This window comes from Dryobates pubescens, chromosome 15 (genome assembly GCF_014839835.1).
Source record: "Dryobates pubescens isolate bDryPub1 chromosome 15, bDryPub1.pri, whole genome shotgun sequence".
Taxonomy (NCBI): domain Eukaryota; kingdom Metazoa; phylum Chordata; class Aves; order Piciformes; family Picidae; genus Dryobates; species Dryobates pubescens.
Window position 1 is genome coordinate 20,162,932 of NC_071626.1, and position 111,094 is coordinate 20,274,025.

The 111,094-nt window shown below is 42.1% G+C and overlaps 1 protein-coding gene across 3 annotated transcripts; it reads right to left on the bottom strand.

The window, feature by feature from the left end:
* Positions 1-43,126: 43,126 nt before the first annotated feature.
* On the bottom strand, positions 43,127-102,904 carry BCAT1 (branched chain amino acid transaminase 1). 3 transcript variants are annotated; one of them, XM_054168201.1, is made up of 12 exons: positions 102,588-102,904; positions 82,868-82,939; positions 67,947-68,147; positions 66,727-66,783; positions 64,580-64,690; positions 63,590-63,709; positions 60,040-60,203; positions 57,773-57,915; positions 53,287-53,372; positions 50,588-50,728; positions 49,387-49,461; positions 43,127-43,759 (listed from the first exon to the last, which is right to left on the bottom strand). In XM_054168201.1, the coding sequence occupies exons 1-12, from the start codon at positions 102,594-102,596 to the stop codon at positions 43,718-43,720; spliced, it is 1,221 nt and encodes a 406-aa protein (XP_054024176.1). In that variant the 5' UTR covers positions 102,597-102,904; the 3' UTR covers positions 43,127-43,717. The 3 variants fall into 3 exon arrangements, with proteins under 3 accessions (XP_054024176.1, XP_009904476.1, XP_054024175.1); XM_009906174.2 differs by lacking the exon at positions 66,727-66,783; XM_054168200.1 differs by lacking the exons at positions 67,947-68,147; positions 82,868-82,939; positions 102,588-102,904 and having other exon boundaries at positions 66,727-66,788.
* Between the last annotated feature and the right edge of the window lie 8,190 nt (positions 102,905-111,094).

Consider the following 111,094-nt stretch of genomic DNA (forward strand, 5'->3'; position numbering starts at 1 on the left):
GTGTGTGTGTGAGCCCACAGGCATATGAACACATGCCATGAGAGAGATGCAAGTAATACTCCCTGATCAGCAGTAATAAAACCCTCCCTCCTCCACCTTCTTCTTTTTTTTTTTTTTTTTTTAATGAAAAATAAGGTAACCCAGGGAGGGGGTAAGTTGGTGTGCTTTGCAATGAATATACAAGTGTTTCCATTGTAATCCGCAGACTAACGCCTGTCACTCTCAGCACCTCTTTGCAGAGAGGGCTCTCTGGCTGTTTCTCTTGGCACACAGTGCTTTGACACAAGAGATGACTTTTGTAAGGTGCTCCATTTGCACACTCAATAGTCACCTTACCCAGGTTTTTATGACATCTTTGGAGACGCACAGCCAGTTGTTTGGATTCTGCAAAGCTACTGAAGTCTGGGACTCAGCTGGAAGACAAGTAGCCTTCAATAAATAATGAAACTCTCTTGGACAGGGAGATGTTTGTGTTAACACCTAGCAGAAGGGAGAGAATGGGGCCGGGGAGAGTGGCCCCACTTCAAAGAGGTTGCCCCTGGCAGGTGCGGGCACCCTGCAGCCAGCCGGTGCTGCCCACGGTTGGCAAGCGCTGCTGGAGCGATGTCTGCCTTGGCTGCCAGAGGCTCTGAGGAGCTGGGCAGAACAGCTCGTGGCTGGCCCACAGTCTCAGGTGCTGTCACAGAGCATTAGAGCCTGTGTTAAGTAGAGAACAAGGTGGGAAATGTGGAAAGTGAAGGGCCAGTGCTCCACTGACTGGCTCTTTGGAAGGCTGGATGAGGCGGTAGCCTCCTGTCTCTTTGCTTCAAGAAAACACTCTCAGTTGAAATACTTTCATAAAAAATATCATGCCCTGCATGTTGTGCTACACCAGCTACTACACTTGCAGGACTGGCTCTTTCAAAACAGTTGTGTTCAAATCTGCTTTGGTGTACAGGCTTTTTTATCCTAGTTTTTCATCCAGATTTTTATCCTAGTCAGAAGTGTCTTAATGGAAATACACATGAGCAGGCAGCCCCTGTCCAAATACCAGCTTGTCCTACAAGATGTTCAGCAGCAAACCTGAAGCAGTTCTTCTCTCCTCTGCTTCTTATATCCCCTGTATAACTGAGAATCAAAACACCAGAGAGGCAGGGTAGTATTGCAGCGCAATGGCCACTGTATTTACAAACTATATGACCTGAGCCAAGACCTAGGGAAGTCATTGGGCTGTGGATCAAGTTCAACCATTGGGCAGCAAGGGTTTGTGGTGGGTTGTTGTGTTTGTGGGTTTTTTTGGGGTGTGATGGGTTTTTTGTTTGTTTGGGGGTTTTTGGCTTTTTTTGCATTTCTGCAGCACCTGGCATCCTAGCAAGCTATGTTTTACAGTCACCAAGTAAGACACACAGGCTTCTGATGAGGAAGAAAACCACCTATTTTATAGACAAGGAATACATGCCAAAGCAGATCTTCCGCAGTGTGCTGCTCAATAGATTATAAAGAGAAATCTGAGAGTTCTCAGTCCTTACTGCACTTTCATTCTCACTAACCACCTATTATGCAAATCCACAGTGGCAGTTAAGCCTTTCCCCTCCTAACACACACATTCTGGGAACTGCCTGCCCTCCTGGCTGTATATATGAGTGTGCACATCAACAGCTTCCAATTTCATACCGCAGATGCTGCTGCACATCACCTCTGTCAGTATATGCACATATCACTTGAAAAATTAGATCTCTGCTCACCAGTCATTATTTATCAGATGGCAGAGTCTGATAGAGCACTGGCTCCTCTCAATTGCTTTGAGCAGGAAGTAAATGCAATTACTTGCCTCGTGTGTTGGCAACTGGTGATTTTTGCCTTGTTGCAGCCTGTGTGCACTCACACATGTGCGTGTGTCAGAGAGACATAACTCTGGAGAAGAGCAGGCACTTCAGTTACATACCCTGAGATTTCACCCTAATCTTTTGTTAGTGTGAGTTTCATAAAGTAAATTCTGCAGTGAAATTTACTGTGTGTGGTCCTAATGGAAGGTAACACAGAATGTCTGAGAGAAAGTCTGCTTAGGCATTTTATGTTGTGAGAGGAGGATGGAAAACACTTTAGCTGTAAGTTTCAAATGTCTTCCCCCCCACCCCCAAATAGCCAAAATTAGAAACTTCAAACACAGTTTCCTTCAGTTTTTATAGCCCTTGTTGAAAAAACAGTCTGAAGCAAATTGGCCAAGGGCTTTTTGAATGACCACATTTGCAGATGCTGATTATAAAAAAATGATGCCATCCACATTCCAGAATATTTCAGGACTCTCAGACATTGCAAAGGAGTTAGAAGGACTTATTTCACCGCTGTTTTATGATGGAGCAATGCATAATTAGGGATAGGATAATGAAATGCTTGACTGCTCTGAAATGCCAGCTTAAATTATTTGAATAAGAGGTGAGCCAACATATAACTTCACACAGCACTTCATAGTGGCAGAAATGCCAAGAGTATCCCACTCAAATATAGGAAAAGATGCAATTCCCCCTTATGTTCTTTCTATTTCTTGATTTTTCCAGCTCCTTTTTTTTTCCCTCCCCATGAATTGCCTGTCGCCCCCACCATCCTCCTTCACCTTCCCACACAGATCCTTTTTTGTAAGTAACTGTGGAACGTTCCAGCCACACTGTGAGTTAATGCAGTGCGAGAGAGGGAGAGGCAACATCAGGGAGTCAGAGATTTGAAAAGTTAAGGGGCTGAGTCTCTGGCTTCAGTTCAATCAATAAATGCTGTGCATCTGGCCCCATGTTTCTCCTGCACAATTATCTCAGCCACATAGCACAAACCTTGTCTTTTGCATCAGTTTGCAAAAACTAAGTTTACTGTTTGCAACACTGGGTCCTGACTATGCAGGATGGTGGAAAAAAAAACCTCTCACTGATTTCAGTACCGGTGAAGAGAGATTTCAGTACAGGTGAAGAGAGATTTCAGAACAATGGGCCCAAACAGACCCTGGGTTACAAAGTTTTAATTTGCAATGCACACTGAGATCAACAAATTGTTGGAAGAAGGAGCCTTTATCCCTTGTATGACAACTTCAGGCCTTGCTAGGAAGAAAATGTTCGCTGCCAGTGGGGTTGAAAGCTTGGCAAATGGTATCAAAACAAAAAGTGCAGGATGAGTGGGGCTGGGCTGCTTTGTTTGTTGTTGCTTTGACAAACCAACTAATTAGACAAGTGCCAGGCACTGCCTGCATGCCACCTCAGTAGTTTGTGTAAATGTGGAGGCATTTCAGCTGCAATATGAGTAGTTTTCTCCCATTGCAGAAATGACCACAACCCTTTGGTATGGGGGTGCTTTATGCTGTTCCAGATTATGCCCTTTGCTACACAGAGCACAGTAAACCAGTAGATAGTACTGAAAGTGCCCAAGGCACAGGCTTCTCATGCCTGACCTCAACTTTTCTATACATCACTAATGTAAATGCCAATTTCCCTAAACTCTTACCAGGACTAAAATGAAAACAAGTACAACTATTTGCATCTCGAAGTATCAGACCAAGTTTTAAAATACATTGATTTCTCAAAATGTTTCCCTGATGGCTCCAAATTCCAACACTCACAATGAAACTGAGCAGTTTGAAATCAGTAAGGCTGAGTAACTTCCTCCCTGCCTGAGGCAGCTTCTCTCCCTTTCACTTCAATGTGAGACAACTGCAGGGGCAGTGCCAGACTCCCTATAGCCGCCTGGCAGGACAACACCACCTCCTGTGAGGTTGAGAAGCCCCTAAGCCATAGGATCAAGCCCAGTACGTGCCAGCGAAGCCATCCTTTTACAGCATGGCCTGCCATGCACCTTGCACCACCATCCATGAGAGCTCTGCAGTCCCAGAGCTGCCAAGGCTTGGATCATGCATGATGCTGTAGGACAAAGTTTGGTTAAGAATGTTTAAGCTTGTTTGGTTTTATTACCGTTTCACAGCCTGAAGAAGTGAGTGGAAGACCTTCAGATAGTTGACATTTATAGCATGATAAATTACAAACCCAGACTTAACTTCAGTGTCTGCAATGATCCGTGATGGTGGCTCTGCCTTCTACCAACTCAAGGCAAAAAGCTGCATAGAGCTTTGCAAGTATAATGCAGAAGCAAAGAGATTTCCCAAATCTAGCTTGAAGTACAAAACAAATACATATACATGTGCACACATACCTCTACACAACTTGATTTTGACTTTCTCTTATTTGTCTCCTCCTTTGCCTTTCTCTACATCAGTTCCACCAGAGGCAAAGATACTTTCACCTGACATTCCAGTAGAGTCAGATGTCATCTGGTACCCATCATAAAAGACATTCAGATGGTCTTTCATCTGAATTTGTTTCTCACTAAATGTTCCTGACCATGCAGAGAAGGATGGAGCAAAGGAAAACATGCAGTGAAGTTTATGACTTTTATTTTGCTGACCAATCCAAATGAATTTTTTTTCCCTCTAGTTTTGCATTCCATCTTTTCCTCTAATTTTATTGTGCTTGACTGAACTCTTCCTTTCTTTTGTTGAGCTGATTATTTTTTAAATTATGAAAGTAAGTAGAAGCTAAGATAAAAAAGCAAAGCAATTCAAATTAAAAAAAAAAAAAGAAAAAAGTCAAAACATTTCTTTCTGAAATTCAAAATTTCAATTTCTTTGACAGATTCGTGAATTTGTTTCTTCTGGAGCTAAATATACAGAGCTGGTAAAAGTTTCACTGCAAAAATTCTGCCTATCTCTGAAGAGAAGCATTTTTTATGCTTGCATTTTTTGCATAGGAAGAGAAGTCATTTAGCAAACTAGGACAATGCTTAGAGCTGCTGGTGCAGCCCCTCTTGATTACCAATGCTGGCTGCTATCTGCTGCCTGCTGTGGACCATATAATCTCCTAGCATCATTGCCAGGGTCCCCAAGGATTAGGGGTCTAGAAGTGAGGGCAAGCATAAAAAACTCTTCACATGCAGTTTGTACCAGTCAGTAGCAGCAACATTCATGCACAAAAGGAAAAACATTTATGGACCTGAGTAAAAGTTTAGCAAATCCTCATTAGATTCTTTTTCCTCCCTTCCCAAATAAATGGAACCAAACAAAAACTGATGCTGATCACAATGTGTTCCGAGTAATGGGCCACTTTCAGCTGAAGCACAGATCTCTCCTGGCTCTCAGAGCAAAGATGCTGATTTATACAAGTGAGACACATGGCCCACAGTTTATGTTACACATCCAAAATCCCATATAGTCTTAATTTTGCTTTTCAAAGCCTACAGAAATCCACAAATTAACACCTTTTAGCATTATTCACTTTGAGTTTGTCAGTTTTTCTGCAATAATCAATTAGCAGTTGTTTTCAAGCTAGGGTTTCTCTCTTGTTGGCGGGCATATTTATGACACATGGTTACACCTACAAGAATACATTTAAAGTTTTCTGAGTGACTTGGAACTATACAGGCAAACTAGTGCCTTGCAGTTACTATAGTCTTTTATACCAGTAAGGGATTGCATTTATCAACATCAAGCAAGACATTTCTGCTTTCTGTGATTAAGGTAAGCCAGGTTAAAGTTTTAAAGAAGCTGAGTTACTTTGCCCTATGCTTTTGAAATGTTCAGAGATATTAGCAGAGTGCCATGCATAAAACTTTTACCTGTGTATCTCCCCCTCGACTAACTTCTTTTTCTGAGAAAGAGTATGCTGTTTCTTATAGAGCATCCAGTTGAACAAAGGAGAAACAGAGCCTGAATTCAGTGCTCTGGGCAACAGAATCTGATGCAACTCGCTTTCATCTCAGTCTAGCTTATCTGGTAGGCAGACCCAACGGGAGGCATGAATTCCTAAGGATAAGTTATATTATACAGCATGTGACTGGATTCAGCCAACTCACCAGTGATGAATTTGCCTTCTCTTCCAGAGTTTTACTTGCTTTTAAACAGAAGCCTTTGCAAATGGAATGAGTCTGTCAGTGTAATCTTTACCATAGTTAGACATGATGCAAAAAAAGGCACAAATATGCAAACTACAGAGCCACGGTCCTGCCTGCATGTCAAACCAGACAAATGTGGTTGCATCCACACATGTATACACATACATAAAACACACATGACCTGAGTGAGCTTATCTTTCATGACACAGGATTGTGACAGGATTTGATTCCAAGCCTTACTACAGAATTCTTCCTTGACTTGAGGTAACACGTCTCTCACTCACTTAGACAAAACAGTCATCTGAGGGCAAGGGCTGTGTTTACTGCATGCTTGTATATTGCCTAATTAAATGGCCTGATATGAGTTGAAATTTTGTCATGTCATAAATAAGTTATTGATAGATTTGAGGTATTTTAATGCCAGAAATTAATCACGACTAGGGCAGTGTTGGGGAAGTAGTACAATTACGGAACAATGTTTTGCTAGCTTTGTTTTCTCCTGTTGTAATAAATACTGCAAACAGTCATCTTACAGCACTAGTTCAAAGCATTCCAGGTTGCAGAGAGCTACTTCACTGTTTGGGGGATATCAGTATAATATATGCTGGTACTTTATAAGGGCTTTCTTCAGACATGCAGAAATTTGAGACAGAATTCATCAACACCTTTTCTCTGACTGCCAACACAAAGCCACGGCTGGGAGATGTGAAATATTCTGTAGCAGCCAGGGAACAGAGGACCTAACTAGGGAAAGCAATAAAAACTGCATGGTGAGGCACAGACTATGAAGTCCATGCCCGGTTCCCATCAGCCAACGTTCATCTAGGTTACCCTTGAGTCAAGCGGCGTGTTTTTAGTCTTTCTTCTGGAAAGGTAGCAGCTCCATTAAATGTGACACTGCACATTATCCACCATCACTCTCGTCATCCTCCTCTAGGATACACACCCCCCCACCATGCTACAGAGAACTGCAGAGCCAAAGATCCTCGTTGCCCATCAACAACTAAGAAGAGACTAAGCGCTACTTTCCAAGCCACGCGTCATGATTATTTACTGCACAGACCCCTGCTTTTAAATATGTGTTTTAATTTCCTATAATCCCAGCTCCTACCATGATTATGTGGAATTCCATTTATTCTATTTGTTCTATTTTAAAAGGGATGAAGTCATCTGTGCTGGAAACTATGACCTGATTGAAAGTACTGAAATGCTGCAATGTCTCAGGCACAGCTCTGGCATATGAAGAAGTATAAATTAAAGTCTTCTGCAGACATTTGATCTCTTGCTATGAAAAGGAATATTGTGCTTCCTCTGTTTAACAGGATTCTCTGTCCACTGTGAAAAGAACCCTGTTTGCACTTCTTTTTTTTTTCCCCAAAGTGTGGCATTTTTTTCCACTCTAAATAGGATTGCAAATTAAGCTTCAGCATGTATACACACAGAGTCTATATATTACTGACTGCTGTGAACTAAGGGATGCTGATGCCAGATCTCACAGGCTCATTAACTAACTGATTCAATTGTTACCAATGAATCTAATGCTTCTGAGCTGCGGGACTGTGTACTTTTTACTACATCCAGCTATATCCAGGACTCCACAATTGCAGACTATTTTTGGTCATGAGTAACAGACTGTGTTAACATGCAAAGCAGCATGGTAAAGCAGTTAACAGTCTTTGCTTACAGTTATCTGCAAAAATTCCAGTAGCCATGCAAACTCTGCACCTCTTAGCATAAGGTCGCCAACTACAGATACCATTTAATTATTTAAGGTAGTTCTTGCAGACTCCCATGTAGTTCTATGCAGAGAAGTCTTCTTACTCCAGAGTGTTAAGTAAGTGTGTATAAACCTGGGCTCACGCAATGTGAGCTATAATCCAGGATGTTGTGTTGGAAAATAATTCAGTAAAGTTAACCATCTCATGCTATGCATTTGCTACAGAATTAGCTCAACTTGCCTACTCACCTCCAGAGTTAGGGAAACTTAAGTGAGAATAGTCATGATGAAAAATAGTACTTGAGGTGCTGCAGGGCTAACAACAGATTAGGTGTGCGAACTACAGCAAATTCCCCCTCTTTTCCACAAGCCAGACAACTCATATTAATAGTCAAGGAGTGTTTTGTGTTACTAAGATTCATGTTAGGGGCAATGCTCTTGTTAATACTTCAGGGAAAACAGACCCTTAGTGATTTCTTTATCAAAAGCTTTCAACTTACAACAATAATAACTGGAGAAGATCTTGAAATGCTCAACAGTGACCTGCCTTTCATCCCATGAAAAATAAGGGGGCGGCAATCACTGCAGGCAGTGGAAGCTGACTCAAGACAATGGAAATACTTATTCTGGTAGATCTCAGTAATAGATTTTTTTTAAAAAATAGAAGTCCTGCAAAAAGCAGCCTGTACACTGGTAGCTGAATTATTTCTGTGATCTACATGGTTACCAGCAATAGTCTTTTCAAGAGTGGTGTGGACCCATAGCCAGACAAGGCAGGGCTGTGAGGAGCTGAGGACTGGCCCTGCTGCAGCATTGCTTGTGCAGCAACTAATAGCCCCTGGTGGCAAAAATGGGGTCCTGGGCCATAGGTGGAGAGGAGGGAATCCAGGCAGGTCCCTCAAGGCCCTGTCCCAACACAAGAAAAGACATATAAACTGCCTTAATTTGCCATCTTTGGCAAGAGGCACAATATCTGTGTGGTGGGTTAACGCCCATCCTGAAAAAAAACCAGGGTGGATGGTCGTGGGTGCTTTGCCCTCCCTGCAGGGCATTCTCCCCCTGGGAAACAGAATCTGTTCCACTCCCCCCTCCCTGCCCAGCTAGGGTATAAAAAGCAGGACATTGCAGCCATTTGTTCTCCTTTTGGCTCCTGCCTCTCCTGGATGAGAGCTATTGCGGCTGCCTCCCTGCTCCTCTGCCATATGGCCGGGCCTGATCCTTCTCCCTGCTGCCTCCATGCCTCTTCAGAGAGAGACTGGTTTTGTATTTTTCTTCTTTATCCCTCTCCCATCCATCCTTGTTCCTTACCCTTGTGAACCTTACCTGTTATTGTTATATATATATTTGTTGTTGTTGTTGTTTGCTTTTTCTTTGTTTAAAGAAAATTCTTTACCTCTCTACTTCCAAGCCGACTCCAAATTATTGTTTGGTGGATTTGCTCCTTTCCTTTTTTTTTTCCCTCTCTGTTGGGATGGAGGAGGGGGGAGCGGGGGAGAGACTCTCAGCTTTGCCCCATCTGAGCTCTTAACTCCCACTTAAGGCTTAAACCACCACAATCTTCTTGTAGGATCTTCTGTCCTAGCTGATGGTGTGAACAACGTCCTCAGAGAAAGATCTCATCTCTTCTGTTTTAACACCGGAAACAACTCAGTCCCCTATCCCTGACCCAATACAATTGTACATCTTTGGAAAGCTAGCCAAAGCATTTCTGTTGATACTTCAATGTCACAAGACTGATTTTTTTGCTAGGCACCATTTTTAATAGCATGCTCTTCCCCTAAGAAGAAACTGAACTTTGTTGAAACAAAAAGGTTTTAAGTATTTTAGCCACAAATATTTTAAGCTGACATCTACTGGTCTCCACTTCCCTCTATTTTCTGCTGCTAATGGAACCTTGCAGAAAAAAAAAAAAAATCTCCATCCCTTCACTGTATATTCCCTCATTTCATTCCACAATAATATGATATTCAGTCATTGCTCTTTGATGTTCCTTTGTGCTGGGATTTTCAAAGGAAATTAACTACCAAAATATGATGACACTCAGCAGCAGAAGCTGGGGGTCTCACTGCACATTCAAGCTCTAATACTGAAAAGAGAAGTATCATCTCTGACCTAGAGACTGACATCTTTTGTGGCATTTAGTCCTGTCAGAGATACCTGGTAGTGTCAACGAAATTAATGTCCACTAGAAAACTGAAAACCTGTGGTATGTAACACATATCTCTTGAGCTGTTTTGGGGTTGCTTTTTTAAAACAGAAGTCCTTATTTCATCTTTGGACACTTCAGTATAAAATAAAAATCAGCTAATAGAATCAAAATAGAATAATACACATCGATGTGCAACTTCTGCTTCATATTTGCAGGGTCATTTCACTATTTTTTGAACACTAGATCAGCTTTATTCTGAGGTGACTGCTCATCTGGAACAACCTTCAGAAATTGTTTGAGTTCCTTCAGTGTGATTTGCTTTGGTAGAGAAAAGCATCTTTAGTAAGTTGAAGCTTTGCGATCAAGAAGAATGCTGGGTTCTGGTACCCATGCAGGGACCATGTTTTACATGAAGTAATCAGTCAAGAATAAGGGCATTTTTAGTGCCAATCAGATGGAGGGGGAAACAAATGTATTAATCTGTAAACTGCTAAGCAAAACAAAGTGGGCGAGGGTCATCTTTAAAGACAAACTCAGGCAGATTTACAAGCCAGATCAGAGGTTGAGGGAGTGTATTGGAAAGCATCTGACTCCCAGAACACCCAACAGGCCAACTCCAGGGTCCAAACCAGGCTTTCCTGGAAATTTGTGTCCAGCTGCTCAGATTGTAGCACTTCTGGAAACATACATGAGCTGCAGTACTTCAAATGTAAATGTAAACAGCAGGAGGTATCACCAGAGCAGTGTCCTATGATCCATATTTCCTCAAAGCTAAAAATCACAAGTGGCTTCCCCTGAGCACTTGCAGAAATGGAGCAGAAATAGTTCACCACTAGCTGAAATATACTCCTATCTTCACTAGAAACATGAACTCTTATGAACTGCAAATTCCTAATTGAAATTTAATACATTTAATGAACAGACTTTCTGTATTTTTCCCCAGAGGGTGAGCATTCCTACTTGATTAAGAAGGATCCTCCTCTTGCTTATACCTTTGCAGTTAGCCATCTAGTCCTTGAGACGGTTACTGCAGCACTGTCACAAAGGGCATTACTGATTTCAGTGTAAGAGTTACTCTTTTGAGTGCCTCACTTCCTCCAGTGCCCAAGACATGATTGAAAAACTCTCTAAATGTTCCTCCAACAAGGAGATTCCCAGCTCTTACAGCTACCCCTGGTTATACCATCCTTGACTCACTCCTGATGTAGAGATGCAGCCAGCATTGTAGCTATGTTCTCATTACTGCTAATGGCTGACAGTAAAAAGAAACAGTATGCCCATTTTTGTCAGCCATCCATCATAATTCATCTGGGAGCTTAGAAGAGGGACTGCAGTTCTATGACCTGAAGCTCTGTAACTCTACAACTCGAATATCTACAGAGAAGGAACATATGTCCTGATAGCTGGAAACACGTTCATTACATTTTTTCCAGTAGTCTTTTGGATTTCACAATCCAGAGCACAGAGCCATAAAAAGTTCAGAGGTACAGAGGTACATTTTTCCTGCTAGCCAGGTAGAGCATCATGCATCTCTCCACAAGGATGAGGAAAAAGCAATAATCAAGTCTTCTTACCAAGAATGCTTTGGAGTCAGTGCTGCTGAAGACTTCATAGCTTCCTGAGCTGGAAAACCTCTCTAACTTTCACTAGAATTGACACCATACAATCCCAAAGCAACAAAAAGAATTGTAAAGGTACATATTTTCTGATCTCTCTAGATTACATGTTGTACTTGGTGCTCTACCCCCATCCACGTGAATGACAGAAGGACTACATGTTTCTAAAAAGGATAACCTCAAGAAAATATGAGCAAATAACCTGCAGTGGGTCAGACCATCAAGCTCACTATCCTGTTTCCAACTGTGGCCATCAGTGGATGTCTGGGAAAGAGTACCAAAAAAGTGCAAAAAAGTTACATTTATCAAAAATACTCTCTCAGCTTCCAAAAATTTCTAACTCAGAAACTTCCTGCTCTGGTGAAACCATGTCCCCTCTTCCAAAAGTTCCAGTCTGTCCGCACAGTGTGAAGCCAGTGCTGAGCATAACAGTTGGGAACATCCAGTTCCTAAAGCAATCAAGTGGAACTACAGGTAAGCGCACCCCTACCAAAGACTTCCATACATGACTGACTTTCCTCCAGCACTACTGACCATTAGCACAAGATGCTGAAAGGCAGAACCCTCCCACCTCCACTGCTGTTTGTACTTTTTGCTACCTTAAGTCATCCCCCCTCCCAAAAAAAGCAACCAACCAACCAAAACAAAACAAACCCGACATCATGAGAAGGTGAAGGATACTCTGCTCTCCAATTTCCCTCCCTTCTCAGGAATGATGTGGCAATCAGATTGGCTTTGCCCAGAAATACCAAGAAGTTATTCATAATATTTATTATTCCTCAGTGTTTTTCCACTGTCCCAGTGAAGCTGCTAGCCAGCTGCTCTTAAGAAGTGCGTATATAAAGAAAAAAAAAGAGAGAGGAAAATGCTTTGTATCTAAGCCGGACAAAGAAAGGCACTATACAATTCTCATCAAAATCTGCTGTAAACACTTCATTTGCCTTCTTATTTGAACTGTGGTGATCAAAGTTTAAGCTGTGCTCATTATGCACTTGTTGACTGGAGAAAAGGAAGGAAGACAAACGACATTATTTCCATTCCTTGACTGGCTCTGATGACCAAGTCTCTGGTTCAAAATTCACTTTGGTTCAAAATTCACTTGTACTAGCCTAGAATTCAGTTCCTCTGAAGGTTTGTTAAAATTCAGCTCTCTGGATGTTCATGGAAAGAGTTCAGAGAGCACAAATTCTGGCAATGTGAATTACAATTTCAAATGAATATTAGCCATCCTTTTAGCAGCATTCATTAAAGTCTGGTTTAAAGCATTAATCATAAAGGCCTCTGAGTGATGTCTGTAAATTCAATAACAAAATTAATCCATTAATTGATGATGGAATGTGTTTACCCATAGATAAAAATACAATATTCCAAGTACTACTACAATTGCCATTATTATTTTCTTTCAAAATTTTGTTGTACCTTTGAGGGGCACTTCAGTAACCACCTTGTTTCAGGATACAAAGGGCTATAGAGCTTTGCCCACTCTGAATAGTCCTCTGAATGGGGCCTTTGTTTTGTGTGGTGTTTTGGTAGGAAATGGTTGCTATTTAGGTCTCCAAGAGGGAATATAAAACTATGCTCACCTAATCAAACAGACCAGTAAATACAGCAGTTAATCTGACAACTTCAAATTCCTGAATTGCATTTGGAGAAACAATTTAACACAAACAATCATTTAAAGCCTGCATTAATCATCCACCTTGGGTTACTAAGATGCATAATTTGTTTTAATTATTGCAAACTTGTGTTTCTAAGTGACGTTTCTAGCAGTTGGATGGTTTATTAAAGCCAAAAGAGGGGAAAGGTACTGTTAATCTTTTGCATCAGCAGAGCTGTAAAATGAAAGCAGTGTTATCACATGTATCAGAAGACAGACCCACCATAACTCTATGTCTAAAAAAATGTACTTCCTAAGTATTCTACATATGGGAAATAAGATTCCTTGAAAACTAAATCACTTCTTGTTCTCCATGGTGGCAGAACGTTCCTTTCTGAGCAGCCTGCATGGTGAATGTGAATCTGGAAGTATTGCTTGGTTTGCTTGAATTATGAACATATCTACGATAGCTTCATAGTTACCTTGAAAACATTCAGTGGGCACTTCAGAAACAAAAGGGAGAAAGGGAAAAGCATGTGTAAGAAAATAATTCCACCTGGCACTTCAGCACAACACATGATGGCACTTTAAAACAATGACAGAAAAAGCTTTTTTCACTTGAATATAGTTAAATACAAAGATAAAACTGTGCCTCTCAGGACAACAGCACTAGCAATCTTATGCTTGTCTGTCCTTGCAGGGTTGCAAGGTAGTTTGGCCAAAGCTCTGTTTTTAAAGCATTACACAAACTCTTTCTTCCCTCTTAAAAAAACAAGAAAGTTAAAAAACCCCTGGCTTTTAAAAGAGCCATTGTCACTTCGGGCTGAATGTTTATTTTACTGTCTCACGCACAGCAGAGGGCATTCCGCCTATAAAGAGCAATTATGTAGCACTGGGACAATTTGAATACCCTAATCAATGCTAGTTAAAGCACAGATAAATACATTTTTATAGTGCCAGGGCTCCTACCCTCCATAGAAATTACTGTCAATTTATTGAATCAATAATCTTGGAACAGTAAATTATAATACCTTTTGTTTTACTAAGCCCATCTTGCAGCCTGTTTGAAAAGCACAGCTTTATAAATATTGCAACAGGCTAAGGGGAGATTTCCAACCATGGCTTTGTGTCTGTCCCATTATGTGAAAGACTAAATTGTAAAAGAAAAAAAACAAAACAACAACACCAACACAAACCACCAAAACCCAAAACATCAACAAAAAACCTGAAGGTGCAGAAACACAGAAAAAAGAAGATCCTTAAATACAGAAACTGCCTGGGTTGACGCTCAGCCCTTTCTGGGGCTGAATTTGTTAGCTCCTTCTTTACTAGCAATACCTTTATTGATTTGTTTTGCACAAAGTGGAAAATACTAAATTAGTAAGAATTCAGATGTTTAAGAGCAGAGAGTGATCTCCACTACAGCATAACTTGGTGATAGCTCTATTAGCTTCAGCAGCACAATTCTGGATCTACATCAATGCAATGGTGATCCCACACTTACCCAACACCTGAAATTACATTTTCTTTAGAAGAAATGTCAGCCTAAAAATGACAGTGGAATTAATTTATCCTTTAGAAGGCACCACATCATTCAGGCTACAGTTCACCATGTAGATAATAGTCACTTCTCCATAAGCTTTCCTACTCTATACTTCTGCAATACCTATTGCAAGGAAACCCACATTCCTGGCTGTTAAGGTGCTAGAGTAATGCATTTAATATTATTATGGTCTGGACCATGTTCCATGCATCTGTATCTCACTTATTCCAGACTGTATCAGTTCAATAAGACATTCAATAAGATACTCAAACATCTTCTTGTGAGGAACTGGAAGTTTCTATTTACCTTTTCCTGGTAAATTAAGTTGGAGCAGTGACTGATGGCTGTTCTAGTGGGAGCAGTTTCAGGACAGGAGCAGAGATACACAGCAGAGTCTATTTTTTACCTTGAATAGCTAATTGTTCTAGGTAAAGGTAAGAGCTTACCTGGTGGCAATGAGAAAATTCATTCTGAATTTAATGCATCCAAATCTAATCCTAGCTCTTTTTGACTGGTGACTGTCAAGGTTTCAACATTGGGACAACTACTGATGAGAACCAGACCTTCAACAAGGTATTAATTAGCTTAGTGGAGTAGGATTAATGATTCTATACAGATTTGAAACAGCTGAGCATCTAGCCCAGACTAAAATTCTGTATCATACTAAAGAAATCTGTATCATACTAAAGGCTTGCTACCCTGCCTCTGATCTCCTATTTTTGATGAAGGTTTTTGAAGCTGGAGCTACAGTCCCTAGTTTATGTAATTTTTGCTTATTACACAATGTGCTAAACATAAGTAAAAGTAGGCTGAATCATATGGGGATGCAAACCTGGCCAAAACCCCCAGAAATCTCTGAGGTGGGCGTGAGGAAAATCAGCTGCTGTAATTATGATGGTGGTTGTGGGGGATAAAGGAGCAGCCAGATTTGGCTGAGTTTAAAGCAGTACTTTTTGATTTGCAGACAAGGAGTGTATTTTGACTTGCCTTCAGATTGTTAATTTTTAACTCTTGCTTTTTGCAAGGTTGCCAGTGCCCAGATGGGAAGCATCACTTCAAATTCTGCCTACATCATCAAACAGCATCCATCCACAGATAATTTTTCAATTACTCTGCTTGTCCCTGGCAGGCTGTAGCCATTTCATCTTGGTAACTCTAATCCAGTTCACCACTGCTCTTTTCTGCCGTCTGCCATAAACCTCTAGTATACTGAAGCTTGAAGCTTCGTGGCTTCACGGTGCCCTGCCTTTTTAACCTGATACTACTTGTTCCTATGTCCTTTTGTTCTGACATACTAACACAAAGGAAGAATTTCTGTGAGAGGCTTTTACCATCAATCTGGCACAGACATCCATCTTTTTTGACAAAGTTGTACACTTAGGCATTCCTTAGGGTGCTGTGAATGTGGTTCATGAAGTCTGGGATGTTTCAGGAATCTTTGGATGAGAGAAACTACATAATGAAAGCCTTTCGCAGCAGGAGAAGCATCTATTACCTAGGGATCCAGTTCTGGGCCCCTTAATTCAAGAAGAAACTGCTTGAGACAGTCCATCTCAGAGCTACAAACATGCTGAAGGCAGTGGAACATCTCCTATCTGAGGAAATGCTGAGGGAGCTGGGGCTCTTTAGCTTGGAGAAGAGCCTGAGGGATCACTGCATTCATGTTTATAAAGATTTGAAGGGTGAGTGTCAGAAGGACAGAGCCAGGCTCTGCTTAGTGATGTCCAGTGATAGGACAAGGGGCAATGGGTGCAAGTTGGAACAGAGGACATGCCAAGGAAGAACTTTCTCACTGGGAGGGGGACAGAGAACTAGAACAGGCTGCCCAGGGGAGTTGTAGAGTCTCCTCCTCTGGAAACATTCCAAACCCTCCTGGATGTTTTCCTGTGTGACCTACTCTGGGTGATCCTGCTCTGGCAGGGGCGTTGGACTGGATGACCTTTCAAGGTCCCTTCCAAAGCCTAAAATTCTGTGATTCTGTGTGACTTGAGACTACACCCTTAAAATGTATAGGACTTTTGTCATTGCTTTAATCAAAAAGAGGAGGCCCATAGCTGAAAAGTTACATCCAAAATACAAATATAATTTTTACATGAAATGTGTAGGACAATACATGCTTGCAGTAGTATCTGTGGATAAGAATTCACAAAATAAATGGTGGTCCAAAGCTACTATTCTAGGATTTCCCTGTACTTCAGATTAAGCTCCTCTACTGTCTCTGCAGCAACTGTATACAATTATCTTGTAACAGCATCCCTAAAGCAGATGTAATTAGGGATCTTTGGAGCAAACATATGCATATCTTAATTACAGAACCAATATGGGATACTATTTGTTCCAACATTTACCATTAAAAAAAAAAAAACAAACCAAACAAAAACCCAATATCTTGGGCATCTAATTTAGGAGATAGTTATTTTTATGCTAATTTTGATTAGAATGTACTCAGCTAAACCTGTCACTCCAAGTATGACATTGATTTATTACCAGGGGAGAAGAGGACCATACAGCACCCATCCTGGCAATGCTGGCAGAAGACAGAAGACCAGAGCTTTCACTACATTGCACACTGAACTATCACTGAGAACAAAGTCAGTATCTATATCTTACTGGATCAGGGATGTTCAGGTACTCATAGGAGTTGCGAACTAAGATGCAAAGCAAGGGAGAAATAGACCCTTAGCCTGCATCGTTCAATGAACTGTTTGATTTCTTGAGTTTCAGAACTTCTTTGAACAATTAAGTTATCCCTAGCTTATTGCAAGAGAATAAAAACAATGAAAAAGAGCTCCTGGGCTGCCAACACCCCAAACTTTTCTCATGAGTCAAGAAACTGAAGGTAGACATCAAAATGTATTGAGACATTACATGCATCTGCAAGATTAGATCAATATTTATGAGCAAAGCAAAATATGCAAAATACTGGATGTGTAACTACTTACAGCATCTGTATATTTTTTCTTTGAGCTGTCCTCTGTGAGTTGTCTGGAACTCTTTTGCATCCTATATTTTCAGTAGAAGAAAAGACATCTTCATTCCATGGGCTAACGCCTGCAGAAAAAGACACAAGAAGCAGAAATGCTTGATTTTCAGTCTCTAGTCTGAGATTAATCTCAGTCTCCATTTTCCCCTGTGAAATTAGGAAATATTAACACTTAATTTCCTCAACAGGTGGTATTTGTAAGCATTAGAATTCCACAGTGGTCATATACTTCACAAATGCCTTGTAAATTAAACAAATCATGTTTATAAATCAAGTTGTCTTCGGCACAATGGCAATTTTTTGTAGGAGCGAGCGAACAGTACACATACTCACAGAATCTCACAGAATTAGGGGTTCAAAGAGAACTTGAAAGATCATCAATTCCAACCCCCCTGCCAGAGCAGGATCACCTAGAGTAGGTCACACAAGAACACATCCAGGTGGGTTTGGAATGTCCCAGAAAAGAAGACACCACAACATCTCTGGGCAGCCTGCTTCAGGGCTGTGTCACCCTCCCAGTGAGAAAGTTCTTCCTTATGTTCTTGTGGAACCTACTCTACTCCAGCTTGCACCCATTGCCCCTTGTCCTAGCATTGGACAGCACTGAAAAGAGCCTGGCTCCATCCTCCTGACATTACCCTTCAAATCTTTATAAAGATGAATGAGGTCACCTCAGGCTCCTCTCCTCCAAGCTGAAGAGCCCCAGCTCCCTCAGCCTTTCCTCAGAAGGGAGGTGTTCCAATCCTTTCATAATTTTGTGGCTCTGAGCTGTACTCTTTCAATCAGTACCCAAGCTCCTTCTTGAACTGTGGGGGAGAGGGGAGGAAAACTGAACACAATAATCTAGATGTGGCCTCACCAGGGCATAGTACATAGGAGGAGAACCTCTTTCTCAACCTACTAACCACAGCCCTTCAACACACCCAGGATGCCATTGGCCCTCTTGGCCAAAAGGGCACATTGCTGACATGGTCATCCTGTTGTCAACCAGGACTCCTTGATCCTTTTCCCCAGAGCTGCTCTCCAGCAGATCAGGCCCCAATGTGTAGTGGTCCATGGGGTTGTTCTTTTCCAGATGTGAGACTCTGCACTTGTCCTTGTTGGATTTCAATTTCTCCCTGCCCAACTCTCCATCCTGTGTAGGTCCCACTGAATGGCAGCACAGCCTTCAGGTGCATCAGCCACTTCTCCCAGTTTTGTGTCATCAGCAAATTTGCTGGCAGTGCACTCTATTCTCTCTTCCAGGTCATTGATGAATATATCAAATAGTACTGATCCCTGTGAGACTCCACTAGATACAGGCCTCCAACTAGACTCTGTCCCACTGACCACAACTCTCTGACTTCTTTCCTTTAAGCACTTCACAATCCACCTCCAATCCACCCAATCATCCAGACCACACTTCCTCACTTTTGCTGCGAGAATATTATGGGAGATGGTGTCAAATGCTTCCCTGAGATCAAGATAAACCATTTCCACTGCTCTACCAACATCTACCCAGCTGGTTATGTCCTCATAGGAAGCGAACAGTTTAATGCTTTCTTAGAATAAAAATTGGCTTTACAATTGATATTGCAAACTTCCTTTTTTTTCCAACTTCAAACTCTTTACCCTGTACTTCCCATCATATCTCCTATCTTCCTTAATCTAGATATTTTTGGAACAGCTTTGCTTTCTTCAGATTTTTAATTCCATTTGTTACAAGATGACTTGTGCCTCCCTAAGGACACCAAATATCAAGTATTTATCATTAGTGGTAGAGGGATCAACTAGTAAACATTATTGGATATTTAAGCATGAAGAGCAGAAGGCTGCACTAGAATAATGTTTACTAGTTGATATGATGAAGGTAGTGGTGTATTTCTTGCATCCTGCTTTAAATTAACAGCAGGCTGTGGAGGACAAAAGGCAAGTTGACAGCTTCAGTTAAGAGATGAGTCAGTGAGTGCTCTGGGAGGTACAGGATCTCTCTTGATTTCTTGGCTCAGGCGAGCTCTACTGCAAATTTTGCCAGTTCTTAAGATTAGATGACCAGCTGACCAAGAACAGTGTTTCAATTTCATTCCTTCCAGAGAAGAGCCAGATAACTCTCCGTGAGGAAAAACCTGATATTCACAGCAGTCATCTCTCTCGTTCAGGTGGTCAAGCTCAGGCAAGCTGTGTGATGCTCTTCTTCCCTTAAAGTACTTTCTAATTACTTGTATGAGTTTTATCAGGGATTTTTAATGACTAGATTAAGCAAAGTTTTGTCTTGTGGAAATTGCATGATGTCACATGGATTATTGCTGCTCACAATGTACCCAGGGCACTTAATGGATAAACAGTAGACATCAAGGTTTGGGGCATTTGCCCTCAAGATCAGTGTCTGGGCAGAACAAATGGACAGGACAACTATAAAACATAATAAATGAAGTGGATGTGACAAAGAAAGTTAATCACACCAATGTAGTAATTTCCAATTTAATGGCATTACTGAACAAAAGTAAAAATGTAAACTGTGTAGGGCAGTTTTTAATATTCGTGCCATTCCAGATAAAGAACAATATTGTTTTTCTCATCTTCTTTATGGCACCCATAACAATCAGACTGTGATTGGAAAAAAGAAGAAGAAGATAAGAAAGTGCCTTGCAAAACATCACCTGCCAGGACCACAGCTGGGTGCCAGGGACACAAACTTACATCTGAAACCAAATTATAACAGCATAAGTCCCCATCAGCATTTCACGTCTTCAAAAGCAGATGCAAATCAAAATTAAATACTGTGACAGATATCCAACAGGTCCAGTAAGGCCATCTCACTTCTCAGAGGGAAAACAGAGGAAGATCCACAGAAGGAGAGTATTTGAGGGAAAGGTGATTTCTCCAGTGACAGGCTACAACTGCAGTAGCAGCAAGAGCGGTTCGACTGCACTCTAGTTCATTGCCAGTTCTTAATCAAAGCCTCAGGGCATTATTGAAACAGGAACATAAGTAATAGTAAGAAATAGTGAAGGACAACTACAATGACAAATTGTTTCCTTCCAGCTGTGATGGCACTACTAGCTACAGGTCTAAATTGGTCACTGCACTGCTGATCACAACCCTCTGAGCTCTGTTGTTTCGGCAGTTCTCAATCCATCTCACCGTCCACTCATCTAACCCACACTTTCTGAGCTTACCTATGAGGATGTTATGAGAGACAGTGTCAAACGCCTTGCTGAAGTCAAGAGAGGCAACATCCACTGCTCTTCCTTCACCTACCCATTCAGTCACACCATCATAGAAGGCTATCAGATTAGTCAAACATGATTTCCCCTTGGTGAATCCATGCTGACTATTCCAATAACCTTCTTGTCCTTCATGTGCTTAGAGATGGCCTCCAGAATGAGCTGCTCCATCACCTTTCCAGGGATGGAGGTGAGGTTGAATGGCCTCTAGTTTCCTGGTTCTTGCTTCTTGCCCTTTTTGAAGGCTGGAGTGACGTGGGCGTTCTTCCAGTTGTCAGGCACCTGTCCCATTCTCCAAGATCTTTCACAAATGATGGAGAGTGGCACAGCAGCAACATGAGCCAGCTCCCTCAGTACTCGCAAGAGCATCTCATCAGGGCCTGTGGACTCATGGGTGTTCAGTTTGCCCAAACGATCTCCCAGTCATTGACCAAGGAAGAGTCTTCCACCATCCAGACTTTCTCTCTTACCTCCAGAGACAGTGATTCCTGAGGGATAGATTTAGCAGTAAAGACTGAAGCAGAGAAAGCCTTTGGTAATTCTGCCTTCTCTGCGTCCTCTGTTACCAGGGCTCCCACCTCATTCCGCAGTGGGCCCACATTTTGCCTGGTCTTTCTTTTACCACTGTTATATTTGAAGAAGCCCTTCTTGTTCTCTTTTCCTTCCTTTGCTAGATTTAATTCTAAGAGGCCCTTGTTGCATTCCTACTTACCATGCCAACTTTTCTATTACCCTCCCAAGTCACCTTTTTTTTTTTTTCACATACTATAAACTTCTTTCTTACATATGAGTTTTTTGAGCAGCTCCTTCTCATCCATGCAGATCTCCTGCCTCCTCTGCTTGATTTTTTACTTGAAGGAATGCACTGACTTTGAGCTTGGAGGAACTGGTGCTTGAATATTAACCAGCTCTCTTGGGCTTCCCTACCTTCTAGAGTCCTAGCCCATGGGATTCCTCCAAGCCAAGGCTTGTTTTATAACACAGCCATACATAAGGAAAAGGAGGGGAGAGAGGAAAGAAGTAGGAGCTCATGGTGATATTTCTTGTTTAATATTTGTGTTAATTCTTTCTTAGTTCAGCAGCTCAGTCATCAGTGCTTTCTCTGGGACATGACTCTAGCTGATGTGAGACCCAGTAGTGAGGGCAGAGCTGATTAACTGTGGGCTCCCCTGCTGCTGATTTCAGTCAGAAAGGCATGTATGGGCCATTTCCCCAGCAAAATTTGTTTATTGAAAGTCATAGATGGATTTCCTCCTGCTTTCCCTTCCTCCCTCCCTGCCACAAGGAAGGCTCACGTAGCCAGCATGTAGTAGGAAGAGCAACAGTGGGAGCTGGCTTCTACTTGTGTCTTGCTATACATGCCACAAGACGTAGGGTAAGGGAGGAAGAATGACATGACACACACCCATAGTCTGTAAAGGGTATGTTTGAAATAATCAGGGGACAAGACTCAAAGGAGACCTCTGAAAATCTAGACTGCCTAGAGAGTGATAAAGCATATAGTCTGAAATGACTGATCAGCAGTCCAACACAGAGGTCAAAAGCAGCCAGCTCTAGGACACAAAGTGTTCGGTTGCTAAGTGTGGATCACCAGCAAGATTGCTCAGGACTGAAGAACAATGCCTTACAGACTGCTGCTTGATGTCTGTGCCATAGCCTCCTTCACAGGAGGAAAATAACCACTGCATGGTGAAGTTGTTTTCCTTGGGCTTCTAGAGCTGGTGGTACAGCAAGCTTCTTTTTAGTCTGCATGCACATGGGCAACAGTGACTTGTACTGGTCAAACTGGAGATCAGGGATTGCTCTGTTACTGGCCTACTCAAGAGGGCTCATTTTATCGCTACAGATAGATCAGAGACTGTTTTGAAATCTGACTGATACATTGACACAGCTGCCCAGAAGAGGCCTTTGAAATACTCAGCCTATTGGTTTTCAAGGATGGATTTGCCTGCCCAGGAGAGGTGAGAGGCAGCCTTAGATCAGAAATGGATTACTGTCACTTTGTGACAGTCATTATTTTCAGCTGCCTCATCTTAATCAGACCAAACGGTGGGTCAAGAATGCAGCCAGACCAAAGACAGTTTGTAACACAGAGCCAGGGGAGGAAAAGCAGCCCCAGTGAAGACAGCAGTGTAGTAAAGCTAGGTGCAATGTTTTGTCCTGAAGGCTGTTTTGGTACTACATGAAAGCCACCATTCTTTGCATTAATAAAAAATAGGTATTTTGCAAATCACTATTCTCCTCTTTAAAGCTTCTTCAGTTTTTCAGTTTCGAACAATTTTATTGACTGATTTCCTCCCGTCTTTATTTTGCAATTGTCTTCACGTTTTCTTTTTTTCATTTGTGTACTGAAAAAGAAGAGCACAGGGAGAGGCTGGGGGACACTTGCTTCCTAGTTAAAATGGCATCTCTTTTTTTTTCCCTTTGTTTTTAGAAGTGCTAAAAAATTGCCAAATAAATAAGCGTAAGAAAACCCACCACATTTCAACCGCTTTTGCTTCAGAGGTACCAGCTGCATAAGAGCAAACAAGTGCACCCTTTCAAGCTGACAGAAACCCCTTTCCAAAGTCTGGGATTTTGTTTCTTGAATTCCATAGTGAAAAACTGACCTTCTTTGCAATAGCTGGACCCAAAAATCCCTGATCCTACATCCAGGGGAAAAGCTGAAGGAGTTTTCTGTGGTGTGAGAAGGTAATGGCTTATTCCTTTCAGCTACATTAGCTTATGTATAAACATAAATATTACACTCAGCTATTTAGGTCAATAGTAATGAATGCTGTATCAAATATGTATGCCTCAAGGAAATAGAATAGAATAGAATAGAATAGAATAGAATAGAATAGAATAGAATAGAATAGAATAGAATAGAATAGAATAGAATAGAATAGACTAAACTAGCTTGGAAGAGACCTTCAATGTCATCATGTCCAACCTATTACCCAACACCACCTAATCAACTAAACCATGCAACCAAGCACCCTATCAAGTCTCCTCCTAAACACCTCCAATGACTGTGACTCCACCACCTCCCCAGGCACCCCATTCCAATGGGCAAACCTCATCTAGTGTACAACAGTTCCTCCTCCTCTACAACTGGTAGAATGAAGCCTAGCTCTCACTTTTTAAGGACAAAATGTAATGGAGGCTGGCTGCTGATGTCAGGTCAGGGCCATGCAAGCCAGTCACGTGCATAAGCACAGGATAAAGTCAAACATTTCTAAATCTGTCTACCAAAGGCAATTGTTCATACATGCACTGGGCTACTATGCTATTATGCCCATCAGCAAGTCTGCTGGTGGCACCAAACTGGGAGGAGTGGCTGACACAGCTGAAATCTGACAGACCTGGCCAGGCTGAAGAGTTGGGCAGGGAGAAATTGAATTAAGTCCAACAAGGACAAGTGCAGCATCTTGCATCTGGGAAAGAACAACCCCAAGGACCACTGTGCATTGAAGGCTGATCTGCTGGAAGGCAGCTCTGGGGAGAAGGACCTGGGAGTCCTGGTGGACCACAGGATGATCATGAGCCAGCACTGTGCCCTTGTGGCTAGGAAGGCCAGTGGCATCCTGGGTGTATTAGAAAGGGTGTGATTAGTAGGTTGAAAGGGGTTCTCCTCCCACATCTACTCTGCCCTGCTAAGGCCACATCTGGAATATTGTGTCCAGTTCTGGGCACCTCTGTTCAAGAAGAACCTCAGGGAACTACTTGAAAATATCCAGCACAGAGCCACAAAGATGCTGAAGGCAGTGGAACACCTCCCTGCTGAGGAATGGCTGAGGAAGCTGGATCTCTTTAGCCTGGAGAAGAGGACCCTAAGGGGTGACCTCATTCATGCTTATAAAGATGCGAAGGGTGAGTGTCAGAAGGATGAAGCCAGGCTCTTCCCAGTGATGTACAATGATAGGACAAGAGAGAATGGGTGCAAGCTGGAGTAGAAGAGGTTCCATGTGAACATAAGGAAAAATCTTTTCACTCTGAGGTTGTGGAGTCTCCTTCTCTGGAAGCATTTCAAACTCACCTGGGTGCTTTCCTGTGTGACCTACTCTAGGTGATCCTGCTTTGGCAGGGGGATTGAACTGGTTGATCTTTCAAGGACTCTTCCAATCCCTAATTTTCTGTGAGTCTGTGATTTAGTATGATAGCAGAGAATAACAGTACCAGCTGGTCATCCAGTAGGCTGGAAATGCTACAGTAGCTTGTACACAGGGACACTCTGTTTGAAACAATGCAGGAATTGGTGTAGCATCAGAATGCAGCATTCAAGCTACAGAAGCTTGTTGAGTCACGACAATCTGGTTGTACTTCTGAACCATTTCATTCAAAGCCAAAATGAGCTCTAGGCTCTAATTGGAGTGCTCTGCAATCATACATACAAGTAGCCGAAAGTCTGACTCAACAGTAATGCTCACAGCACTCATCACATCCCTAGAGGTAACAGTTTGTGAGGCCTATACCAGGCAAACAGAAAGGTGATGTCCCTGTCTCAAAAAGATATATTTATTTTCATGGCAAGACGAAAGGAGACCACTGAGAATAAGCCATAATAAAAAACTCATGACTGGAAAACAGGGATTGGAATCTAGTAATTTGTATTCACATCCTTGATGTGAATTTGTGATTCTTGGACACCTTAGGTTCTCTGACACACTTCTGTGTTTTCCAAAGAGGAACAAAATATTAAATCATAGTTATTTCTTAATGCTTGCAAAGCACTTTTAGCTGAAGAGAAAGTCTTGGCTGACAAAAGGACCGTAATAAAGCCTAGATGACTGCTCAAGGTTCCCCTTCTATGACACAGGCTCTGGTGGATGCAGGTGGCTCTTATTCACACCTTTGGCACCTGGCATTGACAGAATAGCACTGGAGACATTCTGGGGCATTTCTGAAATATCTTGAGCACTAATTGTATTCAAGCAGTTGGTGCAGAGGCCTCTCTAATACCTTAGACACAGAGCAAGCCAACAACAGCTCCAGATCCCTAGCAAGCAGAGCTGTGGCACAGCAGTATTTCAGTCCCAGACTCAGGCTGAATGCAGTCAGACAGGGCTCCAGGCAACAGGCGGTAATTTTGAAGTGGTGTAGTCACAGAAAGCTCTGTATGTCAGGGACAGCAGAGTCCAAGTTCATCTCTACTACATCTCTGGAAGAGGTCATCTGATTTTTGTACAGAAGGATGATAAATGTTTTATTCACAAGACCTCTTGAAGTTGCTGTGACCACAGGAAATGGAGAAGTTTAAACAGAGGACAACAGGAAAAGCAAAGTGTGACATGTTGTATTGCTTATTCAAAGACAATGAAGGTTGGGAACAACAGTTCTTACACAAAGCCCTGTTTATATCAAGCAAGGCATAATTTTCAATTTCCTGCATGAGTAATTTTTGTGGTATCTTTTTGTCACCCTCCACTGGATGAAAAAACAGAAGCACAATCATGTTCAAAATAATTTTTGTCTCTTAAGGAAATCCTAATGAATCTAGATCCCAGTAAAACACCACTGTGGTTCACCACTACAACACCAGCCACCAAAAGCTGAAGCTGAACAGTCACCCTAAGAAATGGATTTTTGTAAGTCATCTAGGCCTGTGAAAAATCAGGGACTTCCAAGCTCTGTGGAATCATTTGTCTGAATACACTTTCCCTGTGCCACCTTTGGGAACATTTCATGGTTTTACACACAGAACTGTTGAGCATCCAAAGACACCTACCTAGCTCTCGGAGGAACAGAGCAAGTTCTACCTCTCCAAATAACAGCCTCTGCACTGCATCAGTCTCCGGTCCCACAGAACGCTTGGCTTCTCCCTGAATACTGACAGCAAACCCAGCAACACCCAGGGGACTTCTATGATGCCTGTCTGGTGGGTAAAGGACCTCAAGAGAGTACTTCTGACAGGCGAGCAATACGTAATGGTCCAGGAAAACCAATCTTTCACCTGGAACAGAGAGCAGCTCTACATTAAGGTGCTGTGTGCAGCCCCAAAATACCTCATAGAGAATTCACATGATTAGGCTAATGGCCTTTCTTTAAAAAAAACAACACCCCAAAAGCAGGGTTCTTGCCAGACAATACAATGAAAATGCACATTTGCCTTCTGAAATGCATGTTGGCTTTTGTGAGCTTGTCTGAAAGGAGCCCATTATTAAGCCAGAGTTATTTAAGCAATATTGGAAATGCCCCTGCCCTTTTGTTAATTTGCTTGGCTTGGTGCACACATGGCATTTGTTTTATATCATGTGTGGAACTTGCTTCTTTAAAAAGTCTGCAGGTTTCAAATTCCTCCACTTGTGATAGATGTACTGTATGTACTGTTAGGTTTAAAAAAAAAAAAAGTTACAGGTGGCTGCTATTTTTCCCAATTCAGTCCACAAAAGCCCCTTTATTAAGAGAGGTCCTTGATGAAAAAGAAAAGTAGAGCTACTGTATGTGAGGTTGCAAAGATCTCTGGTGGAAATATTTGGTGTTTACATTTTGCCAAACTATTTATACTGTGGACACACACTACACTAAAGGCTCTCTTTTCCCTGCATAATAGAAATCCTTGTGACTGAATTCTATATACGTAGTATGGTTTACATTTTTTTATCCAGCCTTACCACATTTTATTCCATCCTGCTTTCTACATGACTCTGCATGCCTTTAACAGAGCTGTATAACAGCAACACCTTCTGGAGGAAGGGAGACACTGGAGAATTGTTTCTGCCTCTTGCAGCTTGTTGCACTCACCAGCCAGTGTACATTACTAATAAGGCAGAAGTTTGGAATAATAATTAGGGTACATCACCCTGTGTGCATTCGTTGTGCCAGTTAGCAGTAACTGAAAACTGTGGGGTTTACTAACTCTGTCACAGACTTTTTGTTCAACTTACTTTTAATGATTATCATTCCATATTTTAATCACACTGGATTTATGGGTCTAAGTCTCTGCTCTGTTGTACCCTTTGTCTGATGATATGAAAAGGCAGAGGATCACGCTGCTGCTTCATGGCAGTAGTCACTTCTTCTGCAGTCAGAAGAGCATGAGCCACCAGCACGAAGAGCAGCATTTCCAAACTCTGCTGCCTGCAACAGAGCTACAGAAGCCACAGGCTAGCTATCAGAGTGCCTGCATTTACTGTCACACAGAGTCTCACAAACTTAGCTAAGTACCACAGCCTTCCTAGTGTCTTTATAAACAAACCTTGGCCACTGAAGTGCCTTTAAGAGCCTTTGACATTAGGGCTTTTAGGTTTTTGCCAAAGAGGACAGGTGACCCTTTCTGCGTGTTGCTATGAGACAGCTTTGCCAGTACAGGTAAGAAACAGTGGGCTGGCTGCAGGGGGACCTCTTTAACAGTTTTAAAATTCCATCTATGGCAATATTATTTTTTTTTTTTATGAAGTACAGCATAGAGATGCCACAGTTGTAGTAGTAATGGTAGTTTAAAAAATTAATACTAATACCACCTCTAATTAGATGTTTGAACAGAGATGCAATTAATCATTTTCACACCACCGTTGTAAGGTCAGAACTTGGAGAACTGAAGGCATTGGTGAATGACTACAGAGAGACAAGAGTCAAGAAGAGGAGCAGAGGAGCTTCCACATGTAAACCATTAGGCTACACATTCCAAACATTAAATTCACTATGCTTTTCTTTAATGGTGCCAAAATGCTGAAATTGTAAACCAGCAGGCTTTATTCAAGAGGATTATTATGTTCTGCAACATTCAGTTGGCTTGGAGAGTGCAGGACAGAATCTGGGTGAGCCTTATACACCTGGATGCCTTTCCTTGTACAAGGCAAGTCACAATCTGGTTCTTTCTGATGGGAAACCTGATCTAGGGTCAGACCTAACAAATTCTGATCATTTTGCAAGTTAATGCAAGATTTCCATTTTTGCTTTTCATTTTGCTCACTAAATTGTTGAAAATAGCTCTGAGGTGAAGCCTTCTGAGTAATGCAGAAAGATTTTTCTATGATGGAAAGAAAAGCCCTCTGAGTTATGTTTAGGTGTGGTTGTGAGAGAAAACTCTTAATGAAAACAAGTTTGTGAATGGCCTTCACGATACACCCCATTTTGGCAAAGCATTTGAGGGCTACTGGTACCCACAACTGCCTAGCAGCATGAAATGCATACTTCTCACAAATAACCATGGCAAACAGTTTCCTCTCCCTCTCCACACCTCTCTAAGCAACATGATGCTTGTACCTAAAAAGCAGGAACCTGGGGCATGATCCTGCTTGAAGGCAGACTGCTCAGCATTAAGAAATCCACGAGGGGGCTGCAGGCAGCTGCTTGGTGTGGCCAGGTGAGGATAGCTTACTGAGCAGTATAGAGAAGGACATATGGCACCAGCTGTGCTCCAGCTCCCAGCAGGGACAAACTCTCTTCCTATGAATATAATCATGCATGAGAGTGAAATGCTATTGCAATAAGCAGTCCTGTCTACCACAGCAATGAAAAAGCCAGCACAACAAAACCTGCAAGCACTAAGCCTCATGCTGTGGAGGTGCTCTCTGCTGCTGCCAGAAAACAAGCACAAATTCAGTAGGGAAGCCTGTTCCCCTCTGCTGTCTGCTTCATGTGAGAAATTACTGTGTCTGCTCCCCACACCTGTAAGCACCAAGAGCCATGGGATGACGAGCCAGCAGGACTGTTGCTGAAACCCTTCTCTTCGGTCCTGCCAGCACAGCCTCACTCCAAATGACACTGCTCACCCCAGTACCCCGAGAGTTTGGGACAAACCACCAACTAGAAGGAGACTGTCTGGTGGGAGTTTAACGAGTTCTGCCTGGGCTCCACAGTCGCTGGTAATGACAGGCATTACCTGACTCAGCCAGCACAAGGATCGCGATAGCTATTCTCAAGATTTTGCAAATCGTTCTCCAGTTCCTGGCTCCTTCCCTTTGACTATCTTGGCAGCCTGTTCTGGCAGCCAGTCTATCTCACCTAAGACTTCTCCAGCTGGTGAAGCATCTTGGCACTCCTTCCTCTCTGTGCCCACACACTTTCATCAACTTCAGCAGTAACCCTTTTTAAGTGTTATCTCACAGGCCTAATTACTTCAAATACATTTTCTGGCTGCCTTCGTTGGACGGGTGGAAATTGAGCGCCATCTATTGCTAGCTAATAAAACACTGTCAAGAATGCGGAAAAGGCCCTTCCCCGACGACAGCCTCGGCTCTAGGATTCCTGCAATCCAGCAGAAGCATCCCCATGGCCACCAAAACCTCTTCTGCTCTGAACTGATGGTTAAAGCCTTGAAGTTTCCTAGATAATACACCTGTAATTCTGGGGGTAACCCTAACCAATTTCTTCTACCAGGAGATACTGTGAGGACCAACATTCTTGAAAGATTTGTAACATCTCTCAACTAGTTTGTTCTAAAACACTGTGAGATTAGTATCTCTCTTTCCCAGTCACCCTACAGGTATTTTGGTAAAAATCCCCTAAACTGCATATCTACCACAAGCAAACTTTTTATGCACGGTGCCCAAGCCTGTGGCAGCAACTGGCTGTACCCTCATTCCAACTGTGAGCAAAGAAGTGAAAGAAGCAAATAATCTCAAAGGCAAGAAGCATCCTTCTGAGCTCAGCTGCAGCAGAGAGGAACACCCGAAGAACCTGAGAAGACCAAATGGTCAGCATTGCTTGCTGACGGGGAAGGGACTATATTTCTGAAGAGACATTAATGAAGCTGAAGGTTGTATTCCTGGCAAAGGTCTTGGGATTAAATAATTTACAAATGCATATCTCTAATAAGACAAGAACCCTGAAAAATTCTATCAAGAAATAAAGGCTAGAGAGTAGGGTGTGTCAATTTCAATGACAGGAGCAAAAGCCAAGTTTGCTTTGCAGCTGCGCATAATGGTTGAATACATCTGAAGTGCCGCATGTTAGTTACATGATGTTAGCATCAGATTATAATGCTGTTAGCCTCCGCTTCTGACTGCAAGCAACTACTGATATTGTAAGCTTTGTCACCAAAAAGGCAAAGACTGTGGTGATGACAATTAAAATTAGTAGGATAGATGGGTAGACATCTGAAATAACTCACTAAACAAAAGCACTGCTATACAGAACCTGCAAAGACCAGAAGCAGGTCGTCTGTCACATCTCCAACAGATATGGCTGCAAAGATTCCAAATAAAAGGGAAGGCAAGAGATGACAGAATCGATGAGCAGCACTACTGCAAAATGTCTGCAGACATGAGGATGGTACATCTTACAAGTGTTAGCACGACTACCTGATGTAGTGCAAAGAGCTGTCCATGTTTTATTGCGAGGTTCATAATAACTAGTGCCTTTTTAATAAGCTCTGCGTGCTGTAGAGAGGAAAACCATCTTTTAAACCACTATTTTTTGATCTTTTTGTAAGGCCTGACTCACAATTTTGAGTTAGGCTATATTACTGATTCTAAAAAGTCAACATGCTAATGACTTCTTGCTTTTTGAAAAGGAGTAAGAACTCTTTTGCTTCATAAAGAAATATAGAGATGAGAATTAAATAACTGTAATTCAGGCATTCTCTTTTTGAGTCCGTCATTACCTCCATTTAATATACAGTAGCCCAAGTAATTTAGCACTGCTGCCCAGAAGTTAGGAGATCACTTTCGTTCCCCACCTTCTGTTTAGAGAACAGAACCTGGCTCACATGGCCAAGTTGCTGAATCAGTCCTGATAGCTTTGACTCTCTATTTTATCCCATCTCCTTTCCCTACTCCCCAGAGACTTACATCAGCAGTGGCAGAGATCATGTTGTCCAGCCAGCATTGCCAGGAGGAGAGAAGGGGAGATAAAACTTTATTATGGACTAGATCTGGCCCATCAACAGGCCAGCTCTAATTTAGGCAAGGCAAACAGTGGGGAAAATCTGCCCAGATCGATTAGCATCTGCTACTTCTACTCAGCGAATCAGTCGTGGTTCATAAACAGAGTCACCAGTGGATGAAGAGACATTGAAACAGAGGGGTGCATGCCTGACAGGACATCTACACACCCACTCAACTCTGGCACACAGTAGACAGAGCCAGGGTACAAAGCCACTTGGTCAATCCATCACCTCTCTGGGAGACAAGCTGTGGCAGGTACAAATTGCCCCCTGACCCCAAAACACACAAATGGTGAGGCTGGCTAGGAACTGTTAAAAATCAGCTGAACGACCCCTCAGGTTAGCTGATGTCCCCGGGCACAGAAGTTCCTTTGGTGCGGCTCTCCGACTAAGTAAGAAATTGACCAGCGGTAAACAACTCAGGCAGGGTATAAATGGAATCCTGCTAGGGAGAGAGGCTCACTCCATGCAGCAAACAGCCAGGCAGTCAGATCTTCCCCCCTTAGACTGGGACCTCGTCTAAGGAGTCCTCACCCTGCCTTTGATAAATAGATATATCCTGAGTACCTGTGGGGAGATTTTCCTTTTTGTTTCAGTGAGAGCACATTTTGGCTCTTCTCCCTCTAGACAGTTTAACTGGTGGTGCAGCAGTACGCTCCCGACTGACATCCGAGCCTGCAATTACATTGTGTAGGAAGGAGAGCAGAGTAATTGCGATTAATCCACAGCTTTCAAGTAGCTATTGCAGTCTGCTCTGTGGGTGCCTCTGTTACACAGGCAGTAAGGCTACCTTGAGTCTGCCGAGGGCATCCTCCTACCAGAAGAATGTAACTGAGCAGATCAGCATAAAGAATGAAAGGTGAATGGCAGGCTGAAATGCAAATACTTGACTGTGAAGTTGAATGCTACTGGTAATGATCTGAGCTGTATCAATGGAAAAGCAGAGAATGCCATGTTAGAAATGTGTAAGGTAGCACTGATGGGGGGGATGATTGCAATCCATTCTTAGGCAGGCTGTCCCAAATGCTCCCCTTATTTCAGCAGAAGAGGGATTTTATATCAGTTCTCATTTGGTTTGGAAGAAACAAGGCACTAAATCTTTTAAACAGGTAAAAAATTAATTATGGTTTGGGGTTTTTTTCCCTTTTCCCTCCCCCTTGGCAGGACTGATATAGAAGGTTTCACAGTGAAATACACTCTCTACCTCTGTTCTGTGTTTGCCCTTTTTTGGTTGTTTGTTTTTTGGGGGGGTGGGCTGGGGGGGGGGTCATGCAGGTTGCTGGAAGGGAAGGATGCTTTGCTTTTTGGGCTGGTCTATTTTTTTCTGTATCAGATTTAAAATTGGGAAGGTAACTAGAAAAAGATCAAATTTCCCTACAAAGTTCTTATATCAGGTAAATATATGTTATGGTTTAAAGAATGAGTTAAATAGTTACAAATCATCTTCTAGACAAGGCAGTAGCCAAATCTGCTCCTGTAAGTAATATGGTAGAAGTAGTTATGGGTGAAGGAAAGACATTTTAGTTTAAACCAAATTACAGTACAGTACAACAGCTCTACAAAAGCTTGCTCTAACTCACAAAAGCTCCCAGGGCTGTCAAGAAAGCACCAAAGACCTGAGTTGCCTGGGATCAGTGAGTTTAAAAGCAATCTGTTCTTCCTGAGCTATGAGAGTCCTGTGAGACTACAACTCTGTTCCAAACTTCTGCTATCAGCAATGCCAACTAGAAGCGTAGTGAATTGTGATTTCCCCAGCATAGCTGTGCCAACCAAAGCCCCAACTGACTGCTCTAGCAAAAATGTGCTTTTCCTGGTGTAACTTTTCAAGTGTGGGGCTGTGGCCAGGTATAGTCTTACTGTATAAACAAAACAATGTGTCTTTGCTGGTAGATCTGCAGCTTTATGTCTGCGCTGACAAAAGGCACCTAACCATAGACAAAAGAGCACAGTGTATCACACTTACCTTGTGAGCAGACTTGGAAGTTGATTATATACAGGGGGTCTAAAAATCCATTGTTACCTCACAGAGGCTTTATTTTTCTCTTTTGCAGTGTTGTGCTTACGCAGAGGAAGGTATTGTGAACTGCAGATAGGCAAGGCCTTGTTTCTTTTGTGCATAAAAACCAACACTTCTCACATTCCCTGCAGGTTTCAAGGAACCCCAGAACTGCACCTATCCCTCAGTGGACACCTTTCTTCAGGTAGGAAGAAAGAAGTTACAAGAATAACTTCCTTGGAAAGTCAAAGTTGTGATAAACAACCTCGAGTCATTCTGCCAGTGGAAATCAGAGAGGTCACAACCTGATTACTGGAGACAAGGCAGGTTTTAGCTGCAAGCTAAACGAAGAGAAGTTGGGAGCTCTGTATTTTACCAGGGAATGAATGTTCCTGCAGTTCAGGCATTCAGAAGCACAAACTTGACTTTCTTGCATTTAAATGTGAAGTAGGCAGCCGTGGTGGAATCTGTCTTCAGGCCCATATGGCCTTCCATTGCTCATTGATCATACAACCTGTCATGCATTTATCCTCACAGGAGTCCCTCAGTTTGCTGAGAACTATTGCCCCCATTTTACAGCTGGAAAATAGGAGCTAGGAGAGCTACCTGCCTTGCTCAAAGGCACAGAAAGGAATTGATCAAGGGTAACTGCTAATCTTTTCTTCCTTTCCAGATTGCTCATAATTTTCCCTAATGAAAATCACTTCTTATCTGATAAACTTGTATGAGGCACTGTGGAGGAAATTAAGAGAGCAGTGTCTTTTAAAAATAAATCATTAAAAGCCAACGTGGTTTTAGCAATTTACTATAATTACAGTTTGATTTTCAGTTTTCCTGTGAAAGATCTCAGACTTATCCTCTTGTGACTGAAAGAAACAGTAATTGTTAAAATACACTTGGTTGATTACCAATGATCTGTGGGCCATAATTTTCTATTTTTTTTTTTTCTCCAGAAAAATTGCTTTTCCTTTTTAAAGAATGAAAACCAGACATTTTTCCAGCTACCAGTTCTGCACAAGCACAGTGCTGGTGGTGGTACTGCGAGTGCTTTATGAACAGAACTGTTGCCAGCTACTGAGATGTTTCAAAAAGGAAATGAAAAAGGATCTCTTCAACTCTGGCTAAAAGGCACAGGTCTGTCTGCCTTTGAGGCCCACTCAGCCTCCTGTAGGATCAGTCCTCAAATAATTACAACTTGGGATAAAGAAATTTTGAAGGTTATCTTACTGGTGCTCAACATAGGGTTACAGCTAAGAAAGACTCCCTTAGGATTAAAGTGGAAAGGTCAAAATCACAGTATCACAGTATAACTAAGGTTGGAAGAGACCTCAAGGATCATCGAGTCCAACCTGTCTCCACAGACCTCATGACTAGACCATGGCACCAAATGCCACGTCCAATCTCCTCTCGAACACCTCCAGGGATGGTGACTCCACCACCTCCCTGGGCAGCACATTCCAATGACAAATGACTCTCTCAGTGAAGAACTTTCTCCTCACCTCAAGTCTAAACCTCCTCTGGCGCAGCTTGAGACTGTGTCTCCTTGTTCTGGTGCTGGTTGCTAGAGAGAAGAGACCAACCCCTTCCTGGCTACAACCACCTTTCAGGTAGTTGTAGAGGGCAATGAGGTCTCCCCTGAGCCTCCTCTTCTCCAGGCTAAACAATCCCAGCTCCCTCAGCCTCTCCTCAGAAGGCTGTGCTCAAGGCCTCTCCCCAGCCTTGTTGCCCTTCTCTGGACACGTTCAAGTGTCTCGATATCCTTCTTAAACTGAGGGGCCCAGAACTGGACACAGTACAGGAATAAATCCTGATTCTAACACATTAGCTTTGTGCTCCTATCAGTAATTAACAACTTGTAGTATTTATCTTTCTACAGCTTCTTCAGGGTGCCCTGCCTCCACACCAGCTTTCACTGAAATCACCAAGAACCAAACCAGACAGAAAATTACTATGATGTGTACTTTACCACAACACAGACCAGTATTCCCTTCAATCACAGTGTTCCCCAGTGAAGAAACACTCACCGTGAGCTGGTAATGGCTGCTTGGAGCACAGAAGGCACCGGGATGAGGGAGGATGATTCGGCCCCTCCACTCTGCTCCAATGAGACCCCACTGGGAGTGCTGTGTCCAGTTCCTGTGCTTCCAGCATAAGAGACACATCAAGATGATCAGAGGGCTGGAGAACCTCCCCTGTGGGCACGGGCTGAGAGCTCTGGGGTTGCTCAGCCTCGAGAAGGCTCTGGGGAGTGGCCCTCCAGTACCTGAAAAGGGCCTACAAGAAAGCCAGGAAGGGACTTCTTGCAAGGCCTTGTAGTGATAGGATGAGAGGAAATGGATTGAAGCTTGAGGAGGGCAGACTGAGACTGGAAATTAGGAAGGAATTCTTTCCAGTGAGGGTGGTGAGACACTGGAACAGGTTGCTCAGGGAGGCTGTGGATGCCCCCTGCCTGGAGGTGTTCAAGGCCAGGCTGGATGAGGCCTTGAGCGGCCTGGCCTAGTGGGAGGTGTCCCTGCCCATGGCACGGGGGAGTTGGAAGTATATGTTCTTTAAGGTGCCTTCCAACCCAAACCATTCTATGAATCTAGGAAAAGGGGGGACACATCAAGGGGTTTGGTAAATACAGCTCCTACACATGGCAAACATCAAGATTTTAATGATACTCGCTTTTCAGAGACTTTGGTTTTCAAAGGGCTTCCCCTGGGCTGACTCAGAGTAACAGCTTGTGGTTCAAAGGGCCCTGTGAAGTGCCCATGGTCTAAACCTGTTTTCTGGCTTTTTGATCTCCCTTGAGTTCATTGTCCCCAACCCCCTAGAACAGGGGCTGCATTCAACCATGGATGTGGCTGTGAGCAACCTGATCTCATGTGAGGTGTTCCTGCCCACGGCAGGGGGCTTGGAACTAGATGATCCTTGAGGTCCCTTCCAACCCTAACAAGTCTATGATTCTACGCATGTCTGACATTGTTAAGGCCTCATTTTTACCTCTGAATGTATTATCTTTAGATTTTAGAGGAAGCCAGAATACAGCTTATTGCTCACCACTAAGCTTTGCTGTTCTTAAATGCCATAGTTCATTTATGTATTTTTTTCAAGCCAGCCTTCAAGAATGTATTTCATAGCAGTTCCCATCTATGGGATAATTATGCTTAGCTAGCTGCACTCAACAGAGATGATTTCATAACATGCCACAAACAGGTGCCATTAGATTCCTTTATTGGAGACAGAAACATTGGATAATTACAGATTTGATGAGGAAAACTGCAAATAGTATAGACTGTTTCTACTGCCAGCAAAATACAGTTATTACAGGATTTATAGACATACAAATATATAAAGTGTTTCTTTCATGCCAGATGGTCTGTCCATAACAATGCCATTAGGAGTGCTTAATTGTGCTTCTACAAAACCTTCAGAGAAGAATGAGGTAGAGTTTCCTTTAGTTTATCCAGTATTTTTCCACACTTCTGTCCTTTACTGCTTTTATATGCTCAGATCCTTGTAAAATACCCAGTTAATTTTAACATTTGAGAAAACAGAGACCTTCAGAGTCATTTACTCTTCCCTAAGTTGCTAATTTCCCACTGCTTATATCCTACAGTTCCAATAACTACTGCTGAACCCTTCTAAATGCCTTGAAGGTCAGGTAGATTGGGACATCTGTCTTCCAAGTTTACTCCTTCAAAGAAAATTGTTTGCAAATAGCTGCAGACAAAACTCCTGCTTGTCTCCATCATGCCAAAGAATCTTTTGCATTCTGTCACTCTCTACTATAGTGGCCATGTTAAAGTCCAAGCCATCTTCCCAGGAATAGAGCTTCACCCTTTGTCAACATCCTTGACTATGAAAGAGAATTAATGATATATTTGCCTCCTACTTGCAGTTCTAATGAGCTACTGGGCCATTAGAAAATAAATAGAAAGTATGGGAACAGAATAAGCCACTGACTTTTAGGAAACAGCTTCTCATTGTTAGATCTGGAACATTACCTGTTTGTTTTGATCTAAGAGTTTACTGTTTCATGGCAGCTTTCAGTTAAGATACTAGGGCACAAGTTATGAAACTGCAGGCACAAATGCAGGTATTTAAGCAACTGAACAAAGAGCATTCCTCAATAGCAGTAACAATCCACCATCTTGCTAGACACTTAGTGTAGCTGGGTAGACTCTGTTCTGGACTGAACAAGAATGGTGATTACAATTCTTCTGACCTCCTTCTCTTGACTGACTTGATGGGTAATTTTACTCTAATTTCTTAGCATGCCTGTTCTGGAAACAGACAACTTCTCACTTTGCTTTTTGCTCTGGCATTTGTTGCAAGCATTTAATACTCACTAGAAACCCGAGACTAAATTAGTAGAGCACAATAGAGATAAAACCTGTTATTTCATCTAAAGAGGTAACAATTCTAGCAGTGAACAAAGCAGAATGAAGAGTGAATTTGGCATACAGGAAGAAAGTGATTCTTTGAAGACTAAGAATGTTTCTTTATTCTCTCAACCTACTGAGACACAATAGTTTAAGACAATAGTTCAGTGACACTGTAACAGAATTCTAAAGTGAAAAGCAAGTTTTTTTACAGAAAGGTCCAAAATTTAAAAGATTCTACGTCCCTATCTTGATCATTTTGATCACAAAATGAAACACAATTGGTTCCTGCAAGACAGTACTGCCCGAGAGAACTTCTGAGCTCTTCCATCTCACACTTTAATGACTTCTCTAAGCCTGACAGAATTGAGCCCTACAAAAAGCTAGCATTATTAAGAGAACCAGCTCTTAGGAAAAAAAGCACTACACTTATTTTATCTACTATTCTCTGCATACCTCTTTGGTAAAACCCCAAAATTATCAGTGTTGGAAAATCCATTTGGAACACTGCAGTTAATTACTTCCATAAAGTTGTCTCTTCATTTTCTACCTTAACTTTATCCAGCAGATATTTTAAAGCCATCAAGGTTTTAAATCCTCCTTATGATCTTCCTATAAGCATGAAATTGAAGATTCTTCTTTTTAAAGCATGACATTGAGAATTCAGGATGTGGTAAAAAACAGACACAATGAATTAAGCTTTAAGATAATCAAATAGTATAAACTCATGTTCAGAGAGAGGGATGAGGATCTACCTATGCTCTTACCTCAAGTGAATTTAAACACCATTGGCTTTAGTAACTATGGGTGTGGTTAACCTTGCTAGTGTGGTTTAAGAGATTTATTTCTACCTGAGTTACTAATTCCACCTGCTAAGTCCTAACATACTTGATGGTTCTGGCTCAAGGTATCTGTTAAATTTTGGGTTCAGAGATAGCAATAGATGCACTCAGATTTTACACAGTCAGGGAAAATACTCTGGAATTCCCACTAATAACCATCATGCTTAAAACATGGTATGAACAGAAGGATTGCTACAACAGCTATTTTTCACCAGTGCCATACCAGGACTTTCTCACAATACAAATACTTATTAAGAAGTTATTTAGCTTAAAGGATTTAGGATGTGTTTTTCCAAATCTTGACAACAAGACAGTAAAAATACAGCTCCCAGTTGCTAAATATTGCAGTTCAGAACAATCTGTAAAGAGGCTTGTCTCTGTGCTAGACAACAGGGTACCTCCAGAATAGCTGTAATCTGATGACTCTACATAGAGGAGTACAATGCTTCCTTCAAGCATTCCCTTTAGCCAGAATTGTTTGAGAGGCAGGGGTGAATTATCTTTTCCTGTGCTACTTTATAATCTGAATACTTACTTGTTTATGGGTTCATATAGCAAACCTTAAATACATTTCTAATTCAAATAATATCTTTTTCTCCTGCCTAATAGAGGTACTTCTACCCTAAAGCAATCCTTGAAATACTGCTCTTTACATGACACCTTTCTCTGTTGCTTAGGTGGTTTTCTGGAAAGCTTATTTGACCTGTAGTAAAAACAGCTTTTTATGCAAAACATTGGATTACAGTTAAAAAGGGTGTAAATGGTAGTACTATTACTCTGCATGTAGAAAGAGGTGAGATCATTTGTGCAAAACAAAGTTTGTTCAGGCATTATGTATGCTGGTGCTAAAGTGCTACTCTGACACCTGAACACCTACAAAACTCTTTTTTTTTTTTCCTTAAACTGTAACTACTGCTAAAAGCAAAAAGAATGCAACATTAGCTTAAATAGTCACTTTGAGATTTGAGAGGAGGCTATGGAAAAGGAGCTGCAAGTTTGTGTGAAAAGGAGAGAAAGAAGGGAACAGTCCACCTCAGGGCATGCTAAATCATGATTTACACCTGCTCCCCTCCTAGTTATATGAGCCTGCCACTAGAACAGTAAAACTTAACATCCATGCAGAGAGAGTCAATGTGCCATAGACTGGCAGGCTGTGCTACCATCTCTATATTCCATTTCATGGCAAGGCACTATCAACAGACAGTTCAAGCAAAGCAATCTGTTGAGATTATGTAGATTATTTTGGAGAGGTCATTGATTTCAAGAGGGTTGCTGCTCTAATTAGCCAGTTAGGAAATCAGTTCCAGCTGTTGTTCTGTCTAGTTCCTTGGAAGATCACATACTAGACAGATATTTCAAATAACTTGTACTCCAAATGCCTCTTTCAAATATCACAATTTCCCACATTACTATTCTTCATGTCTGAGGAAAAGCAAGTATGAAATATGTACACAGGAGAGGACCAATGACACAACCCTGCTGAATAAGGTAATCCCTAAGCAAGGGTTTATCTAGAAAGAGAAGTGGAGGACAACTGCTTTTTGGCTTGAGATAGTTAACAGGTGTAAACAATGGCTGGGCAGAAAGATCTCTCATTGTCTTGCTTTTGTCTTATCAGATTTCCCTTCTATATCTCAGAAAAAATTAAGCTTGCTTTGCACTGATGCAGCTTCAACAGTTTGTCTACCCTAAGCAGGAACCTTTATTAGCATTCTTACCAGAGTCTGTCACTAAATTCTCAGCAAATCTGCCCTTGTTGCAGTTAAGAATCTAGTTAAGTACTGTCAGTTGCTGAAGCTGTAACTCTTGGCATCAGAACAGCTTGTATGAAATGCCAGTTCCATGAAAAGTTCTCCCATTTGAAGAACTTCCCTCCTATGCATGAATTATGTTCACCAAACTGAAAATTAAGGATGTGCTCAATAGTGGAAAATAATCATCAAAAGAATGCAGGGGAGAGGAAAGAACATACAAAAATTAGAGTTCATTATCATTTTAAAGTACCAGTGTTTGTAAAACATAAGCATGTGAAAGGCTGAATCTCATTTGATCAACCCAATTAAACATTAAATAATTGAAGCCAATTATGCAAATATCACCAAAAAAAATCAACAAAATAATATTGTTGTAACAGTCTCAAACTCTCCTAAACTATCTCATGTCTTTAAATCAGCAATTAGCAGAGCCCTAAGTGATGAAGAATGGATAATTGCCTAGTTATGATGTACCATACTCTTTCTGTGTAAATCTGTTACAATTAAACAAACAGGGCACATGGAGAAAATACATGCAGATGTTCTTTTACAATCTATTCTTAGCTCAAGGAACACCCCAGTTCCTCCCCAAATTTTACAGGAAGAATGCAGTACCAAGTAGTCATCATTATTTGCACATATTATTTCTTGCCTTTGGTTAACAAGATAAAAAGAATTGGCAGAATGCAGGGCAGGACAGCATGGAACAGCAGAAGAATTTTGTACATTATGCTGACCTGTCAACTGCCTTATTTAGGTTTTAAAGTTTAACATCTAGAACCTATTCACCTGGATCCCATTTGGAAACAAGCACAACTTTGAGTTGATACAGCCAGAGTAAAGCAGTTAACCAAGATGTTAAAGACAACAGCTAACACATACACTGTGTCTTTTCATTCTTCTCTGCTAGAAAAGACTATGCATATCTGCAGGGCATTCCAGCCTCACCTGGCATCATTTTGAAGTCTCCACCAGCCCAAAATGTGTAGTGAAAGTCAAGTTGCCTCTTTGGTCACTGCAGGAAACAGTGCAAGCCACAGTAAGTGAAATCACCTGGTTTCTTCACAGAAAATTACTTGCATCCAGTTTAAGAAAAGTTTTACACAACTTTTAGGTTCACACCACAGTATCATGGGGTCACAATCCATGCATCTGATGTTACCTAGTTCCACTTTTCCTTTTGCTGCTAAATCTCAGATGAACATAAGGGGACAGACTAGATTGCTGAGTGACAGGAAACCACATGTGGTTGCGCATGACAATCTTTCGTGAGCTCCTCACCACGCTCTAGTTAAAGGCACTCTTTAGTTATACTTGTCTCGTTGGATTACACTCTCTACCCCACATTGCATTTTGACATAACTCCCCATGTGATTTTTTTTTTCCCATCCATCTAAATATAAAGATTAACTGCAGCTTGTAATACATAGTAAGATACTGAAAGACCAGCTTACAATACAGATTGAAATGGTCAGAAAAGGGACACACAATACTATTGCTACCGGAAGTGAAACAACATTTTGTGCTTGCAGTTGTATCCTAAAGAGAACTATCCAACAGATTTTAACGATGGCTACATTGTCAGAGAGAACCTTCAACTGTTCTTCATTAAAAGACCAGACTGGACTGCAGTAAAGATACTAAAAATCATAATTTGAGGAAGCAAAATAAAGTGATGGCTAAGTAGGGGTCATCTTTAAAATCTAACCCACACTTCAACAGGAAAGCCATAAGGCTACTTTTTAGCAGTTGTGTAAGGCATGGGTGGTGTATCAGAAACTGTATTTTGCCTCTTTTAAACTATGTTAATAAATGCCAATAACTACCAAGGACTTATAAAGCATGTGAGAGATACTGTTGGGTCTTAATAAAAAATAAAGTGCTAAATATTTCCCTTAATACTGGTGCATCTCTACTGCAAACTATGGCAATAAATGTTTCACTTTTACTTCTTACAGGACTCCATCAGTGTCAGTAAAGCTCCACCAGTTTCATACTGAAGCAGCACTTTGGAACATTGATACAGAAGATAGTCATCCTTTTTTGGCAAGAGATATCTTAAAGCTGTTTGACAATGCTGTGTGCAAAAAGGAGCAAGCTAATAAATACTACAGCATGATGTTAGTGGACATTTGCAGAAGTTATTTTCCTAATGATGGGCTACATGCTCTGTATTGCTTTCAGAGTATCGAGTCTGCCTGTGAGAGAGCATGACAAGTATGTGTTTAACTGGAGTGAAATCAGGGTTTGAATGAAATCCCTTTCTTGTGCTAGGTATTTTCTGTTGACAACACAGCTTGTTCCTTAATAGGATAGCCCTGTTACACGTGTCTATGGAGGCTGGACATATTTCACAGTGAGTGGGAAAGGGGACAAGAAAAACATTTTGCTGATCTAAATTATGTGAGAGGATGATGAAAAAAAAATCCTCAGTTCATGGGTTTAATTGCTGTGAAGAGTGGTTCAACTTTTACAGCCATAATTGCCCAATCTTTTCTTGGCATTCACCTGGAAGGCAACACTGTGTCTGCAGTGCCATGTCCAGGCCAGACAAAGAGTAATTCTTGTCTCAGCAGGCCCTGACCCAGCCCTGTAAATCATGAACAGAAGGATGTATTCAATGGTCCAAGAGATATATGCTGCCCAACCAGCCACTGTGCATCCCCACGGAGGGAAAGGCAATAGGCCAACAGGGAGCATATTGCAGGCCAGACTGATTCAGAGAATTTTGGCCTAAAGCACAGAGGGCTATGCAAACTCAGGAGCCTCCCATACAAGCAGAGGATGAAAGAAAAGAGCACGTGGCTAAAATTAATTGTTTCCTAAACAGAGAAAAGGCAGAACGATGTCAATAAAATCCTGTGGCCAACTAACAGGCAACAGCTTTGAGTTTTAGGGCAAGATGCTGTGCTGGTGAGGGCAGTTAAAACAAATCAAACTGAAGAGCAGTTGAAGAGCATTTTACAAGTTTTCAGACCGTACGTAAGACACAAGGAGGCACTAAGAAAACCATCAGGAAAGTTCTATTGCTAACATTTAGCACCTCTACTAAGAATATAGGCTTCTACTAATAGGATTACAGTAGAAATCAAAATGATTGTGTTCACATTCACCAGATTGTGGAAACAATCATCCAGGAGAGGAAACTGATACGGAGACTATGCTACACACAGGCAGCTACAGGAGTTGTCTTAGTTCATGTCTGTTCTGTCCGGAGGGGCTCAACTGCTCCAGCTTCACGACACCAGCACAGCCCAATCGCTGTCTTCTCTTCCATACTGAAATGAAGCAAAAATGCAGTTTAAGAATCAAAGTTAACAGTAACAGTGTACAATTACAATAACTTTAGTCTGTTTTCATCATACCCACCAACATGATAGCAGTTTACATTCTTTCTTATGCCTTTACATCTCTCTTTGATTTGAGCAAAGCCTAAAAGCAGCTTGAAGCTTTATCCATCTTCCCATAAGTAGACCAGGAAACAGTGATACCAACACTCACTAGAGATGATACAGAATAGTCTTGCTTCACTAGAGCTTTCCATCAATTTAATACAGTTATTCCCTGAGGTCAGTTGACTAATTTATACCTAAGTACACCTCTGCTCAATCTCCAATAAACACACACGTTTGGTTTTACTTCTTTTTATTTTTAAGGTGGACTTTATTACAGGATTCTGATTGAAGGTGAATTAAAACACATCACAAATACTGTAGAGTACAATTAGAGAGAACTGTAACCCAAATAAAACAAATCATCTTTCCACAGACAAACCAACAGGATCTCCAGGGAGAAATGAAGGCAGCCTACCACATGGAGCTGTATCTCTTCCAGGGAATTCACAGACACAAAGCAGCACTTTCAGTTAAGCTGGCTACATGTTCTAAAGTTTTGTTACTGGTCCTGTAAACAATGCTCCAGAGAACCCCAAAAATGCACACAAGGCTAAAGTAAGTAAGTAAAGCAGAGGTGAACAGACTAGTGTCACATGCAAGTAGGGAGCCCTTTCCATCATACTACCATGTTCAGGGAGCTTGAAAACACTCTTCAACAAGGAATAAATACTGGTTTTAGACAGTAGGCTAAAACAATCACTTCATCAATTCTACAGAGAGGATAAAAGGAAGTTTCTCCAGTCTAGGTTCTACATCAGCAGGAAAGGAGATAAAAGTATATTAAAGCAGGCAAAAGACAACCATTCCAAATCAAAATGTGCCAGAAAAGCACAATACTAGATCCACACAAGAATCATTCTCAATGTGTTTATGTTTTATTCTTTATTCCAGCAAGTAAAGCCTCTAAATGACCTCCACATCTATTTACTTTTTCTTTTCATCACTAATCCTGCTGCTCCTGTTTTGCAATCTGCAATGTGGCTGAATAGACACTAGTGTGATGCTGCATGGAACCCTGGACAAATTACTTGTTCAAAGGATTTCTAGCTTATTGTTAGTTTAACCACAAAGCACTGTATTACCATCACATGAGACAATTTTGCTGAGGATGGAAATAAAAGGGGGGGGGGGGGGGGGTAGGAAAAAAAAAATAAGAAAGAAAAAAGGTATGTCTTTGACCTTCATATCACTGCTTCTCAGAGAAAAGGTGGCACCCCCACCTCCCCCAGATAAAGCAGGCAAGGTCCAGAAGATTATTTGTATGTTTTGCTGGCATTAGGTAGCAGCACCATCTAACGCTCTAATGCTGATTTCAGAAATTGCAAGGCCTGGTCCAAGTTGCCATTTGACAAGGGCAGGTTAAGTGCTAGGTCCTGCATTTGGGTCACAACAACCCCAAAAATGCTCCATGCTTGGGAAGAGTGGCTGGAAAGCTGCCTAGCTGAAAAGAAACTGGGGATGTTGGTTGATAGGTGGCTGAATGAATTACCAGTGTGCCCAGGTAACTGCCAGGTGCCAGAAGCATCTTGGTTGTGTAAGATATACCAAGGTCAGCAGGACTAGGGAAGTGATTGTCTCCTGCATTAGTGAAGCCACAACTCAAATACTGTGGTCCAAATTTGTCCCTCTCACTATAAGAAAGACACTGAGATGCTGGAGTGTACCTAAAGAAGGACAATGAAGCTGGTGAAGGGTCTAGAGAACAAGTGTCATGAGGAGAGGCTGAGGGAATATGGCTTGTTTAGCCTGGAGAAAATCAGGCTCAGGGGAGACAACCTCTCTCTCTACAGCTATCTGAAAGGAGGTTGTAGTGAGGGGTGTACTGCTCCCTTCTTGCAAGTAACAAGTGATAGGGTAAGAGGAAATGGCCTCAAATTGCTTGAGGGCAGACTTAAGCTGGACATTGAGAAAAACATCAAAAGGGTTGTGAGCCACTGGAATAGTTAGTTGCCCAGGGAAGTGATTGAGTCACCATCCCTGAAGGTGTATAAGTGTGCTGTTCAGGAAAGTGGTTTAGTGGTAGACTCAGCAGTGCTACGTTAATGGTTGGACCCAATGACTTCCTAAGTCATTTCCAATCTAAATGGTTCTATGACTATGATTTGAACCCGCTTCCAGGATTAAAAGGCGAATGAAGATGTTGCACCACAAGCAGAATGTTTTAATTCCAGAAATAAAAGCAGATGCAGCTTCCATTTCTGATTCTGTCAAAGATTTTGTACCTTAAGATCGTTACTCCCATCCCTTTTAACCCTTGCCACAGGTCCTACTGTCTAAACATTAAGACACATTCACCTTCTCTGGTTGTGTTCTGCTGGCCTATCCATTCAGATTGTGCAACGTTCACTAAATATCCATTCTCTCCTGTCTTGACTACGGTGTTTAAATGTATTTTATATCATATAATACAAACAATGCCTCACATTCTTTCTGTCCTTTCCAAGCTGCACCCTAATCTTCACTTTAATGGCTACAGCAAAAGCTCGTTCATTCTCAAAGTATGGAATGCAAAACCACACAAACATTTGAGTGGCACTCCCAGAGGAAAGAATCACATCTCTGAATCATCTAACTCAACTGGTTACAGAGGACAGTGCACTGTGAATATATCATTCACAAACACACTATTACTGTATACAATATAAACAAGTTAGTTAAAAAAAAGACTATAATAAAAGGCTGATAGAGATTTTTAATCATGATTTCCACTCAGTGATTAGAAGGGAAATGTGCATTGCAGTGCTACTACCGTCTCAATTGGCATGAGAAATGGAATCAGTTCTCCCCATGAGTTTCTAATTTGTCACTCTAGCTCTAGTTGTCACTGAACAGCTGTTCAAATCCAAATAAATCCTGTTGAACACAGAAGACTTACAAAAGAACAATAAACAGCATGAAAATAGACTTGGAAACACAATAATGAAGATAATGTGAAAATGTTTTAAAAGCACGTATTGTACACAAGGGAATTGATATAATGGTATTGGAGATGGAGCTCTGCACCTCTTGGTGACAGGTTCAGATGCAGAACAATATGGGCACTGAGAATTTCTACTTTTTATACAAATGTCCATTGTCCAACATGAAATGGATACATTGCCCTAGTTCGGGCACAGCATGGAGACACAAATTGTATTTGGCTTTAATTTTCATTGCATTTAGATCTTGCATGTTCCTTGGCATAACAGCCTCAGACTGTCCAAATGGCAGGACATGGGTCCAATGACACTGCAAAGAGATTTGGTTTTTCTCCTGCCGGCAGAACATACAGAAGACCTTCGTGAAAGATCCTGCAAACTCCCCTGATGTTTTAAGAATATTACACATTCCATGTGGTGCCTTACGGCATTGTTTTCTGTAGGACAACCTGGGGTCCACTGGGATATGAGCTCATCTCTCCACAGATAGAAATAAGCAGAAATAATACCAGCAGCCACTGAAGGGCCATTAAAGGGGAAGCAGCCATCATTCTCTTTAAAATCACTTTTCTAATGAGGAAGAGTTCTCACTCTCAGAACTTTTTCAAGGGAGGAAGGAAACAGAAGTAAACATATGCGTTGCATAATAGTCCAGCACTCTCCCAGAGTGATTGATTTACTCTTGGCATGTAACTAATGAAAACAAGGTATGTGTGCAGTTTAAAGGTGAAAAGGTCCATATGCACAGGTGTAAAATGAGAAGGATCAAGAAAGGCAATGGTTAGAAGCGATCCATACTTTTTTCAGCTTCCTCCTGAGCCTTTGCTTGCAGGTGGAAAAGCAGAATGATTGGGGAGTGCTGGGAAGAAGCCTCAGGGAGCAAGCTGGATAAATTTGTCTTAATAACCCACTCACTAGCTCTTGGCCAAGGGAGAAAGTCACATATTCCAGTGTTGTCTTCTGGAACAGAATTCTGGATTTCACAGGCTGTTCTTCTAGAGATGGCACTTGCTTGTCTCATGATGCAAACTGCTAAGGCAATACCTGCCCCTGCACAACACTCCACAAGGTGCTAGAACTGGCCTCAACTCTTTCTGACACTAAGCTATTAGATGACTGCAATTAGAAGTGACCATTGGAAACTGATCACAAATTGTTGCAGGCCTTAACACACTGAAAAAACATCAGAAGGTAACACAGAATTTACAGAAGTGCTTTCAGACATTATGGATAAATACTTGACATACAAGCAAGACAGCTTTAATACAGAGCAGAAAGCTATGGAAACACAGATCACAATGAAAAGTGTGTAACAAATCTGGACATATGACAACAAAGTTATGACAATGCCACCAAGAAGCTGCTATGAGACCTTAAATAAAGGGACCTCTAACTTGCCAAGACCTACTCCTATCCCCATATCCCCTACAATAAACTATGCTATACAAGGAGAACAAAACAAGCAACTAAAATAAGGGCCAATAAGTGCTGCTCATTGACTATACCTGAAATGGTATTGAATCCCATGCCCAGGCATGAAGATCAAGTACAGAGTCTAAGTAAACCTTTATATTTAACAAATCACAGTGGAAGTAATTGTTTTAAGATCAAGAAGCAACTGTGTGATTGGAAAGATGCTGAGAAACAGAGATGGTTATCAGCTGGCTGTGCCCAGGGAGTGCTTGCTGCTTAGCCCATCTCTTTAATGCTTAGCCCATGTTAATTGTGATTGCAGTTAAGGTTCTTTATAATGCCTTTTTTTTTCCACTTACAGAACCTCTAACAACAATACTGATAACAGCAGCAGTAGTATCCTGCAACTCTCATCCAGCTTCCAAGATGAACAAGAGAGAAAAAAGTATCTTTCTCTATTCGTATCACACTTTCTCAAGGGGAAAACAACAAATAATAATTTCAAGAAAAGGTGATAAAAGAAAATCAAACCATACAAAAGAGTCTTTATTATCACATAAGGCTGCTGTAGCACCACTATTAAAATGATTGTTTTCTGATATTTTCAAATCACAGACTCACAGAATGTTAGGGGTTGGAAGGAACCTCCAGAGGTCATCCAGTCCAATCCCCTGCCAGAGCAGGATCACCTACAATAGGTCACACAGGAACACATCCAGGCAGGTTTGGAATGTCTCCAGAGTAGGAAACTCCACCACCTCTCTGGGCAGCCTGCTCCGGGGCTCTGCTACCCTCAGAGTGAATAAGTTTTCCCTTCTGTTCACATGGAACCTCCTATACTCCAGCTTGTACTCACTTGTACCCCTTGTTCTGGCACTGGACATCACTGAGCAGAGCCTGGATCCATCCTCCTGACACTCACTCTTCATATCTTTATAAACATGAAAGGTGACCCCTCAGGCTCCTCTTCTCCAAGATAAAGAGCCCCAGCTCCCTCAGCCTTTCCTCATAAGGGAGATGTTCCACTGCCTTCAGCATCTTTGTGGCTCTGAGCTGGACTCTCCCAAGCAGTTCCCTAAGGTCCTTCTAGAACTGAGTGGTTCAGAACTGGACACAATATTTGAGATGTAGCCACACCTTTTATCACTTTATCTGGCTGAAGAAAAGGAAGCTGCTTACCTGGATATCACTCAGCTTATTCAGGAAACGGGTGGTTATCTGAGGTCCATTCTCCATGGTTGGAATGTGCAAATGCTGACATGAAATCAAGGAAGGAGGTAGCAGGGGGAAAGAGAGAGAGAGAATAAGATGTAATAATAGCTTTATGTACATGTGAATACCTCTAGGTCACCAAAGAGTTTAATAAATGTTTATCAAGCTTTATAATTCTATCCTTCTTACAAGCAGGCAAAGACAAAAGCAATGGTTTTTTAGGGAGATATGCTGAGACAGTGAAAAATTAGAGTGATTGAACTGTTCTGCTGCTCTGAAACAAAAGCTCATCTAAACCTTCCAAAAGATCTGTCCAACCCAAAAGTTCTGTTCTACAGGCAAGAGTAGTAACAGTATATACAGTATTCAATATGGTGTAGGAACACAGCAGGTACATTTACAGTACTTGGCATCACTCAGCACCTCAGTGTCTCTCATACTACCTTTCAATCCAGTTACATCAGCACATTTATTCCATCTTATCAATTAAAGCAGTATCACTTCACAGTCAGTTACTGCACTTCCCATATTCAGTGGAGCAAAGCACATCCATATATCTAACTGCAATAACCCAGTCCTCTGAAATAACTTTGTGCTGGCTAAATAGCATCTAGTTGTCTTAACAGTCTGAATGTTTCTGCAATTCCACCTGAGCAGGAGAAACCTCCCACATGATGTATAGTAGGTGGGAGCAGCTGCAAGTCCTCCTGAAACAGCTCTTCTATCTGAGCTAAGTTCCCTGCAGTGATGGGAAAAGATGGGAAGAACTTGAGAAGGAAAAATGCAGTGGCTCAGAAACTTTGTTCCCCGAGAAAGTCTTTCCTCTCCTCACATTTCCTAGGTGCCTCAACTTGGGGAAAAAAGTTCAATAAAAGAACTGTTGGAGAACATATTTTTCTGTATTTTCAAACAAGCTGGGAGCTGTTTTTCCCCCCCCCTTTTTCCAGGAAGTGAGATTTTATGCATTGAATAGAGGGAAAGTTCTGACAACATACTGACACTGTTCATCTTTCCAGGCTTCTGGCACCAATCCCATTCTATTTCACAAGGTTTTTTTTGCTTCAGCTGCAGTTAATGATGATAAACTCCTTTCTTCAGAAGGTGGAAAAAAAGAAAGGGAAAGAAAACAAACAACAACAACAACAAAGCCCCCAGCCTGTGTTCTTACCTTGCCCTGATATAAAATTTTCGAGATAGGGCATACAATACAAGCTGTTCCAGCGCCAAACATTTCCTTCACTCTGTTCTCTTCCAAGGCCGCTGTCAGGTCACTCATGGTGATGTATCGCTCAGAAACTTTAAATTCTCCCTGCAAAAGAAAAAAACCACAACCATGAAAATTGCAGAAAGTTTCAAACTGATGGTTTTGGTTTTTCTTTTTCCTTTTTTTTCCTGTTTCTAGTGACAGTCAAGTTTTGGCTGTGATCTTGTGACCTTTTCTTCACACGAGACAAGACTCAAATCAAAAGAATGACCTTCAAGAAAGGCTGTGGTTTGCCAGATACAGTCCTGATGGTGAAGGGGCACTGCCCCCTGAGTTCCTGCAGGATATTGATACTGCATGAGGGAATAAGAGAGGGGAATTTGTCATGGATCACGTAACAACAGGATCTGACTACTCATGGTTTTCAGCGTGGTAGAGTTTGTATAGAAATTGCTTAGGAGAGCTTTGCATCCCACTCTCACACAATTCCCAAGCAAAACACGTTCTGTTAATTCCACCTGGAATGCCAACTCTATGTGGCATAGATCTTTAATCCCTGGTGGAATTCCACACTGTGGCCTGTACATAGCTGTCACAAAAGTTAACTGTACTGCAGGTATGAGTAAAACAATTCACTTTGGACTGCCTTAACAGGGGAAGTGTTATCCCTTCTACAAGTGTTAAAGAATGCAGAGCAACTTACTGAGGGAATGTGTTTAAAGAACTGAAGTAAGCATCAAACTTTGAGATTTTAATTTCATGGATTTATGTGGACTTTATGGTCCTAGCAGACTAAACTAAAGCTTAGAGCTTGTTCTATCGACAAGTTTTTTAACATGAACTAGAGATGCTCTTGCACAGGACAGTAATGGGAGAGTGAGAAGTGAGACAGGGACACCATGTATGCAGAGTTTCAGACAGATTAGGGAAAGGAGGTCAGGAAGAAGAGAGCAATGTGAGAATAGAAGACACCTAAGAGAATCACAGAATTATTTTGGAAGAGATCTGTAAGATCATGGAATCCAACTATTAACCCAACACTGCCAGGTCATCACTAAACCATGTCCCTCAGCACCACTTCTCCATGGCTTTGAAACCCCTCCAGGAATAAGGACTCCACCACTTCCCTGGACATCCTGGACCAGGCCTTGACAAACCAAGTGGAAGAAATTGTTCCTTAGTCCAACCTAAACCTCTCATGGAACAACTTGAGGCTGTTTTCTCTTGTCCTGTCACTTCAGTTCCCTCAGCTGCCCCTTACCAGACCCATTCTCCAGACCCTTCACCAGTTTTGTTGCCCTTCTCTGGGCCCACCTCAGCTCCTCAATGTCCCGCTTGGAATGAGGTCCCCAAAACTGAATCCAGGACTCAAGGTGTGGTCTTACCAGTGCCCAGCACAGGTAGGTGTTCCCTGCTCTGGTTGTGCTAGCCACATTGTTGCTGATCCAAGCCAGGATGTGGGTCACCTTCTTGGCCACCTGGGCACACACTGGCTCATCCTCAGCCACTATCAGCCACCAGGCAGTTTCCAGCCACTCTGCCCCAAGCCTGGAGCATTCATGGGGTTGTTGTCACCCAAGTGCAGGATGCAATTCTTGGCCTTGTTGAACCTCATCCCACTGGCTTCAACCCAGCAACGCAGCCTGGCCAGGTCCCTCTGTAAAGCCTCCAACCCTCCAGCAGATCCAGAGTCCATCCCAGCTTAGTGTCATCTGCAAACTGACTGAGGGTGTCTCGATCTCCATGTCCAGAGGACTGAGGTGAGGGTCTGGTTTCTCACGAACAAGCCCTATCAACTGGGAATATCTGTCTGTCTTGTAAAGGAGATGGGAGCAATACAAATAAAGATGCATAGGAGCTCAGTAAGTGACACGTGTCATGAAGTACAAGCCTAGCTGTCTTCATTGCAAGTTGCATTTGAGTCATCTAACTGTGTTTCAGCAAGTCTTTCAGTTACAGGTAGTTGGAAGCTGAGTTAATACCAAGGGGAAAGCATCACACATGCCTGTGTTATTCCTGTTAATCCTCCCTAAACATAAGCATGGTCAAAAATCAGGAGACAGGATACTGAGTTTAGTGTCCTTACAGTTAGCCTTTACAGTATCCTTATCCAAGCTGCAATACCACATTTGAATACAGTACAGACAGAGTGAATAGTCTGCTGCATTTCAAAATGTGAGACAGTCCCAAGTGTCCTGGTAAGTACTTGGATGGCTACACTACAGTACTGGAATCTGGAAGCAGACAGATTATTTCAAGACTGTGGCTGGATTTTAGGCTGCATGCTAGTTAATAGAAATAAGGGTGGAACCATGAGAACTGAGTGAAGAAACAGTGTGTTGATGAGTAAACTATAGCTCTGGTCATGCATGGTAATTGCTTGTTTCCTTGCTTTAAGTAGCTGGTACCAGTGGCTTTAATGAGAATTTTCATGTTAAATACTGCACGGAGCTAATTTTGCAAGCTCAATAATATTCTGTGTGACAGGTGTGGGTATTCTGATGATGTTGCAGGGAATCTATGAATATGCCCTTAGTTCCCATTTTGGTTAAGGGATTTGACCAGATGAGTTGAACTTCAAGATACTGAGCACCAGGAATGCTTGCTACCATTGATGTTATAACATCGTTGAAACCATTACTGCCAAGGGTCAAAGCACTCACCCAGTTGCGTGCCAGATCCAAAATGCTTTGTCTTGTCACTCCTGGAAGGATGATGCCATCTAAAGGTGGAGTTGCCAGCTCGTTTTCTGTCAAACACAAACCAAACAGAAATAGTGATTGGAAAAAAAGAAACCCAAAGAAACAAACGTAATGTTTCTCAATATTATACATGAAATGAAACCAGAGTTGAAGGATACCAGGAACATTCCCTACCCAGCAAGATGCAACATTTAGCAGACTTCCATAACAACATGAGTTACATAAATTCAATTCCAACAAACTGATGGGGAGTGTTTGGAACCTTTTGAGTACTCTTCAGTGGGGGGGGGGGGGGAAGGAATACATATAATACATTAACAAATACATGGCTAAAGCCTAGTAGTAGTTTTTATTCCTTACTGCATTATGGATTCACTGTATAACTACTAGGAACCACAGAATGGCACAGTCTTCAAATCCAGAACAGAGAGGCACAACAGAAGCCACGCCTAACAATTTCAGACCAGACCATAACTTTTCCTGAACTGCTTTACTTCATTTGGGAATATGGGATTCAGGATATCCACTTTGTAACAGTGATATGTAATGGAGGCCCATTTACTGAACAATCAAAGCAGTGAAAACCTTGCCAAATACATCTTGAGAGGAGAGTTCCTTGATGATCTTCTGTCTTGGACATCCTGGTTTTGCCCCTTATTTTCTCTACATAAAAAGAGCAATCCTAGTAAAACTCCAAAGGCACCAACAACTGAAATTGTTCAGCTAGTTTGGTTTGTTAGCTCGCATTGTGCCCCAGTCAAAGCGCTCCCCTTTCTCTAAGGGAAAACTTCAACTAATGTAGACCTTAAAACCAAAGACTGTTAATTACACACCAGACAACATTCTCTGTGTGGAGGTGCTACCACAGATCTTGGCCAAGAGCTATTTAAGCTCAACAACATACATTAATTGATTTGAGTTAGTTTGAAAAGGCGCCAGGCCAAGCCAGCAACCAAACAGCACTGAACAGACAGGACACAGGAGTCCCAAAATGTTTCAAACAGTCTGCTCTGTAGAATTTTGTCAAGTATACATATGATGCCTACCAGCCTGGGGCCACCCGAGGAACATCTGCTCCCCTGGTATCTGTGAAAGAGAATCATGCTATACAACATGGCATGCCAAAAAGCTCATCCTCTCTGTGAATCAATGCCAAGCCAGGCTCCATATGACATCTATTTGTCCATCTCAAAGAAAAAAAACCCCACCAGACTGTGAGCTCACAGACTGCATTTGCCTTCTGATTTTTTTGATGGGCCAGAAACCTTAAAATACGTAGTAGAAAAAATGGGCAACATTTGATGCCAAGTGCCAGGGTTTCTTTTTAGTCAGCTACTGTTACAGTAGTAGCACTACCAAACCAGCGCCTCACTACCAAACCAGGTATGGTCTAGGCATGCTGTAACTATGGAAGTGCATCAGGGTGTTACAAAAGATCTTTAAAATGAGGTCCTGCACATTGCACAGCTTCAATTTCTGCACGTCTGCCTTTATGAAGGTACAGCAGGTAAGATGGGATGTCTCCAGGACTGTAGCAATCATGAGAAATTCTCCAAAATACATTTCACCAGACTAAGAAGATACCAAGTGAACTTCAGGGTCAAGAAGAATCCAGAAAACCCTAATTTCACTATGAGTAAGGGCTGACTTATTCCAGTTTGTTGTGGACCTTTCTATTGCTTTCTCCTTACTTTTCTTCTATGCAATCACCAACTTTGTGTCACTGTCAATTTCCTTTCCTCAATTACATTTCCCTCCTTCTCTTTGCCTGCCATTTCATTCATCTGCTGCTCTCCTCTCCATGTTATTGCTACGGCTTTCTATAAGAGCAGAATGTACAATCCTTGTTCCGTTGTTAGTATCCTTGTACAGGATACTCCAGTAGCATGAATAATCTTCCATCTACAGAGCACTAAGCAAAACTTCCCTGGTATTTTACCTGACTGGTCCAGAGAATTTTTTAACATATTTGTCTTTTTATTTAAGTCAACTATGGGCACTATTAATCTCCATTTTACCAATAGCAGAAAAATACTAGCACCTGAACACTATTCACAATGCCTTAATAGTAAAGCTAGAAGTAGAGCCCAAATCTTTCTGAAGAAATTGAATTTTAGGGAAGTACCCACAAATTTCATAGTCAGCAACCCTCAGGTGGGACATGTGTTTAAATGTTAAGGGTTTCCATAATGTCAAGCCCATATTCTAGGCAGAACAACAGACATTAGAGGAAATGAGTTTCAACGTTAAGAGCTTTGGGGGATTGTTATGTGCTCTGAGGAGGCAAATGGAAACAATTATAGGGTCACCAAAATTTTCATTTGGTGAACATAAGATGTAAACAGTATTTTAATGAGTGAAACATCATAATCCTGTATTGATGTAAGTGCAGGAACCCAGATATGGTCATATTAACAGCCTCAGCCAGAGCAGCAGCAGGTATACAGGAGCAGCATACAGCACATCATGTTATTTCACCAGAAATGGAGTTGTTTCCTCTCCGCTCCCTTCTAATGTTGCAAATTAAACATTTTCCAGTCTCTTCCAGCCACTCAAGACACAATGCTGTAACTGAAGATATATAAAAGCAAAGGCTTGCAAGAAAAGCCTGCTCTTACTGGCAGGACAGATATCTTTTAGTCTAGGCTTTCCTGGGCTAGGCCTTTACTTTGTTATAAACCAAGGAGAGCAGTTCAGACTATCCTACAGCGACCTCTGAACACACAAAGAAGGACATTTTCCTTTTGATGACCTGCAATTTCAGCCTAACTGTTTTTATGCGAGATCCCTCTCTCAGCTGCAGGATTTGCATGATAAAACAAACCCACAGCCTAAGCAGGTATCCTTTGTGAAGTGACAGAACATAATGGCACACACTTGAAACCACACTGTGAAGCCATAGGCAGGTATATGATGACACAGGTTGGCAGCAAGAGTGATTCTCAGCAAAAGATATGATAACTAAAGCATTGATCAACACACCAGGAGACAGCCAAGTTCTCCAGAGATACTAATGACCATGTCATGTGAAATGGCAGGTTTGCCAGTATACAGTTAGCTTGGGTGGCATGAATTACAAGTTGTTTGCTGCAACCACCTCACAATAGTACTATTCACTAGTGCACTGGTAACAGTGTGATTGACACATCTTTGGAAGGGTATGGTGCTGCAGCTGGATAATTCCAGCATATTCCTGGTTTAAGTACAATGAGAACATTGAATTCTAATTAAGTGCCCCCTTCAGTGTCCTTTCCCTGGGCAGAATGAGCCAAAATCTATTTTTGTGTCACTTCAGTGAAGTTATACAAGGCACAAGTTTGGCCATCTAGCTACATTGACAAATCTCCTGCTGCTATAGAAACAAGAAGATTTCCCATATTTACAGCTTCATTCACAAGATTTTGCAGACTCATTCAACACTGAAGAGCTATCCTCCTCACCAAACTGGTAAGTACTTTGCAGAAGAACAGTAATGAAACCGGAGATGGGAGTCAGGTAGCTGGATTCCCATTACCATGTGCTGTCCAAAGCACACTGATGTCCCCAAAAAATGCTGCCCCTGTACTGCAGCTGAGCACTGTCAGATCAAAGTCAATATTCAAGGGTAGCAATAGCACTACGATGCAATCAGAATCTAAACCCTGTGTCTGTTGCCATGCAGTAACATTTACTTTCCATGGAGAGCCAACACTCAGAAAGTCAGGAAGTATCCTTTGATATCCAGGCCTATGCCCTGGCTCAATCCTTTAAGGACGCAGTCATGCAGCCTTTCAAAGCAGTCCTCAGGTGCAGCTATCACCTCGCAAGCACTGAATGGCACATGCCAAATGGGTGTTTTTGAAATACCCAGATATTTGGATGCTCACTAACTAGACAGTTTTCTACATTGCTCAGAAAGGGCTGTGGATACAAAGAGGTATAAATGGCTTCAAGAATGATGGTATATCTTGAAAGCATCATTTGAGCATTAGTAATGTAGAATGCTGACTGACATGCTTCTCTCTCTGCCTCCACTGGACAGAACTTCAAATTCTTCAAAGAAATTGAAAAGTTCTTCATAAGTTGGATGCTGAAGTACTTTTGGTTATGCTTCAGGAACATTTGACTTGCCAGAAAGTGATGATAGGAACCACTCATGCCAAAAGTAAGAGTTTGAAGAGTTACTAACTATAGACATTTTATAGCTGTGTATGTCTGCCTTATTTATGATCCAAACCCTCCTTCAATATCAAGCATGCTGCTAGAGTGGACACCAAACCTGCAGTGTGACCTCCTGTACAGCTAGACTCAGCCCTCTGAGCACATGGACTGGCCCAACAGTTTCGTATGTTATCAGAAGGCACAACTCATGGATGCTCCAGAGTCTCCTCTTTCAAAATGGTATAAATAAACTGATCACCAAACAGTTTTTAAGCAGAGAAAGTTTTCATAGTTTGTTTTCCTATACCTCCATCTTCGTTTATCCAGTAGAGAAAGAGATTCATTGTTCCAACTTCAGTTATTTGGTGATCTTCTCCGTAGAGCCACAAAACCTGCTGGCAGCCTAACTCCATGGCTTCTTGTTGGGCATAAACAGAAGAACCATAGTTCCTATGAGAAAGAAATAGAGCAAACAATTATGAGTATTTGTTTGGGTATTTTCTTTTTTCTACACAAGGTTTTGGGCACATCTACCTGGTGAGCAAGCGTTCTGCACAGTGTCACAGTACCACCAAGGTTGGAAGAGACCTCAAAGATCATCGAATCCAACCTGTCACCACAGACCTCATGACTAGAACATGGCACCAAGTGCCACGTCCAATCCCTTCTTGAACACCTCCAGGGATGATGACTCCACCACCTCCCTGGGCAGCACATTCCAATGATGAACGACTCGCTCAGTGAAGAACTTTCTCCTCACTTCGAGTCTAAACCTCCCCTGGCGCAGCTTGAGACTGTGTCCCCTTGTTCTGGTGCTGGTTGCCTGGGAGAAGAGACCAACCCCCTCCTGGCTACAACCACCTTTCAGGTAGTTGTAGAGAGCAATGAGGTCTCCCCTGAGCCTCCTCTTCTCCAGGCTAAATAATCCCAGCTCCCTCAGCCTCTCCTCACAGGGCTGTGCTCAAGGCCTCTCCCCAGCCTTGTTGCCCTTCTCTGGACATGTTCAAGTGTCTCGATGTCCTTCTTAAACTGAGGGGCCCAGAGTCACTGCTTGTCCCTGGGATATTTTCCTTGGAAGTACTAACTAGTGTATTTTACTGGATCATTTGTACTTTAAAGGGCCAAACAACACCAACAGTTTAAAACTATCTGTCACAATTGCCTGAAAAGCACCTCTTGTTCCATTTTCTGCAGTTAAGACACCTTGGGAAAGCACTGATCTTTATTCAGCAGTTGGCACCCTGGTAAGAGAACAATAATTCCTATCCAGCTCATGGCAAAACAAACCCAGGTACCTCATCTCATATAGGTCAGCTTAACAGGTTATATACACCAGATGAAACTCTTGGAACACACACAAAAAGTCACTTTTCTAGTAAAAGACATTCACAGAACTAATGGCTTTGGGAGCTCCAAATGGGACTTGATGAATTCCACACCCTTGAGGAACAACTGCTTTCTAAAATGCTGCCTACAGAGCAAATTTGACTGAAAAATCTGTCATTCACATTATGACATTCTGTAGCTGCTTGGGGCAGTGGGGAACCCCTTATTGCTTCCATTATTCAATGACCATGAAGACCTAAAGGCAGCAGCTCCAAAGTGCTGACCACACTGGAGTTAAGATCTCACCATGGGGCACAAATCAAGTCAATAGTGACCCCAGACTGTTCATTTTTTCCACAGCTGAAGTATGAAGGATCCATAGGATACAACTGATGTATTTCTAAACGCACATAAAAACCTCACAAAAAGCAAAAGGCCTCAAAATGAAATGAATGATTTTCTGCCCTTGGATTGTTCTACCAGCTCCACTGAGCATCACTTGACAACTTGTGTAGAAAAGAAGCTCCTAGGTAGTGACAATACACTTCATTTAAAAATCAAAGACCAAGGAAGAATAATCAAGTCATTTATTCAGCAACATTCAAATTGCTTGTTCCAGTCAAGTCCTAAGCAGTTTCACTCCGCAGGTCAAGTGCTTGAACATTAAAAACTGTGTTTCTACCTAACTAGTGCTCTGGCCTAGTTCAGCAGAAAGCTGCCAGACTATAGTAAAGTCAGGGCAGATAACTGTCTGATGCTTTCCCTGAAATACCCATTCTCCCCTAGCTAATTGCAGATGGCTTGTCAGGACAGTCTGCCAAGGAATGAGGTCAGCAGTCAGGGCTGCTCACTGCCCATTTGGCAGCAGGCTGCTATTCTGAATACTGCTTCACAGAAGTGCTACCTCTAACGTCAGCTTCTGCAAGGGGAACAGCCCAAGTATTGCATTTGACACCTTCCAGGTCCAGTTCCTCAGTTTCCTGCTGCAAAATTGCTTCTGCCAATAACCCTTTGATATCCAATAATATACCCAAAAAAATAGTATACCAAAGAACCCCCAAACAACAAAACACCAAAATCAATTGAATCACAAAAATAATATTTGCAGTATATAATTTTGAAATCTTTATTATAGTGCCTTGTTTAACTGCTGTTTAATACCTCTACTTCAAATGGATTAGATAGCTTATAAGGGAGATTTGGGTTTTAGTGAAGTTATGCATAAGATGCAGAATTATACTTTCTTACCCTCCCAGTTTGCAGTCCCCCGTTCCTCCTTTCCAGGCTCTCACATATTTTGGATCTGCCCATAAGGATATTGGGCTGAAGCATCCACCTGCAAAGTAGGGGCCTACAGGGCTCAGTATGACATACAGCAGGGCTTTAGTCGGCTTCTTCACTCCGAGGGAGGGCTGAAAGGAAGGAATGCAAACAAATCAAAAGTTACTGGTATACTTCACATCAAATGCTGCACAATTAGCTTTTGAAATGCTGCTTTCAAGGGAACTGCAACATGGACTACTTTCGCCAGGACAAAGCAAGTGCTGCTATGAAGAGACAATTTCCCCCCAGTGCAAGCAACGTAATGACCCTAATCTTATCTACTGTCCCCATTCACTTACAGTCATTTCATTTATGTAGAGAATATTCTCATTTTCTCAAATGGCTTCAAGCTTTTGGGAATTTGGAAATTAGCTTAAAAGTATACTACATAACTACATGGATGTTAGGAACAAGTTCTTTACTGTGAGGGTAGTGGAAGATTGGAACAGGTTGTCCAGAGAGGTGGTTGAGGCCCACTCTCTGGAAGTATTCAAGGTGAGGCTTGACAAGGCCCTGGGCAGCCTGGTCTAGTTGGGGGTGTCCCTGCTGACTGAAGGAAGGTCAGACTAGATGACCTTAGGAGGTCCCTTCCAGCCCAGACCATTCTAGGATTCTATATGAATTAATCAGAGCAGAAGCCTGAAAAGTCTTTTAGGGAGAAGACTAGCAAGGATGACTGCTAGCAATAACAACAATGGAGGGATCACTTAGTGAAGAGAATTAACCAATGCCACTTAGAACTGGCATCGGTATAGAGGAGTGCTGGCTCTGTGAAGACTGTGACAAGTTAAATGTTTTTTTCTCCTGGAAATGGTTCACACAACAGTATAGGAAATAAGTTGGAATGTACCAGTTTGTGGGGTTTTAGGTTCTTGTTTGTTTGTTTTTTTCCTCTCCTGTCTGAGGGGTGGCATCTCACACTTGAGGGTGTGAGGGTGGAGGTCAAAATTCTGGCATTTGTCAAAGTCTGAATCCTGTGGTAGGAGACACTACTTAACTGTATGATTCTTTGCAAAGCTCAGGACTGACCATAGAATCATGGAATGATTAAGGTTGGAAGAATCTTCTAGAGATCACCTTGTTCTAATTCCCTGTTCAAGCAGGGCTACATATAGCTGGTTGCCCTCAATTCTTGGTATTTTCTATGCAACTGAATGGGTTGCTATTTGCTATCATGTTTTTTTTATCTAGAGCAAGTGCAGAGGATGGCAATGAAGCTTGTGAAGGAGCTGAGGCTGTTTGGTGTGAAGGAGCTGAGGCTAAGGGGTGACCTCATCACTCTCTACAACTACCTGAAAGGACATTGTGGAGAGGCTGGTGCTGGTCTCTTCTCACAGGTAATTGCAGATAGAACAAAAGGGAATAGCCTCAAACTGCAACGGGACAGGCTTAGACTGGACATTAGGAAAAGTTTTATCACAGCAGGAGTGGTCAAACATTGGAACAGGCTGCCCCAGGGTGGGGGCTGAGTCACCATCTCTTGATATGCTTAAAGGTCATTGGGATGTGGTGCTTGGGGATATGGTTTAGGGGTGAACTTTGAAGAGTAGGGTCAATGGTTGGAGCTGATGATTCCAAGGGTCTTTTCCAACCTGAGTGATTCTGTGATCCAACTTAGAAAAATTAGTCTTTTTTAAAACTAGTCTTTAAAAAAGAACAACATTAGGTCTCCAGTGTAACAAAGAGTGAATTTAAAGCTTTAGAACCAAAGGTCTAAGCAAAACACTGTGCACAAACTATGTGAAGCTTAACTGGGAGGTGGAAGGGGAAATGATAGTGTAATAATAAAACTACTGGAAAATTCAAACAAGCCTTCCTCAGGCACTGAAAAGATTCTTCTGATTTCTGTCTACCTTACTCCTTCAGCAAAACTTCTAACAAGATGAACTACCTGATATCTTGATATTTTCCTGATTCTTACAAAAATCATTCAAAAGACCATGCTGACAGCACTTCTTAATTCTGTTGACTCATAAAAGGACTATGGACATGCTGGAAGGTGTCCAGAGAAGGGCCACGAGGATGAACAGAGGGCTGGAGCACCTCTCCTACGAGGACAGATTGAAGGAGTTGGGGCTGTTCAGTCTGGAAAAGAGAAGGCTCCGAGGTGACCTAATTGTGGCCTTCCAGTATCTGAAGGGGGCCTACAAGAAGGCTGGGGAGGGACTTCTCAGGATCTCAGGTAGTGATAGGACTAGGGGGAATGGAATGAAGCTGGAGGTGGGGAGATTCAGGCTGGAGGTGAGGAGGAAGTTCTTCACCGTGAGAGTGGTGAAGCCCTGGAATGGGTTGTCCAGGGAGGTGCTCGGGGCACCCTCCCTGGAGGTGTTTAAGACCAGGCTGGACGACGCTCGGGCCAGCCTGATCTAGTGTGGGGTGTCCCTGCCCATGGCAGGGGGGTTGGAACTAGCTGATCCTTGTGGTCCCTTCCAACCCTGACTGATACTACGACACTATGACTCTATGACTGAGTTTCAGGACATGTAATCCAGGAACAACACAGAACAATGTGGAAAGGTCAGGTATGTTGGCTAACCTGAAACAAAGCTCAACGGCAGAAGAATTTCTAAAAACAAAGACAGGGTGGGGAGGTGGATGGGGGTAGTCAGTTTTTAATATTAGTATTTCACAGTCAGAGTAGAAATACTTCCACCTGGAAATCTGCAACCAGTTTGCAAGCATTAAATTAATGGCGTCCTAGAACACATGTGAAATTTATAATGATCCTTTACAGTAACTACTTACAGATGGAGATATTGCAAAGAGTTAATTAGTTGGGAGTGATACACTCCTTGCCTTATGCTCTACCACTGCAGGTTTTTCTCTTTCCCCTGTTAAAAAAAAATCCCTAAAGTTTTAATTAAAATAAAATTTCCAATTACCTTTATTAATGTTATAGATTTGACTCACATCCACATGAAGCTCCCAGAGTACATGCTAATACCTAGTTGCTGAGAAGCCTCTTATGAGGTCAAGTTTATCTAGGCTCAAGAATAAATTGACACAAAACTACTTCTTAGTTCTGTTAAAAGCCTCTCTCAGAAGAGCTATCATCACTTCCTGGGTGGAATCTTCCAAAGTCTCCTTATTAAGGTCAGTATGGAGATATAAGATGAAATCACAAAATCTACAGAGTAACTTCTGTTCCCTCACATTTTCTCTGACTTAATCGTATGCTAAAAGCATACATTACCATGCCACAACTAACTATTCTTTTGGTACAAATCTCAATTTTACCCTTGCTACTCAGAATCGTTTTACTCTCTGTGAGCTGAATCAAGGTGTCCACTAGGTGGTGGTGTGGGCAACAGAAATTTGTGCAGTCGAGCTGCCGGGGACTAACTGAAAACATAAAACCTATCTGTCCCCTAACTCTAATACTGTTGTCTAGTAACTCTTGTGTATTTCCTTGCATGGATGGAGGCTTTTGCCTCATGCTTAAATACACAAGAGGGGGGAAAAAAAAGTTTCACACCTCAGTTCCAATTAAGGTAGGACGGATATACAGGCTTGCAGCAGTTGAGTACGGGACCCACTCCTTTTCCACCTCCACAAGCTTCCGAATGCACTCTAACAGCTCGTTCTGGTCAAAACACTGAGAAAGAAAAGCAAAGAGAAAAAAAGCAAACGCTGAAATACAGCCTGAACACTCCTCGGTCTTTATAGATCCAAAGGCTAAAGGGAACACTTCATCAGGATACATGGCAGTGACAGTCCATAGAGGTACACAAGACCACATCATCTTCCTTGATTAAGTTCCCATAGTCTTTGCCACTGTAGCTTTTTATAAGGTATGCTGAATACCTCCTTCTGCTACAAAGTGTTCTCCTGAGATACTAATGAGAATTTGACCCTTCTAGTCGCCAAAGCACAGACAGAACTCCCAAGGTAGCCAACACCTCCACTTTGGCATGTGGGTACTGCATCACCTCTTCTGCACATGACTGCTTTGGGGTATAACTTCAAGGGGCCCAGCAAGTCTCCCAGCTCTAGAGAGTTACAAAGTTCTCACAGTAATAAAGCCAAGAAGTGTGGGAGGAAATTCACTGGCTGACATACAACTGCTAAAAGCAGCATTAAGTTGCCAGCATGACCAAAAATGAAAACATGCAGAGTCTGAAGGACTCAACTGAAGCAGAAAGAGGAAAAGGAAGAACGTTAGTGCCAAAATAATTTCATTGGCTGTCTGCATGCAAATACCTGCAGAACAGTGCTCCTCCATCAGAAACTGTCTAACACCTGAGATAGGAGGGAGATAAAGCAAGCAAAACACTGCTGTAATCTGAAAGAAAAACATGTGTTTCAAACTGCACCCTTTACTGAATAAGAACTCAAACTTTAACTGAATTATTTAAGAGTCAGAGAGTTTAATACATGTTACACTACTGTAACATTTCAGAGATCTGCTCTCTGAAAAAGAAAATACACTCTGACTTCAGGAGATTAAGATGCTGTGGCTACATACTGGCAAAGTTGCTCGTCGTGCTGACCGTGCCATCCTGTCCATGTTGAGGGTGGGCCGGAACAGGCGGATTTTGCCATCCACTCCTCGATAAGCCTTCATTCCTTCAAACAACTACCAAAGGAAAAGAAATCAAATAATAATTGCCATGTTATCTCATGATGATCTGCACAAAAGTCAGAACACACTGCTTGGAAACAAAAGAACTTCACTTTCCCACTCACAATACTCGAAGTATAAACATTAACTAGTTCATCCCTGCAACACACTCCTGTGAGGTAGGTACTATGAAATGTATAAATCAAAGACAACTTGGCTATGTATCTTTCTCTGTCAGGGGACTAAATAACCCAATTTTATTTTTTTTTTCATAATTAGGTTACAGCAATTAAAATTTGTAGCATGTGTTTGACTGAACTGTTCTCTTGCATTCTGATACCTGAGGCTGAGCCAGAACAGTACTCTCCCTTACAGAAAAGATCTATAGAATTTTATTATATATGTTTAAAAAGTTTAGGGCTCTGTCCAAAACACATTTCAGTAGGAAGCAGAGAATAAGGTAATTAAGTGAATTCTGCTGCAGCTGTAGTAAAATCTTGGTCACACACTTGCCCCACATCCCCTTAATGTTGTGGAAGAGCGTTCAGCTAGTATGAGAGACAGAAGCATCGATCTGACATTAGAGGCAGAATGCAGAAAAATGTTTTATCGTTGCTTTACAGAAAATTGTCACAATTATCCCACCCAACTGCCACATCTGGATGACTGGTGTTGACAATCAATTTACCAGAAACCCTTATGCCACCAGTGCCCTCCCAGCAGGATGCTATACAGCATCTCCTAACCACAGCAAAAAATATATTATCCCCACAAAATATGCGTAGTTATTTTCACTTACAGATGGAAAATTTCCAGTTGTAGACAGAAGACACTTGCATTATAGAAGCTTACATTGATATATACATATACACAACTATTACTTAGATTAAGTATTAAAGGATCACATGGTTACAGGTTACAGTTACTCAGATTTTTACAATCTATTTTCTAAAGCATTTTTTTGTAAATTAAATTTAAGATCTACGAATTTAACTGCAACAGTGCTGTCAGCCCCCTCAGACTTTGCTGCCTGACTGTTCCACACACAAAAAATTATTAAAGAAAGCTGGAAATACATTCTGTGTGGTTGGAATTCTACAGATGCAAGTTTTTTAGTTGGAAAAAAAAAAAACAAGCCTGCATTTTTAACAAAATAATTCTAGTAGAGCACTCCTCGTTGTTATTAAATGCTGTAGCATTTTACCATAAAGATCAGTGAAAACTTTTCTGCAGTCCCATGACAGAGCTAGGTCCTTCCACATGACAAATTTTAATTGGGTTGTAACTGGGTTGCAAGAATCCTGGTGATTTTCCTTAAGCTACATGCCAACTCTGCAGCAGAACCAGAACTAGAACCCAGAACTTTTTGCTTTCAAAATGTATCTTATTCCAATGGCAATGCCAAGCTCATTAAAAGCTATGTATGCAGTTTTGGAAAGTAAACTGTTCCTAGGATAGGCATTGTATCTACAAGGGAAAAAAACAATGGTCTTTAATAAAGGATGGTATAACTGGGGATATGGTTGATATTTTGGTATGATTTTTATTGGGCCAGTTACTGACTAATACCACATTTCTATATTGCTATTTTCTTACCACAGAACAGTTGTTTCCCTCCCCACCCCCATCTCCCAAAACACATCCACAGAACTTTTAATGAGAGGGAAGAGGAAGGAATGTTACTACTGAGATTTATCAATGGTTTGAGAGAAGTAAGAATCACATCATTACTGAAACACAAAGCCTTCTCAAGCTGTTAAATCCTTTTCCCCAAAAAGAAATACCTTCAACCTTTCAGGGCTCAGTAAAACCTTTCACTCATTAAAAAGGGAGACAGTGATGTGTTCCAGAAATGCTCAACTTGAATAAAAGCAACTGCTGCGGTTGCTTGGATGACTGGTTGCTACAGTGGTGTGCAAACGGTATTATCTGACATGTGTACATCACAGGAGCTGGATCTGGAGTTTGCAGATCCAGATTATCACACTGCATCATGGAGGGCAAGGAGGAAGGGGAGGGAATGCCAAATTCATCATTTTTATTATACCCACTGTGTATTCATTGAGCCACAGCATTGGCACCAGATTCTCCTCTGTCTGTCCTCTTGGCTAGAGGAAACGTGATGCAATAAGAGTAAAAGAATAAAAAAATAAAAAAACAAATGGGAAAAAAAAAATAAGAGCATATTCATATTAGCAATAATTTCAGACTGGGCCAGAGGCCAAGCATTAAAGCAATATGCTACTAAGAGTGAAATATAGATTTGGGACTCCAGCGTGGTTTCTTACTTCTTAGGCAGATCAAGAGCTGCAGCCTGCTGTAATTTACACAGGACATTTGGAGGCCTGCTGACTTGATGGGGAAAAAATAGCAACAACTAACAACAGAGAATGGTGAAGGCAGGAGCTCAAGGACAACAAGCAGGCAAAAACTTGATCCTTTCCTTACATCAGAGGCAAAGCAAACAACACAAAACAAAACAACAGAAAGGGAAATAAAGAAAAGAAGCACAAGCAACTCCACTAACCTCAGTGGAGACACTCCCACCTTCAGCATATGTGCCCTACTGAGGCTCTCACACAGATGTGAGTATAGCCAAAGCTGCTCTAGAGACACAGAAGGCAGCTTCAGGCTGTACACAGCTAAGCACGGAAACTGTTAACCACGCTGGTTTCCGACTTAACATTTCACTTTCCAAAGCTCCTTGCTGAATACTCTCTGCTTAAACTCACTTGTATAGGCTGAATACATCAGATCTAGTTCAGAGCTCTCCAAACTTTGAACAGAGTTGCAAACGAGCATCTAATTTGTCCTGCAATCCAAGCTATGAAACTTTAAAACAGCTTAAAATAGCTTTCACAAAGTGCACATCCATTGCCCAAATTAAAACTGCTCTTGGAATCTCACATGAGCTTTTCCAGTGCTTCATTAAGGTACATCAGAGACAGTAATTGGACAGATCCACCATCAGTGAACCAAATGCTTTCTCAAATGGGTTTGTCACCAGACAAGAAAGGGATCACCTTTGCTAGGCCAGAAAGTGAAGCGAGCTGGAATCCACAGGCCAGAGCTGCTTCTGAGTTATACTAATGTAAGCATAACATAACCTTGTTGTAAGTAATGGAATTGTTCTGGAAGGTCATCAGTTAACAACAGCAAAAGTAATTAAATACTAATAAGCTTCAGACAGTAATAGTCCTTGTATAACAAAGCTATGGCTTCAAGACATAATTAAATAAAATAGCACTTTCCAAACTGACTCAGTACTCACTTCTATAGCGTAATGCAGAGATGAGGAGGCTGGATGCAATGAAAGGTTCTCAAGTGGTTTAATGTAAGGTTTCTCCCAACCTGAAGCCAAGGACCATTCTATTGTCAGCATATTGTCAGTGAACACAGCTCCAAACACCAAACCACTGGGATCTGGTTTTTCCTTGAAAGTTGTAGCTGGGGTAATAATCAAGTCAGAAGCCTAAAGGAACATGAAGACAAAGATGAAGTGCATGAAAATAATTGTCAGACATTAAAAAATTATTCTGCATCACTAAACATGGACAAATGCAATATTTTACCTGCAGGGACATTTAGTAACAGAATGGTTAAAGGTGGTTAACTTCTAAATAGCCAGCAAAGTACTCATGCTATGTATGCACACATATACACAGTGCTACTTGAATCAGAAGTAGTAGGTGTATTTTAAAGCACTGGTAAGTGGAGGAAGCAATACAAGGAATAAACCCAGAAAATCAGCACATGAAAGTTTCCTGCACATTTAGATTAACAGGTTACAGAAACACCCAATTGTTGTACCTCAGAACATAAGGTGATCACCAGAAATTAATCCCCCTCACAACTAAGCAGACGTTACGTTAATTTTCCTTTAATGCATAAGGCCAATGTGAGATCCAAGCCAGCAGATTACTTGAGTCACACCAGCTTGTTCATTCACATTCATGTTTTCCTCAAAAGATCCCATTATCAGAGAAGGCTAAATGTTACCCTGCAAGATTAACTCAAGAGACTTTTTCTTACAAGCCATTTCCAGCTGCAGAAACGCAGCTGTTTTTTGCAGGTGTTGGCTGGGATAGAGTTAATTTTCTTTATAGTAGCTAAACCAGTGGTGTCAATTGTCCTAAGCAGAAGGGAAAAAGAAAATCAGGATCTCTGGCACTTGACTCTTCTTTTATACAGATAAGGGCTAAACAACTGGAGATTACTAGGAAAGGGGCAGTCTTGATCCACCCTCCCCATTCTCTTTCTGCACCATTTGAGCATTTAAAATTGTGCTTGTCAGAGGCAAGGGAGAACTAACAAAAAGTGCATTCAAAGCTCCATTTTCCTTCCTAACATGACTCTGAAAGTACTCACTCTTATTATAGACCTCTAAGTGAAATCTTAACTCCTCTCTGTTGGGTCCATTTAACACAGACTGCACTGTCAGTAGCTTAGACTTTTGTTTTCAGGATTTGCACGTGCAGCAAAAGGCAGTTCTCTATGAGGCATCACTGACTTTGACTTCTCAGACTCAGCACACATTTTACAAAATGCAAAAAAAACTACACCCAAGCTTTTGAAAAAGAACACACACCACACACACACACCCGCCTCTGTCAACAACCTGATTTTCAAGATGAATTTAATGAACAACAGCCTGTTTTGTATTGATCAGTTGGTTTGGGTGAGGGGTTTTTTTTTGCTTAATGGCTTATATATGAAATTAACTTAGAGATGGAATAAATCAATGGCTAAAAGCTTGGTTCAAACTATCTGCAGTTATAGGGCTTGTCTAGATATTACAAGTGCATTAGCCTGGTTGAATACTTAATCTGATGAAACAACAATTACTCTTCTTAACTCTTTATAAGTTATCCTGCTTTATCCTTTATCCTCCTGACAGCACTACTTAATGTTGTCCTCCAAACAAAATTGAATTTTACCTGACAATGTCCTAACATTTGCTTTGAAAAAAATTATATCCCAGAAGAGTGTGAATGATAATAAAAAAGACACAAGAGTACAAGACTCAGCTCAGGAAAACACTTATGCAGGGGCAGGATGTCAGTGGGGCTTAACCAAGGATGCAGAATAGAGTTATATCCTTGGCTTTATCTCTGGACAGAATCACAGCTTCTAAAGCACTCCTGCTGCCAGTGGCATTAACAGCTCTCCCTAAAGTCATGGCTCCTGTCTCATCTCAGGTCATTTTCATTAAGGTAATTACTTTTACTATAAACTGGCCTGAGGACCAGAATTATCACATGGAGTCTCATCTCGTACAACTCCCATCAATGTGCCGATTTCTGCATTCATGCCTCAGTTTGCCACTTCCTCAGCTGTGGTAGCACAACTAGTTGAAAGGTAGAGCTACAAAACAGTTTGCTAAAATCAGCTTTTACTTTAAGGGTAGGGAAAGGTTAGCTTTTATAGCTGGCCTACAATCACATGCAGAGAGAACAGTGAGCTGCAACCACAAATGGAGAAACCTATTTGACTGAGAGCATTTGGGCTTTCTTTGACCCAAATCTTGATTACCTTGATACCAAAGAATCCTCCAGATTTGGAGATCTAGGGCTCAAGAAAGCCTTGGACAGTCCTTACCATGCAAGCTATAATTGAACAAAACTGTGATGATCAAATGCAAGCACACTGTTATGCTCTACTGGTTAATACAAAAAAGGTCTCAGATCCAGAGTCACTCCAATGCTGGCTATTAGAGGTAGGAGGTGGGCCAAGTACTCACTCCTGCAAGTCAATAAAATGAGAAGACCTGTGTGATGGGAGGGGGTGTGTGTGTCACAAAGCAGTGAACATGCCTCAGAGCAGCAAACCACACTTCTTAGCTCTCAGTGCCAAGAATTAGGGACTTTATGTTGTCAAAACCAGAAATCTTTGGACTGGATTTCAGGTTGAGGCACTTGAAGGCAGATAGCTATGATGATTATCCAGGAAAGAAGCAAATAATTTCTTGACCACAGAGCTTCCTGAAGCTGCATACTCTGAGCAAAGACCCCACATGCTGTTTCTCAGTTCCTTCAGCATTTAAGGAAACCAACTTTCATTCAGGCATTTTGCAAACAGCTGGCTCCACAATATCAACTATGACACTTAAACCATAAAACTTCCTTCAAACAACAGTAGAACACCCTGTAAGAGACTTCAAATGTAGACTATACTGCATAGCCCAGTAGGGCAACAATCATTAAACAGGCAAAAAGGGCAATTCTCCCAATCCTTATAATCCTGGTAAGCTCTCAGGAGGTGTAGTTAAGATTTTCTTCGGCCATTATTGTCTTAAGATCTTTTCTTAAAGCTCTTCCACCTTATGCATTCTATTGTATTTTTTTCCTTTTTACCAAGCAGGAAGTAGTGCAACTTAACAGAGCAAAACCTGAATCTTTCAGAATCCACCAAGACAACATCAAGAACTGCAATACATCCAATCTTTTTTTAATCCATGCAGGGGTGCAGGGCATCAGAGAACCCATGCTTGGAGTACTCTTTCCTACAGTGTGGTGTGCAGCACAAAGTATTGCCAGCATCCTCAACCTCTTCTTGGTCCCTGAGGAGTAAGAGCTCCTACACAACATCTCACCTGACCCACCAACCCTTATGGTTTAACTTGCTCCCAAGTCCTGTCCCAGCAACTTGTGCTGTGCAGGCAGCACCAGCAGGAGGGAAACCAAACGCTCATAAGAAACACAAACAGAGCAAAGCAAGGCCAGGTGACTAATACCAGGAGTGCTTTAATATCACTCAAAAAATTCTCACAATGCTGCCACAGTATCACCTATGACCTTTATAAATGGCAATTTATTTCTTTCCTTTGTCAACATTCTCCCAGCCCTGAAAGCAGCATATTAAGGATGTGTTAGAGACTGGTATTAACACCTAACCAGATCTCTGCCATTTGAACTGTAAATACAAAGGATAATGTTCATCTAGATTTGTGTCTTGCTTCCTTTGTTTATCAACAAGCTCTCAAGCATTTTCTGACAGCTGCCTAATAAAACTGTTAAACTAGAAGGAAAGCCAGTAAATGCAGGAACAAAAAGGATAAGGAAAAAAAAAACAAACAAACCAACCCAGAAACAGATGTGGCACACAGTCTACTGAGTGCAGCTATTCCAGTCCTGATGCCTAAAGTAAAATGACAAAGAGATGGTTCCAGCCCTGCAAGCTCACCATGTCACAGCAGTACAGAATGTACGAGATACGTGTGCCCAGGCCCTTGTCCATGGCACTTTGTAAGAAATAGGAAGAACCAGATTGCTCTGCCTATGGTAGGCAAAAGGGAGACAGATGAATATTACTGGTTTTCAGGGATTACATAGCAACAATACACCTACAAACAGCCCCTGTCTTGACCTGAGGCACTTTGCTGAACATCCCCTAGCATGAAAAGTGCCTGCTGATTCCGATGCAAATTCTTCCAGAGTGAAGCCTTACCCAGTCCAAGTAAAAAAGATGTATTGTGACCTCCTGAAACTAAAATTCATCATTTGATCAAAACAATCATGTCAATTGTGAGCTAGGTCAAACTACAAGTGACATGCCAATCAGTGTCAATTTTAACCAAAGCTGTAGCAAGACATTCTGGTGCCCCTAGCCAAGATGTCAGTTTAATGCTTATTCTAACCAGCCTTTGCAATAGCCTTAAGTGGATTTGGAGCTGACAGCTGCCTCTGGGCAGAGCTGCTACTGTCATTACTGCACTCCTACCTTTCTTAGCCTTCAGAGCTGTCCTGGGTAGGTGCAGATAGCAAGTGCATATTTCGTCCTACTCTTTCCATCAAGTTTTGCCGAGGCCTTACCCAAATGATCTTCGGCTGAGGTTATTTTCACTGCACTGAAACAACTACACCATAACCAATAGGTTGAGCACCTGTAACAGGTGTAAATTTGACACACACAAACTTTACTAAACACTGTGATGGGCAAGGTTTCTACCACTTTGATGAATAAAACCAGAACTGGCAGCCTCATCTGGAAAACAGCTTACAAGTTACCTAACTGTAACAGTAAATTTCAGCAGCAATCCTCAAAACATTAACATCTCTTCAGTGAGAGTGACTAATCTATTCTGATGAAATAAGTAACCTCTCTGACGTCTAGTCCAGGTGATTCAATCAAGCTCACAAAGCAACTGCAATTATTACTTATTCTGAGTTTGTAAACATATCCTAGGAAATACCAGGGCCTTCTGATGCAATAACAGACATGGAAGGATAAGCAAAATTCAGTCACTTGTTCTGCCCTTGCACTCATGAACAGCAAAACGTGGTTACAGTGGCAGAACAAATTTTGAGCAGACAGATTACAAAAAGCATGGGGAATTACCATGAAGGGAAAGGTAACAAAGCATAGCCAGGTGTTGGAGACAATGGGGCTGGGACTAGACAATTATTTTGAGGGAAGGTCCAAGAATGAGGATGTTATTTTCCTGCCATTTGGTCTTCATCACTGCTTTTGGGCCTACCCCAGCACACACATCTGAACGCCAGGAAGCCATTCCTTCTGCTGAAGCAGCTACTTTCACCCCAAAACACCTTCTGCCTGGCCACCTGAACCATCTCCTACTGATGGGAAGATGTTTGCACTGCCAAAGAGAAGCAGTGGTGGGGAACTAGGTTGAGGATAACTAGGCTGATGAAAGTGTCTTGTTAATTCACCTCTGGAAGCTGAAACCCTCTCTTCTCAAAGAAGTTCTTCTAGCCTTGCAGCTAATGAGCACCTTTCTCCCAAAACTCATTCATCTCCATTGCTTTCCAGATATTGAGTTATAGATGGCAGAGGTTTGCCCCAGGATTTTTTGCTGACTTCTGCAGTGAACTTAGCTGGCTGGAGAAACTCATCCACTAGTTATTCCAAGCCAACAGCCTCATAAGCAGAGTTAATGCTACTATATATTGCAGATAATTTCTCCTGTGGAGCAACTATTGTGAGCAGCACACAGGGAATTGCAACCTGATCTAGGAAGATCCTTCACCATATGGGCCTGCTTGTGAAGGCAGACACCAAGAATCATACTTAACAGCTACTACTGCACACACACACACACAAAGGCTTGTGCCAAACTATTGGCAAACTCCGAGAGGAGTGAGGGATTACACAGCAAATCCTCCATCAGTGGCATCAGAACAGACAGCAGCAGTGCCACACTATATAACCAGAAAGTAAGAAAAGGTTATGGAGGCTGTGTATACTTGTAGGGAAACTGGTACTTCTCATTCACTGGGACAAAACAAGCAATCACCTGTTCTGCTGCTCCTAAACCCTGCCTTAGCAATAGAAATGCTGATTACTGCACCAGATGAAACCAACTGCAAGCTCCTCTAGCAGGTGTTATTCTTATCTAGTTTGTCTGGCTATTATCTCTCAGGTCTATTCACTAGCTGACACCAGAGCAGCATCTGCTTGAGTAAAAAAAAAAGGCAATGTGTCCTACAGGGTAAACCAAGGTGTGTGGGTTTGTTTCTTTTCCCATCCCCATCATCTGGAAAAGACTGCTAGTTTTCTAGAGCAGAGACCATCACTTTCTGGATAGGGTTATGTTCTGCATGGCTCTGATCACAATAATGAAGTCTATAACAGAAACAATAAGAACAAGAAGTGGTTTATCCACTCAAAACAGAATAAGAGAGTTAAATACATTCTTAGAAATCTATTACCAGCTTGCAAGTATAAAAGTAATGTTAATGTAAGCTATCCTATAATCCCTTTAGCATCATTACTATTTTAAATTTACAGAAGAGCCTGAGGCTCAAGAATGGAAAGTATGCCAAGATATAAGAAAATCTGAGCAGGAAGAAAGCTCTGCTTTTCCTACTATAAAAAAAAATAGCAAAGGAAGCAAAATCTAACAAAATATTTTCTGTAACCCCAGGGAGAATACCCAGCAATCTTTCAACATAAAGCTTCCCTGAGACTTCATCTGAGAATGTGTTAGCACAAATAATTGGACTGGGGCCTGGAATCATTGCATCAGATTGGCTGTACACTGGGTAGTAAACCACAGAACAAATGACAAAGCAAAAGGGAGTCAAGGCTCTGAACCAATTGTTAGTCAATCATAGAAACAACAGAAAATATGGTGGGAAGGACTTTGTCTAGTTCATCCTCTGCAAGGCATCTAACCTAAACTATCCAGAGGGGATAATCATTGAATATTTGTCAAACCAGAGAATAAGCTTCTGCTACACTTGTAAACAATGGGAAAAAAGGAGAAGGACATGACCTCTTTAACCTTTCCCCTGACCTCTGACAGATGCTCCAACTTTAATGCAGGAATATTTGATTTGGAGCAGTTGACAGGGAAGTAAACCTGCTCTGAAAAGACAACAGATAAGTGGTTGGAGTTGACATAAACTTCTTGCCTTAGAGGATGAAAAGGGCACCAACACAGCTGAAAACACACCCTGAAGCTCCCCAAATATACCAGAAAGGAAACAAAGATGTTGGAAAGCTGCAGCCCAGCTTGACTGTAGAGAAAGCAATGAGGAAATCAGTCTTGCCCTAAAAAACTACTCAAATATGTGGATAATGCACAATATAATTGATTTCAATGGCACTGACTACATTTCAAGACTTCTCCAATATGTTGCTGAAATGTTGCCCTGCACCATCTCCCACTGACTTGATCCAAAGCCCATTGATGTTAATCAATACCCTTCCTCCAGCTTTGTAGGAATTTGGATTACAGGGGAGGCAAAACTCCCTGAATTTTTCCAGCCCTATCCATTTCTACCACTTCAGGAAAATCAAATGGACTGGTAATGGTTCCACATTTTGTTGTTTGGTTTTTTGGTTTGTTTTTTCATTATTTGTCCCTTACTCATTAGTCTGTTCTTCACTGGCACAAGTTCAGTAGATATGTATTTTTTGAGGTTAAGAAAGATGGAGAAACAGGGCTCCTACAGATCCTAAGGAGATTTTATATCTGATATTAAGGAAATCTTAAGGAAAGCACCTATTTGATTTCAATGAGGTTTAGCTCTTCTAATCCATATATCATACAGAAATCTTGCTATTGTCCAGAAATTGGACACTTGGTTATAATTTGGTCCTATAAACTATTTCTGTTTACTAACACCTATTCCAGCTAATTAAGTGGAGTGGTCAGGAAGCGTGAACAGGGAGGAAGTGTGAGCAGGCTTTCATGCACTCATTGCACTGGTCTGGAAAACACACTGCCATAGATTACTGTTACTGCTGGTCAAGTTAGCTATAAAAAGTCCTCTTTGGCCATGTCACTGCACTTCATGTCTGTTAGGTAGGTATACCTGGGCTTTTGGCCAGAAGGAAGCAATTCCATATAGGGAAATACAGACTACAACTCCCTAAGAACCCAATTCCTTGTGCAGAAAGTCTTTTCACAGACTCATATTCAAACGTCTCCAAAAATACAAAACTAGGACCATTCTTCACTAATGCAACATATTAATTAATTACCCTACCCACAGAAGTCACTATTAGTATATACTGATTCTTCTCAAAAGATCTGACAGATTGGTTAATGCAATTCCTGATGCTGTGCTGCTCTTTGTCTCACAACCACTGTATTTCTGCGTTACAGCATAAACACAATGTTCCATTTTTAGAAGGAGTTTGCCTGGGAGAAGATTTGAGCATAACACAAGCTGAGGGCTCACACTGGCCTGTGACAGAAAACGGGGAGAGAGAGAGATCTGTGACATTTCACCAACATCACATCTTTGTACAGTGGCACAGTGGTTTAGATGCTCAAATAATGCTCTATGAAAGCAAAACTTATCCAATTAGTCCATGAAGATTTGGGATGCTACTATCTCCTGCTTCAGGAAACAACATTTCTATTTCACATGAAGAAAGCAACCCAAAATTTAAGGTATTTACACCTAAACCTTTCTCTAAAAAATAGTAATGTTGAAGGAAGGAATGAATTGTAAATCTATCTTTCAGATAAGCAAGTTGGAAATATCTTGCCTCAGTATCCTGGCCAGCCACAACCATGTTATGTGGAATAGCCAGGAATAGAATCATAATCTCACACGTCCAAGTCCCGAGCAGTTGCAATTAAATCTTCTTACCCTGATTTTAATAAGCTTCTAGAGATGCAGAGGAGTGTATTCACGGAATGAAGGGATTCAGAACTTATCATTTCAAATGCTTTTGGGAATATAAAATACTTTGATGGTGCAGACTTACACAGCAGTCACAGGAATAATTTCCAATGTTCAGTTAATCACACACGCCTTTTTCTCTTATCTCCTTTCCACAATGGTAAACAGAAGGTACACTTACAAATTGCCACGAATTTCAGTGTTTGACCTGCCACTGAAACCACCACATTTTGCCCATTCATTACTTTCTTAGAAAGAGAGACTAAATATGGGATAAGATAAAATTATTCCAGCTTTCCAAGCTGTTAGTTCATGAGAGTTGGGCTATGCAGTTTACAAAAGAAATAGAAAGGCCAACAGAATCCTATGAAAAGAAATTAAAAAAGGGGGAAAAAAGACTAAATTATTTTTCCCAAATGTAGTTCCTATTTGGGTGTCTTTAGCAAAGAAAATATATATTCCAGTCACTAGTGGTGTGCCCCAAGGATCAGTGCTGGGCCCCATGCTCTTTAACATCTTTATTGATGATCTGGATGAGGGCATTGAGTCCACCATCAGTAAAGTTGATCTGCTGGAGGGTAGATAGGCTCTGCAGAGGGACCTCAACAGGCTGGACAGATGGGCAGAGTCCAACGGCATGAGATTGAACACATCCAAGTGCCAGGTGTTGGCAGGTGTTCAGGAGGAGACTTGATGAGGTGCTTGGTGCCATGGGTTAGTTGTTTAGGTGGGTTGGATTAGTTGATGGGTTGTAAGTTATGATCTTGAAGGTCTCTTCCAACCTGGTCTGCTCTATCCTATATATATATATAAAATGTGAATCTCAGGGACTCAATATAGAAGTAGGTATGGACACTACATAGCTTTTTAAGCTTTGGAGTCAGATAGTTTCCTTTGGGAATTATTGACTGGTGCTGAAGCCCTGCATTTTAAAAGCAGTTCTTCAAATTAGGGAGGAAAAAAACAAACCCAAAACAACAAACAACCGAAGGGGGGAAAAAAAAGGGGGGGCAAACAAAATGAAACAAAAAATCCCCAAACAAATTAAAAAGAAAATTATGTAAGCCAAAAGGAATTTCCAAAACTGTAGTACAATTTCTGTGCTTTACAGACATCAACTATATCTTCAGCTCATAGTTAACAAGAAGATAAAGCTATAAATCAACTCAGCCAGGCTGCCCCCTGCCTGTTTTTCTAGCATCTTCTTTTTATCTTGGCTAAAAGCTCCTGATATTTGCCAAAGTCAATTAGCTTTATTTGCAAAGCCCACAGCTCCAGATAATGGGTCAATCACTTTTTCTACTCTTAGAAAATCTATTTGGTAAAAGCCTGCAACCATCTGAAGGACATTACCCACCTGAAGGAAAACACAGAAGTAATTGCTGCTAAGCTAAAAGGGAACAGAGCTGTCACAGATCTCAAATGCCACCTTACAGATGGGTTCCTGATGGCATGAGAAATCTACTTGTAGACTGTTGGGAAATCATCCTTTAGTGCATCATGGAAGAACTGTGGTGACTTGTTTTCACAGGGCTAAGAACTTCTCAACACAACTTCCTCAACACAAGAGGGTTGTGGATCTGATAGAGTGGGTCTAGAGGAGGGCCACAAAAATGATCAGGGGGCTGAAACACCTCTTCAATGCTTACAGGCTGAGGGAGCTGGGCTTGTTCAGCCTGGAGAAGAGAAGGCTACGGGAAGACCTAATTGCGACTTTCCAATACCTGAAGGGGGCTACAGGAAGGCTGCAGAGGGACCTGCAGTGATAGGATGAGGGGCAATGGTTTGAAATGAGAGAAGAGATTGGATGTTAGGAACAAGTTCTTTACCATGAAAGTGAGGGAACACTGCAAAAAGTTGCCCAGACAGGCAGTTGAGGTCCCTGAAGATATTCAAGGTGAGGGTCAACAGGGCTCTGGGCAACCGGATCTAGTTGAGGATGTCCCTGCCTACTGCAGAAGGGGTCAGACTAGATGACCTTTGGAGGCCACTTCCAACCCAGACCTTTCTATGATTCTGTATAGCTTCCAGTCCACCATCGGCTCACATCCCACTGGCTTGGAACCTGGGGAGGCTGGGTCTGTTTGCAGAAGACTGTAAGTGAACACCTTTATGTGGAGTAACACAAGGAACCATTTGGATACAGAAGCTCCATTTAAACACTTTCCAATCCACTATCACAAGTCTTCATATCAGCAAGCAAATCCAGATTCACTTACAAACTACAGCTACTTTATTCTGCTTCAGCACAACAGACTAACCAGTATTCCCTAGAAGGTTTAGACTACTTTGGTACACTAAATAGGCCATTAAAAACTAAAACAAAAGAACTGAATACTGCACCATTAAGATGCCCAGTTAATTCTACATAGCTTCAGATCATTAAAACAGAGAGAAACACACAAGGAGTAGGTAATACTGTTAAAGTGTTCCATGTATCGGTCTCTCTCAGAGAAAAATGTATTCCATAAAAATGAAAATAAACTTTCTGGATATTGATGGTTAACATGAGGAAAATAAAAAGGCAATAATACATGCCTTTAGTCTTTTAAAGGCCAAGTATTATGAATTCCAAGTCAGAGCTCCTGTATACATTAAGAGAAACAAAATGAGATTTATGTATGGAAATACTATCCAAGCAAAATTCATTCTGTTTTGTGACAGTACAATAAGCAGAAAGAAGGCAATAAAGAAATTACTAGATTTTTAGCCATAAACATCAAGTGCCTTAGACATGACCATGGGCTATTTCATGGCATTACTGAATGCACAAAAAAATGTGTAAGAACAAAACCAGACTAGAGCACTTCTTGATTCAACATTCTGAATTGCATTCATTGGTACAGAGGATGACTGCACTCTCCATTACTGGTTTCATACTCCCCTCCCAAGATCCACTGCTGGCAACAGACAAAACCTACAAGAATAACCTCTTTGGTTATGGTCACAAACCACAGCCAGTTATTTAAATAACTAAATATGTGCATACAGCATTTAGAGGAAGGAAGGAAGGAGGAAGATTTCACTCTAGTGGAAGGAGCTTGGTTGATAAATCGTGGACATGTGACATTTTCTACAATACAGGAAACTCCAGCATAATCACAATTTCCTTCAGTGTTCTTATCTGGTCCAAGATCACTGTGTCAGCTCTAATTGCAACACATTAAGCATCTAGTAAAACAGAGATATGAGACTTTGAACTGGAGAAGTGAGTCCAATTAAGGTAGCCCAGTAGCAGCTAAAATGAACCAAGTGCCAGTTCTGCCCTACAGACTTCAGAGAAACCCATGAGAATAGAAAGCAGCAGGCAGCTAGCAGCAGGGCTCACTGCTTGCTAGAAGCTTCTAGGTAGCATTGTTTAGCCTAGAGAAGAGAAGGCTCAGGGGAGACCTCATTGCTGTCTACGACTACCTGAAGGGGGGTTGTGGCCAGGAGGGAGTTGATCTCTTCTCCCAGGCAACCAGCACCAAAACAAGAGAACACAGTCTCAAGCTGTGCCAGGGGAAGTTTAGGCTCGCAGTGAGGAGAAAGTTCTTCACTGAGAGAGTTGTTAGCCATTGGAATGTGCTGCCCAGGGAGGTGGTGGAGTCACCATCCCTGGAGGTGTTCAAGAGGGGATTGGACGTGGCGCTTGGTGCCATGGTCTAGTCATGAGGTCTGTGGTGACTGGTTGGACTTGATGATCTTTGATGTCTCTTCCAACCTTGGTGACTCTGTGAATTTCCTAGTCCACCTGTCCAAGTCAGGCAGAAATAGCAGTAAAGTTCAAAGCAGCTCACGCCACCTCAAAAGCATAGCACTGCATTCTAAGAAGAAATGTCTTCAGCAGGCTAACCTGGCATTCAAATGCTGGGCCTCATCCATTTTCAACAACTCTTTATGTAAGCATAAAACAAAACCATACCCTGTTTTCTACATTCCCACAATCTTGGATTACTTAGGTTTCTGGCACAAAATTGTGGCTTTCTTCAGCACAGACAGCACCGTGGGGCAACTTGATTCCTTTGAAATATAATTAATTATAGTTTATGAAATTGTAACAATAATTGTCTTCCACATAAATGTTTGTGACACTCCTTAGAATGAATCCAGGCTATTTTACTTGTCATTGACTGGGACTATTTTTTCCTTCATTTATAAAGTTAAAAGAGACTGCAGGTAATTTTTACAATGCAGCTCTGAAATCAGTACCTGTGTTCCTACCATCATTTCCATACACAAACTCCCCACAGTATAATATTTTCTAAAAAATCATATCACCTTCTGGTCACTGCAGCTGATTTTCAGAAACAGAGCCAGAAGGCAGGAATGGACTTACAAATTAGACTTTGCCATGAGCCAGCTGTTTTGTTTTGTGTTTTTTTTTTCCTTAGCATTATTTCCTTTATGACCATCTGTCCCACCTGCTAACATATTTTTCCCCTCACACAGACCCTCCATTACAATGAGCTGCCATTCTGGCTGACATACAAGTATTGATGGAAACTGGATTAAATCCAACTTTGTGTCACCTAATATTCGGACCTTTGGTAAAGCACCTGCTGGACTGCCAGTATAATTAAATCCACCCCAAGCCTGGTTTAGCTTATGTCCAGTTCACCTATGACCAAAACACTATCAGAGTTTGTTGCCACTGTATCTTCCTCCTGGACTACCTAAGTCAATGAGTGGAAGGACACAGCACAGTGTGATTACAAAGGAGCCTCCTCACTGTAATGCAGTTTTTGTTTTCAAATGCCCTAGCACACCGTACTGAATGAATTTACCGAGGTCTGTCTTGTCTAAAGATGAATTCACAAAAGAACTCTGCACTCCATAGCTGTGAATTCTGGTTGCATTCCTGGTTTTGTCAACATTTTCCAAGTCAGACCTTCTGTCTGAAAGTCATCCTAAAGCCTCTTTCTTGGGCAGAATTGCCAGAGAGAGACAATGCAAAGAAATGAGGAAGAGAAGAACTGGGAAGGGTTGAGGAAGATGAAAAAGGAAAAAAACCATGTTGCTACATGGTGAAATTTTGCAGTCATCTACTCTCAAAAATTCTTTACTGCTCTCAATGAGTCCAGCATTGGAATAAATATTACCAAGGAGTCTAACACATTTTATGCATCACTTATTTTCCATATCTTCTTAAAATCTGACAACTGAAAGAGAAGTAACTTCTTCAGCATAATTCAGAAGATCACATAGCTGTGACATTGCCCCCTCCCCCCCCAAAAAAAAATCAGGAAGAAGATGACAGTGACAAAGTGTATCATCATCATTTCATCTCATGTACTGCTGACAACAGGCAGCAATAACAGGAAGGGAACTGTTGAAAGAGTACAAATGAAGACACTTTTTTTCCAGGTACTATTTTTAAATATCTGCAGATTGTAAAGCAGTGAAGAAGAGGGGGAGAAAGGATTACAGATGTGTGACATAAGGAATAATATAGACAAGAGAGAGGGGAAAAAAAAGGGAATGAAGACAGAATGAAGGTAGAATTCCAAGAAGCAGATGCTGATAGACTTTACATTTCCAACAGAGAAAAGCTGACATCTGTTTCCATACAGTGTTCAAAATGAGCACTTAGTTACTAGCACTGCATTCAAGCAGGAGGCAGGAGAAGTGATATCTTAACTGAGCTCAGTTCTAAGTAGAAGATGAAAATAAAAAAAGAGGGATTCAATTTCGTGTCAGTCCCTGGCAGCTGCTCAGCATTCCTTATTATCATAGCCCTGTTTGTTGAGTGTTGATAATATGCCAGAGCTGTGGTGTGCTTTGGAGTCCTGAGCTCTGCCAGTTTGAGACCAGATGGAAAAATCTACTTTTAAACACTAATCATAATGCTAAAGTTTAACAAATAATAGAGTGCTATACAGACTTAGGAAAAGCTAAACTAGTACCTGAAACTATAATAAAATAAACTTCTTGCAACATAGTTAATTTCCAGATTGAAAAATTTGGGCAGTCTCAGCAAACGCAATGTACAGAATTATGACACTGAAGTGTGTCAGTAGGTAGGAACACAGCAAGCACTACCATGTTATGTGGATGCTGTCTGGCATCATCTACTGAAATGCCTCAAACCCTCATCTTTTACCAAACAACATACCTTGAAAGATTGTGTTGCATGCTTTGCTGTTTCTCCTGTGCATCCTCCAGCTGTGCACTCATTCTGACAGCCCTAGAATAAGTAAAAACAGAGGAAGTCAAATTCAATGCACGCTGCAGACAAGTTGACAGACATTCAGTTAATTCTTTTTTTAGGGACAGGTTGTATTGAACAATCACTCAGACTTTATCAGTAAATACACTAGCAAGAACTTTTTGGCAGTTTCTTAGCACACCTTTCCAACTTCTGGGTTTGTAGTTTTACTTCAGTTGCATCATTCTGTGCAATGGTATTTCAGGGCTTTATGAGACAGATAGCATCTTAGATTAGATGATAGCTCTGAAGTGTAGAGGGGTATGGACAATATCACAAGTCTCTTTTTCAAAGCTGTATGAATAAATTGTATTTAAACACATCAAACCCCAGTTTCTCTTCTAAAGCATCCACTTTGCAGATTTGATTTTGCCTTTTTCAGAGAAGCCTGAGTAAGCAGAATGGAAGAAACAGAAGTCATTTTCTCTTAAATAATTAAATGAAGACAACAGTAATGAATGCCCATCTGTGTAAATATATAATCAGAATATTTTGAATCATTTACTCTGTTGAACTTAGTGATACTGTGATACTTCAGGGTTCTGCCACTGACCATGTTAGAAAGGAACTGAAAGAAATCCATCCAGTAACAAAGGTGCACGATCCCCAGCTTCCACAGCATCTCTGTGGACCCTCCTGCAATACTTATACCTTCCTTGCCAGGGGCCAGTAAATACACTCAACAAGCATAGAGCAAAGGAGACAAATACAACCCTTACAAAAATCTCCCATTTCAAACCAGACCTTAAGAAAAAGCCAGAAAGATGAAATAGGGGCAGAGGTTAGGGAGGGGGCAGAAGGTGCTAAGAGCAAGTGTGTCTTGGGAACAGGTGATGAAGGGGATGGCTAGGAAGTTGGCTTACAGGAGGCACAACTGGCAAGACAGAAGGGATGGCAGAAAGGACGGCTAGCTGTTGAGATGAGGCCAGGGATGGTGGGCATGGGGAAGTAGTAAAGGTGGCCAGAGTGACTCTCTGAAGGTGTGAAGGAAAGACAAAGTCATTAAGGGATGTTTTGCCAGGGCTGATAGGCAAGGGCCTTTCAACCCTACAAGGGAATAACCCTAGCAGGAGCATGAATCATCTGCTCACCACCTGGTGGCTGCCTCTCACCCTGCCACCCCTCAGCCTTGCTGCATCTTGGGTGGGAAGTTCCAACACAGGTGAGAAAGCCCCAGGTCAAAGATATAATCCCCCAAAGGAAAGAGGTGCATAGGGAACTCTTCATGGTCAGCCTCTGAGATCCCTACCCCAAGCTCTTAATCAGGATGCCACCTTCATCTTACAAGAAGGGCTTCAGGGCAGTGCCAGGGAGACAGCAGCCACCACGGGGCTGCAGCAGCCACCAAACTGTGAGTCCAGGACTGGGGGGCATGGCTCACAGCCGGTGATGCATGACGTGCACAATGCAAATTGCATGATTTTTTCCTTCCCTTTTTGCAGATCACAGTAGATATCCAGATTACAGTAGATATAGAGACAGTAGATGAGGAGAAAAAAGAAGTGGTATATTCAGTAGGCTTTTATCAGATAGCTGGCTTGTTACCAACAAAAGAAAAAGCCAACTCCCACCTACAGTAGATCTCACATCCTCTTCCCTCCCCCACAAGCCCCAGGGAGACCATAACATCACTCCTGCCTTTTCTCACCATCAGCTTTAACCCTTCCATTCCTCTTCTTTTCTAGGCCTCTACAACGACCTATACAATTTCAGCTATAGGCTCCTTCCTATCAGCTACAGGAGAGTGCAGAGAGAAATCATAAATCTCTTTACAGTGTGCTAATATGCTTTACCCTAAAATCTTAAAGGTATGGTTTATCTGCCTCAAAGCTTGGTGGGTTTCATTCCAGAAAGACAAGTCTTTTTGATATAGTGCTCAACAGCATTCAGTGTCAGACCCCGGTAGAAGCAGAGTGTTACCCTAAGTGAAGGACCATCTGAATTAAATATTGAATAATAGGTCCTTGCTTTCCCTGCAGTCCTTGAAGGATATTTCCAAATGCAATGGTAAAATTCCAGAAGGCCTTCATTACACTGTCAGTTTATAATAGTTAAGTATTCTGCAGATTAACTAAGCCAACTGATTTTTCTATGCAGTGCAATGAATCAGGATGGAGAATGTGCTAGTTACCAGCTAACAGGATGGCAACTGCCAGTTGTGGAGCAAGAATTTCTCAAGCAACTCTAGCTCCACTGCTGTTTTTTTGTCTAATATCTAGTATACAAAACTGGATTCTCATAGATTCATAGAATGGTTTGGGTTGGAAGGAACCGTGAAGATTATCTAATTACAACCCCCTGCCATAAGCAAAGGACACCTCCCACTAGCCCAGGTTGCTCAAGGCCTCATCCAACTTAGCCTTGAATGGCTCCAGGGAGGGAGAATCCACAACCTCCCTGGGCAACCTGTTCCAGTGTTTCACCACCCACTCTGTAAAGATTTTCTTCCCAATCTCCAGTCTCAATCTGCTCTCCCCAAGCTTCAATCCATTCTCTCTTGTGCTATCACTACAAGCCCTTCTAAAACATGCCTTAACAGCTGTCTTGTAGGCCTCCACCAGGCACTGGAAGGTCTCCCCAGAGCCTTCTTTTCTCCAGACTGAACAGCTCCAGCTCTTGCCACCTGTCCCATAGGGGAGGTTGTCTAGCCCTCTGATCATCTTCCTAGCACTCTTCTGGACCCTCTCTAATAGTTCAATGTCCCTCTTATCTGGGGGCACCATAACTGGATGCAGTACTCCAGGTGGGGTGTCATGAGAGCAGAGCAGAGGTACAGAATCACCTCCTTCATCCTGCTGGTCACACTTCTTGTGATGCAGCCCAGGACATGGCTGCCTTCTGGGCTGCCAGTGACCATTGCTGGCTCATGTTGAGTTTCTTTGCCAGCTGATATTGTCTAATAATAATTACTGGTGACAGCAAATACTGACAGATACTCAACCATTATGTTCCATTTTCTTCCCATCTCTGCATTACTGCCCTAAAGCAAGTGTTGACTTCAACACAGCAGGGAGGGAAGCTGCATACAGTTTAATCCTCTCACAATCTTTGAAAAGCTACAAAGCTTGTATGTGAATTCCGAACATGGACCACCTATATGGGAACAGCCCTGAGGGGGCCCAACCATGTTGGCCTTCAGTTCAAGGTTCCCACTGAACTCAGTGAAATCAACAACCCATTTTTTGGGCTTGAGCCTGTTTGCCATGAAGTCATCACATCTGACAGATTTAACTCGTATTTAAAGCAAGCAGCTAACTGCCTTTGTTAACCACACTGAGATTATACAGAGTTAATCCCTTGGCACTAGAGAGACATACCACAATTACTTTCTAATTGATGGACTCACGTTTTAATGGCTCCATGGCTTTTAAATTTGAAACATTGTTAAATGCAATAGGGAAAATTACTCCCTGGTTTAGTGCCAACATTGCCAAGGGAGATATGCCAAGCATAAATCTACCCTTAGTATTTAATAACATGGTAATTGAAAACTGCATCCATTAAAACACTGATATTATCCTAAGCATACCTCTGAGCCACTGGGTCAATATCTCCTCCAAAGTCTCTCAAGTCTGTATCAAGTTGCTATGCAATTACATAAGCAGAGCAGCATTTCCTATGTTGTGGTATAGAGATAACACCATTTTCTTTGTGGTATATGCACTGCTTCTTCTAGTTTGGAAATAGGGCAGCATTTCACATTTTTCCTTCCAAAAATACTGAAAAGATATACTGATTTTATCACTATTGCAAAGCCTAAATGAGAAAATAAGTGTAAAAATTACACTAGATTTTGGTAAACTCGTGGGGTTTATATGCCAGTTTATCACTTGCTGGCACTTCTATAGAATATCTCAGTGGTATAGTAATCACTGCACATTCTTTAGCATCTACAAAAATAATCACAATACACTCAGTTGGGTAACAGTGCTCCCTTCCGTTAGCACTTGCAGTCTAATTCTTATGCAAAGTAAGGATTCAGCAGGGTAATCTCTTCCCAAGACGTGAGGGACCGTTGTGTGTGTAACATCAGCACTCCGGACGTTTTCTACTTAATGGCTGTCATCTGCACTGCTGCTAGAGCTTTCCCAAACGTCAACATTCTGCTCCTGCATTTGGTCCTCAGACTGCATTAGAAATAGGAAGTTTCAACATCTTTTAGCATCACATTGTTCCAGTCAAAGCCTGTTTGGCTTTCCCTGCTGTCTTTGACACACCTCTCTGCTCTCCTGTCAAGGGCACGAAACCTTGTAACGAAAGCACCGACCTGCAAGGGCAGCTGATCAACTTCACTATTTTACCATGCCTGTTATGCTCATCTTTTCAGCTATCCTCTTGCAACTCCCAGCTTCCTCAAAACAGAGGATCCACCTCTGTGTGGTCATATATTCATCCTTCAGCTGAAAGCCCCATTTTTGTAGCAAAAGATCCAATCTCCTCCCTAAACTCCTAGATTTCCTGGATTATCTGAGTCTGCCTTAGTTTTTTTTTCTGTGCCCTCAGACTTAGGTTTTGAGAGACAGTGGTAGCACCAACGTCTTTGCTCTCTTTCTCTGTTCTATAATCTACAGTTCTAACGGATCTTTTGCCAAACTGCTGCCCTTAGATTTTAGCTACCCGTTATCCCATAGGCTCATCCTCAGTTATGAACTGATAATCTTAACAGAAGATTTATCACTGTAAACTTAAAATGCAAACTACATTTCCTTAACCTGTGGTGTATAACATCATTCAATTTCAAAACCTGCATCAGTTCTCAAATGAAACAATAATTAAAATAGCCTTTGCAGTTACCTCTCCATGCCACAAACTCTGTCACAGTTTTTCAAAGAAATCTAATTCTTCCATCAGCTCTGTGCTCACTTAAAATTTCCTTCTCACCACTGGGGAAGAGAAAACTTTCCCTAGTGGAAGGCAGGAGTAAAGAGAGACATTCCACATAATTTCTACAGAGTTCACACCTTCAGCTAGTAAATAAAAACTCAAGACCTGCAGTTTCACAAAATCCTTAAGGTATGTTTTGCTTTCACCAGTGTATGCTTATCTCAGGCAGCCCACAGACAGCTCTGATGTCTCCACTCTCAGAATTTCAACAACAGCCCCAGTACTCTGGTTAGAGTACTAGCAGCAACAGGGAACATTTGAAAACCCAGTTTCATGCCAGTGAAAGAATTTTAGACAGTACTTTTTTTTGGCAGGCATTGGCTGTTCCCGAAGGATGAGAATCTAAAGAAGCAAATATGCCACAAGCACAGTTACAGCTGCACATAGTTCTACCTACTGAGGCAAGCTGGTGTCCAGATTTACAGATAAATGTAACACCGAGGCTGTCTTGTAGGCTTGTCTTTGCCCCAGCAAAGATGAACTGAGCTTCCTCTCAGTCAGAAGTCATATGAAAAACAATCTTCAGTGATGACAGTGCCTTCTGAGATGTTTCTCCAAGCTAAAACAGGGTCTTATTGCTTTTTTTCCCCTGTGCTTGCTTCCAGCTACTAAGTGTCTAAGAAGTATTTCATGCTCCAATTTACAATGGAAGGATAATAAAAATCAAAATATTTATCCAGGAATCTAGCAGATCAGTCAACTGAATACCTGACTTATACCATAGTACTGCCTACAGGTGAGCCAAATCAGGTATGTAATGACAAGTACTTAGGCATTCAAAGCCATAAAAATCAGGGGTTGCCTTTGTGTTCCCAGCGTGCACAAATGCCACATATTGTGTTTATTGCTACAGCCATCTAAAATACTTCCATGACTTCATAACAGTTTTCATCTTCCCCTAGGAAATGTTAATACAATTTGGCAGCCACACCACACAGAAGATGAACTTGCAGGAACAGCAACAAAAAAAATCCCAACAACAAAACCACCCAGTAAAGATGTTCATAGCTCTAAAATAATATATACCTAAAAAAAATAATAATCTATCTACTGTCAGACAGAGAAATTCTGAATATTGCTCTAGGGCTGAGTCATATAATAATTTTTTTTAACATCAACTGAAATAATATTTACTTAACATTTATAAAAAGACTTGCAGATCTCAGGAAGCTCATTTATGGAATCTAAGAGCCCAGCATGTTTACCTCAGCTGTCATGGGAGTAGTTACAGCTTATAAAAATGTTTTAATATTGCCTTTATATTGAATGAATGTGCACATGAACCTGTAGAATAGAATAGACCAGACCAGGTCGGAAAACACCTTGGAGATCATCACATCCAACCCATCATCCACCACCACCTCATCAACTAAACCATGGCACCAAGCACCCCATCAAGTCTCCTCCTAAACACCTCCAATGATGGCAACTCCACCACCTCCCTGGGCTGCCCATTCCAATGGCCACTCTCTCCGTATAGAACTTCTTCCTAACATCCAGCCTAAACCTCCCCTGGTGCAGCCTGAGACTGTGTCCTTTTGTTCTGGCGCTGGTTGCCTGGGAGAAGAGACCAACCCCCACCTGGCTACAACCTCCCTTCAGGTAGTTGTCAAGAGCAAGGTCTCCCCTGAGCCTCCTCTTCTCCAGGCTAAGCAACCCCAGCTCCCTCAGCCTCTCCTCATAGGGCTGTGCTCCAAACCCCTCACCAACTTTGTTGCCCTTCTCTGGACACGTTCCAGCAAGTCAACATCCCTCCTAACTGAGGGGCCCAGAACTGGACACAGGACTCAAGGCATGGCCTAATCAGTGCTGTGTACAGGGGTGGAATGACCTCCCTGCTCTTGCTGGCCACACTGTTCCTGAACACAGGCCAGGATGCCACTGGCCTTCTTGGCCACCTGGGCACACTACAGGCTCATGTTCAGCCTACTATCAACCACTACCCCCAGGTCCCTCTCTGCCTGGCCGGTGTTAGCAAGCACCAAGTGTGTTCATTGGGCTGGGGCATTTGCATGACAGCAGGGCACACCTTATCCACACAACTCCTTTTAAACCTACTCTTTTCAAAATGAAGACATGAAGAGCAAGACTAAATCTCAAATTGGATTTCCAACTGCTTATCAAGCCAGAGATCTTTGAGGTATCTTTATTAAGTTGGGGCACTCTCCATGCATTGGCTTGACAGTCTTCATTGATGAATACAAAGAATATGCAGCACAAATAGCAGAACTCCTAGAGCACTTGCAATGATAGACTTCAATAACACAGATCAGCTCTTAGGGGAAAAAAAATAAAAGAAACAAAAAAGAACCCCACACCAATAAACCAAACAAAACCAACCAACCCCCACCAAACAAAACAACACAGCAAAAATACCCCTCCCCCCCCCCCCCCCAAAAGTGAACAAAATATATTTTTTTTTTTAAAGGAAGAACAACCAAGAAAGGCCAATTTGGCATATCCAGTCTCAGTGATCAGTTTACCAAGAATTCTCTGCATTTCTAATGTATTTTTGGAGACTGCTCTTGCCTAACATATGTTTGCCCTGATGCCTTGTCTGCTGGGCATTATCACCTTACTATGGCACTAATGGTGATTAAAACAGCAAGGCAGCTTAAGCAACAGTATACAATGAAGAAAGGCAACTATCATAGCAGAAAAAGCAAGGTTCCACATTATTTAATGATAATCTTTTACCAGAGGGAAAGCATCAGAGTTTAGACCATGGGAGAGTGTCTTTATCTAAGGAAGCTGCATTGCATAAAGCAAGGATCACCATTACATTAGTCCAAAAGACTGTGAAGGCACTTATCCTCTGGCTTAAGCAGTTTATTTGGTTTAAGTTAAAGCAATTTGAGTAGTTTGAATGAAGCTGGAATATGTTCCTCTTAAAACAAGTATCACTGTTTTTATTATGTTTAAGTTCTGATGATATGAACACAACTAAGTAGTTAGAAAAACCTTGAAACAGAACAGAAAGAAATGGAAATACTCAGCTAGCCGATCCAAGATTAATATTTACTGACATTTATAGCTCTATCTCAACTCTAAAACCAGACAAAGTTGGTTTTACAAGATTAAATAAATGCAGGACAGCGTTGCCAGAGTAAAAGCATTGCAGTCAGCACTCAGGTGAAAAACCTCTCCATGGAAACCGAATGAGTTCAGTAATGCCTAACCTGTTATACAAGAAAGTTTGCATCAGTTCATCTAAAAGGTAGCAAAGCTAGGCAAGGTGAAGGATAACTGAAGAAAAAGTGGGTGGGGGGCGGAGAGCACACCATGTGCTTCACTAACTAGATTATCAAACAGGCTAAAGGAAAGAGCACCAGAAATACAAAATATATTCATTGGGTATAACTAATTCTAAGGAGACCCTGACCAGGGATCTGTTCAGCCTCATGCTAAAATTATTTTGCCAGTAATTTCAGATAAATTTACAATGTGAGCTTTGAATTACACTCGTGTACCACAGAATCACAGAATGGCTTGGGCTGGAAGAGACCTTAGAGATCATCTAATCCAACCTCCCTGCTGTGGGCAGGGACACCTCTCAACTAGACCAAGTTACTCAAGGCCCCATCCAACCAGGCCTTGAACATCTCCAGGAAGGGGGCATCCACAGCCTCTCTGGACAATCTATTCCATATTCTTGCCACCCTTGTAGTGAATAATTTCTTCCTATGATCCAATCTAAACCTATTCTTCAATTTAAATCCATTTCCCCTTGTCCTATCAGTGGACACTTGTAAATAGTTCCTCTTCAGCCCTCTTATGGTGGGAACACCAGAACTGGACACAGTATTCAAGCGTACTCACAAGAGCAGAGTAAAAGGGAAGAATCAGCTCTCTTGAGCTGCTGTCCACACTCCTCCTGATGCATCCCAGGATATGGTTGGCCTTCTGGGCTGCATGAGCACACTGCCAGCTCATGTTGAGCTCATCTATCAATGCCCCCAAGTCCTTCTCTTCAGGGCTACTCTCAACCCACTCTGTACCCAGTTTATATTTGTGCCTGGGATTGAATAATCCAGGTGTAGGACCTTGCACTTTGACTCGTTGAACCTCATGCAGTTTGCACTGGCCCATTTCTCAAGCCTGTCAAGGTCCCTTTGGATGGCATCCCTTCCCTCAAGTGAGTCCACCACACCACACAGCTTGTTGTCATCAGCTGGCGTCTAATGTGTGATCCTTCCCAACTGAAAGACTGAAATCCTTCCACCAACCCCATCTAATACAGCTGTACAGCTCTATGTGGTGTCCCTCTGTTAAACAGTCAGCTCTGTCTTAATACATTTCCTGCACAAGTGTACAATCTTCCTTCCTATTTTCTATACAGAAATAGTCAAGTGCTCTAAAGAAATCCTCTTCAGAAACAACCTCCAAATGCAGTGTGCTGTGACCTTGATTTCTAAGATCACTGCTAATGCTGTTCTTGTTTGTGTTCCTTCTTATGACCCTTTTGTTGCTCTGTCACTCCCCAGTGCCATTTCCTCTGTCCTTCCTCTCTTGCACATTTTACCAACTCTTCTGATGGAGCAAAACAGCCTCCTACTATTAGGGGAACAGGCAGATGACCTAATGGAGCTTTTCCATCTCTAACTCCTATGAACAGTGCCTCTAAGTGCCTCTTTTGTTGGTTTGTTTGTCCGCTTCAGCATTAATTATGTTTTTAACAAGTGCATTGTTTGCTAGAAAGGCATAAAGAAAAACATGTTAAAGCAACCAGCTGGATCTAGTTGACCTAAAAATTCATCTGCCTGTTTTCTAACTAGGCAGTGTCTCATGGCTATAGGATATGGTTATTACTTAAAAAAAACAAACTGAAACAAAATTACAATTCTGAAAGTCACCCTGGTTTTCCTGGTCTTTAGGCCCAGTTCTCAATTGATCTTTTATATCCAACTGGCAACAAGAAAGGGTATAAATGCTACTACATACTTTCTCCTACCACTGTAAATTGGCTCTCTCTCACCCACAAGGAAGCTTGTGCTCATTAAGTTTTCTCCTCCCTGGGGGTGCTCAGTGCCAGGCTGGATGAGGCCTTGCGCAGCCAAGTCTAGGTGTGAGGTGTCCCTGCCTATGGCAGGGAGGATGGAGGAGATGATCTCTAAGGTCCCTTCCAACCTAAGCCATTTTATAATACTGTGATTTCTCTTTCCTCATGTATTTTATAATGTCAGGTACTAAATCAGCATTTTAAGATTTTATACTGAAGTTCATCAGAGCTACAGGCTGCATTTTTAACTCCACTCTTACACCAGCAAAGATAAGCCTAAGCACAATAAAAATTCTTCTTTCCCTCAGGGATTCAGTTACACTGGCAGTATTTTTCTATCCTAAGACAGCTGTAGAAGCAAAGTACAGATCTAAAGATGCATAAGATAGAGCTTACAATTTATTTGTGAAATCCCCTGATGGTGGAAACTACACAGAGATCCTGCAGCTAATGACCAAGGCAAGTGGCTTGATGCAATTACAAAATGATAATGTGACTAACATGAATGCATACACAGCAGAAACAAATAAAATCATTGTCTGAAGAGTTACTGAGTGTGTAGAACTGGAAGCACACAATTTAGTGCAGAAAACCAAAGCTTCTGCTGTTTGCAAATAAATCACTGTAGACTTCTAGGGAATAAAGAAAACCAAACCACAGCAGATACAGTGATGGATTCCAAAATGAGAACTGACATGCTTAAATAAAAGAGCTAGCAGACAAAACCTGTATTTAAGGACATGCTCCTGTCTGCAGGGTCCCTCATAACTACAGTGGAACCAGAATAAACACAGGGTCAAGCTGAATCACTAGCCTGTGTAAGGGGTCATTTGTAGCTATTCTCAGAGTGCTTAGACCGTGTCCCATTTGAGTCCATTTTGCACTGCAATGGAGGTTTACATAAGACACTGAGCAATGATGAATCACACACTGAAAACAAAAGCTCTGGAGGGAAGGAGAAAAAAAAACCAACAACCAAAAAAAAACCCTTTTGGAGAAGAGTTCCTTTTTTTACCACAAGTCCTGCATCCAGTCCCACAGAGAATATAAAATAGTGACTTACACAGCTGGCTCTCCAATAACACTAAGTACTATAAAACATTATGCAACTGTGCATGTGGTTGCCGGTGTGTAACGGGCAGACATCATATCTCGCCCTCACAACTTTGCATGGCTTATTTAATTCATCACCAAGTATCAGTATTTAATTCACCACCAGTATGCCACTGGTGCCAAAGCACAAGAAGCATGACTTTCTGTATTGCATTAGGCTGTTGATCCAGTTATTGCCTGCTCCCTGCTTCCCAAGCAGTTTGTTTAGCTGTTAAGTGTCCAACCGATGAAGCTGATAAAGCATGGCAGCAGCTATCTAACCCGGGGATCTGATCAGGCTCAATACTGCAGGTACACTCTGCCTGACTAGTCAGAGGAGGGCTCCTTACAAATGTGCTTCTCTACTGTGTTAGTCTTCTCAAATGGCTGAGCATAACCCTGGCTTTTGCTTGCAGGCAGAACTGTATACACCTAAATACATGTCCTGTCAGAACATTTGGCCACAACGCTGGAGAAGGACCCAGACCTGAGCTTTCAAGGCTTACACTGGATTGAGTGTTCTAGAAGGTCTGTTTAAATGGGTGATGCAAGCCAGGATAGGAAAAAACAAAACAAAAAACCCAAACAAACCCAACACCACAAAAAAACCCCAACCCACAACCCCTCCAGAAAGACAGCAAGCATTGTCTAGAAGCACTGCAAATACTGCTTTCTCTTCAGTTCTGATGGTGGGCTGGTCTATGTGATGCTTGCTGTTATTTACCATTTGTTCTTTAAATAAATCTTCTTACTGTACTACCTGGAAGCCTTGAAAATTAATACTGGCTCTACAGTTGCAACACCTAAATGAAGGAAGGTAGAAATATATCTCTCTCTTCTACAGACAGGAAGTTTAGGCATAGATTGTCCCATCAGCATACCTCACACCTGTTGGCAGTTGCTTCAGAGAATTCACTGGGAGGTGGACAGATTCCAGAACAGGGTGTGCACAGCTCCCCAGAAACTACATCTACAGCTCCTCTTCCTTATAGAGTCATACCCACCAGATCCACTACAATTCTTCTCAAGAACCAGCGTAGATGACTGATGTGGTTTTAGCTGCGTACTCTACTCAGCAGCTATGCCCTATGCAAGCTTCTTGCATAACAGCACACAGGATATGGCTGCAGAAGGCCTGCCTATACTAGTTCCAGTGAGTTTTAAGCCTGGCACAATTGGTCTGGAGTAATGGGTGATCTTTTCCTGGCTTTTACCAAAGTCTATGTTGTATCTTTGTGACATATCTTTTGCTGTGTGTTCAAACACTGACTTAATTTGATTTAACTGGACACTATTCAACAACATAGAGGAGAAGCTGAAGCTTTCCTCTTGACATAAATGGTCCTAGAAACAGAGCTAAACCCTGGAGAAAATCCTTGGAACCACCTACAATGGTGTTCATATTCTTGTCCAAATAAAGAACAAATTAGAGAGGGAAAACATTTAAATGAAAGACATCCAGCTCACAATATGTTAGGGAGCTTCTCTTACTTTACAGTCCGAGTTTCAGTGGATACAACAAAAGGTAGCAAGCATAATCCACCACACCAAGTAAATGTAAATTATCACATAGTAGTTTACTAAACAAGCCAAGAAAAGCAGAGAACAACTAAAGTGTCACTGTACAGTGTCACACATTAATCCCTTGAAAGGGGAAAAACACCAAGATAGCACACACAAGCTGCTGCTTTTCTTCACGATGTCTGCTCAAAAGCACAATATTTTAAACTTGTGACAAAGCCAGATACTCCACCTATTTAGCTTATATTAAACTGTGTAACAACTCTAAGACAGGGAAAAATCACACATGGTAATACCAAAAAATTGGGAGCTACATTAAGGTTACCTGTGAGCAAGTCCTTCATATGAAATCTCTTATCATTTGCTACAGTGCCCAGAGCAAGCTGGATTCTGCCCAGGGAATTTGAGAGCAAAAGAACACTCAGCACATAAAAAGTGGCCTTGAAAAGCTATGGTTACAGATGAGGTATTTGCAAGAGGTGTCAGCATTAAGAATGCAAAGCAAAGAGAGGCCTTTTGCCAAAATTACAGCATGGTAAAAGGTCATCACAGTCTCTAACAGAAAAATGACAACTTTGAAATACTAAGAAATGCCACTAGAAATAAACAGGTGTGTGACAGGTAATGTATAGTTGTCCTCTTATAGTTCAACATTTGTATCTATGACCAAGCAGCCCTGCTCAGGTCAATAAATCACTTATTTTTAACACCCTCATGAACTAAGGGTTTTGTCCAGCTTCCACCCACATGAGTATCTTAAAACAGTTCAGAATTGGGTTTATCTATCCACTGTTAAAATCCAGTTCACCTACAAATGGCATGACAGAACATTTAATTTTATATGTATATTGCAAGACATATTTTGCCCAGTTGACATGATGACTATTGTTGGCTACAATAAAACCAGATAAAAGAAGATACAAAAAGAAACAATTGTAAATGCAGCATTTTCAGATCAATGGAGCAACAGAATGGAATGTTGATGTCACAGTTTGCTTCCAGGTGTCAAGAAGAGAATCTGTCTCAAAATGCCCAAAATCATCTAAGAAAAGGTATTTAAAGGCAAATTATAATGTTAAAAAGTGAAGCTATTCTGATGGGACAGGCACTTGTTAATGTGAAGAAAAAAAAAGCCACACCACAGACTGCAGAACTTGTCTTGGTATTCTACAGAGCAGTGTGAGATACTGAGGATGAAACCCAGGCCATGGACTAGGCCACAGCACCAGATCAGATTGAGGAAAAAGCACAGCTATGTAAGAAAGATACAGAAAGGAGAAAAACTAAGCTGAACCAAATACAGTCAAACAACCCAATGGACTTCCTCTATGGTTACAGAAACAAAACACTTCCTGACGAGGGAAACTTTCATCTCTCTCCCAAACTGCACTTTGGTTTCTAAAGACAGTTAGTGCAGTATAAGGCAGAGTCTGCAGTTAGTTCCCATGTATATGCAAATAGGTTACAGGATATCCAACCATCATCCTTGCTTCAAAAAAATCAAATGATGCACTCATGGTGAATAAATGCCTGAAATATACAAGCATATGAATATTGTATGATGTTTTTCTGTGTGCATGCATATGTGCAGCTGTACAGCTCAGCTGTGGCAAATATCGTGGCTGCGTAGCCACTGCATGCTGTAGTAACTCCACGCTATAAATACTAATCCATGCCATGCCAGCAATAAACTTTGCTCACATTGCACTTTTATACCAGTATACAACTATTAATTTTTAATAACTTTCACTCCCTGTACTTCAGGCAATGTTTCCAAGCATTTAGGAAGAGATTCTTTGATTTTGTAAGCAAGCACTGCCACAACGTAGGGCAGGATTCAGAAGAACTTAGAGTTTTGACTTTTAACACTAGCACTGATTGTGACCTTGATGATCTTAATACATCTTGATGCTCTGTTCTCAGAAATTCTTATTGTACTTCTGAATGCTGTAAAACTACAGATCCTATAGGCTTCTAATAATCTGGGATCAAAAACCAAACCTGTTTCCTCATACTTTAAAATTAGGGAAATAAAACCTGCATCATGCATATGGTAAGAAACTTCCTTAGCAACCCTGCTAAATATGTTGAGAGTACTCCAAGTATTCAAATTTGCTAGGAAGTTTTCTTCCCCATACCTTTCTGATTAATAATGTATTTTACTCCATGCATCAAGAGAAATTATACTATTGCTGCTGATTTTAAGAGGACTTTGTGTGAGTTTTAATGAATTACATGATCATGTGCAGTTGTATGAAACTTTGTGAAGCAATAATTTGGTGGTAAGAGTGGAATGTGTAATTTTGTATGGCACATTTATATATTAAAGATACAGTCTTTTAAAGGTCACATTCCAGAAAATGAAAAAAATAAAGGTCTCCTTTTTCCCCAGTGCTTCATGTAGATTTCCCAGTGTTTTATTTTTGACATACCAAAGGAAAAACACAATTTAGAAAGCTAAGCATCAAATATTACAGAAGTTAAAACTACTAGAAGTTCAGAAGCTGTAAGAATTCTGGCAGTGCATTGAACTTTACTTGCAGTCAAGTTGCACTGAAAAATAAGTTAAAAGAAAACCTTGTGAAGTCATCTCAAAACTAACAATAAGCTGCTAGGTTTTTGTAAAGCCAGCAGTATTATAAACCCACCAACCTTAAGAAAGAGATGTTTAAATCCCTAAGGTATCACCTTAGCTTTCCCATGAGTAATTGCCTTAGGAGTTTTGACATCCCTCTTCCCTTCCCATGGCCAGCTCCTAGTGGTACAATGATCCCTGTTTAAACAATCATTCTTAAAGTGCATGGTAAGAAACAAACTAACAAACAATCTAGCAAAACCAGGATGTATTCTGGTTATAAGAAAGTTGATAGCTTAGCTCTTGGATGAGGACTTACAGGAAAGGTGTTGAGAGTGTAAGAAAGAGGTACAGTCCTCTTTCCTGAATCAGCAGTAGGCACACTGATAGAACACTGATAACCTCCAGAGTGTCCAAATAAATTAGCAGTCCAGTGAAGAGACTCACACCAACATTACTGTTCAACCTCCTCTGTTAAGGAATCCCTCAAGATAATAGAGAAGACAAAATACTACTACCATACTGGTATGTTACAAGGTCATCTCTGCAGAGAGTTCTTGTTCTGTTACAAACCTAGCATGCAGGGTTCTGGACAAACATCCACACTACTGTCTCAAAGACCAAGAATGCATGTAAAAACGTAAAAGAAAAATCATCTTAGCTCATAACCTTTTTTCTAGGACCACAGGAAAATCCAGGCTGGAAGGGGCCTCAGGAGGTCTCCAGTCCAACCTCCTGCTCAAAGCTCAGCTCTGAGCTCAGGCCAGATTTCTCACAAATTTATCCAGTTGAGTCTTGAGAGATGGTGATTGCACAGCCTCTCTTGGCAACCTGTTCCACTGCCTGGACTGTCCTTGTGGGATCAACTTTTTCCTTAAATCTTGTTTGAGCCTTTTCCATTTCAGTTTATGCCAGTCTCTTGTTTTCCCTACCATACATTATTGCTGAGCCACACTCTTATCTCTTTGACTCTCCTCTAGGTTTCAGAAGGCTGCCGTTACCTCACCCCAAAGCCTCTTCTCCAGACTAAACAAACCCAGTTCCCTCAGCCTCCCACTGTCAAAGTTGAAAAAAAATAATCATATTCAGTAAAGGCAATGCAAAGTCAAGCATTTATTACAGGATTCATGACTCCTAAACCAACAGTTTAAATAAAATTGAACAAGTGTCTAGTAGGGCACTCATCTTTCTGAACTCTAGCAGAAATTAATAATCAGAATTCCCTGTTAAACTAAACTCTATTCATATACCAGGAAAACCATTTTGGGGGGGATTTTTTTTTGTTTGGTGGTTTGGGGTTTTTTTTTGGTTGGTTGGCTTTTTTGCTTAAGATTGTTTTAATCAAATACTGTGTGAAATGCTCCAATATGCAAATTGAATTAGCAAGAGCTGTGTACCTACTGAGACATCATATGCTGCATTTCATTAATGCATCAGGTATACTTCAGAATAAAACTTGGAACATACTGTAGACCTCAATAGAAGAAAGTGAATGAGTAACTCTGTTGGAAGGGTATTATGGCATTAGTCTGAAAACCAGTAATGAACTATGTGCCAAGATGTACAAAAGACAGATGGGTAGAGCTTGATCATTTTTAAAGGCAGTTTAAATTATTCAGTTCACCTCAACTCTTTTGGATCATTTGATTATACACACCAAAGAGCAACATTAGACCTCTCCATAAACAGACCAGTGGATTTTCAGCCGCAATAGCATATGGTAATGTGTATGAAACTGCCACTCTACAACAGGTGCTCTATTTTATGAGGTAATGTTAACTGTCTCTAATGTGTATAAAGTGATGAAATTGTTTCCAAGGTAAATGAGGTCACCCATTTACTTAATCCTATGTAAGAATTGGAGTTATCAAGCTACAAGCATGTAAGTGGCTATGATTAACAAATTAGGGTCATGTATTGCTTTGATTTGTGCTCTAGTATCATTAACATTCAGAAATTCAACATGAAGGTTGTGCATTTAATCTCTACATTACAGCCACCACGGCTGTTGGATAGCCACAATTTATTATCAAAAGCCACAATCAGTACTGAATGGCTTGAGCTCACAGAAGTCTCTGATGAGCTTATCTAGCATTGTGGAGTACATAATATATCACTGTGTGACATGAAGAGGCCAGTCTTCACATGTGTGCTGCAAGAAGGCTAATTGTACAAATTTTCCAAGCAGCATTTACCCCCTAGCTCCTCTATGCTAACACTGAAGATCCTGCCATCGAAGCAGCTCAAAGTGCATTCTGTTATACAGTCAGCTGTGATTAATCACTTCAGAAAACGGCACAACATAAATAATGAATATGCCTGTTCCAATTCTGTAGCACACCCACACCAAATAGGTTGTTTTAAAATGGCTGAACAAATACAGAGTGAGTGCTTACAAAATTAATGACCTGTTTTACCTCCTTTCCTAATATTGCCCTCCTAGGAATAAATCCATGACTAAGATAATTCAGATGGAATTCACTAATCTATCAAATTAAATGAAGGATATGGCCCCTGGGGTGGTTCAGCAAGACAGCAACTGTATTAAAGCTACCTGATGGTTTTGCAATCTTTGCTTCTGCAGCAGATTTCAATGCTAAATTTCCATAGGAAAATTCAGAACATCCACTGGATCACACAATGCTTGGAGTACTAGGCCCCTCAGTAACAATCAGTGCAATAGGTAGATAAGGCAGGACTGCAGGAACCAGAGGCATAATTCATTTCTTATACATAACAGTCCTTTAAACAGGCTAGAAAGACAGGGTTGAGGCTGGGCTGGAAACGGTTCAAGAAGAAAGGGAGGGTTATGACTAAAAGCAGGAAACGATGAAGAGGGAGATGAAGGGATAAGGAGCTGTAATAATGCTGTTGCTTACTGACACCTTTATAAAATTATTGGGTTTTGCATAAATACTGTAACAATCAAATGGAAATTTTTCTGCACCTTTGATTCATGCTTCACAAATACTGAGTGACAGACATAACCCTGAAGAGCTTACAGTCTGAACAGATGAGGCAAATAAAGGGTAAAAGGACTCGGACAGAACTGACTTGCCCAAGGCTACACCATTTGCAAGTGACAAGCCTGTACTTATGTAGCTAATTGCTTCCTGTCTTTTCTACAGTAAAAATACAAAGCAACCTTAGGTTTTGTGCAGGTGAGAAGAACCCAGTGAGATATCAGCTGCTTTGAGCAAGTAGACAGGTACGTCTATGGCTGGCCTGCTACAAGTTTTTCACATGGGTATGCCAAAGCACTATTGCTAGGTGCTGGGTAACACCCCAGAGACTGGGCTCGTGCCCTCTTTCCTAGGCACGCAACAGGTATGGCAAAAGTGATATAAAAACATGACAGCCTCTTACATTCTGTCCCTAAGCAGTCTGGCTGAGAGCAGCTTCACGTGTATTTTCCCTGAGCAGCTTCAGATCAGTTTTCTGCCATGGCTGGTCTGCCACTCTCCAGTTGCAGAAAGTACAACTGGGGCTGATCAGAGCCTCCTGAAGCTCCTCCAGAGCACTTGCCCATTCTAGCCCCGCCATCAGCAGCAGCACCTGCACCACTGTTAAGACTCACGCAGGAGAAAGCAATGTAGATGAGACCTGGGATGGAATGAGAGTAACACTTGTCATCGATGCCTGAGAAGAGCTGGGGAGACACCTGACAGTCACCTAACTGTTGTGCCCATTCCATCTGTCATAGTTAACAAAGGACAGCAAAATAACTCAGTCTTGTTTTTCCCTCAGCTGTTAACCTTGGTATAAGGCTACAGCTGGCAAGTTCACAGCCCAGCAAAGACCTTCTTCAAAGCCCAAGAATTATTCTTAGTACAGCATGAAGTTGCTGGAGTGTTCCCTCAGCCTAAGCGAAAAGCACCCGTGCTATCTCCATGCCCTTTGCCTTGCTAAGGAAGACTTCTTTTTAATCCCCAGATCAGCCTCACTGAGCAGCGCATAACCATGGCATTCATAAAAGAATCATTTCCACAAATGCTCATCTCTCACGTTAGTGTTCACTACTGACAACTCCTCCTCCATTACTTAAAAGTTATTTCTGAAATTACTCGAAACCTCTAAATGCATACTGCTGGTTTTTACCCATAGTCTATTTTAGTACCACATGAGACCTATAATAAACTCATAAGCATAAAAAGGCATAATGCCTGCCAGCAGACCATACCTTTTGCAGTTTTAATCACTGAGAGTCGCATGTTACAAATAAATGGTAAGAAATCCCCCCAGGACAAATGCTACACCTTCCCTTCCCCCGCTTTCTCTCTCCTGACTCGTCATTTCTTTTCCACACGTTGTCTGCGATGAAAGAACGTGGAAAGAGGTAGAACCACACACATCCTGCTTCTAAATCTCGAACAATAAACCTCTTGGGGGTAGGAATCTCCTTTGCAAAGCACAAATATCAAATGATAGCATCAAAATCTCTAGAAGCGAATCAGTAAACTACCGTTTTCCACGTTTGCTGAGGAAAAGCCCCTCTGCCGCTCTCCATCCCCGAAGGATGAACGAAGGGATTCTGGCAGGAAACCCGCTCCGCTTACCTTCATCATGCTGGCAAACAGGGACCACCTCTGCCGTGGCGGAGCAGGCTCTCGACGGGTACCGCTCGTTTCGGGCAGAGCAGCTGCTGGAACCCCGCGGGTCGCCGAGCACACGGCTGCAGCTCAGGGTGGCGGCGGCGCACTGCGCGGGCTCAGGGCCGGACCATCCGCCTGCTGCCGCCGTCGTGGCCACTGCCGCCGCTTGCGGACTCTGATTGCATCAGCGGGCGAGGGCGGCGCGCACGGCAGCAGCCAGCGGGGAAAGCGGCGAGGGACTGCGGGCTGCCCCGCCTCGCTGGTCCCAGCGGGCACGCACACCTCCCGCCTCGCCCGGCGGAGGCACCGGCAGCACCGCGGCAGGGGGGCGAGGCTGGCGGACGCACACCCACCGCCCGCGCCTACCATCAGGGCCAGGTCAGCGCTCGGGGGCAGCTGTGGCTCTGCCCTAAAATGGCCCCACATCATGCGCTGCGCCTACCGAACAGAGACAATTAAGTGCTTTCGAAGTAGTTTATACTGAGGAGCACACGTTCTTCGCACCCCTCTCCTTTAGGAGGCATTCAGAAACTCATCGTTTTCCGTCTCTGACTCATTTCCTCCTTCTACCGTCCAAGCTGTCTGACACACCAAACACCTCGCTGTTTATCCGTCCCATCGCTGGCAAGCCGCTCGGCTCTCCCGCAGCAAGGCAGCCTTTCCCCGGGCCCTCCGCCTTCCACTGATACGTGCACAACTTGTGCTAAGCCTTCCAGGGCTGGCAACGAACACAGGAGGGGCCCATGCAACCCGTTTTCTTTGGAGCTAGCTGGGGCTGCCAGATGTTTCACAATGGGCCTCTGCATCTTCTTGGCAACCGCTGCCTAGTCCATGCTGAAGCCCACGTAGCGACACCTTCACAGCTCACACCTCAGGTGGCCATCTGGGGTGTACTGCTGGATCACCCATTTCCGTGTGTAGGTGACCACCACTTTGAAAACAGAAGAATAAACATCAGAGGCTGGTTTAGTCTGTTCTATCAGTGCTGCTGCCAGTGAAACAAACAAACAAAACCTATGAATTTTTGTGAGAAAGTCCCAGTATAACCACAGCATGATGTTCACAATGTGCTTACTTTCATCTTTACTGATATTATGTTTAAGTAATTTCTTCCATTACTACTGTTTTTGTAAACGTTTTCCCCTTCTGATCTGCTTGAGAGGAGTTGTAGAAAGCTGTTTCATCTCAGTGTTACCTTCTGAAGTGGCAGGTTCTGCTTTGCATATGATGTACATGAATTATTCTCTCTTGTACAGTGCCATAGATGTCTGTTCCTGACACTCTTCAGCCAGGTAAAAAAGTGCTATTTAATGGAATTACAAAAATTTGGGTTCTGTAGAAACACAGGTAAACACCACTGTACCAAAAATGAAAGTTGATGTGAATAGTGATGTTTTCGTGGATATTTAGGAGAGAAGAAAGATAAAGCCAGGAACAAGAGGCAGAGAAGGCAGCAAAGATGCAGATACCATTAATCATCAGTGAACTACTGCTCAGGAGAGTAACTCAATCTATTCACAGTGAATTATCTTCAGATTACAACCACAACATGAGAACAGCCATAGTGGGTCAGGCCAAAGGTCCATTTAATCCAATATCCTGTCTCTGACAGTCAATGAAGATGCCTACAAAAGATTTATAAGAACAGAATCAGCATGTAAGGGCAAAATCCTGATATGCTGATAGCTTCAAGCAGTTTGTGCAGCATTTTACACACTCTTCCTAGATAAGCACTTTGTGAACGTGTCACTTTATTTCTGCCCTGAGAGGCAAGAAAAATATTATGGTCTAAGAATCAACCAAGGATAGAGTTTGTTTCCAACATTTCTTCTAGTTTTCTTCTTTTTTTTCTAGCTACTCACCTGCTCTCCTTTTGCCTCCTGGTGGGGCAAGGGTGGAGGTGTTGGCCTCTTCCAGAATGTCCCAGGCCATTGCACCTGCTTCACCTCAGTGCTGCCTGTCCCACAGATCTGCCAGAATGGGGCCAGCTTCCCTTACATCACAGTAAGCAAAATGTCAGTCACTTCTGAAAGGCAGTTAAAATGATCTTAGGTGCAGCAGAGATGTGAATGGGCATAGATGGATGCTGCAACAGGCAGTAGCACCTCAGATGTTGAGTGAATAGGAGACTCCCACCTTGGATGGTTCCTTCACTGTTTAAGGGAAGCACCAAGATTCCTTGCCAGCCCATTCTTCCCAGCCAAGGTAATTCTCAGGGTTGTATAACTGCCAATTGATTCTTTGTCCCCTGATGAGGCCTGCTGAAAAAATGGCAGAAAAGAGAGGGGAAACACTTGCTAATTTGTGCAAAAATTGAGGGTAATTCTCCACACAGGTTCACAGAATCATAGAACTGTTCAGGTTGGAAAAAAACTTCAAGATCATCAAGCCCAGCTGTTAAGATAGCACTGCAAAGTCCACCGCTAAACCATGTCCCCTAGGCACCACATCTACACATCTCTTAACTATCTCCAGGGATGCTGACTTAACCACTTTCCTGGGTAGTCTATTCCAATACTTGACGATCTTTTGGTGAAGAAATTCTTCCTTACATCCAATCTAAACCTCACCTGGCACAACTTGAGGCCACTTCCAATTGTCTGATTGCTTAATTGTGAGAAAACACTAATGCCTACCTCACTACAACCTCCTTTCAGGCAGTTGTAGATGGCAATAACATCTGGCTTGACTTATTTTCTTGAGGCTAAATAACCCCAGTTTCCTCAGCTGTTCCTTATGAGACTTTTGTCACTCTTCTCTGGAGGAGCAAACTGAGGTGGTTCATCATAAAAGCCACTCAGCAAGGTCCAGTCACCATGGGTTCATGAAGGAAGGGTCCTGCTTGATGAACCTGATCTCCTTCTATGACAAGGTGACCTGCTTAGTGGATGAGGGAAAAGCTATGGATATTATTTATATGGACTTTAGTGAAGCCTTTGACACCATTTCTCATGGTATCCTCCTGGAGAAACTAGCTGCTCATGGCTTGGATGGGTGGATGCTTTGTTAGATTAACAACTGGCTGGCTGGGCCCAAACAGTGATGATAAATGGAGTTAAAGCCAGTTGGTAACTGGTCACAGGTAGTGTTCCCTGGGGCTCAATTTGAGGGCCAGTTCTCTTTAATATCTTGATCAATGATCTGGATGAAGGAATTGAATGCACCTTCAGTAAGTATGCAGATGACACTGAATTGAGTGGGAGTGTTCTGCTTGAGGGTAGGAAGGCTCTGCAGAGGGATCTGGACAGGCTGGCTCAATAGGCCAGGGTCAGTTTTATGAGGTTTAACAAAGCCAAGTGCCAGCTGCTGCACTTGGGTCACAATGACTCCATGCCATGCTACAGGCTTGGGACAGAGTGGCTGGAAAGTTGCCCAGCAGGAAAGGACCTGGAGGTGCTGGTTAACAGGTGGCTGAACATGAGCCAGCAGTAAGCACAGGTGGCCAAGAAGGCCAATGGCATCATGGCCTGTATCACGAACAGAGTGACCATGAGTAGGGAAGTGATTGTACCCCTCTACTTGGCAATACTGAGGTTGTACCTCAAACACTGGGTTCAGTTTTGGGCCCCTCACTACAAGAAAGACATCTTGAGGGAATCAAGGGGAGCTCCACTAGAAAAGTGATGCGGTCAACAACCCAGCTGATGTGCCTCTACAAAAGCATATGCAGCATGGGTGACAAATAAGAGGAATTGGAAACTCCTGTGCTGATAGAAAACTGACCTGACTGCCACCACTAAAACTTGGTGAGGTGAATCCCATGACTGTAGTGTGGCTATTGATAGCTACAAGCTGTTCAGAAGGGACAGGTGAGGAAGGAGGGGCAGAGATGTTGCCCTTTATGTGAGGAAATGGATAGAGTGTGAAGAGCTGTCCCTGAAGAATAGCAATGAACAGGTTGAAAGATTATGGATAAGAATTAGAGACAGAGGCAACACAGGGAGCCTTGTGGTTGGCTTCTGCAACAGGCCACCTGATCATAGGGAGCCCACTGATGAAGCCATCGAGGAAGCTTCATGCTCACTGGATCTTTTCTTGCTGGGGATCTTCAGTCACCCTGGCATCTGCTGGAAGGTAACACCGCAAGCTGTAGGGGATCAAGGAGATTCCCAGACTGCCTCAGTGATAGCTCCTTAAGCCAGGTAATAGACAGCCTACCTGAGACGACACGGTACTGGACCTGATGGTCACAAACACAAGTGAGCTCATTCAGTGATGTCAAGATTGGAGGTAGCTAGGGCTGCAGTGATCATGCACTGGTGGTTTCCAGTCCTAAGGGATATGGGACAGGGAAGGAGTATAGTCAGGACTCTGAATTTTAGGAAAGCAAAATTCCAGCTTTTCATGGAGTTAGTCAAGAAGACCCTCTGGGAAACAATCCTCAGGGACAGGGGGCAGAACAGAGATGACAGATCTTTAAGGACACTTTCCTTAGTGCAAGAGCTCTTGATCCCCAGGTGTAAGAAATCTGGCAAGGGAGGGAAAAGACTGGCATGGCTGAATAGAGACCTGCTGCTGAGAATAAAGAGCAAGAGGGAATTGCACAGACAGTGGAAGCAGGGACAGGTAACCCGGGAGGAGTATAGGAACACTGCCTGGTTGTGTAGGACAGCAAGGCCAAGGCATAGCTGGAGCGTCTAGCAAGGGATGCAAAGAATAACAAAAAGGCCTTCTACAGGTACATTAACCAGCAAAGGAAGATTGAAGAAAGTGTTCCCCCTCTGAGGAGTGAGAATGGAGAGCTGGGATCAGCAGACAAGGTACTCAGTAAATTGTTGTCTCAGTCTTCACTGGCAATCTTACCCAAGTTGATAGACCACTAGGTGAGGACCAGGGCAGTAAAGTTCCTCCCACTGTAAGGGAAGCAGTCAGGTGAAGTCCCTGGAGATTGGAGGAAGGGAAACATTACACCCATCTGTAAAAAGGATAGAAAAGGGGACCTTGGAAATTACCGACCTGTCAGCCTCACCTCTCTGCCTGGGAAGATCATGAAATGGATCCTCCTAGAAGCGATGCTAAAGCACATGAAGGACAGGGAGGTGATTTGAGACAGCCAGCATGGCTTCCCCAAGGGCAAGTCCTTCCTGACCAACCACTGGCTTTCCACAATGGAGTGACTACATTAGTGGACAAGGGAAGACAAACACATGATATCTATCCGGGCTTCTGTCCCCCACAACAACCTTCTCTCTAAGCTGGAGAAATATGGATTTGAGGGGTGAACTATTCAGTGGCTAAAGAACTGGCTGGTGACATTCAGAAGGTAGTGGTCAATGGCTTGATGTCTAGATGGAGATGGGTGGCAAGTGGTGTTCCTCAGGCATCCGTATTGGGATCAGTGCTGTTCAATATCTTCTTTCTGTGAGAGTGCCTGGAGAAAAGGAGGCAGGCAGGCTGTGGCAAGTGGAAAGCCCATTTTCTGAATCTTCAAATCACAACCTGACTGCTTCAGATACTGCCAGCTGGGGGCTTATGTACAGCATTTCAGCATGAATGGCTGTCTATAAAAATTTCAGTGTGCCCTTCGTGTTTTGAAGCTACGCTGTGGTTGCCCAGTCTAAATTAAATCAAGCCTAAGAAGTGCACATCAAACCAGCCAGACATTTCCAAGACATTTTTCAGTTCCCACTTACGGGCTATAGGACTGATTTGCAAATAAGACAATAAGAATCATAGGGTTGTTAGGGTTGGAAGGGACCTCAAGAGTCATCTAGTTCCAAGCCCCCTGCCATGGGCGGGGACACCTCACACTAGATCACGTTGCTCAGAGCCACATCCAGCCTGGCCTTAAAAACCTTGAGGGATGAGGCTTCCACCACCTCCCTGGGCAACCTGTGCCAGTGTCTCACCACCCTCATGGGGAAGAACTTCTTCCTAACATCCAATCTGAATTTACACCCATTTCCATTTTTCATTCCATTCCCCCCAGTCCTATCACTCCCTGACACCCTAAAAAGTCCCTCCCCAGCTTTCTTGTAGGCCCCCTTCAGATACTGGAAGGCCACAATAAGTTCTCCTTGGAGCCTTCTCTTCTCCAGACTGAACAGCCCCAACTCCCTCAGTCTGTCCTCACAGGAGAGCAGCTCCAGCTCTCTGCTCATCCTCGTGGCCCTTCCCTGGACATGCTCCAGCGCCTCCAGAGCCTTTCTGTAATAGGGACTCCAGAACTGGACGCAATACTCCAGGTGGCGTCTCACCAGAGGGGAGTAGAGGGGGAGGTACCTTTTGCCCTCGCCCACCACTTAATCTCTGGCCCCCGGCTTTCCGGTGTCTGCCCCGCGCCAGTGCCCGCACCGCCGGTGAACCGCCCGCACCGCCGGGGCCTTCCCGCCGCCTCTCCCTGTTTCGCTTCGTCCTGGCGCCCCCCAGTGGCCGCCTCTTCCGATCGCAGAAGAGCGAGGTGCGGGGTAACTTTGAAAAAGACAAATAAAGGGGCTGGGGTCACCGACGTTTTAGCCCGCGGTCAGTTCGATGGTTATCAACATCTTGGCTCTTGGATCACAATGAGACCTAGAGCCCTAAGCCCTTTCAGTAGAGAAATTCCTGTGCATGGTAAGCCAGCCATGAACCCAATGATTTTATGAGCTTTCAGCATCATATGCAAAAGGATGCTTCGATGAATGTATTTTAATACAAGATCCATCACATTCCCCAGCAAAATGGTGCTGCTACTACTTCAGTGAAAAAGAATACTTGCTAGAACACACAGAGGAACACATTTGCTTTCCAGTAAGCATATCTCCAAGCATGCATGCTCCACTTCAGCAAGCGAACTAGACATGTTAATGATGGGTTAAAAGCACATCAATAAATCTCGAGCAACGTCCCAAATTAGTCATTACACTTAGTCTGAGATAAAGAATTCCACACACAATTACACATCAGTTCTATAATTTTCCTGGAAATTGTTCCATTATTCGAGGCTGCTTCAGCACCTAATAATTGTGCTGAAATTAGGCTTGGCAAGGGATTACAGCAGCTGCGGAATCTCTTTGTTGGACTGAGCACGAGATCCAAGTCTTCTGAAAGGTGCTTTAATATGCCAAGACAAACATTAGAGGGGTAAAACTCAGAAGAGGGCCACAAAAGCCAAATTCTGCTGTGCCAGGTAATCTGGCAATGGCATGCTAGTGCTGTCATAGCTGGTAATAGCGATCTGAAGGGTAGAAGGAACACCCAAAGCATGCCAGGATGTGGCAGCCAGAGAAATAGCAACAGGAGTCCAAGGGTTGACAGCAACATCTGAAGAAGCAACAGGGAAATAATATATACTACATTTGTTTTAGGGACATGGACTTTATTTCCAGCCTGGTAAGCAAGCAAAGGAAGAAAGGCTACAACTAGGGGAGTCCATACCTTGAAATCTGGCAAGGGAAAAACTTTAAAATAATCTCATAAAACCTTGCCTTTGATGTCTACTGCAGACGAGATCCCTTCACAATCTTTTGGACACAGACTCTAAACTAGAGTGGAAGCATATTGTCAAAGTATTCCTGGTTAATAAATGACAACTATTCCCTGCAAGGGACTTGCTATGAGCTACACACACATAACACTGCACCTCTTACTCTTCAATAAAATGTAATTAGATGTAGCTGAGATTTTTGCCATTATAAATCAGGAGTGCTGGTTATTAGCATAGAACTTCAGTAAAAGTTAGTTGAGAGGCTGGAACTTGTCAGTTTGGTTTTAGGGCATCACCTAGTGCATGGCACCAACACAACACCTCAGCAACCAATTACTTTGCTGTTCTGCTCCATGAAAATCCTGCAGCGTAGGCTGCACGCCTGTGGATCACCACAGAAAACTAAATCTGCTTATCAGGCAGTTCTCTGGCAGACAGAGAATACACTCATATCCTTGAGCTAAACAGAAAGCACAGGGGCTAGAACCTGCTCCAAGTTCTAGACATGTACCCTTTCCTCCTGCAGTTTCAGTTTTTTTCTCAGAAAAGGAGGCAGAGTTTAGCAACAATTTCCCATGAAACTGCAATTTCCACACTTTGTTCTGATGTGCTCAAAGCAAGAACCTGAATAAGTAGGGGAATGCCTATTGCAAGAAAGAGAAAGGAAACTTTTCCAGTTAAGAGCAAAGGCACTGTTTACAATTCAAGTCACAACAGCCTAAGATAGCCAAGCAGTAAGAGTGTTCGTTCCCTAACCTTCAGAAAGGAGAACGTGTCAAAAAAACTTTCTTAAAGGTGCACAAAGAGAGACACAGAGACACATTATAGAAAAAGGTACCCATTTATTCAAGGTATGACAAGGATATTTACAGTATTCATTTGCTCAGAATAAGATCCATCCTTATGATTTTGAAAGCAGCAATTATAAATTATATTTAAAAGGGGAAATGCTTCAAGCATGTTTCTGTTAAAGATATTTTCACAATGACAGAAAGACTTTTAAGGCTAAGTCGTTTTGACCTTTGCTGCCACCCACATTTATCTGGGCAAAACTGTCTCAAAGACA

Coding starts and splice junctions, on each gene's coding strand:
- BCAT1 (XM_054168201.1), bottom strand. Junction 63,710..64,579: donor CACGACGAGCAACTTTGCCA/GTATGTAGCCAC, acceptor TTTCTTTCTCAG/TGTTTTGACCAGAACGAGCT. Junction 43,760..49,386: donor ATAAGCTGAGTGATATCCAG/GTAAGCAGCTTC, acceptor GCTTCATTTCAG/TATGGAAGAGAAGACAGCGA.